Source organism: Schistocerca nitens, chromosome 6 (assembly GCF_023898315.1).
Source record: "Schistocerca nitens isolate TAMUIC-IGC-003100 chromosome 6, iqSchNite1.1, whole genome shotgun sequence".
NCBI classification, from domain to species: Eukaryota; Metazoa; Arthropoda; class Insecta; order Orthoptera; family Acrididae; genus Schistocerca; species Schistocerca nitens.
Genome location: NC_064619.1, coordinates 228,271,217 through 228,415,395, shown reverse-complemented (window position 1 = coordinate 228,415,395; position 144,179 = coordinate 228,271,217). Strand labels below are relative to the sequence as shown.

At 43.6% G+C, this 144,179-nt stretch overlaps 1 protein-coding gene across 1 annotated transcript; it reads left to right on the top strand.

Annotated features, from left to right (window-relative positions):
- Nucleotides 1–33,808: 33,808 nt before the first annotated feature.
- LOC126262640 (solute carrier family 52, riboflavin transporter, member 3-B-like) lies at nucleotides 33,809–122,817 on the top strand. The gene is made up of 3 exons (XM_049959401.1): nucleotides 33,809–33,862; nucleotides 96,768–97,969; nucleotides 120,934–122,817. The coding sequence occupies exons 2-3, from the start codon at nucleotides 96,851–96,853 to the stop codon at nucleotides 121,126–121,128; spliced, it is 1,314 nt and encodes a 437-aa protein (XP_049815358.1). The 5' UTR covers nucleotides 33,809–33,862; nucleotides 96,768–96,850; the 3' UTR covers nucleotides 121,129–122,817.
- The last annotated feature ends 21,362 nt before the right edge of the window (nucleotides 122,818–144,179 follow it).

Genomic DNA, 144,179 nt, shown 5'->3' with positions numbered 1-144,179 from the left:
TCCCTCATGTTACCACCCACCCTTCTGCCGCCGTTAAACGCCCTAGTGGCACCACCACCTCCTCCGCTCCCAAAAAGGCCCCGCCCCATCCTCCTTCCCCCCCCCCCAGGATGCCATGGATGTCTCCCCGCCTGGCCCTGCTCCCTCCGCCTCCTCCTCCTCCTCCTCCTCCTTCTCCTCCCCCCTCTTTATACAAATACCTCCTCTCCCGTCCCCATCCTTCCCTTCTCGAGGCCTGGAATCTCTCCCTCCTCCTCCGCCAAAACTTCCCTGGTGCCCCCATCTCTCTCCTCACTCCCAGATGGGATTCCGTTCTCATCTCCTCCCCCAGCCCAACCCTCCATACTGACATCCTCTCCCGCCTCCCCATCACCTGGTTTGGCCCCAACGCCTCCCTCATCCCTGCTCCTTCTCCATCTCCTACCCGCGAACCCCAACCCCCGTGTCGCCCGCCGACCCTCACTGCTGTGATCACTCGGCTCAGTCTGTCGATCACGGAGGAGGAGGTGTTGGCAGAGCTCAAGGCGCATCCCACACTGGAGGTGCGGGCGGTCCGCCGCATTTTCAACTCGGCCGGCCCCCGCCCAACTTATGCGGGTTTTCTCCGAGGATGCCCCCTCCATTGACCGTCTCCTGAAGGAGGGTGCCCTCCTCTTCAACCAGCGCTATAAGGTCGACCCCTCCCGTTCCCCTCCTCAATCCCTGTGCTGCCAGAGGTGTCTGCGCTATAACGCATACCCAACAGCCGAGTGCCATGAGGCCACCACCTGCCCACATTGTAGGCAAGCGCACTTCCTCCAGCAGTGCCCTAACCTTCAATCCCCTCCCTCCTGCAATACCTGCAATCTCCCCCATCCCACCTACTCCCAAAAGTGTAAAGCCCGACCCCCTCCAACCACTCCTGAACTCACTGTCCCTGTCCGTCCTCTGGACGCCCCCACCCCTCCTGGCAATTCCCTTCGTCCCCCCCCCCCCCCACTGCTGAGGACATCATCAGGTTCCTCACCATTGTCCTACAAAACGTCCACCCTTTCCAGCGCCCTCACACCCTCCAACAGGTCTCCCTCGCCGCCCATTCCATTTTCCACTTAAAAATGTATGACACCTACTCCAACAACCAGGACCATTTCACCTTCTCCTGTCTTGAAACCCTTGTCTAAATCCCAGTCATGGTGCGACAGCACCGTATCCTTTTCAACAACATCCGCTCCCTTCCCGCCAACAAGAACCTCTTCCTGCACACCCTTGTCACCCACTACGTGGATGCCTTCCTCCTCAATGAAACTTTGCTCCAACCCCATCACACCATCCACACGTCGCCCTACCTCCTTCACCACTCCGATAATCCCCTCCTGATTGTGCGTGGTGGAGTTGCTATTGGTCACCACCGCCAGATCCCAGTTCGGCTCCAACCTCTCCTTCCTGACCCCACCGAACATCTGATCCTTAGTCTCTTCTTCCCCGGCCTTACCGTCACCTGCGCCACCATCTATGTCCACCCTAACGTCCCTATTCCCTTCGACTTCCTCTCCCATATTGACCGTACCTTCTCCTCCTACGTGATCGCCGCCGACATCAACATCCACAGTCGTTCCGCCGCCAGTTACGGCGGTGGCATCGGTTCCTCTCCTCCCTTCCAGGCGAACTCATCCCCATCCTCTAGCACACCCGTCCCAAATCCAACTCCATTCCCGATGTTATCCTTTCCTCCCCTAACCTCCTTGGCCGCATAACGGTGGATGTCCTGGAGCCTATTGGTACCGACCATCTCCCTGTCTTCCTCACCGTTTCAGACGGTCGTCGCCCCCGCCCCGACCCTCGTAATGACCCTCCCCCAAAGTACGTCCATGACTATTCTCGTGCCAACTGGAATGCCTACCGGGATACCCTCTCCACCCAGGTCGATAGCCACCCCTTCACCTACCACCACCCTGACGATGTAACCCATGCCGCCTCCTTTCTGCAGCAGACCTTGTCTGAGGCCGTGGAGGCACAAGTCCCTACTGTCGCTATCCACCCCCACCGTCCTACTTTACCCCCACAGGCCGTCCTCCTCCTCCGCGAATCCCGCCGTCTCTACTGTGCCTTCCTCCACACGCGTGACCCGGACACACTCCCGACGCCACCGGCAACTCCAGCGACACATTCGAAATTTGCTCGCGGCTAAGAAACGCCGGGACTGGCGACAGACATGCACCCATTTAAATGATACCCTAGACCTACTCGTCCAAGTTCTGGTCAGCCTTCTGTCGCCTTACCGGAACTAAACCCTCCCCCTACTATCCTCTTCTCCATGATGATCACCCCCTCCCTGACACCCTTAGTTAGGCCAATCACTTTGCCTCTAACCTCTCCGATGTCTTTTCCATACCCGATGATCCCCAGTTCGATTACTCCCTCTTCCCGGATGTCCGCGATCGAACTGACACCTCTGTCCCTCCCCTCGCTCCTGGTTTCCAGTACTTGGACAACATTGCACACACGGAACTCAATGCCCCTATCATTACACTCCGCACGAAACACAACACCGCTCCTGGTCGTGATCATGTCACCTAGCGTCACCTTCATGAAGCTCCTGTCTCTTTCCTCTCCACCCTGGCCAGACTCTACAATGTAGTCCTGTCCACCGGTTACTACCCAGACCTGTGGAAAACCTCCCGTATCCTGATGTTCCTTAAACCTGGTAAACCGCCGTCCGCCGTCTCCTCCTGCCATCCCATCAGCCTTACCTCGGTCTTCAGCAAGGTTCTGAAATCTATCCTCACCCGCCGTATCTACCAGCATCTCTGCCAGCACCGCCTCCTTCCCATTACCCAGTGTGGCTTTCGGCCGTCCTTCTCTTCCGACGACCTTCTCCTTCACCTCACCCATCTCCTTTCCGAACAGTTTAATTCCCGTCGCTCCGCAATCTTCCTCTCCCTGGACCTCGAACGTGCTTATGACCGCGTATGGCATTCCGGTCTCCTCTTCAAGCTCCAAACCTTCGACCTTCCCATTAACTACGTCCGTCTGATCGGCTCCTTTCTCTCCCACCGTCCTTCCTACGTCACCATCCATAACACGGATTCCTACACCTTTTTTTCCCTCCGCCGGTGTGCCCCAAGGCTCTGTCCTCTCTCACCTTCTGTACCTTTTATATACGGCGGACATGCTGCCGCCGTCACCCCCCGTCCACCTTCTCCAGTTTGCTGATGACACCGCCTTCCTTGCCCTTGCCCCCACCCTGCAGCGCTCTCAACATCTTCTCCAATCCCATCTTGACCGGTTCACCGCTTGGTGCAACCAGTGGTTGCTCAAGGTCAATCCCTCCAAAACCCAGGCGATCATTGTAGGCAAAAAAAAAACCTTCCTTCCGCCTCCTTGATTTCTATCTCACCATCTATGGCCGTCCTATCGCCCTCACCCCCACCCTTAAGTACCTTGGCGTCACCCTCGACCGTCGACTTTCCTGGACCCCCCATCTCTGGACAATCCAAGCCAAGGCACGCTCCCGACTCTGTCTCCTCAAGCTCCTTTCCGGCTGTACGTGGGGTCTGGACCCCTCCACCATACTCCACACCTATAAATCCCTCATCCGCCCTATCCTTTGTTATGCCCATCCGGCCTGGATCTCCGCCCCCCCCTACCTTTTATAAATCCCTTCAAATCCTTGAAAGCCATGTTCCCTGCCTCGCCTATCGCATCCGTCTCCCCTCCCCCATGCGGATCCTGTACAATCGCATTCCGTTCCCCCACCTCTTCCTTTTCCTTGAAAGGATACGGATCCTGTACACCTCCCGCAAACTCGATCCTCCTCACCCGCTTGTCTCGCCCATCCTCTCCCGCCCCCGCCCGCTGCCGCACCTGTATTCCCACGTCCCACACGCTCTCCATCTCTCCACCCTCCTCAACCTCTCCCAAGGTGGCTTCCGCCAGCTCCCCCTCCCTGATGATGTCCTCCTCCCCTCCATCTACCCCTCCCATCAACTTTGATCCTCCCCCCCACTTCCTGTGTCCTTTCCTTTAGGCACCCTCCCTCCCTTCCCCTCCCTTCTCTTTCCTTTTCCCCCCATCCCCCTTCCTCCACCCCTCTTCCCCCGGGCTTCCCCTCCCCCTTCCTCCCTTCCCCCTATCTCCTCTGCCCATGGCATCTCTGCTCACCCCTCTCCCTCTCCCACCCCCCCTCCTCCCCTCTTGGCAGGTCCCCGGACTTGTACACGCTCAGTGGACTTTCGCGCGCCTGAGATCATCGCCATCGGTGTCTCGTGTGTGTGCCTTCGTTTTGTGTTTAGTGTTCTTTCGCCGTCACGCCTCCACTGTTCACGTGTGCCGTCGCAGTCATCAGTGTTATGTGCGCCGTGTCAACAAGTGTTAGTGTTTTTCTCGTCCAGCGTGAACGGCTTCATGTTTATTGTTTTTTGTATCTACTTTTTTTGCCCGCCCTTTTTATTGTATTGTCTGTGTCACCTATATGTCTTATTATTGTACCACTTAAGGCTGAAGAGCAGCGTAATATGCTGCTGACAGCCCGCTTGTATGAGGTGATTCAAATTACAATAAAGAAAAAAAAGCTCAGCCAGCAGTCTAACATCGAGTGCGTCTCAGGACATATCGCCACAGACAGCGTAATGACTTTCGTGTTTCTATTCCAGTGGCCGTGGTTGCCTTGTTTGGTTCGTTACTCTGATGTCTGTTCTTGTTGTGTCGTAACGTCCTCCGTTGGTCGTGTCCGTTCTCTCCCGTTGTGTTTTTGTTCTCAGGCCGCTCCGCGGATCCTGCCGCGTTTCCGTCACTACTGCCCCGCGACCGTTCCGGTCGCCGTTACAACATTCAATTTTTTTATTTTCTCTTTTGTTGTCTTGTGTTTGTTTCGATTCAGTCTTTGGATTTTTCAATTTTCCGGCTTTGTTCTAAAGGTATATTTTCTTTTCAAATGTTGTTTTGAGGAGTGTTAAGTCAAAGTCTTTTTATGTTTATCGTAGTTGCTTCGTTACTAGTAAATAAACAAATCCTTTTAGTGTTGAGAACACAATCAGTAATAGACGCTTACTCTACAGCTATTACTCGACTAGTGTTCAGTGTGTACCGAACATTCTTGCCCCACCAGGAATCGAATCTGCTATGTCCGTGACGGGCGCCACCGAACGAACGTACTTTCGTGACTTCAGCAGGAGAGCGAGGTGTTGTGTCCGACTTCCACACACGGGCGTCACGCCTGCTCCGCCATATTCTTGTAAAACAAATGTGCACTGTACATGTATGGCTGAAATACACTACTGGCCATTAAAATTGCTACACCAAGAAGAAAGGCAGATGATCAACGGGTATTCATTGGACAAATATACTATACTAGAACTGACATGTGATTACATTTTCACGCAATTTAGCTCCATAGATCCTGAGAAATCAGTACCCAGAACAACCACCTCTGGCCGTAATAACGGCCTTGATACGCCTGGGCATTGAGTCAAACAGAGCTTGGATGGCGTGTACAGGTACAGCCGCCCATGCAGCATCTACACCATACCACAGTTCATCAAGTTAGTGACTGGCGTATTGAGACGAGCCAGTTGCTCGGCACCATTGACCAGACGTTTTCAATTGGTGAGTGATCTGGAGAATGTGCTGGCCAGGCCAGCAGTCGAACATTTTTTGTACCCAGAAAGGCCCGTACAGGACCTGCAACATGAGGTCGTGCATTATCCTGCTGAAATGTAGGGTTTCTCAGGGATCGAATGAAGGGTAGAGCCACGGGTCGTAACACATCTGAAATATAACGTCCACAGTTCAAAGTGCCGTCAATGCGAACAAGAGGTGACCGAGCCGTGTAACCAATGGCAACCCATACCATCATGCCGGGTGATACGCCAGTATGGCGATGACGAATACACGCTTCCAATGTGCGTTCACCGCGATGTCGCCAAACACGGATGCGATCATCAAGATGCTGTAAACAGAATCCGGAATCATCCGAAAAAAATGACGTTTAGCCATTCGTGCACCCAGGTTCGTCGTTGAGTACACCATCGCAGGCGCTCTTTTCTGTGATGCAGCACCAAGGGTAGCCACAGCCATGGTCTCCGAGCTGATAGTCCATGCTGCTGCAAACGTCGTCGAACTGTCCGTGCAGATGGTTGTTGTCTTGCAAACGTCCCCATCTGTTCACTCAGGGATCGAGACGTGGCTGCACGATCCGTTACAACCATGCGGATAAGATGCCTTTCATCTCGACTGCTAGTGATACGAGGCCATTGGGATCCAGCACGGTGTTCCATATTACCCTCCTGAACCCACTGATTCCATATTCTGCTAATAGTCATTGGATCTCGACCAATGCGAGCAGCAGTATCGCGATACGATAAACCGCAATCGCGATAGGCTACAATCCGACCTTTATCAAAGTCGGAAACGTGATGGTACGCATTTCTCCTCCTTACACGAGGCATCACAACAACGTTTCACCAGGCAACGCCGGTCAACTGCTGTTTGTGCATGAGAAGTCGGTTGGAAACTTTCCTCATGTCAGCACGTTTTAGGTGTCGCCACCGGTGCCAACCTTGTGTGAATGCTCTGAAAAGTTAATCATTTGCATATCACAGCATCTTCTTCCTGTCGGTGAAATTTCGCGTCTGTAGCACGTCACTTCGTGATGTAGTTATTTGAATGGCCAGTAGTGTATATTTTGAGCAACACATGGCGGACGTGCACCGGATATATGGACTTAAATTGCAATACGTCTAGAGCCACACGTTTCTGTGCTGAAAGATTTCCTCGGAGACTTTTATCGATATATATACGACCTTTCAAAGGATGCGTGAACGCCTTGTGGAGACAGGCTCTTTTGAGAAAAGGGTATTTCATTATGGAAGATCAAATAGCAGTAAAGCACATAATTTAGATGGTCGAGTACTTCAACTTAGTGGGGACAATAATGGCAGCAGTGCCAGAGAAACAGCAGACACTGGGCAATTGAGTCACGTGACAGCGTGCAAAGTATTATCAAAGCCAATCCTCTAACCGTACCATTTCCAGACGTCTCATGGTGTTACTGAAACAGATTTTCAATCCAGTATAGCTTTCTGTATTTAGTTACTGCGGCTGTGTTCCCAGGACCAACACTTTCTACCATACTATTCTCTGATGAAGTAAAACTTACTGGGAATGGAGTGCAGAATTTTCAACACTCTCGTCAATGGAAGCATGTAAATTCTTTTGCAATTCTGGAAACAAAGGGTAGTATTAATGTATAGGTTGGCATAATTGGAGACAGGTTGATTGAACCTTTCATTTTCCATGGAATACTGACAGGAGCATCATACAGAAAGTTTTTAATGGAACATTTATATATTTTTCTTTAAGAAGTTCCATTACAGTTACGTCAGAGCATGTGGTTCGTGCACGATGAGGCACGACATCATTTTTCTCTGTAAGCAAGAACAATTTTAAATTAGCGTTTCCCAAATAAATTGCTATGTCGTGGGGCAGTAACATCTTGGCCTGCTTGGTCTCCTGATCTCAATCTACTGGAATTTATTTTGGGGGCATCCTTTAAGACGCAGCATATTCAAGATCTACTGCGAATGTTGACACTCTCCACCAGTGTGTTCAAGAAGGATTTCAGCAGATACAGCAGACACCTGGAATATGGGAGTAAGTAATACAATCCACGACGTAGCATTTAGAAGCTCGTTTTAAATTGTAGTTCTTCAGGCTTTTCAAGCGATACGATGACATCTTGAGGCGTCGAGTATTCTCCCGGATATCAGTGTCCTTCATGCACAAAGTTTCCACTGTGTGACTCGTTATCTTCATCGGTCAGCACTTGATGAAATTAACGAGTCACGTTGTCCAAATATTGCGCACGAACGAAGCTACTTGTAATATCTGGCAGAATCTCCGACATCTCAAGTTGTGTTAAAGCCAATGGTCGACATTTGAGGATTTCATTTAGCCAACATAAAACATAATTTTAAGTTTAAAAAAATCCAGTAGAACAACGCTGGAAATTTAAAAATAGAAAGACAAAAACGAAGCAAAAATGTAACAAGAAAAAAGTTTCTATAACTAAGACAGTAAAAAAGGTGGCCATTACTGCAGTGCCTCTTGAAACAGCAAACACTTCGGCTAGCTTGGTTACGGAAGCACGGACTGTACCAGCACCAACAATTTGCCTACGTTCAAATTCACTTCGCTCCAACATAATGCATTCGCAACTACATACAACACTATTCTGATCACGACTGACCCTTGCAACGTACTGAGGGCATTGCACGGGCGCCGTTCATGATCAAATACAACAGCGCCACCTACAGGCATGGTTAGCACCTGCATTCATATTCAGACATGCATCAATAACGTGTTCCATAAAAATAGCATACAGGGTGTTAACCAGTATTTGGGGAACCTCTGGGGAATGGATAGAGAACTTAAAAACAGGCAAAAAACCTGATACATACATATGGTCAATTTTTTCTGTTTTCTCTGTGGCAGACCCCTTTTTCTTGTCATGTGTTTGCTTCGTTTCAGTCTTTTGCTTTTTGCTTCTTCTTAAGCCCTCTATCCATTCCCCAAAGATTTCCTGCATATTGTTTAACGCCCTATATCTGTCACTAGGTATCGTGGCAGGTTGGTCCATCACTTATGAGAAATTTCTTTCATTCAACGTTGACAAGATTACTAAACAAGACGTATTTTACCACAAAGTTACAGTTTTACCTTCATCTCAGCACAGTTGCCATTTTACTGCCATTTCAATAGAAAACATTTACTCTCCCCATTTCCTCCAATCCGTCTGAGACATTTAGCCAATTCTTTAATCTACGCGCTTCCGAGAAAGCTCATATTTCAAAATATACTTTCTGGATATACCATTAGTCTTAGTTCTGTGTTTTTCCCTCTATAGTAACATTTGTGTCTTCCTTTCAATTCATTCTATTCAGCATCCTTCGATAATATCCTTTGTTTCCTTTTAACCACACAATCGTCCAACTGTGAACCTGTAATATATTGATTATTCTTTCTACTGTAGTGTTATCTTGAAGCTGTGAGAGAGGAGGACAGGCGTTCCAAGGCGCGAAAGCAGAGACGATGCTGAGGGCAGACGAAACTAGGAGAGATATTGTTACATGAAGTAAACCGTAAGGGGAGAGCCTTGCGGAAATGCAGACGCCCCCAAACGCGGTCCCAGGGCGTTAGTTACTCTTCATGGAATTAACATGTAACTTCTATGTCGCCTAGACGCTGTAGTAGGTTGTCACCGTAGAACTTTGTAACCAACAGGCACGTACTAGTGTATAAAGCCAGCTTGATACCAGCCCTGAGAACAGCAACGTCAGTAGACTCACAAGGGTTAGAAAGAGAGCGAAAATGCCAAGAACTGTTGACTTTGCAATCCCTACCCCGGGGAGCCCGAGGGGTAGGGCTAAATGACGTATAACAATAATTATGCAAGCCTTATTTGGCAGAGCAGTTACGTTTAGCTTTCAGCTGAACAATGTTGATACCAAATACGGACTTAGTTAGTGCAACTGCATTAACATCCCCGCCTTAGGCGCCGAATCCGCGTCCGTCGACTCCAGCCTCGGTCCAGCTCCGCGTAAGTCTCCTCTCTCTCTTGGAGTGCCTCAGTGAACAGTGTCACATTCAGTATCTTTTGTTTTGCAACTAAGTTGTTGCCTTAAGATGCTACTAGTGTTTGCTACTATGGTTAGCATCCACTACTGGGACTTCCGCACTGGCTTCTGTTGCAACAGTGTTATTCTAACCCTAGAACTAGCCTCCAGTGTATTAGTTTGTCCTGTCTGGAATAAACAACTATTTCAAAACCCTGTTTGTCCAAGAGACTCCACAAAGGGTTCCCTACTGAGTCTTACCACCTGCATTTCTAGTAAATACCTGTACCAGTGTTGGCTCAGATAGAAGAAAACAATCAAATGCCTTCACTGTGAATGTCCTTCTGCCTTCTGCTCTGTACCGCTCGGGAGCGCAGACTGACCAGTAACCCCTTTTTTTCCCTCACCCACATATGTCAGGACACGACAATGCTTCCAAAATCAAGGATGCCCCCCAACGCCATCCAATTAATGTTCCTCTTCAAGTACAATACATTTATTAACCACAAAAGCTCCTACGCTAACTGCCATGCATTCGACGAGGAGAACTTTCCGATAAAAGTGGTCCATAATAAAACTAAAAAGTCCCGCACTCTGGCCGCATATGGGCAATCGGGCCAGACTGACCCCGGTGTCGTCCTATGCCAGTGGCGTCATCGGATGAGGTATGGAGGGCTCGTGGTCAGTACACCGCTCTCCCGGTCCTGTCGGGTTTGTTGACTGTGGAACGGCTACTAACCGATCGAGTAGCTCCTCAGCTGGCCTCACGAGGCTGAGTGCACCCAATACCATCCTCCTACCGAGGACAAATCCCTAACAGTACCGGAAATCGAATCCAGATCCCCAACAAGACAGTCAGCCACGCTGAGCACCCAGCTAAGAAGGCGAACAGTGCATGATAAACCAGCAGATGTTTCTTAGTTCCTTGAGGAATCTTACTGGGTGTTTCTCTGTTTTTATCAATGCTAAATCTCTTGTCTTGAATAGCTTAGACTCTGCCCTTTCGTTATGACATTTAATTCTCCGTACTGGCTTTCCTTATATGAAAGACAATGCCCTGATGCAATTTATTGTATACCCGCATCCATGGGTGTTTTTGTGAACCTAGAATTTGTGTAACATACTTCAGTCACTCCTCCTTGTTCTGTTCTCTATGCATCCCTCTGTGGATCAGCCGCATTGTGGCTTCAGTCTGTGTTTTCTTCATATAAAAAAAAACGGTAGTCCATCATAAGTCGGCACTGGAATTTCTGCCTGTCCCTCAGCAGGCAACTGAGAAAAAGTGCCCACAATATCATTATCTCGCCTTTTCACTTAGCGTATCTCCAAATCAAACTGCTGTAAGTATGTAGCCCACCATTCAGTTTAGGATATCTTCATTGACGGCCGGCCGCGGTGGCAGTCCGGAACCGCGGGACTTTTACGGTCGCAGGTTCGAATCCTGCCTCGGGCATGGATGTTTGTGATGTCCTTAGGTTAGTTAGGTTTAAGTAGTTCTAAGTTCTAGGGGACTGATGACCTAAGATGTTAAGTCCCATAGTGCTCAGAGCCATTTGAACCATTTTTCTTCATTGACGAATTGCGATCATGTCCATTCCTACCCCTTCCAAGAATCTGACATAATTGTCATAATTACTCCTTGGATCAGCAATTAACTCTTGATGGTTGTAACAAGTCACCATCCGACGTCTGCAGTAAAAACCTCTGTGTCCATACCTAGTCTAGTCTCCGAACAGGCCTTGGAGGGCCCAACTGTACCGACCGACTACCGTGTGGTCCTCAACGAAGGTGTCACTTGATGAAGGTAAGGAGGGTCATGTGGTCAGTACACCACTCTCCCAGTCGTTGTCAGCTTTCGGGACCGAAGCCGCTACTTTTCAGTCAAGTAATTCCTCAATTGGCATCACAAGGGCCGAGTGCACCCAGCTTGCCAACAGCTCTCGACAGATTCTGACGGTCAACAATCCATGTGCAAGCCAAGACCGACTGTACTTAGCTTCGGTGATCTGACGGGAACTGTGTTGCCACTGCAGCAAGGCCAGTGGCTGTTTCCGTCCGTACCTGCATCAATGTAACTAGTATGCTTCTACCAACTCTCGTAAAAACCTCTCGTTGTGCTATAGTTTGACTGACATTGTTTACTGATACCTTCGTAATGATATCCTGTAAATTAGCGATGGTGCCTCAACATATGGGTCGGGATTTTTTTCTTGGCGCGTCGTTGGACGACGTGAATTCTGCACATGCCGGTTTTAGCGCGGTGCACAAGCGCAGGCCAGAGCATGTGTTTCGGGTAGCATACTGGCCACGTATTTCTGGCAGCGGCGAGCACGTCAATATTGCCCACGCTTAGTAACGGTCGTCGACTTGGAAAGGTGATGGCTTTTTTCAGTTTGAAGCTGGGTGCGTAATTGGTATCCACATATAAACTATTCGTTTCCCTTGTTGGCTTCTATTGCTGGTCAGAAACATTAGAATGTGATGTATCCAGATTCTGATCCAGTCACGAAAATAGTTCACTGAGGTGTACCTGCTGTGATATCGTTGCAGCAGTTATCACCAGATTTGACGGGAGTTAATGTTGAGCTTCTGTTTGCTGAGTTACGTCATAATGGTGCTTAGTTGTACCTAAGCGAATGAACATGGAAAAAATTTGACAGAGCTCCTGTGAGATCAGCTCTCCCATCTTTTATGTGTTGCTGAAGGTTGATTCTGTTTCGATGTTTAGAAACCAGATGCCAAGTTCTGTGATACAATATATTAGATTTATGGGATCTTTTGTTTTAAGATTGTAGAAGGAGAACTAATAATAATTTATGTGCTCCTCTCAATTTTCCCTATAAATTGCCCAAGTGCGGTGCTCTAGGTATTAGTTGTCTGTTCAACTGGGCCAAAGTTACTGGATCATTGCTAGGTTAATTTGATGTATGCTCTTGAGTTGTGTAAAGGGTGCAACTCTAGTACCTTCCCTTAAATTATGTATAGTTGTTTTAAAATGTTGTGGAATGTGGAGTAACATTGTTTTTCCTGTTTTGGAGCTCTAAAACATAATCGTTTTATGTGTAACTGTTTATACGTGGTGGGTCGGGCTATTGGGATCTGTGCTGAATATAAAAATGTTTATACCAGCTTCTTAATGGAATATTTTAGGATAAGTTTTGCCGTCCTTCATTGCTTATTGGCCTACTGTTTGGAACTGTAAATATGTTGTGCGCTGTAATGTAACTATTGTTGCTAAGTACACTAAGTTTAAGGTGCAGATATCCTTTTAAAGGAAAGTTTTGGGGGTTTATATTGTCATCTTTAAAACTGTTTTGAGATTTACACTGTCTGATTTTTTTATTGGCCCTTTTGAATAACTTTTTGGATATTTGTATTGTCTGTTTTACTTATTGGTACCTTTAAACTATTTTTATGTTGACACTATATGATCTGTTTATTGGCAGTTTTAAACTACTCAATAATTATCTTACGAGTGCTTCACTTACCAATCAATTATGCTCAGCTTACCAGCGCGTGCCTCCTGGAAATTTTCGGAGTGAAACATGTAAAATTTGTCTGCTGAGTGTGGGATCAGTCACTTACCATTACTAGATCCGTCCATCCTTACCACTTCATCACCATTCAAAAATCAGCCAATAATTCCCACTGAATTTCAGTGCACAAATATTCCTGCAGAAATCTGACACGAAATTATTTAAGATCCATGCAGTCATTCAAAATTTCGTTCTCCCATTGAACAGCATCCCCTTTTAGATGTCCAACAACAGAAGAAATCTGGTACAGCACTGACCACTGGTAAAACAATCACAAAATCTAATATAAACAATTTCGGGTGATCAGTCCCTTGGGGAACAAAGCAGTTAAACTTAAAACATCTAATAAATTCAGCTTCCACTGAGGCAAGCACTAAATGTTGTACCATTCATTGCGGCAACTGATGAATTTTATGGCCAGTTTTACACAATTTCTTACTTACCATCGTATCATGCAGTAGCTGTGCTCTTAGAAATCACTCTTGTGCTTTCCACTCAACGGCAGATGTTTGATTTGCTGTACTGTTCTCTTGGATCGTGTCAGCACTTGTACTAAATAACTCATGACACACGGCTTCACTGTGAGCCGCTTGCTTTCCCTCATATGTTCTGTGAAGGTGTGACAAGTGTTTGCATTCACTTCCATCCTCTCGTGATGTTTAGCTCAGAATCTTGTGCACGTGTTCCACGAGGTTTGTGTACTAAACTAAGTTTTGAATTGAAATTAGAAGTAATAACTTTAAATTTAAAACACACACACATGCTGTAGTTGGCAAATTGTTTTCCAATGATGCTCTGTTTCACTTCCGATTTCAAGTTGGAAATTTCAGCTGAAACAAGTAAACAAGTGTTTGTATATTATTATTTTCAGCTGTCACATTCGCATATACAGGGAATGGACAGAAACTATGGAAACGCCAAAAACACAACACATTATCGTGCCTCATACGGTGTAAGAAAACCGTTGGCATTGAAAACAGCTGTCAGTTGTCTCGGAATGGTTAAATACAGATTCAATGTGATTTTCAAGGGAATCTTATACCATTCTTTCTGCATAATAGGCATGTTCAGGTAGCGATTTATGCAGGTGGATAGCCGATCATCCACTATTCTATCCAAAGTAGACAACATAGGCTGAATAATGTTGAGATCTGGCGGCTGTGGTGGCCAGGAGAGACGCGACAGTTCATCCACTCCTGGACGATGCTAACTGTATCAACAGGGACCCTGTCCTCTTCCAACAAAGTATCACTATTGGGGAACTGACATTAAATCGCGGAATGGACTGATGAGCAAAAATGTTCACATAATCCTTGTCAGTAACGCGACCTTGGACAGTAACTATGGTCCCATGGAATTCCGCGACATAGCTTCCCATACCACCACCGACCCCAGACATGTTTCACTCTTGGGACGTAAACTCGGGCAGAAGTTGGAAACAGCGAGAAACTAGACCCATCTGACCCAATGACTTTCTTCCATTGCTTCACAGTCCAGGTTTTATGGCTTCGGCACCACGTTTTTATGTTACAGGAATCTGCATCACCGATGACATGTTTTGAAATGTGAGCTCGTCCAGTGATTCGCTTCTGGAGCTCCCTTGTTGTTTTGTTGCTGACCTGATTCGCGCTGGCGACGTTCAGTTGTGTAGTGACTTTTGCAGCTGTTGTCCTCTTATTTTCAGTCACAATCCTCTTTAGTGACTGTCCGTCCCGATCATGCAACACACATTTAGGTCCGCGTTGTGGCTTAGCGGATGATGTTTTTCCGCTTTCCCTTTATGCGGTATAAATCTTGGATACGGTGCCTCTTGAAACACCAAACATTTCGGCTACCTTGGTTACAGAAGCACGCACCATACGAGCAACCACAATTTTCTTACATTCCAATTCACTTACCTCCGACATAAACCGCTCACAACTACTCAGAAGACTGTTCTGACCATGACTAACACTCGCACAGCTGCAGTTCACTGTCAAATACATGTCCACCTGCAGTTTGGTTCCCATCTGCATTTTTGTTCAAGCGTGCATTTATAGCGTTGTTTCCATTTGTTTGTCTAACCTTTGTAAATTATTAACGTCGGTTTTGCATTTGCACACAAAACTTGAGTTCTCTTTTTCAATTCTGGCTTGGAACCACTCACAGCATCTACACTCCTGGAAATGGAAAAAAGAACACATTGACACCGGTGTGTCAGACCCACCATACTTGCTCCGGACACTGCGAGAGGGCTGTACAAGCAATGATCACACGCACGGCACAGCGGACACACCAGGAACCGCGGTGTTGGCCGTCGAATGGCGCTAGCTGCGCAGCATTTGTGCACCGCCGCCGTCAGTGTCAGCCAGTTTGCCGTGGCATACGGAGCTCCATCGCAGTCTTTAACACTGGTAGCATGCCGCGACAGCGTGGACGTGAACCGTATGTGCAGTTGACGGACTTTGAGCGAGGGCGTATAGTGGGCATGCGGGAGGCCGGGTGGACGTACCGCCGAATTGCTCAACACGTGGGGCGTGAGGTCTCCACAGTACATCGATGTTGTCGCCAGTGGTCGGCGGAAGGTGCACGTGCCCGTCGACCTGAGACCGGACCGCAGCGACGCACGGATGCACGCCAAGACCGTAGGATCCTACGCAGTGCCGTAGGGGACCGCACCGCCACTTCCCAGCAAATTAGGGACACTGTTGCTCCTGGGGTATCGGCGAGGACCATTCGCAACCGTCTCCATGAAGCTGGGCTACGGTCCCGCACACCGTTAGGCCGTTTTCCGCTCACGCCCCAACATCGTGCAGCCCGCCTCCAGTGGTGTCGCGACAGGCGTGAATGGAGGGACGAATGGAGACGTGTCGTCTTCAGCGATGAGAGTCGCTTCTGCCTTGGTGCCAATGATGGTCGTATGCGTGTTTGGCGCCGTGCAGGTGAGCGCCACAATCAGGACTGCATACGACCGAGGCACACAGGGCCAACACCCGGCATCATGGTGTGGGGAGCGATCTCCTACACTGGCCGTACACCACTGGTGATCGTCGAGGGGACACTGAATAGTGCACGGTACATCCAAACCGTCATCGAACCCATCGTTCTACCATTCCTAGACCGGCAAGGGAACTTGCTGTTCCAACAGGACAATGCACGACCGCATGTATCCCGTGCCACCCAACGTGCTCTAGAAGGTGTAAGTCAACTACCCTGGCCAGCAAGATCTCCGGATCTGTCCCCCATTGAGCATGTTTGGGACTGGATGAAGCGTCGTCTCACGCGGTCTGCACGTCCAGCACGAACGCTGGTCCAACTGAGGCGCCAGGTGGAAATGGCATGGCAAGCCGTTCCACAGGACTACATCCAGCATCTCTACGATCGTCTCCATGGGAGAATAGCAGCCTGCATTGCTGCGAAAGGTGGATATACACTGTACTAGTGCCGACATTGTGCATGGTCTGTTGCCTGTGTCTATGTGCCTGTGGTTCTGTCAGTGTGATCATGTGATGTATCTGACCCCAGGAATGTGTCAATAAAGTTTCCCCTTCCTGGGACAATGAATTCACGGTGTTCTTATTTCAATTTCCAGGAGTGTAGAAACTACTTATTCCTTCACTCGGCCACTCTGTTCTGGAATCTTACAAGATCGCCCAGCAGTTGCAAAAATATTTTTTGATAAAGCTTATGTGGAGGTTGTTGACGTGACAACTTGTGTTGCGATGTAAGACACCGTGAGCTGGAAGAGTAGTGGTAGGAAGCAAGATTAGTGTTTAACGTCCCGTCGGCATCGAGATCATTAGAGATGGAGCACAATCTCGGATTAGGGCGGAATAGGGAAGGAAATCGGCCGTACCCTTTCAGAAGAACCATTCCTGCATTTTCCTTAAGCGATTTAGGGAAATCATGGAAGACCTAAATCTTGATGGCCAGATTCGGATTTGAACCGTCTTCCTCACAAATGCGAGTCCAGTGTGACAACCAATGCGTCACCTCGCTCGAAGTGGTGAAGTTGCGTGCTGTTGTTGATGTGCCAGACCTTGGCATAGTTATTCGAGCGCATAACGATCGGCGTGACGCTCGCACAGCCGACAGATTTACAACTTACAGAGGTAGGCCTTTCCCAGCTGTCTTCCTGCTACCTACGCTCTATTCCTAGTTGTTTGCCTTCCGTCACAGGATAGCAGACAGTTGTAAAAACTCTCACTCCTGACTTCAAAGGCTCAAGGTGCCACATTACTGCTCTATTCTCTGTTCTGCATCTACAGTTATACTCCGTAAACCAGCGTATGGCGCATGGCATAGGATACTTTGTACCACTACTAGTTCTTTCCTTTTCTGTTCTAGTTGAAAATAGAGTGGGGGAACAAAAGCTTTGTGTATGCCTCTTTATGAAATATAATCTCTCGTATCTTATATTCATGGTCATCACGTGAAGCTATGTTGCCAGGCCTAGAATCGTTCCGCAGTCATCTTAAAATGTCGGTTCTCTAAATTTTCTAAATAATGTTCCTCGAAAAGAACATCGCCTCCCCTCTAGGTGTTCCCATTTGAGTTCCCGAAGTATCTCCGTAACAATTGCGGTTTGTTCGAACCTACCAGGAACAAATCTAGCAGCCCACCTGTGAATTGCTCCGGTGTCTTCCTTTAATCCGGCCTGTTTATGATCCCAAAGACTCGAGCAGCAGTGAAGAATAGGTAGCACTAGCGTCCTATATGCGGTCTCCTTAACAGATGAACCGCATTTTCAAAAATTCTTCCAATAAACTGAAGTCGACCATTCGTCTTCCATACCATAAACCTCACATACCCGTCCCGTTTGATATCGCTTTGTAACGCTACGACGTAACTGTGTCAAGCAGTATTCTGATAATGCTGTATCCGAACATTACGGGTTTGGTTTTCCTCCTCATCTCCATTAACTTTAAGTTTTTCACATTTATGGCTACCTGCCATTCATCACACCAACTAGAAATTTTGTCTAAGTCAGCTTGTATCCTCCTACAGTCACTCAACTTCGACACCTTACCGTACATCACAGCATCATCAGCAAACAATTGCAGACTGCTGCCCACTCTATCTGCCAGATCATTTATGTATATAGAGAATAATAGCGGTTGTGTCGCAGTTCCCTGGGGCAGTCCTGACTATGAGCTTGTCACTGATGAACACTCGCCGTCGAGGACAATCCAAGATGCTACTCCCGGCGGGTGTAAAATGAATGTGCGCAACGGAAAATAATAAACGCTAAAATGAAGATTTGGCCCTGTCTGACTACCCCCTGAAGCAGAGCTTAGGATCTCGTAATTCTATAAATTACAATCCATACATAAGTGAATGATGAAGGCAACTAATCCTACTAAATGATAAACGTCGTTCCTGCTTGTATATTTATTGTAGATTAAAAAAAAAAAACCTTTACATTACAAAGCTTACATTTGCTAAGTAAATTTACTACTTTACTAATCAATTGCCCAACTCTGCCCCTTATTATGACTGCGCGATCAATAAAGCGAAATGACTGACATCATCTATGTAACAAACACTAGAAGACACTACTTTCAAAGATGATCTACGGTGGTGTGGAACCACAGTGTAAATAAACTAACGTGATCACAGCTGTTTAGCTTTATAGCCCTAATAGTCAGAAGCAGTTTGCGATATCACCTTACGTACTGCATCTGGTGCGTCGGCGTGCTCATTCTCGTACACGTCTGCGTTGATGGAAGAACTCCAGCCGCAAAATAAAACTCTTTCAAACACTAGGACGGCAGAACGCGGTCCTCTGACTAATTTACTCTAATACTGTCTTCTCCTCTCTGTGTTCTACAGACGAGAAACCCGAACTCCCAACCACAAGGACGGAGTTCAGATAACGTCTCAACGTAAGTAGAGGCAGAAGGAGTGCCCTCAATCACTGAATGCTGCGAACTCAACGACGACTTCCAACCCGGAGGAGAAGTCCAGAATAGTATAGGTTCGCAACGGTGCAGTACCTAACGGTAAACTCTCCTGAGAGCAGAAACAACAAGTCCGTCTGTACCAACAAAACTGATATCGAGCTACCGTCACACACGGGCGCTCACAACGGAAGACCTCGTCTGTCCACCGCTGGCTTCCCAGCAAGGCTCGGCTCCCCACCCTCGTAATTCCGAAAACGAACCATATTCCCGAAATCACGGACTACTCTCCCTCTCTACAGATTCTTCCGAACGCCGACCAACCATGTTTTAATCTTTTGTCGCCAGCGCGGAAAGTATGCGAGACAAAACCTATACTCGTACAATGGTACACCTCTTAGTAAAAATCCTTGGAAATAACCCAGCCTACGTGGTTTCCGAGGTGCCGCTTCTTCGTTCCTCTCATCTGCGTCCAAGATGTGCAGAGTATGGAAGTATTATCCGGTTATCCTTCTGGCCCTACTACAATGGCGGCCGATAGCGGCCGGCCGCCCCTGTATTGTGTCTTCACCCTCAGGTGTCCAGGCTGTCCGTGTCGCACTTACTGTGTGAAGCTGAAACACCACACCTGTGTGGGCCTTCCACTCAGGGCTTGAGTTCCGCCAGTCGTTTCATTTCCACTGTCATTCCAACCTCTACTAGCATAGGCAATCATTCATTACGCCGTTCTGATAATAGAGACACTCCATCACCTTTCATGCAATGTTGTTGTTGTGGTCTTCAGTCCTGAGGCTGGTTTGATGCAGCTCTCCATGCTACTCTATCCTGTGCAAGCTTCTTCATCTCTGAGTTACTACTGCAACCTACATCCTTCTGAATCTGCTTAGTGCATTCATCTCTTGGTCTCCCTCTACGATTTTTACCCTCCACGCTGCCGTCCTGCACTAAATTGGTGACCCATCGATGCCTCAGAGCCAGCATCTCGTGGTCGTGCGGTAGCGTTCTCGCTTCCCACGCCCGGGTTCCCGGGTTCGATTCCCGGCGGGGTCAGGGATTTTCTCTGCCTCGTGATGGCTGGGTGTTGTGTGATGTCCTTAGGTTAGTTAGGTTTAAGTAGTTCTAAGTTCTAGGGGACTGATGACCATAGCTGTTAAGTCCCATAGTGCTCAAAGCCATTTGAACCCGTTTTTGATGCCTCAGAACATGTCCTACCAACCGATCCCTTCTTCTTGTCAAGTTGTGCCACAAAATCCTCTTCTCCCCAATTCTATTCAGTACCTCCTCATTAGTTATGTGATCTACCCATCTAATCTTCAGCATTCTTCTGTAGCACCACATTTCGAAAGCTTCTATTCTCTTCTTGTCCAAACTATTTATCGTCCATTTTTTCACTTCCATTCATGGCTATACTCCATACAAATACTTTTAAAAAAGAGAGACTTAAACCTATACTCGATGTTAACAAATTTCTCTTCTTCAGAAACGCTTTCCTTGCCATTGCCAGTCTGCATTTTATATCCTCTCTACTTCGACCATCATCACTTATTTTGCTCCCCAAATAGCAAAACTCCTTTACTACTTTAAGTGTCTCATTTCCTAATCTAATTCCCTCAGCATCACCAGAGTTAACTCGACTACATTCCATCATCCTCGTTTTTCTTTTGTTGATGTTCATCTTATATCCTTCTTTCAAGACACTGTCCACCCTTCTTTCAAGACACTGCTCTTCCAAGTCCTTTGCTGTCTCTGACAGAATTACAATGTCATCGGCGAACCTCAAAGTTTTTATTTCTTCTCCATGGATTTTAATACCTACTCCGAATTTTTCTTTTGTTTCCTTTACTGCTTGCTCAATATACAGATTGAATAATATCGAGGAGAGGCTACAACCCTGTCTCACTCCCTTTCCAACCACTGCTTCCCTTTCGTGCCCCTCGACTCTTATAACTGCCATCTGGTTTCTGTACAAATTGTAAATAGCCTTTCGCTCCCTGTATTTTACCCCTGCCAACTTTAGAATTTGAAAGAGAGTATTCCAGTCAACATTGTCAAAACCTTTCTCTAAGTGTACAAATGCTATGAATGTAGGTTTGCCTTTCCTTAATTTTCCTTCTAAGATAAGTCGTAGGGTCAGTATTGCCTCACGTGTTCCAACATTTCTACGGAATTCAAACTGATCTTCCCCGAGGTCGGTTTCTACCAGTTTTTCCATTCGTCAGTAAAGAATTCGTGTTAGTATTTTGCAGCTATGACTTATTAAACTGATAGTTCGGTAATTTTCACATCTGCCAACACCTGCTTTCTTTGGGATTGGAATTATAAGCGTTAACAAGTATTTACAAGGCGTATGCGACATGTCAGTCTGCTTTATATGTTTATATATACGATGTACGACCTACCACATGATACCTAATTGTGTTTGTAGATCACGGCAAAGTATGTGGATGGGGTCTTGTAAGGAGCGAAATTATAGCCACCTTACAACAACATGATACGATCTGTTACTTAAGAGGTGTTCCAGCCAGTCACATTATCTGGGCCCCTGTTCCATATGCTCGTGCTTTCGTTAAAAGTCTGCAGAGGGGCGCCGTGTCAAATGGTTTTCGGAAATTTAGAAATACAGAATTTGCCCATTGCCCTTTACCCATAGATCACAGACATCATGTGAGAAATGGGCAACTTAGTCTCATACTACCGATACTTTCTCAAACCGTGCTGTTTCGTGGAAACAAGCTTTCCGGCCACTAAGAAATTTATTATATTCGAAATGAGAATATATTCAAGAATTCTGCAGCAAAACAATATTGAGAATATTCGTCTCTAATTTTGTAGGTCCTTCTTATACCTTTCTTATATACATAATCATCTGCGCTTTCGTCCAGTCGCTTGGGACTTTGGCTGGGCAAGAGATTCGCTATAAATGCAAGCTAAGTAAGGGGCCAATGCCGTAGAGTTCTCTTTATAAAACCAAACTGGGGTTCCAGTTGGACCTGGCGACTCTTTAAAACTCCCTATTAAGTGGAGAATGCTACAAAACTCTTTTACCTTTAGTACCTCCTGTCGCAGTATTTGTAACATTCCCCAGCTCCAAAATGCAACACTTTGTGAGTTATTCACAGGTCTCTTCATTTTTCATCGGTTCCTACAAGTTGATGAAATGTACAAAACACTACACCTCTAGGAAAAAGAACTTTCCACTTAGTGGTTACTGAGCTAAGGCGCAATCACGGTCTAAAGTGAAGCCGCCAGTTTGCTTCGGCGAGTCAGCACACTCAACGAAGCTGCAGCCTGGAACATTCACCTGCCTCGCTTTCACTGCAAAAGGTCTGACGTTGCGCTCCCGCAAGTATCATGTAGGTGCACTTTGAATGAAATGACAGGCCAGCGTAGATGCTGGATCGCCAGAAAGTAAACACTAAACTCGTCTGGAGAAAGCAGACTATACTGTTGAGACGCTGTGTCCTTCAGTTAAGTTTGTGTAGTGAGTATAAAATAAAAAATTAGACATACGTGTGTGTCACACCAGAACTCAAACATACTTCGCACTAATTCCGAGTAATTATCTCCCCACCCTACTCTCCAGTGGAAGGTAAAACAACGGGCGAGCATTATACCCACACATTCAATACCACCTGTACAAAAATTTCGCCACACGGGACTTTATTCACTAAACGCCAGGAAAATAAATTGGGATACTGCTTGGCACCGTTGACAATAAGATTTTCCACCGCTATTACGTTTACCCACTCAATCGTGACAATAACGCAATCGGCAATTATCTACAACAATACTGAGTATACATACAGCAATGCAGTGGAGAGCCATGACGCAGGGGATTGGCGTAAGCTTTGGTCATCTGCTCTCAATCAACCCCTGTCACGATCTGCATCAAACAAAAGGACACTGCTCCTCTTTGTAAACTTCTGTCAGCATGTGACTTCAGATATGTCACTTTTCCTAACACCCGTAGTTAAAATACCTTCATTAGTCCCGACAGAGACTAATGCTTATATAGAGCACCTATTCTGATAATTTTCAGTTTTACCCACAGCCGTTCCTCGTATCCTTCCATAACAGTGGCCAAGCTTAGTAAGCTTCTCTCAGCATGTGACTTCAGATATGTCACTTGTCGTAACACCCGTAGTTAAAATACCTTCATTACTCCCGACACACACTAACGCCTATACAGAGCACCTATTCTGATAATTTTCAGATGTACCCACACCTGTTCCTCGTATTCTTCCATAACAGTGACAATGCTTGGCTTCCTTGGTACTATGAAGGTGATTGTTTTTTCTCTCAGCATGTGACTTCAGATATGTCACACCTAGTTAAAATACAGGGTTATTACAAATGATTGAAGCGATTTCACAGCTCTACAATAACTTTATTATTTGAGATATTTTCACAATGCTTTGCACACACATACAAAAACTCAAAAAGTTTTTTTAGGCATTCACAAATGTTCGATATGTGCCCCTTTAGTGATTCGGCAGACATCAAGCCGATAATCAAGTTCCTCCCACACTCGGCGCAGCATGTCCCCATCAATGAGTTCGAAAGCATTGTTGATGCGAGCTCGCAGTTCTGGCACGTTTCTTGGTAGAGGAGGTTTAAACACTGAATCTTTCACATCACTATGCGTGAAACTTGCCCGCACGCGTTCAACCGTTTCTTCGCTCACTGTAGGCCGACCCGTTGATTTCCCCTTGCAGAGGCATCCAGAGGCTTTAAACTGCGCATACCATCGCCGAATGGAGTTAGCAGTTGGTGGATCTTTGTTGAACTTCGTCCTGAAGTGTCGTTGCACTGTTATGACTGACTGATGTGAGTGCATTTCAAGCACGACATACGCTTTCTCGGCTCCTGTCGCCATTTTGTCTCACTGCGCTCTGACGGCAGAAACCTGAAGTGCAGCTTCAGCCGAACAAAACTTTATGAGTTTTTCTACGCATCTGTAGTGTGTCGTGACCATATGTCAATGAATGGAGCTACAGTGAATTTATGAAATCGCTTCAATCATTTGTAATAGCCCTGTACCTTCATTACTCCCGACACACACTAGCGCCTATACAGAGCACCTAATCTGATAATTTTCAGACCTAGTTAAAATACCTTCATTACTCCCGACACACACTAGCGCCTATACAGAGCACCTAATCTGATAATTTTCAGATGTACCCACACCCGTTCCTCGTATTCATCCATAGCAGTGACCATGCTTGGCTTCCTTGGAACTAAGAAGGTGATTGTTTTTGTTGATATGACTTGCAATAACGACTGCGCGAAGCGCCGCTATCTCATTCTGCTCGCTTGGAAATTTCATAGCAATCAAACTAAAACTTGGATTTACACGCTGATTGCATTAATAAATTACGAATTTCCTACCACTTATTTTACAACATATTATACAATAATTTATGCTTTCCTTTTACTTAAGGATAGTCTAATATTATCTTTGGAAATGCTTGTGGATGGGGAAGTAACATGTCATTATCCTATTCACTGAGATATTCGTTCTCGTAGTATATCGAGCACTGAGCACTTGTAGCAACAAACAAGCTTTCCACTGACTGTTGAATTGCACAGCTATACTGGATGATTTCATGTCACACTACGATGTGTGAACGGTCTATAACAGACTAGGTAGACACTGTACTGTTTTACCCGATGCGTGAAAACAGCCTGATAAATTTGAAAGACTGCTCTCTCCCTCTCCCTCTCCCTCCCTCTCTCTCTCTCTCTCTCTCTCTCTCTCTCTCTCTCTTCTTCTCCCTCCCTCTCCATCACACACACACACACACACACACACACTCCCTGTCTCTCTCTCTGTCTCGAACACCAATACCAGGCGAAACTCAGTCGTCGATAGATGCAGTCCTCGCGTCTTTTGATCTGATAGCTCTTAATATGTGAAATGTTTCGCAAGATGTTTGGATAGCTTCCTGTGCGTCTTCTGTATGAAAGTCGTGGGAATTACACGATCCACTAACATTAATGTGTCCACAACCTATCTTCGACGTCAACTTGTACTAACCACTCGCAGGTGACGGGTTCAAATGGTTCAAATGGCTCTAAGCACTATGGGATTTAACATCTGAGGTCATCAGTCCCCTCCACTTAGAACGACTTAAACCTAACTAGCCTAAGGACATCATACAAAACTATGTCCAAAGGAGGATTCGAACCTGCGACCGTAGCAGCAGTGCGGTTCCGGACTGAAGCGCCTAGAACCGCTCGGCCACTGCGGCCGGCTAGGTGACAGGTGGCAGCAGTTGCAGTGGGCAGTATATGAAGCGTGTCGGGGGTACGCGGAAAACAGTGCAGTCGTTGTCGTAATGTGAAAACAGAACGATTTTAAAATACACCATGCAGGGGAAAATGGCGCTATCCATACCGACGCCCGGGTAATTGCAATGAACCACGGCTCCGGAGATGTGTGTGGGCGAATAGACGTGGAATTGACCGGTCAGATGAACAAAGGGGCTACCAACAGTATCTTCTCAACGAACGTTCAGCACAACATTTCTGCATATGGGCCTTCGCAGCTGGCACCTGGGTCATGTACCCGCGCCGTCTGCTGTTCATTGGCGACGAAGGTTGGAATTTGCACACTAGTATCACAGACGGACGGCCACTGAGTGGCGACAGGTGGCCTTTTCATATGAATCACGTTTTATGCTCCATCGCATACCCTACAACCAGGAAAGAGCGCTATGGTCTGGGGAATGTTTTCCTGTCATTCCCTGCATCATCTCAGCATTATAGAAACCGCAATGGAGCAAGTATGTGCCTAAACTTGCGGACAGTTCCATATATACATGCAGTTTGTTTTTCCACAGGACTATGGCTTCTACCAGTAAGACTATGTATCATGTCATACATCTTCCAATATACGTATGTGGTTCGAAGAAGCACCAGGGTGAGCTTACCATACCCCTTTGGGCATGAAACTCGCTGTATTTAAACTCAGTAGAGAATGTGTAAGACCACGTCGATTGGGCTGTACACGCCTCACCTGAGAATCTAGCGCCCTGGCCATGGCACTGGAATCTGTATGACTACACACCCCTGTTGGTATCCTCCAGAACCTCATTAAGTCACTTTCTGCTTGTTTCGCGCTGCAAAAGGTGGTTATTCAAGTTTTTGACAGGTGGCCACATTAATGAGACTGGACAGAACTTCATTGGAGATTAAAACGTTGTACCAGATCGGTACTCGACCCCAAGCCTTGTCTTCAGGTGGAAACGAACTTATCAACTAAGGTATACGCACACACTTCACGACCCACCTTCCCAGCTTTACTCCCCATAGTAGCTACATTTCTCATATTTACTGAACAACAGAAACTTTCCTGCGCACCTAGTGGGATTACCACTGGTCAGAAAAAGAATGCACAGAGAAATTCTTAAACCACTCTGTAAGAGAGTGGCACATGCGGAAGTAAAGCTATGAGTGTGGTTTGTGAGTGGCAGCTGGGGCTCTATTCTGTATCTTTCCGTCATTTCGCCGATCACTTCGGTACGCGAGCGCACCGAACGGTCTTGTTTTCGAAGGAGAGCCCCAACATTATTCTGTAACCATTTCGGAAGCTATGCCAAACGGTCCTGGCGATCCGAAACGCTGTTGTCAGTTCTGCTTGCGCCAACCAATCAAAAACGATCTGCCTTAGATCCGCGCATGTGCACTGCAGCGCCACAACGGCACAAACCCGAAGCGGCTAGCAGCCGACACAGGCACAATATTTTTCACAATACCGAAAAGTGGTTAGATTATGTATTGCTGTTCAAATTTCGCTGATAACATGCTTCCATGAATGCTTGATAAAGATAGAATATTGATTGTGTTCTGGAAACTGTCATTTTTTCTGTTTTCCGTCCTTCCTTAGTTGCTTCAAATTCATGGAGATACATTCCGTCTATGCAACTAATTGAAGCCGGCCGTAGTGGCCGAGCGGTTCTAGGCACTTCAGTCTGGTACCGCGCGACCGTTACGGTCGCAGGTTCGAATCCTGCCTTGGGCATGGATGTGTGTGATGTCCTTAGGTTAGTTAGGTTTAAGTAGTTCTAAGTTCTAGGGGACTGATGACCTCATATGTTAAGTCCCATAGTGCTCAGAGCCATTTGAACCATTTTTGAACTAATTGAAGGCAGTTTATTTATTGCCATACGCGTTTCGCTTCTTTTGTTCATGAAGATGCTTCACGAATAAAAGAAGCGAAACGCATATAGCAGTAAACAAACTGCCTTCTATTAACTGCATAGACGGAACATATCTCCACGAACCCGAAAAATTGTTTAGAGTGTCAAAGAATAAGAACATGCATAGAATGTGGTTGTAACTCGCTCCTAGAGATCCAAATGATGAAGTAGCATACTTCCCTACATGATACGTCAACGATTTGGTTCATAAAAACAAAATTTTAAGGAACGCCTTTTCACGAGCGTGTGGCGAGTGCAGCTGTAGAAGTTCGTTATAGTTTATAACATTCATCTGATGAATCAAAGTGTTTCATATATGGTGGTATAGTCTAAAAATATTGTGACAGGAATCTTTCATCTCTGTCTACTGTTGTTAAGGATTCGATCACAGATAAATACATGTGACAAGCTAAAGTAAGAAAACAATTGCTGCTAGTTCCATTCGCAGTAATCTGAGTTGTGCCCTTAAATTCTTGTCTGACCACACACTCTGAAATCGGTACGTAATCAGAAAAAAATGGTGAATTATTTGTGATAAGTAAAAGTATAAATGTCACTGTCAGTTGTTTCAAGAACAGCAATTTCATCTTTCATTTCTGAAACGTATGGAAGTCACGAAATCGAAGATACTCCTCACTGAGAAAGCTCGCTCTTATATGTAAATAACAACGAATACATAAGAAAAATGCTAAACTTTGACGGTTAAGGAAGCCTCAGAATGTGTTGCAAACACGAAGAGGGAAGAAGTTTTTTTTGGTACGGAGCAGTATGCGAATCTAAAATATCCGACACGGCAGTTCGTTGCCTTACTACTACTATTCGCAAGGCAGATGTTCTTTATTCCACATAATTCCAGTCGAGAGAGACGCAAGCTTTGTTGTCGACTGATGCGGGCGTAAGCCGTAAATGAATGAAATTTTGGAGGGATTCTTCTATCAGGCTTCACAAAATTCCTTTGCGTTGTTACTTAAAAGTTTTAAACGCGTTCCGATAGTTAATAAGTAAACCATTTGCGGAAAAAAGTACGCGAAATCACTGGTAATTTCAGCTAACACTCATTTGATATACGTAAGCAGAGCGGACCTTTCGAAATTTAATGGTTTTGTAAACTTATAATTATGAAAAAAACAGGTATTTTGTGAGAATATTGAGCGAAACTTTTTTTATTATAATCATTCACAGTAACAACAATACAAACCATATTCCTAACAAGGGAAAATAGTCTATAATGAACCTACTTTCCACCTGGACGCATCCTGGTGATTCTTCAGTTACACAATCACTAAATCCGAAGCTAAAACTCCTAATATGTTTACAATAACAAATTATAGGTGTAAATAAATCACATCGGACCGAACGAGAGGGTCTTACTGAAATCAAAACCTCTCGGTACAGTTGTCGAAAAATCGGCAGGAGGACCTATCAGTAACAGGTCTCAGAAGCTTACAGAATAGTGCCTTCGGAGAAAGAACCGGAAATGACGTCACTGCTGAGGCTAACCTAATGCACCGATGGGTATGATCGATACAGAATAGGACCCCTGGATAGCTCTGTTGGTAAAAGCACTACTCGCGAAAGATAAGTTTCAGCTCCGATTCCGGGACACAGTTTTAATCTGCTGGGAAGTTTCAGATCATGGCTGTTTCTTTCACCCATCTTTTGCCAACTGGAATACTAGTCAAGGGTGACAATTTCTCTGATTGGTGTACTTTTTGGGTAAAGATTTTGCAGCGAACGTATTTCGTTCCTACTGAACGATTCTTGATATCTTCAAAACAATCATCTGCGGCCGCCATAACTCTTTATTTGACTGAAAAGTATTCTGGCCGCAAGTTTCTTTAAGCATGGAAGTAGGTGGGTGTCTGAGCCCGCCATATGTAGTGGACAGGGTAGATGCCCCAGCAAGTTGTCCTTCAAACCCAGTTTTTTCGTTGACAAAGTACATTCATGGATAAGTAAGATGTCCTACATCCTTTCTCGCGTATTTTTTGATCCAGATGGTCCAGAAAATTTGTGCGGAATTTACCTGTTACTGATTTACCTTTCTAAAGGAATCAATCAGAAAACACTTGTCATAAGATACTCCGAGGATAAAATCGATTGCGTCGTTTTTAGTACAATGTCAGAGGTTCCACTCAATGATTTGACTTCTGTTTCGTTTGTAATGGGACAACGTCCAATCCACACCTGGAAGTCGGTACACAGGATCATATGGATTCTTTAATCAAACATTGCTGAGAAATTCACTTTAGTATTTGATTTTGCTAAATGATCAATACAAGCAAAACACATCTTCCAAGCAAGCTATTCATAGTTAGCTCTTTGCGTACCGTACACTTTCCCCAGTGAGCTTATCATGCAGGTATTTGTAATAGATCAAAACAACGATCTTCAAATACCCAGTGGCGAAGTGTGCAAAGAAGCACTGCAAGCGCCGCTTCCCCAAGAATTTCAGAAGAAGAAGGAAAACAAAATTCATGGGAAACAATATTTTAATTGCTGTGAATATGTTTTTCAAATTTATTCGAGAACATGCGCCGTGCTGCGGACAGTTGGTCGGCTGCCGAAGTGCGAGTGACCAGTGCCGTTAGCTCATTTAATACCGACAATTTTCGTATTCGCGCAATCGTTACCATTTATACTTCGTAGATTTCCGGAAACGATCGGGACTCGTCCGTAACTGTTGGGAAGCGGTGAAAGACATCGTCACATGAAATATCTGTAGTATGTGAAGTGAAGCCTAAAGATTATTTTTTTATTTTGTGTGGCACTTTAAAATAGAACTGTACGTAAGTATATTTCCGTAGCAATAATTCATGTATTTTGCGAGGATCGATATTCAGTTGTGATGAATAGGTACTTCTTGAAAAATGTGTGAAGTTCATACTTTGTCCATTTTAGATTAACATTTCACGCGGTGGTAGTCGGCTCTAAGAATTATTGGATCGTCAGAGTGGGGTGACTGGGAGGGGGGGCTGGAAGGGGGGTGGGGGGTGGAATATGTCTGTATGTCTGGAACCGCGCGAACGTTACGGTCACAGGTTCGAATCCTGCCTCGGGCATGGATGTGTGTGATGTCCTTAGGTTAGTTAGGTTTAAGTAGTTCTAAGTTCTAGGGGACTGATGACATCAGAAGTTAAGTCCCATAGTGCTCAGAGCCATTTGAACCATTTTTATGTGTATATGTCGTGTGAGCAGCCTTGCAGACCAAGAAGGGTCTACGTGTGACTGTACGATAGAAAGAGTACTGAAGATTATTATAAGGAGAAACTAAATATAATTAAAGGTGACAAGACGAAAAAACTTGTTAATAATGGTATCGGCATGCAGAGCAAACGTGTTACAAGATTCGAGCGCCACTTTAACGAAAGTATGTATGATACAATTCCATGGTTATGTGAGTGTCATAGGTCGTGAAAATTGTTTTGCTGGTCATGCTCGCTGTTTTCGCAAGAAGAAAACACTTGAAGATATATCGGTTTTGATGACTTAGTCACTTTACCCAAATCTCAGGAAAATCATTAAGGAACGCAAAATCACATTATTTGTTTCAAAAGAAATTACGTAGTTCGTCAACACACGGAATGAATCGTGTTTAAATGATCAAATCTGGCTCACATCACACAAGTACAATGAAAACGTAAAAATAACAGGAAAATTCTTTCGCAAATGATAACAGTGGTATCATTTTGGAAAACAGGAACTTGTATTTTGAGGGCACGACGAGGTGGAAAGCTCTGTGAACAGAAGAAATTATAATGAAATGTTGAAGGAATTAGGAGATTCTGATGTTAACTTACCTCATGACTTGTCAAATTTGACTGCTCTTTAAGGACTGGTCAGTGATGTACAGAATGGTGTTATTTATGTTGTTTCGGAACTAGTGACAAGACTTAATTATGGTAACAGGCCATTACAAACTGTGTACGAATACAAACAATATATAGAAAACTTATTAAATTGAATGGTCAAAAATGCAAGTACTTGGGATCCGGCAACAGTATAAGGTTCTCAAGTCTCCTTTCAACAATACATGGTTTTGATTTCAACTACTTTCTCCAAGTGTTAACTTGTATATTTCCTCAGGCTGGCATATTGTTTCAAGTACTAAAGAAACGGCTTATAATATTGAGTTTTGATGTAAACAAGTGACGAATTTTCATTGCATATTATGAAACTCAGAGATGATTTTCAATCCATCTGGCATAAAGTATCTGATTTCTGTGGTATGCCTGGACCTAATAAAATGCTTAGAGTACTGTAGATACCATACAAGTGGAAAACATATACACTTCTTATAAGAGCTTATTCTATTGCCGTAATGAAGAGCGATATTGATTCCATATTTGCTGACTTCGAAAAACACAAATTCCTCAGTATTTTAGACTCAGAAAACTTTAATGAATTTGCAAAACAATTCTCAGGAGAAAGGTTTTTGAGTTTAAAGCAGAACTTTGGCAAATTCTTTGGTTTTCCAATTTTGAGAACTGAATTGTGGGTTTTTCAGAGACGTTGAAATGTATAAGGACACTACCTTAGAATTACTTCTGTACTTGATAGAAGCAGGATTAGTTTCTGCGTTTCCAGAACTACATAAACTTGTGCTTTTAGTAATTACCGTCCCAACCTCTAGGTCGTCTGCTGAGAGGTCATTCTAAGGAATGAAGAGGATTAAATGCTATCTTCTAAATACTCAAGATCACGAGACACTTTCTTCACTAGCTCTCCTCGTCACTGAACGTCCTTTCTAGAAACTTCGCGCCAAACCTATCCTTCTACGATGATGTGAATGATATCTTTGAGAGGAAAACTAGAAGAATCGATCTGATGTACAAAAATAGGATGGATATTTAATTTACTCTTATTTATAATAATATATTATTCAGTCTCTATTTATAACAATTTAAAATTATTTATTAATATTTTGTGGTGAGATTAAGAAAGCATTACAGATATAACATTCATTATTCTCTCTTATTTTAATAAAAACTATTATTTGGAGTTTCCCCCATTTTGAAAGTCACGCCTCGCCATTGCAAATACGATGTACACATTGTGTGGTTTTAACGTTTGGTTTCAATTTGGGGACGTCTTTCATATGGGCAATGTTTAGAAGAAGTATGGCCCTTTTATAATTCAGTCATTCGTTTCTCGGGGGTTGATAGGATGAGCACAAACTCCTTATAAACTTTCACAAACATAGGAAATATTATGAGTGGTGAAAAGCCACCCAAAACAGAGAATTTCTTGACTGTTTATCCATCTGCGTTAAATACAACACGATTACTTTGCTGTACAGTGCACATTAACCTTCAAGAGAAGGTCAAGTTCCAGTTATTGCTTTCACGTTATTACGTGACATGCAGCAACAAATAAAAAAAAACAAAAGCTCACTGATCGTTTATTTTGCTTCCAGGTGTTCATCCGGATGCAGTCGTTTACGTAACGTGCTAGTTAGACAACATACTTTGCTACCGTCTTCAGGTGATACCTGGAGAACGAGTGTTCTCACGAATTCGCGCCTCCTTTATACGTACTGTTACCGTTCTCCATTCTTTCCATCATTACCCAGTTGCACGCCGCATCTCGTGGAGAGGTGGGGAGACGCGATCGTCGAATACTGGGCGCGAACTCCTGTCAGTCAGTGCTTCTATCATCCTCTTCGGGGGCGAAAGTCGCTCTCATTCGACGCTGTGACGTCAGCTGACTGAGCGCTGGGTTACTGAGTGTGAAGCTACTGTCTCTATTGATCAGACTGTCGGCAACTCATATTTCAATAGCCTTCTTTAGAACACAGCGCCAGCACAATTAGGTCTGTTTTAGCACTTTAGTTTGTTCATATTTCATTGAGTCTTCCTCAGTTATGCAGTGTTCTGCAACCACAGATTTTGTTCAACGCTGAAGTTCGCTGTGTCTGCAGTGTTCTTTACATCTTTCTTCGACAGCCCTCACAGTGTGCGCGATGTACGCCTTACCGCATTTGTATGTAATACGGTAAACACTCCGTTTACAGAGCCCAGAATCATCATTCACCGTACCTAACAGCGCACGCGTTTTGGGAGGTGGAAGGAAAGGGTATTTAATGTATATCGAATAAAGATTCTGCCGATTTTGTTTGATACTTGGTCGGCGTAAGGCAGATACGCCATTGTTTTATCTTCCTCGTCTTATTCTATTTGCTGACTTCTGCCTGAAACAACGTCGGATTTGTCTCCCGCCATATCCGTTCTTGAATACGTCCTTAAAGTGACTGAGCTCCCTCGGTTCTTTGTCCGATATTGCCAGGGCCCATTATGTTGTGGCCCATTCTTCCTGGGCAACCCTGCATGTCGCTTCGGAACCATCTCGAATAAGTAATGGAATCCCACGTTGGTCTGTTTCCAGTTGGAGTTAGGTCATCTTGTATGACGTAACACACTGCAGTTGCACGAGGAGATACGTATTACTGTTGTTGTTTCTTATCGACCGTTATCGAAATCGTTTTCCGTCGATTTAAAAATAGACTTTCCAGATGCTGTTTACATTCTGAATTCGCGAGCAGCTGATTGCCTTCGATATGGCTACTGCCTCTATCACCACCTATATCTTCAGCCGCGAGAGTTGCCAGTACGCAGTTGCTCATCTTGGAGGGATAGCCAATGTTCCACTCAGATTAGGTAAGTACTCCACTACTCTACACAGCCAGTCAGCTTCATTTCATCCGTGTTGGAATGTTGTTTGGATACTGCGTCTGTTTATGAAGTAAAAGACAGTTTAAAATAATTGTCTGTGTCAGGCAGTCTTATTTTCTTCCACGACAGGTTTCGAGGGCTTGCACCCTCATCTTCAGATAGATGAGTGGACTACATGAATATTTCTTCTCCTAGATGTAGCGATTTGTCTGACTTGTCTCCATTTAGAATTAGCTTCAGCAAAAGTCACATTGCAGGTGATACGTTACTAATCGGTTGTAATGCTTTGTATCATTTGCCATCCAACTGTGTATTATACATAACGACGTGCAGTCTGCATTTTGTGGGAACATCTTAGAAATGAAGCGTAATAATTGTTTTAACTTATCTCTTATATCGCCACTTTTCGAAATCGATCCACTGGTAACTGCCAGTGGCGAATATACGAGGGTTGGAACTTTAATAGTGGCAACTATTTATTTATAGCTCGTACAAAATAGATACGTGTCTCAAAGTTTTACTGACCTTCAGAGTTGTCACCACCATTGTGTATAACCCATTGCCAGCGATGTGGAAGTCGTAGGATACTCTTAGCAGTGCCAGTTGTGTTGACAGTTCGAGCGGTGTGGTCTATTGCCCCACGAATTTGTAGCAGTTCTGAAGCGAATGCCGTGAAGTGTTTCCTTCAGTTTAGAAATCGAGTTGAACTCACGAGGGATTACGTCAGGGGAGTGCAGTAAGTGGTATAGCACTTAGCAGCCCCATCAGTCAAACAAATCAGTAACAGCTTGCACTATACGTGCTTGAGTATTGTCCTGCAAAATGATGGTCAGGTCCTGCAGAAAGTGCCATCACTTCTGTCTCTACGCTCTTCTTTTTTGGAACACAACCTACGACTTCCAAATCGCTGGCAACGTGTTATACACAATGCTGGTGACTACTCTGAAGGTCAGTAAAACTGAAACACGTACCTATTCTGTACGAGCTGTAAATAAATAGTTGCCACTAATAAAGAAAAAAATGGTTCAAATGGCTCTGAGCACTATGGGACTTAACATCTATGGTCATCAGTCCCCTAGAACTTAGAACTACTTAAACCTAACTAACCTAAGGACAGCACACAACACCCAGCCATCACGAGGCAGAGAAAATCCCTGACCCCGCCGGGAACACTAATAAAGTTCCAACCCTTGTATCAAGCACTACGCAGGTGAAGGAATTTCGCTACAAATGTGTTCTTTAGTCTTAATAATTAACGTCAGTCGTTTGACATCCCAGGCTCGATCAAGATGTCCTCTATACTTTTCCATTCACGATAGTCTTACCCGTTCGCATCCATGATTTCTTGGAGGTTTTTAGCCAAGCTATCGTTGGTTGTCTCAGACTTGTGCTGTGTGTTTGAAACAAGGAACAACTTCTTTGACTACATGTACCTCCCCCCCTCCAGTTCACTTTCATTACGGTCATAATTACGACTTTTACTCTAGTCTGTTCTTGGTCGATATAATTGCTTCCCCGTCTCTCGCGTTAATTGCCAACATGCATGTTCCCATTGCTCGCTGATTAACCCTCAGTTTTCAAATGGTTTCACACTAAAAGTCCTATTCAAGCTGCCGTAAGTCAGAATTGGTAATACTTACCGATTATAAGCCTTGAGACACGAAATCTTAGTCTTGCAAATCCTATCTAGTTAAAAAAAAACGCTTTACCTCATTTAAGTTGTTTTGTTTATTTTATTTTCTGTTCATCTAACCACACTTTTCAACTGCCATAGTCACGCGGGGTAGCCGTGAAGGTTGAGGCGCCTTGCCACGGTTCGCGCGGCTGCCCCCGTCGGAGGTTCGAGTCCTCCCTCAGGCATGGGTGTGTGTGTTGTCTTTAGCGTAAGCTACTTAAGTTAGATTAAGTAGTGCGTAAGCCTAGGGACCGATGGCCTCAGCAGTTTGGTCCCAAAGGAGCTTAACACAAATTTCCAATTCAACTGACATAAAAACAAAGAAATTAGAAATAGGTTATTTGACTGTATTGTTAGTTGTGTTATTTTCTTTTTTATGTTGGTTATACATTATTTTAACCTTATTATAATGGATTTTCTTGTATACTTTCTGATTTCCTCTGTTCAATGAAATGGTTCAGAACGCCGTAAAACCAATCGTGATCCTTCAGTATCTGACACTGTTGTCACAGGGAATTTTCGTTGCTGGCAATGCACCCTGTTCGGTCAAGAAGATTGTGATACGTGTGCAGGGTGTGGCGAAAGCCGCTGACGTGTCTAGGTTTGACAAACGACGGATCTTGACGGCCCTGAGTATCAATGAAATGCCGATGGCTTGTCACATGTTCTCGCGGTATTCGTCGTCTGTAGGAAAAGAATCCTGTTATGACATGGTTGGATGTCCATACCTTCGTCTGATAATTTGTTTGCGGCAGATGTTTCCGGACCGTCTCGTTTGGAGCTGTGTTGTCACAGGACTAGCTTACGAGCTGCAAGCGCTTTGACAGAGTGAAATTACGTGTTGTGCAATGTTTCGTTTCGTAGTTATTCATTCGGTTCATTACCCTCAATTACCCTTCGGTGTCGCATCATAACGCCAGTGTGTATGCGGCTAATACGGAATGTGAACTGTGGTTGTAAGACAGATGTCTCCGCTGCTTCATCCTACCTATCACTGACAGGACGATTAAATGTGACCTTGTCTCTTTGTCCTTAGACATCAACCATATACTGCGCAATCCTATCTTGAGTTTTGTTTCTAACTTTGACTGTGCTTAAGATGTGACACAATCTGTGCGAATTTTCCTCTCCCCTGTTAACTTCGATTGTGTATGCAGTCCATGGAGCGTCTCTGAACAATTTGTTATGATCGTGGCAGTCGACAGTATGGACAGCCACCCATTGATGCATATTTATGAATTTAACTGTATGTACGTTTCCTCCCACAAGAGGGCAACGAATGTGAGAAGGAGACTGTACTTGTATTCATTTGTATTGAGCCGATAAACCGCAGAGATAATCAAGGGATTTGCATATCGAAATGAAGCAAAATTTCTAAGAAAGTGTTGTTGCCTGTGATATATTCAGTATGAAGGCACCCCAGTAACTATGTTAGGCTTTGTGTCGTCCACACATGCCAACGATTACTTGTCTGCTGAAAACCCTAGGGAAAACATTTCAAGTCAATGCATCATCAGTACATCCATTTCTAAGGATAATGTTTTTCTAAAGGTTTTACGTAGTTCTCGTTTAAAAACTATACCACAGTTTTTCATTCAGAGTAATTTATTTTTCACCCTGTGAAGTTTCTGCCGGCCGGGGTGGCCGAGAGGTTCTAGGCGCTACAGTCTGGAACCGCCCGACCGCTACGGTCACAGGTTCGAATCCTGCCTCGGGCATGGGTGTGTGTGATGTCCTTAGGTTAGTTAGGTTTAAGTAGTTCTGAGTTCTAGGGGACTGATGACCTTAGAAGTTAAGTCCCATAGTGCTCAGAGCCATTTGAACCATTTGAAGTTTCTCTGTTGACTTTCAGGCAATGACTATTGGAAAAAGTCTTGCACATTTCACGAGTCTGATGCTGCACCTTCATAGTGAACAGACTGTCATTTTATGATTTGTCGTAGTTTTTGTTATATTACGAAATAAATTAAGCAGTTGCACGTAAGTAAAAGATTGTGTATCGTGAAATGCTCTCATTTAACACTTTCCATTTCGTTGGATTTAGATCACATATTAAGGTATGTGGAGGACAAACCGTCTCCCCTTCCTTTCGGGATTAAATAGGTTCACTTTTCGGGGATCGACGTTTCTCGACATTCGACAGAATCATACAGGGTGAAGAAAAAATTTCGCTCTTGGTGGTCAGGATGCGATTCCTCATCCCTGTTCAAGACAAAAGTGTGTCTAGCAAAACCTAGTCCCGTCAACAGATTTAATAGAAATGCGATTTAAAAAACGAGGCTCTGGCAAGCGCGGCCAAGAACAGGTAATATGAACTCTGCGCTATACGGGAGCTGTCCTGTTAGCTAAGTGAGACGAGGCAATGCCGTGCGGAATAGCTACGCTGACTAGCCGATGTTCTAATAGCGTTCGCACTTACCTTTTTTTCAGTTAAAGCATAAAACTTTATCCAATTTACACCCTCACAATAAAGTATCTTGTTTATTTCTTTCTCTTACTGTTGCCTTTACGTAAAAATTAAGACGTAACATAAACTTCTGACAGACGTTAACGACCACTTTCAAAAATGGTTCAAATGGCTCTGAGCACTATGGGACTCAACTGCTGTGGTCATAAGTCCCCTAGAACTTAGAACTACTTAAACCTAACCAACCTAAGGACATCACACACATCCATGCCCGAGGCAGGATTCGAACCTGCGACCGTAGCAGTCGCACGGTTCCGGACTGCGCGCCTAGAACCGCGAAACCACTGCGGCCGGCTAACGACCACTTTCTTTCGCCCACGACACACCAACATAAAATGATGGTTGATACAACATCAAACTGTATACAATTTACATCTCCAAATACGGTACCTTGTGTATTACTTTCTGTTACTGTGATCTTACGTAAACATTAAGACACAACATGAACTTCTTCCACACACACTGTAGGTAGGCTACTACACTAGATTCCACATTACGCCACGTACAGTAATTCCATTCTGTACGTCTGTCGTCCAAGTTTATCTTCACGGAGCCAGTATTACACGTACGAGTAACGTTTACTCTAGAGAAGGTGTTCAAAGCAACCACCTTACATCTGCAAACCGTCTCCCCTTCCTTTCGCTGAATCATACTTCGTTATTTATAAAATGTACGTTATTGTCCATTGGTGCAAAAGCCATTCGCAAAACCGTACTCCTCGAATGCGGTCTGATCGCCGGTGTTGAGTCATCGTGTAATGGAATGGATGCAGTTCTGCGTCGTCCCAAACTTCAAGAACCAATCTTTGAGATATCTGGAACTGCCTTACAACATCACGAGTTCTTCGCCGAGGCGATTGGTGAACGGTTTATAGAATCGCTTCCTCAGTTTGTGGACTATTCCTAGACCTAGGACGGCTTCTGTTAATTACTTGTCACCGAAGATTACCCGTTTCCCGAACGTGTCGCTCTAGGCGACAAAAAATATTCATATCAGAATGGCGCCTTTGAGGTTACCGTGTATATACGCATGAGCAGCAGCAGCAGCTTGGTTGTCGGATGCACTCAGCACCAAAAGCATACAGACGTACTCTATTCATCATTTTTGTACTCCATCGCGAAACCGCCGTACAGGAAAAATTAAATGATCCTATGGCACTGTTAGCCGGGAGGACAGAAATTTGGTAACAACAGTTATGGTTGTGCACTACGCAGTTAGTGGACACATGAATGTGGTTTAATAGATCCCAGTGTCGTGTGATAGGCTATTGTCATGTGTCAAAATGATGCCTTGCTCAGATGGTTGAGCACTTGCCCGCAAAAGGCAAAGGCCCCGAGTTCGAGTCTCGGTCCGACACACAGTTTTAATCTGCCAGGAAGTTTCATATCAGCGCACGCTCCGCTGCAGAGTGAAAATCTCATCATGGCATGTGTAGCATGTTCCAAAATGCTTTTGACGATTATTTTTACTGCCTATTTGGTAGTATTGTTTTTGTATGTTCAAATGTCGAATGCGTGTGAATTCCTAAGGGACCAAACTGCATAGGTCATCGGTCCCTAGACTTACACACTACTTAAAATAACTTATGATAACACCAACACATACACCCATGTCCGAGGGAGGACTCGAACCTCCGGCGGGAGGTGTCTCGCAGTCAGTGACATGACGCCTCAAACCGCGCGGCTATCGTGTTTGTAAATAGTGATCATATTCCAGGACGTCGCTGGCGCCTTTTTTGTTAATGACGTAATGAACGAAATTTGGAAGTAGCCATAAGATAACGTTATGTTTCTCTTCAGGAGACGATACATTTTGTGGCGAAAGTATGGTATTAATTTTATGATGGCTATTTGTTCCCTTAAATTACCTCAGGCAGACTGGTTTCCGGTGCAGAAGAAATGATGATAAACAGAGTCAGCTACATTACATGTCTGACACACATTTGTGTTACTTAAACCGATAGAACAAAGCTTGTCATTCGTACAAACGATGGTATTTACAACCGTATACCACGTGCCTTGTACGTATGTGGACAAGGATTGCTTATGTAATATTGCGCCAGATGCTTTTCCAATTTTGGTTCGGATCTTGAGCTCTATCGTATTTCCCTGTTCGTTAGTTGAAAGGCGATCCATTATATATCTACCAGTCCTTTTGTGTGTGTCCTCGATGATTCCATCGAAGTAACTGAGCTCTAATTAAAACTGTCGGATATACTTTAACTTATCATTTATTCTACCTATGTGTATAGGTGGTTTTAAACTTTCCGATTTGAGTATACTGAATAGTTTGTACGTGACACTATTTTGGTAGTTCTCAGTCAGCTCAAGTACTCGTTTGACAAATAGTGCACTGTTCTCGAGGCGTTTGTCGACCAACCCTAGGACTCCCCTTCAGGTTTTTGGGTGAGCGTACCCACAGCAACTCCGAAAATCTCGTCCCGCCAGATAAATTGTCAAATAATTTTCATGATGTTTTTTGATATTGCCTTAGGTATCGGAAATGTTTGCCCCACATATACAGCTTTGGAGAGCATAGCACAATTAATTACTTTGATCTTTTATATCAAGTTAAAATCTCTTATGCGATTCAGAATTAAAACCCCCCAGATATTCGCTAATGCCTTCCTCCAGTTGAAGATTGATATTTTTAGTAGGTTTCTGTAAAAGTCACCCTTAACACCTTGTGTTAGTCAAACGATTTCGCCCACTCTATGTCTATGTGTCGAACACCGTTAAGATTTAAAAACGAGCTTTTAGTATAATTTATTTTCGCTCCTGTGGCGCTGCAGTGGAGCCGAACAAGTTCAAATGGTTCAAATGGCTCTGAGCACTATGGAACTCAACTGCTGAGGTCATAAGTCCCCTAGAACTTAGAACTACTTAAACCTAACTAACCTAAGGACAACACACACATCCATGCCCGAGGCAGGATTCGAACCTGCGACCGTAGCGGTCGCGCGGTTCCAGACTGTAGCGCCAGAACCGCTCGGCCACCAGCGGCCGGCGAGCCGAACAAGTGTTGTCAGTCTTTGGATATCCTCGTAACTTCTAACAATTACTCCGACGTCATCCGCGTAAGCGTTGGTAACTCGACTTTCATCTGATATCTTTATGCCCTCTAGTTAGTTATTCAGTCGACACAATAAAAGTTCTAAAGCTACGACGTATAAAAGCATTGACAGTGGACTTCCTTGTGTGACGCCATTTTTAACCTCTGTGGGTCTTGTACAATGACCGTTTGTTTTTATTCCCTGCAGGATATTTCGTAAAACAACAATAAAAATTTCTGTAAAACCCATCTGTGTCATTGTATTGAATAAATATTCGTGGTTGACTCTGTCAGAGGCTTTCGAAAAATCAATGAATGAAGACCGGCTGTTAAGACGTAGTCGAAAACAGTCCGATTATATCCCTATACTCACACACCGAATTTAAAAATATTCCGGCTAGGAAAATATATTTGATAGGAACCAATTACTTTATCCACCACTGGTCTCAGTCTGTCTTTCACTACCCTCGCAATTATTTTACAGTCAGAGTTCATTAAAGTAATTGGCTCCATTTTGGTTATGTGGTTTAATTCCGTATTTCTCCCTTTAGGAATTAGAACGGTAACGCCCTCTTTTAATTCTTCAGTGATATGCACTCCCTTCAGTGTTTCCTTAATAACCTCTATAAATATATCAACAATTATGTGCCAGTACTTTAAGTAAAATTCTGATGGTAAACAATCAGGGCCTGGTGCACGTTTAATGATATATATAACGTCTTCGCACAATATGACACTATTAAGATCACTGTTTTGGTCCTCAGTTACTTGATTTTCTAAACCACTGGTACAGAACAGTTCTGTTTCAGAGGAAGGTTTGTACTTATTGTCACTGTATAAAATATCATAAAATCTACAGGCTTCATTTAGAATGTCTTTTTGATACGTCAGAATGCGGCGGTCTTCAACTCGCGTTTTCGCTGTAAATGTTCCTCTTCTGTTTTTCTCATGTTGTATTAGATGGCAGAGTGACGTGTTTTCTTCTGCAATTGCTGTTTGAATACAGAATTTTATTTCCAACCCTCGAGTTGTCTTCTTGTAAGACTAAGTATTTGAGCCTTAGTTTTGTTGATATGGACATGGGCTGATCATAAAGTTCAGATAAGCAACAGTAATTAAATTCCACCGTGTTTCTAAACCACAGCGCTCTTTCCCGTCCATAAGATATCAAAGCTGAACGAAGTTTCTTTTTTGCACACGGTGTCCACCAGTCAAATGTAGGCCTCTATGTATGACGCTGTCTACATCTACATCTACAGCCATACTCCGCAAGCCACCTAACGGTGTGTGGCGGAGGGTACCTTGAGTACCTCTATCGGTTCTCCCTTCGATTCCAGTCTCGTATTGTTCGTGGAAAATGGCTCTGAGCACTATGCGACTTAACTTCTGAGGTCATCAGTCGCCTAGAACTTAGAACTAATTAAACCTAACTAACCTAAGGACATCACACACATCCATGCCCGAGGCAGGATTCGAACCTGCGACCGTAGCGGTCACGCGGTTCCAGATTGAAGCGCCTTTAACCACACGGCCACACCGGCCGGCGTTCGTGGAAAGAAGGATTGTCGGTATGCCTCTGTGTGGGCTCTAATCTCTCTGATTTTATCCTCATGGTCTCTTCGCGAGATATACGTAGGAGGGAGCAATATACTGTTTGACTCCTCGGTGAAGGTATGTTCTCGAAACTTCAACAAAAAGCCCGTACCGAGCTACTGAGCGTCTCTCCTCCAGAGTCTTCCACTGGAGTTTATCTATCATCTCCGTAACGCTTTCGCGATTACTAAATGATCCTGTAACGAAGCGCGCTGCTCTCTGTTGGATATTCTCTATCTCTTCTATCAACCGTATCTGGTACGGATCCCACACTGGTGAGCAGTATTCAAGCAGTGGGCGAACAAGTGTACTGTAACCTACTTTCTTTGTTTTCGGATTGCATTTCCTTAGGATTCTTCCAATGAATCTCAGTCTGGCATCTGCTTTACCGACGATCAACTTTATATGATCATTCCATTTTAAATCACTCCTAATGTGTACTTCCAGATAATTTATGGAATTAACTGCTTCCAGTTGCTGACCTGCTATATTGCAGCTAAATGATAAGGGATCTTCCTTTCTATGTATTCGCAGCACATTACACTTATCTACATTGAGATTCAATTGCCATTCCCTGAACCATGCGTCAATTCGTTGCGGATCCTCCTGCATTTCAGTCGTAGAGAAGTCTGACACGCTCCTCCCACCTGCTCAACGAGCGCATTATGGTTCAGCATATCAGAGATTAATTTCCATAATGGACGCCCCCAATATGTTGGCTGTTTTGGTAGTACAGTACTACACCTCACAGCAAGATGATCAGAGAAAGAGGTAGGTACAGCTCAACAGCACTGATTTTGCGTACTGAATTTGATGTGACATATACACGGTCTATCCTGCTTTGCGCATTGTTGCTGAAGTACGTATATTTTACGGACTGTGGGTATTTTATTTCCCAGACGTCCTTCCATTGCATCTGTTGCACTACGCTCGCCAATTCTTTGGAGTTATTGAAATTGGAGTGTTGATCTTTCCTGTGTATGACACAGTTCCAATCTCCGCCAATAATAACTTTCACAGGATTTTCTTTTAGTAAATACACAATATCACGTTTAAAAAAATTAGCCCTGTCATGTCGAGTATTGTTTCCGGAAGGAACGTATAGATTAACAACAGTTACGTTTAAAAGTTTGCAACTGATGTCCCGCCCTGAGTCTAAGAAACACACGTCTGTGATTTCGATTCCTTCCTTAACGAGGATTTCAGTGGCACATACCCTTTCTGAGGCAACATTTAAAATTTCTTTGTATCCCGCAACAGAAAATCTTTGAAAATTGACTTCTTGCAATAGCGCAACGCCTGTATCGGACTGATAAATAAAGTCTTTGAGAGCGGCCGTTTTTGTGTCGTTCTGTATCTTGTTTATATTTATAGTCATGACGTTATAATGTTTGATCCACTTTAGCAAGCTATTCTGGCGATATGTTGATAGTCTATGGGTTACTTCTGTTCGGTGACACCGTTCGTTTCGATATTCTGACGTACATTCACGTTATGATTTCTTAATATTCCATTTCATTTGACTTACTCGAGGCATATCACAGTTCTCATTGTCGTCTGCCCAATCTAAACTTCTTGGCCGAGGATAGTGGCTTGTTTGGGATCCATTTTCTTCTTTGTTTCCTGAAGAAGTCACTTCTGAGTGTCCTTTGCTGCACGTTTTGTCAGCGGTGGTCTTGCTGAAACTCATCTTCAATCTTTCGTCAACTCTTCCCATAGTAGCTGTACCTTTCGCCTGTGAATCTTCTTGCATACTTTGTAACTTCTCCCATAGAAATGGTGCAAAGCTCTCGGCAGTCGGATATGCTAGCCTTCTCTTTATATTACGTTTCCTAGATTTCCTGGGTGATCTCGACCGCTCTGGAGACGAATCTAAGGACTTCTCAGAGGACTCCGATGATGAGGTCGTCAAAGAAAACCTCTCTTTTCCAGCAGATTCGCGGCTATATTTCACCATTCCTTGCGAGAGATTGCTCCCGGCTCGGGAACCTCTGATACATTGAAATTATTTTCTTTCTCAGCCCTTCGCTCAGTAGTGATGTCACTTCAATTTCTGTTTTCGTTGCCCCCCGGATTCATCAGTATTTGTCCAGTTTCAAGCTCCTACTTGGTCTTACACCCCGTCAGTGGTCATGTGTATTAGAGCACTGTCGCGTTGTTCTCCCTCGGGTGACGTCTGTTTGGTCCCCACATCAGATATAGGTGGTTTTACAAAAAAAAAAAAAAAAAAAAAAAAAAAAAATGGCTCTGAGCACTATGGGACTTAACTACTGAGGTCATCAGTCCCCTAGAACTAAGAACTACTTAAACCTAACTAATCGAAGGACATCACACACATCCATGCCCGAGGCAGGATCCGAACCTGCGACTATAGCGGTCGCGCGGTTCCAGACTGTAGCGCCTAGAACCGCTCGGCCAATCCGGCCGGCGGTGGTTTTACAGGGGCCTGCACTAACCTCTTCAGAAGTGACACTTTTTAGATCATCATTGGCGTTCTTTATAGACACAATGTCGCTAACTACAGTTTTATTTATGTCCATAGTGTTGGTTTCATCCCCCTGAACTGAAGTAAGTTGCCCCTGCTCTTTCGAAATCTGTTCCGTCGGTCGCGCATTTGTCATGGCACCCGTATACGTTAACTTCATTTGAACAACAGGCCCTGCGCTTGTACCTTCAGCACACGATAATTGTGGAACGCTTCTTCTGCTGCATTCAGCTCGAATGTGCTCTGTCGTATTACACAAAACACAAGTCTTTGGTTGACCGTCATATACAGGGTGGACCGTTGACAGTGACCGGGCCAAATATCTCACGAAACAAGAATCAAACGAAAAAACTACAAAGAACGAAATTCTTCTAGCTTGAAGGGGGAAACCAGATGCCGCTATGGTTGGCCCGCTAGATGGCGCTGCCATAGATCCAAACGGATATCAACAGCGTTTTTTTTTTTTAAATAGGAACCCCCATTTTTATTACATATTCATGTAGTACGTAAAGAAATATGAATGTTTTAGTTGGACCACTTTTTTCGCTTTGTGATAGATGGCGCTGTAATAGTCACAAACATATGGCTCACAATTTTAGGCGAACAGTTGGTAACAGGTAGGTTGTTTAAATTAAAATGCAGAACATACGTACGTTTGAACATTTTATTCAGTTGTTCCAATGTGATGCACGTCCCTTGTAAACTTTTCATTTCTGAGAACGCAAGCTGTTATAGCGTGATTACCTGTGAATACCACATTAATGCAATAAATGCTCAAAATGATGTCCGTCAACCTCAATGCATTTGGCAATACGTGTAACAACATTTCTCTCAACAGCGAGTAGTTCACCTTCCGTAATGTTCGCACATGCATTTAAAATGCGCTGACACATGTTCTCAGGCGTTGTCGGCGGATCACGATAGCAAATATCGTTCAACTTTCCCCACAGAAAGAAATCCGGGGACGTCAGATCCGGTGAACGTGCAGGCCATGGTATGGTGCTTCGACGACCAATCCACCTGTCATGAAATATACTATTTAATACCGTTTCAACCGCACGCGAGCTATGTGCCGGACATCCAATCATGTTGGAAGTACATCGCCATTCTGTCATGCAGTGAAACATCTTGTAGTAACATCGGTAGAACATTACATAGGAAATCAGGATACATTGCACCATTTAGATTGCGATCGATAAAATTGGGGCCAGTTATCCTTCCTCCCATAATGCCGCACCATACATTAACCCGCCAAGGTCGCTGATGTTCCACTTGTCGCAGCCATCGTGGATTTTCCGTTGACCAATAGCGCATATTAAGCCGGTTTACGTTACCGCTGTTGGTGAATGACGCTTCATCTCTAAATAGAACTTGTGCAAAATATCTGTCACCGTCCCGTAATTTCTCTTGTGCCCAGTGGCAGAATTGTACACGACGTTCAAAGTCGTCGCCATGCTATTCCTGGTGCATAGAAATATGGTACGGGTGGAATGGATGTTGATGTAGCATTCTCAACACCTACATTTTTGAGATTCCAGATTCTCGCGCAATTTGTCTGCTACTGTTGTGCGGATTGGCCGTGACAGTAGCTAAAACACCTACTTGGGCATCATCATTTGTTGCAGGTTGTGGTTGACGTTTCACATGTGGCTGAACACTTTCTGTTTCCTGAAATAACGTAACTATCCGGCGAACGGTCCGGATACTTGGATGATGTCGTCCAGGATACCGAGAAGCATACATAGCACACTCCCGTTGTGCATTTTGATCACAATAGCCATACATCAACACGATATTGACCTTTTCTGCAGTTGGTAAACGGTCCATTTTAACACGGGTAATGTATCACGAAGCAAATACCGTCCGCACTGGCGGAATGTTACGTGATACCACGCACTTATACGTTTGTGACTATTACATCGCCATCTATCACAAAGCGAAAAAAGTGGTCCAACTAAAACATTCGTATGTCTTTATGGACGAATATGTAATAAAAAAATGGGGTTCCTATTTAAATAAATGCAGTCGATATCCGTTTGATCTATGGCAGCGCCATCTAGCGGGTCAACCATAGCGGCATCTGGTTTCCCCCTTCAAGCTAGACGAGTTTCGTTCTTTGCAATTTTTTCGTTGGACCTTTATTTCGTGAGATATTTGGCCCGGTCACGATCAATGGACCACCCTGTATAACCAGGACTCAATAACCGCATACAGTAACATAAGATGAAATGTGCCTGTGAAGTTCGATTTTATGCTGGTGGACACCATTAAGAATAGGGAACATGTGGTTTTCGGACCATTTTTCCTCGACATTGGACAGAATTTCAACAGTTCAAAAACGATGACCGTCCGGATACCCATCCCAGCAAGAGTCACAATAACATCACTGACAGTGCCGTCTGAATGGTTGAACTTTATCATGCCATCGCATTTTTCAACAATGGAAGCACAAAACTCAGCAGTAACCCGTTTTACGTAAGCAGTATTCGTCACAAAAGACAAATGAACACCAACTACATCAGATTCAGCAATCTTAACTTTTTCAGTAAACCAAGTCTTAATCTCCACAGCTTTAAGGCGAATGAAATTACGATCAAATGTAAATTTAATTGTGTATTTTCCCAGGTTATTAAATAGACTCATGTTTCTCTGCTAAACAAATGTTCAAATGTGTGTGAAATCTTATGGGACTTAACTGCTAAGGCCATCAGTCCCTAAGCTGACACACTACTTAACCCAAATTATCGTAAGGACAGCACTCACACCCATGCCCGAGGGAGGACTCGAACCTCCGCCGGGACCAGCAGCACAGTCCATGACTGCAGCGCCTGCGACCGCTCGGCTAATCCCGCGCGGCTCTTTGCTAAACCAATTGCAAAGTAGAAAGAGCGCTTGCAGAAACGACTAACCTCGCACGCAGGTAAACAGCCTTGTTGACAACGTGCGTCCTGCGGGGTCGCCACACGTCCGTCCCGTTCGGCGGTTGACTCGCGACTGTCTCGGTGAGCTACGACGGCGCGTCCATTAGTGCAGACGATACATTTTCGTCTATACATTCCAATGTACTGCTCTACGTGCGTGAGTTGCCAGCTCCTCGGTTTCATATCTATGTTTTCAAAATGTACCCCATCTAATTTTGTTAGACAAACGTTTGTCATGGATCTGGATGAGGAATCGCTTGCCGACCTTCAAGTGCTGCACTTTTTCTTCACGCTGTATTGAATTTACCGACTGTATCTCGTGAATTTCCATCACATATGCTTTATCAAGTCATATACATTCACAATGAAAATTTACGATACGTTTACGTTTACTTTCCTTTCTGGAAACTACACGAAGTGATTCATTTATACATCTGCCAAATATTGTATCGCCAGCAGTGCCAGACCCGTTTCAGAGACTTTACTGGTCTCATACAGATATGATTTTATGCATGTAGACTGAAGCGGCGAGTTGAAATCGAACCTGGGTCACCTGCTTACGAGACAGGTACGTTTTACCGTCGGCCTATCCCCTTTTTTCTTCTTTTCTAAGTTAATTAACCGGGCCACCTGCGTGGCAGCCAGACACGCCGACCACTTTTTTCCACTTAAGAGATGGACCAGTGGGGGCTCATGGGGCAGAGTGGGTAGTCTACATTTTATATCCTCTCTACTTCGACCATCATCAGTTATTTTGCTCCCCAAGTAGCAAAACACCTTTACTACTTTAAGTATCTCATTTCCTAATCTAGTTCCCTCAGCATCACCCGACTTAATTCGACTACATTCCATTATCCTTGTTTTGCTTTTATTAATGTTCATCTTATACCCTCCTCTCAAGACACTGTCCATTCCGTTCAACTGCTCTTCCAAGTCCTTTGCTGTCTCTCACAGAATTACAATGTCATCGGCGAACCTCAAAGTTTTTATTTCTTCTCCATGGATTTTAATTCCTACTCCGAACTTTTCTTCTGTTTCCTTTACTGCTTGCTCATAACGGACTTTAAACATGGGTCCAGCAGTAAGATAATAACCAAGGGCCGCTTGAAGATTGCACCCAATCGCCGTCGGCAGTGGGAGCGCCTGCGCTACATGGACCAGTTATGATGCCACATAACGGTTAACGTTGGAGTGTGTCCTGGCAACACAGGAAGTTCCGGCGGACGTCGTTACGGATGATGTGTAACAGGGGACGGAAATTCGTCGAGGCTGTGTATGTGGCAGTGGGGTTAAAGGTAATGCCCAGGTACCGGAAAGTCCGCACTAGCGTCAGGAGTGCCACTTCAACTCCCTGGAAGCCTCGTCCATTGTACATCGCAGAAGATTTGGCGACGTTCATAGAACTGCCAACAGCAGTCCTGTAACATGTAATCAATTAGAGGATCGATCGAATCTCAGAGCCGGAGGAAACGCGGAAGAGGGAGTCAACAGCGTATGGTCGACAAGGAAAAGTGTGTCAACGAAACGTGACGCCGAAGAGCACGGTCGTCAGGCCCCCAATGAGTGGCTCTAGGGCAATAGCATACAGGAAGGGGAACTCATCTACATCTACATGATTACTCTGCAATTCATATTTAAGTACTTGGCAGAGGGTTCATCGAACCACAATCATACTATCTCCCTACCATTCCACTCCCGAACAGCGCGCGGGAAAAACGAACACCTAAACCTTTCTATTCGAGCTCTGATTTCTCTTATTTTATTTTGATGATCATTACTACCTATGTAGGTTGGGCTCAACAAAATATTTTCGCATTCGGAAGAGAAAGTTGGTGACTGAAATTTCGTAAATAGATCTCGCCGCGACGAAAAACGTCTTTGCTTTAATGACTTCCATCCCAACTCGCGTATCATATCTGCCACACTCTCTCCCATATTACGTGATAACACAAAACGAGCTGCCCTTTTTTGCACCCTTTCGATGTCCTCCGTCAATCCCACCTGGTAAGGATCCCACACCGCGCAGCAAAATTCTAACAGAGGACGAACGAGTGTAGTGTAAGGTGTCTCTTTAGTGGACTTGTTGCATCTTCTAAGTGTCCTGCCAATGAAACGCAACCTTTGGCTCGCCTTCCCCACAATATTATCTATGTGGTCTTTCCAACTGAAGTTGTTCGTAATTTTTACACCCAGGTACTTAGTTGAATTGACAGCCTTGAGTATTGTACTATTTATCAAGTAATCGAATTCCAACGGTTTTGTTTCGGAACTCATGTGGATCACCTCACACTTTTCGTTATTTAGCGTGAACTGCCACCTGCCAAACCATACAGCAATCTTTTCTAAATCGCTTTGCAACTGATACTGGTCTTCGGATGACCTTACTAAGTTCCTGCCGAATTGAATGGCGGATGGGTAACAGCCTTGCTGAACGTCCAGTGATTTGGACTCGTGAACTGGTACTGCTGTAAAGGCTACGGAGGACGTTGATGAAAGGAAGTGGGATGCGAGTGCGAGCTGCGCCCGAAAGCAGGAAATGATAGCGCACTTTATCGCACACTCATTTAGAATCTGCGCCGCTGCACGGTGTTCAAATGGTTCAAATGGCTCTGAGCGCTATGGGACTTAACATCTATGGTCATCAGTCCCCTAGAACTTAGAACTACTTAAACCTAACTAACCTAAGGGCATCACACAACACCCAGTCATCACGAGGCAGGGAAAATCCCTGACCCCGCCGGGAATCGAACCCGGGAACCCGGGCGTGGGAAGCGAGAACGCTACTGCACGACCACGAGCTGCGGACTGCACGGAGTCTGCAGGCGGACGCCATCTCAATTAAGTCGCGGCATTCCCCTGTGGTGGTCTGTGTGTTAACCTGTCATCCAGGTGTCGTTTGCTCTGATGAGAGAACATGAGGGGGTATTGTCGGGAGACGCATCACCAGTAAGCAGGCGAAGATCTTGTAATCGGTGCTGAGTAGAGTGAGCGGCCTATAGCTCGTGACCTCGAACCATGGGCTGGTTTGTGGACCAGAATGATGATGCTCTCAACAAAGGTGGGTGGGACTGCTTGGTCAGATGTCATCAGTTCTTTAAACATAGTCGTCCACCGCATTGCCATGAAGCCTCCGATGGCTCGGTTAAACACCATAGGTAAGACATCAATGCCAAACGGTCAGTTGACTACACCCTTATCGATTGTGTGGGATCTGGTGGCCAGCAGAGTACGGTAAACTTATTTGGTGCTCTTGGAATCGCGCACGTACACCGAGAGCTGTGAGACATATTGTTTTGTCCTGTTGGTAGATTGCATCGTGCAGAAGAAAAACAAACTGCATGTAGGGATGGATATGGCCCCCAAGGATAGATGCACACTTGTATTGATCAGTTGTGCCTTCCATAGTGACGAGATCACCTTTGGAATACCATGAAAACATTCTCCTATCGACGATTGTTGCAGGAGTTTGCTTGCAGCCATTTCATGCCGTACACGCCACTAACCGCATGTACGATGGAGCATAAAATGTGATTCATCTAAACAGGCCACCTGTCGCCACTCACTGGAAGTCCAGATGCGGTACTGCCGTGCAAATTCCAGCCTTCGTCGTTGATGAACAGCAGCCAGCGTGGGTGCATGGACCAGGTGCCTGCTGCGGAGGCCCAGATGCAGCAACTTTCTCTGAACAGTCGTTGAGGAGACGCTGTTGTAATCTCCTTGGTCCATCTGGGCGGTCAGTTGCTCAACAGTTGTACGACTATTCGCCTACACATATTTCTGCAGCCATCCATCACCCCTGTCATCTATGGCATGTGGTGATGTTAGTGGCCTCAGCACCAGTTTTGGATAGTGGTTATTGCACGTTGACGTCGAAGATGTGGTCACATTAATGTGACTAGACGGTGTAATACTAGCAGCGCATTTGTCCAGGCTAGAATATTAGAGTCGGGGCCTAAGTACTTGAGAAATCCCAACTAATGATCCCGCCTCATATCGACTGGATACTAGCTCAGTGGAATACGTATTGCGTCTCAAGAACGACTTAGAGCTTGAACATAGTCTCCTCGTAACTAATGGAATTGTCTGACGTATTGAACTTCCCCATCGTATGTAAAGAATGACACTGCTGGAAAAACTCTTACGTTATTTCATTTTCAAACAGCTGAGCAAAACTCAACGTACTCACACAGTTTTCTCTTTACTTATTCTGATCATCACTAAGATGACACACAATATTTTAGCGCAACGTATCTGACTTTCAATAATCCCTACAAAAGAATATGAAAGATTTTGATAGAGAACAAACAATGTATTTACCTTAATAGTGTTCAAAAGTCATTATATATATATATATATATATATATATATATATATATATATATATATATATATCAGTTCATGACATCCAATCTTACAAATTTCCTTTTTCTGACGAACACACGTCCAGATCGTCCGCTCATAGTAGCCTCTCAAAACTCTGTCATCTCTCTCCCCACATCCACCACTGCTGGCGGCTCACCTCCAACTGCCCAACGCTACGGGCTGTTCACATCCAACAGCCCAGCACTACACAAGCGAATATTCCAACAATGAGTCCAACCAGCCATTGACTGCACACAGCGCAGTCAGCGATTTTCATACGGAGCACTACGTGGTGTTACCAACATAAAAACGCAAACAGCCTGCTTACACTATATTTGACCACATAACAAGGAGTCGTATTCCATACTAAAAATACATATCTCCATTTTACTTGACAAAAGTGGACAAGTGTCTTAACTGTGAGCACGATCGTAATGTTCCCGTTGATCACTGTAGTTAATAAGGTGACCATTTGTGGACGGCTCACTCAGTGGGGCAGAGCTTCTGTTAACTTTTAGATTCGTTAACCTTCAAACACTGATTGTAAACAGATGCACAGTTTCACAGGTAAATGATCTTGATGGCTGATAAACAGACACATATGCTTATTTTAAAATAATTTTTATTTGGTTTTAGCAGTTCGAGTTTGAACACTTCTCTCGTTAGTGTGTGCGTGACAGCACGGGCAGAGGTCGATGCTAATAGTGATTGTGACAGCATGCAATCTTCTGTTGCGCACAAAACTCGTGTCATAGGATAGAGGTACGGAAAGAAGTCACATCTGGAGATATTATGAATATCTGATCGTTGCCATAAGAAGCGCGAAGATCGTCGGGTCTTAAATGGCTGGCTCTGAGCACTATGGGACTCAACTGCTGAGGTCATTAGTCCCGTAGAACTTAGAACTAGTTAAACCTAACTAACCTAAGGACATCACACACATCCATGCCCGAGGCAGGATTCGAACCTGCGACCGTAGCGGTCTCGCGGTTCCAGACTGCAGCGCCAGAACCGCGCGGCCACTTCGGCCGGCCGGGTCTTAAATGTCGGCCGTATTGTCATCCTATGCTCGCGAAGAAGATTCCAGGAAAGAAGGAACATTCGGTGATACTGATGTCGCGGTCGATCGCTTGCTAAGACCGTACACTACGATTTTCACCTTGCCGTAAGTTCGCGAATCAGCCTAATATCTGTTCCGTACAGAGACGCAGCTGCAGCTTTGAGAACCAATTTACCTTCCAGACCGCTTATCATCGATGGCGAGAGGTTGTTCTGAGCCTTCAGCGAGCAGTCATATGCATGCCTCTCATAAAAAATCACACTTGACTCGTTATATGTGATTTCATGCACGCTGTGGAGGGGTCCAGCAACACTGCAGCTGTTTTCTGATCGCAGGTGAACCGCGAATTAGATTACAGATTGAACCTCGCCATCTGTTCCGAGGGAACTTCGCGACGCTGACAGTACTCGTACTTAGGTGTCCTGACTATAGGGTTGGCATTCTACGACTTCACACGAGACTTTCTCGTGATGCAGGCAGATGATGGCTCATACTGCCCGCACACAATCAAATCGATTGCAAACTCTGATAATTCTTGATATGAGCGAATCGACAGCGCGATTACGAAGTTAGAACTCTGAAACTAGCGAGATAAGGCCAGTGGACAAGTTAGGTTTCCAGATAACGGCACGCGTAACTTTTACTTTTGGTTGCAATACTTTTCCAGATGCTGATACTGACAACAGTCTTAATATCGTAATGTGGAAGAGTTGCTAAAGGCGGAACAGGCGGTCCCGGGAGCTTGAAAAATTTACTACCGTATTTTTTTTTCATCCTTGTTATCTCTGGAAATATCTAGTTACGTGTTGTTTAACGATCGTAATTCAAAGACCTTAATACAAATCTCAACGTACAGTGCGCATAATATAGTCTAGGCAGTGATATCAAGTGAACAAGGTGGCGCAGTAATAACACATTGGACAAACATTCACGATATCATTTTGTCAGATTGCCGTCATGTCGTACACCTGTAGGTTTCCCGTGGATTCCCTAAAGCACTCCAGGAAAATGCCGGGATGTCTCCTTTCAAAAAGACACAGCCGAATTCGTTTCCCATCCTCCCCCAATCTGAACTTATGCTCCACTGCTAACGACTCATCGTCAATAGGACGTTAAACCCCAACCTTCCTTTACTTTTGTATATGTTAGTGTCTCCACCTACGTAAGGACTCTGCAGGTCACTCCATAGTCACGGCAGAGGGTATCTCATATTGGTATTAGTGATCTTCTGTCATATTCCATTTATATACAGGGTGATGGTTCAAATGGCTCTGAGCACTATGGGACTTAACATCTGTGGTCATCAGTCCCCTAGAACTTAGAACTACTTAAACCTAACTAACCTAAGGATATCACATACATCCATGCCCGAGGCAGGATTGGAACCTGCGACCGTAGCAGTCGCGCGGTTCCGGACTGAGCGCCTAGAACCGCGATACCACCGCGGCCGGCAATATTCAGGGTGAGTCATAACTAATGACGTGAACGCATACAGCTGAAAGTGCACGACACTAGTAGTAGAAAAGTCTCAGTAAACATAGGCACGAAAGCGAGCCGTTTGCTGGATAATTGTGACATTGTGGTTACCAGCCACCACTGATTTGATTCTGCGTAGTATTCATCCCAGTTAGGAAAAGGTAACAATACTGTTACGTCAGTAGAAGTTCAGGTGTTTCGGATGAACGTGACAACGATTACACGACTACACTCGTAGTTAAAGCAGGTGTTCAAAGCGTCGTCCTTGTACCTGGATGAGGGCGTGTACCCGTCACCGCAGTGAGGTTCGAATCCTTTCATATATTTCGAAATTCTTGACAAGCGTTGACGAGTCCCTGTTCTGGTTTTTCCACCGCATGAACTTGAGTAGCGTACACTACACCTTTAACGTGGCCCCAAACATAGAAACTGACTGAGCTCGGATACAACGATCTTGAAGGCCACGGTGCAGGAACTCCTCGCCCAATCCATCTTCGACCATATCGGAGCGTTAGCTGTTGTCTCGCTATAGCAGAAAAATATGCGGTGCTTCATCATGCATGTACCACATCCACCGTCGTTGCTCTAAGGCAGAGGCAGTCAATTTTTTCCACATATCGTCCACATCTGTATCTCTGTTAGCAGTAAAAAATTTTAAACACCCACCGGTTTCATAGTAATCGTGATTTATAAAATAGGGAATAAATTTTATGTTATAAAACATATTGTAATGTTGTCCGCTACTGTGCTAATTTGTTATGAAAGCGGTGCTGATAGACAAGACCATAAAAGTGGGCTAAAAGCTGTGAGCTGTCTGGGGAAGTTAACCTTGCATTGTTGAGCAACTGTTTCACCAGGTATCCAGTCTAGCTTACCAAATTCCCAACCAGACTAACATTAATTATAACCTTTTAATCCTCATACGACAACCGGTGATATATATATATATATATATATATATATATATATATATATATATATATATAAAGAGAATTTAAATAAAAAGAAATAAATCAGTTTATATTTGGAAATTTATTTTAACATTGATCATTGAAATTTCAGCATATTAAACTTGCTTCATAACTAAACTGGTGCCTTGTTTAGGATTGTGAAAATGTGAGTTTGTAATCTTACGGAACACGTCAAATATGGAGCCAAGATTGGCAGACTGCATACAACACTGCATTCATAAAATAACACACGAAGAACGTTGAAACATATGCAAGAGGAAATTAACCACTACCAACCGATTCAATTTTCACCCAAAGAAGTTACGTTCGTAGCGCAATCCTGTCCGTCATGTAATTACCACACACTAGTATACTAAATTCATACTAACGCTCTGTGAAATCTTCCCGAAAAGAATAGCTGAGGGCTACTTTGATGATTACACCACATGCTTCACGTGGTCAACTTGGTTTACACAAAGAGTGTAACTCCACAATAATTTTGATAATTAAAATAAATTAGATCGAAAAGCAATTTACAAAAGAAAAACCTCGAACTGGGTACTAACGTCTTACTATTAACCTGATGGGTCAAACAATTGTATAAGCACGTGGTACTGGTCTCACAAAGTACACCCCACGTGGGTTGAACATAAAGAAAAGTTGCTATATCGAAAAATATTGTCAAGACGAGACCTTATAATCTCACGCACATTCGCATTTAAGATTGATAATCTTAGTTAGAGTTACTGATAAACACGTGGTTCCACCTTACTCACAAAGTAGTGACAAAGCAACTACAGGAAGATATTCTGAACTTCACACTCGAAATACACTGTGTTGCAATTTAAGATAACATTAGATATTTTAGAGCTAAACCTGAAATAAAGATGATTAAATTTTCAGTTAGGCTGAACTTCAGAAATCCATTGTCCTACGGACTTAGCAGAGACGCGCTTAGCCGGAGATCTTACCACTTCAGACGCTCGCCGCGGACAGACTGACGTGGTCCCTTCCTGAGGGTGCCTCACAGATACAAACGGAAGTGACCAGAGAGGCAGCTTCCTATACCAACATGACAAGGGACAGACAGGACCATACTAACAGGGGAACCTCCCCATCGCACCCCTTTCAGATTGAGTTATAAGTTGGCACAGTGGATAGGCCTTGAAAAACTGAACACAGATCAATCGAGAAAACAGGAAGAAGTTGTGTGGAACTATGAAAAAATAAGCAAAATATACAAACTGAGTAGTCCACGTGCAAGATAAGAAACATCAAGGCCAGTTAGAGATCAGGAGCGCCGTGGTCTCGCGGTTAGCGTGAGCAGCTGCGGAATGAGGGGTCCTCGGTTCAAGTCTTCCTTCCAGTGAAAATTTTAATTTTTTATTTTCAGTTTATGTGTCAGACTCTTATGTTTTCATCACTTTTTTGGGAGTGATCATCACATCCACAAGAAAACCTAAATCGGGCAAGGTAGAAGAATCTTTTTACCCATTCGCCAAGTGTACAAGTTAGGTGGGTCGACAACATATTCCTGTCATGTGACGCACATGCCCTCACCAGTGTCGTATAGAATATATCAGACGTATTTTCCTGTGGAGGAATCGGTTGACCTATGACCTTGCGATCAAATGTTTTCGGTTCCCATTGGAGAGGCACTTCCTTTCGTCTACTAATCGCACGGTTTTGCGGTGCGGTCGCAAAACACAGACACTAAACTTATTACAGTGAACAGAGACGTCAATGAACGAACGGACAGATAATAACTTTGCGAAAATAAAGAAAGTAAAATTATTAGTCGAAGGAAGACTTGAACGAATGACCTCTCGGTCCGCAGCTACTCACGCTAACCACGGGACCACGGCGCTCCTAGACTACCACTCTCCTTGATGTTGCCTATCTTAGCATGGACTACTCAGTTTGTATATTTTACTAATTTTTTTCACATTTCCACACAACTTCTTCCTGTTTTCTCGATTGATCTGTGTTCAGTTTTTCAAGGCCTATCCACTGTGCCAACTTATAACTAAATCTGAGGGGGGTGCGATGGGGAGGTTCCCTTGTAAGAATAGAAACCTCTCTGCTTTTAGAAAGCGTAGCTACCTGCTCCGACGTTGGTCCTACTGTTCTCTAGGAGACAGGCTTGTCTGCTACCATCAAGCATGCAACTCAAAATACATTTGCTCATTCATCCTCTCACACAGAAGGGAAGGGGGATGACAGTATCTTATCATATACAGTATATAAAAGAAAGCGGATGTAGGTTCCGTATGAGACTGTGTGACATGAATTACATATAAACTGTGTTTTAAAGTGTAGTAGTGTGACAGATCGTTCTTATTTATGTGTAAAAGTAACACGTTCCACTGCTCAGTCACCTCCCAGATAAGAGTCAGAAACACTACAGTAAATTTAGAAGAGGAATTTATGCCGTAAATGACAACATATTTAAGAAATTAACATTAAAGGAATCCAACAGAGACCTTTCAATATAAGACAGAGTTACAGCAAATTAAAGCATATAATAATGATACCTTACCAAATACTCCGTCAAAATTTTACGAAAACCTAATGAAAATATTTTGGAAATATTATATCGCCTATCCTCCCTACGAAAGCTGGAACGCTCATTAGTGGGCGGTAGGGACCAGGTTGACTAACACAGCTCTAAGGGAACATCCTCAAGCAATCCTCCAAGGTGATGGCGCAGAAACCGAAGGTAATCCTGTCCATTGAGTTCGTTTGGTAACGTGTAGAGCCCAATAAGACGATCACATACTACCGCTAGCCACACACACAATGAGAAACGTCGCTGATGCGGAGACTCACGCACAGCATGTGGGTTGGAGCCTACGTGACTCCAAATGTGATAACTGTTATAATTAAACGTGCCATTATAAGTGAACTGCTTCAACTGTAAATAAAATGTTATTGTTAAACATATGGTTGCCTGCAGCTTGTTATTAACAGCACGTTAGTCTAGGACTAAAGTCTGTCTCACTAAGACACTGAAGTCGCTGGATTTTCATTATCGACTCATAAGTCGCCGAAGTGTCGCTAAAAAGAAAAGATGGTTCAAATGGCTCTGAGCACTATGGGACTTAACATCTATGGTCATCAGTCCCCTAGAACTTAGAACTACTTAAACCTAACTAACCTAAGGACAGCACACAACACCCAGCCATCACGAGGCAGAGAAAATCCCTGACCCCGCCGGGAATCGAACCCGGGAACCCGGGCGTGGGAAGCGAGAACGCTACCGCACGACCACGAGATGCGGGCAAAGAAAAGACTTGCTAAATCCCCAGAAGGGTACCTCCTGCCAAATATGCCATATGCACGTAGAGGTAGGGGTAGAGTCCATTGCGATGCATTATTTCCCATTCCTCCTGTAGCACATTCCAGGAATACGTGTCAAGTCTGCTTCTAGAGATTCCCCGCAGTTGTTTGACTGTTTCCAGCAGTACATATTCAAGCACAGGTGTAACTAGTTCAGGCCTAACCAATCCCGCAGCATGTACATAGCTCCCAGTTTTGGGGGGCGTTGATGACCCCGTTCAGACGCTCGATTCTCGGGGTATCTTGAGGCAGGCTATGTTTCTTCGTACAAACAAACGGGATTTTCGTTGTATGACTCATGTGTGCACAGTAGCAATCAAGTAAATAGGAGAACATATCAGTATTTTCTGTCGAGTTAAGTAGTGAGTGTTGTATTCGTTGTAGGAAAAAAGTATCACTCGCCTTATGCAGCTAACTTTTATTTAGTTTCTTAACCAAAACATGGTTCTTGTAATAGCTTCAAGCTTCTTTTGTGGTCATCAAAATATTTTTTTTTATTACAGTTGTTTTCTTTCGTGTAGTTTCGGTTGGATACTGTATGAGGAGTTTTAGCAGAGCTTTTAGGTTAACTCCTTGTTTGCTGAAGTAAAGTACATAGATTAATCATTTACTTTCACCCGTCCTCTGTGCTAAATAGTTCCGTAAATTATTTCGTTTAATGACCTGGAGAAGAAGCTAAGAGATCAAACTTATTTCGCTTATGAGTAATGTCTTCAGCAGCTAGTGGTCTTGTGGATAGCGATACTATCACGGCGCTCCTGTTTCGAGTCCCGGCCGGGTCGGGGAATTTCTCCGCTCAGGACTGTGTGAATGTGTGTGTGTATGTGTGAGCGTGTTTTGTCCTAATCATCATTTCATTATCGACTCATAAGTCGCCGAAGTGTCGCTAAAAAGAAAAGACTTGCAAAATCCCCAGAAGGGTACCTCCTGCCAAATATGCCATATGCACGTTTCATTTATAAGTAAAACCAATAAGAAGTTAACCTAAGGGTGCCTCCTCAGCCGTCGCCACACGGGCCGTGCTTTCGAATGCCAACGTTGAGCGTGCCGAGTTCAACGTAGTGCTGAACGCTCAGGAACGACGCGATTCGTGCTTACGGTACGTGTTCTCAACGAGATATACGCGATCATAGCGCGCTACAGCGTCTGTTGTAGGTTGTATCTGGCTCGCACATCACACTGTTCACGAAATGGGCGGGCGTGAAATTCTTACGTTTGCTCTGTTAAAATACAAAACTTACAACAAGAAAGGTAAAATACCTTACTGCAAGTAGGGTAGACTGTGTTGTACATTAAGCAAATCGAACAAACGCTCTACTCAGAAAGAGCGCACGTATATAACATCGAATATTCCAGACTATACTTTTACTAAACTAATAAGAAAGTAACATAATCTATTACAAAGTGCAAACACTACTAAAAAAAATTTGAATCGGCGAGACGAGAACATGCAACACATCACCTCATTCCTTACACCTCTTCATCTCCATTCATTGCACTGTACCGACGATCGAGTGTTAAACGGCCATACTTTGCCACTTACCGTATCCTGAAACCTTTAATCGTAGGTATGTTATGAACTGACATTTAATTACAACAAATTGTACCAGGCACAATTATTATGGATCGTCATTTGCCGTTGCCTTCAAACGGCATACGCTCGCAATACGGTAAACAAGTCACAACAACTCCTTAACCATGACATGAAGTTTCTCGTCATTTCATTACAACGAATCACACAATTGACGACGGGTTTTTGAGAGATTCTCAGTTTGCTGGTGCTCAGAAATGACCTATATACACTCCTGGAAATGGAAAAAAGAACACATTGACACCGGTGTGTCAGACCCACCATACTTGCTCCGGACACTGCGAGAGGGCTGTACAAGCAATGATCACACGCACGGCACAGCGGACACACCAGGAACTGCGGTGTTGGCCGTCGAATGGCGCTAGCTGCGCAGCATTTGTGCACCGCCGCCGTCAGTGTCAGCCCGTTTGCCGTGGCATACGGAGCTCCATCGCAGTCTTTAACACTGGTAGCATGCCGCGACAGCGTGGACGTGAACCGTATGTGCAGTTGACGGACTCTGAGCGAGGGCGTATAGTGGGCATGCGGGAGGCCGGGTGGACGTACCGCCGAATTGCTCAACACGTGGGGCGTGAGGTCTCCACAGTACATCGATGTTGTCGCCAGTGGTCGGCGGAAGGTGCACGTGCCCGTCGACCTGGGACCGGACCGCAGCGACGCACGGATGCACGCCAAGACCGTAGGATCCTACGCAGTGCCGTAGGGGACCGCACCGCCACTTCCCAGCAAATTAGGGACACTGTTGCTCCTGGGGTATCGGCGAGGACCATTCGCAACCGTCTCCATGAAGCTGGGCTACGGTCCCGCACACCGTTAGGCCGTCTTCCGCTCACGCCCCAACATCGTGCAGCCCGCCTCCAGTGGTGTCGCGACAGGCGTGAATGGAGGGACGAATGGAGACGTGTCGTCTTCAGCGATGAGAGTCGCTTCTGCCTTGGTGCCAATGATGGTCGTATGCGTGTTTGGCGCCGTGCAGGTGAGCGCCACAATCAGGACTGCATACGACCGAGGCACACAGGGCCAACACCCGGCATCATGGTGTGGGGAGCGATCTCCTACACTGGCCGTACACCACTGGTGATCGTCGAGGGGACACTGAATAGTGCACGGTACATCCAAACCGTCATCGAACCCATCGTTTTACCATTCCTAGACCGGCAAGGGAACTTGCTGTTCCAACAGGACAATGCACGTCCGCATGTATCCCGTGCCACCCAACGTGCTCTAGAAGGTGTAAGTCAACTACCCTGGCCAGCAAGATCTCCGGATCTGTCCCCCATTGAGCATGTTTGGGACTGGATGAAGCGTCGTCTCACGCGGTCTGCACGTCCAGCACGAACGCTGGTCCAGCTGAGGCGCCAGGTGGAAATGGCATGGAAAGCCGTTCCACAGGACTACATCCAGCATCTCTACGATCGTCTCCATGGGAGAACAGCAGCCTGCATTGCTGCGAAAGGTGGATATACACTGTACTAGTGCCGACATTGTGCATGCTCTGTTGCCTGTGTCTATGTGCCTGTGGTTCTGTCAGTGCGATCATGTGATGTATCTGACCCCAGGAATGTGTCAATAAAGTTTCCCCTTCCTGGGACAATGAATTCACGGTGTTCTTATTTCAGTTTCCAGGAGTGTACATATGGGCTTCAACTGAAAGCCAATATGACGTCTACCAACACTAATGAAGAAAGATTGCGTGCATCTGGCGTAGTTGGCGTTCTTCCATCTCATTATTCAACGTTCAAACGCGCGCTCAGAATATCTGTCTTGCTAGATACTGTTCTGTACGTTCGAAAAGACTGCCCAACAGGCTTATTCCACGCTTTGACGTCAAAAACTCGCCACGCTCAACGCTCAACGTTCTCGTGCTCGATCCTTGTGCCGACTGCTTCAGAAACACCACATAACGGCTGAGAGCAGAATAATTCTAGTAAGAAGTCAATTATAAAAATCATTATTGTTATAGACTACTGAATTTGCGGAAAGCAATTCTTTTGTTACTATACAGGGTGAGTCACGTGAGACGTAAAACTCCTTTTACTTCGTGAGCGGTTACACATATCGCAGTGCGGTTTTCGGCAAATTTTAGAGCGTCGAGGGGCACATATTTTTTGTTGGTTAATGTTTTTCGTGTTGGTAACAACGGAGATATTGAAACAATTACTGTTTTAAAAATGGAACCGTATAATTTTTTCAACTGCATTTGATAGCTCTTGAGAAGACAGTTACAGTGATATAGCATTTGTTAATGGTGACGTTGAAACCTGTCGTAAAAAAATCGAGAAATGTCCTAAATTTGAGAGCACGGTACCTGGAATTGACATTAGCTGTGCAAACACCACCAAGCGGAGCTCTCGTGCTACGCTGTGTCAGAATGTCAACATATTTGCCTGTTTACTTCTCTACACCTCAGGCCGCTCATCTCTGCTTCAACATTCGTTGCGTGCAGACTTGTACACCAATGAGGAGCACTTGGATATACCACTTTTATATGGTGAATGTTAAAGAAATGCTGTAAAAACAGTACAGCGGTATAGGGCTACCTATCTGGATCTCCAGTGTCCGATGCGCCAGGCAGTTGCACGAATTACTAAGACGCTAGTGCGGACAGGCATCTTGAACGTCAAGGCGAGGACAAGAAAGAATACTGCAACTGACAAAGAACACGAGGAAGCTGTTCTGGTTACGGTGATAATGAATCCGCACAGTGGTACGAAGCATATTGCCAAAGACTGTGGAAACAGCAAGAAGATTGGTATTCGCATCCTGGATAGACACAATTTCCATCACTATTATCTATCACTAAATCAGGCACTCGAGTACCGTGACTTCGAACGCCGTACACGTGGGACCCCACCTTCATGCTGCGAGGGTAGGACAGGCCAGCATTTCATAATGGAAACCCCATTCTCAGCTTTGCATTCCTCCGACATGTGGTGGTAGCTCGAGCCGAACGCTACTCTACTTTTCCGATTAGAGTAAGTGTTCAAACGTAGTACCACCAGCTTCAATACAGTTAGCGATCAACTTTTCAAATGACCGTACCCAGGACAGAAGCATATGTGCGGGAATGTCAGCACAGGCGTTTCTGACGCGGTCGACCATGTCTTCACGGTGTGTTGGCACTTGCTGGTACACCATATCTTTTAAACATCCCCATAAAAAGAAATCCGGCGGCGTCAAATCCGGCAACCTAGGGACTAGTTAATAGGGCCACCTCTGCCGATCCACCGACCAGTGTAACACGGTCTGATACCCCCGCGCTTCAATTGCCTAAGGTGCTGGACAACTGTCGTAATGAAAACACATACGTTGTTGAATGTCCATGGCAAAATCCTGCAGTAGTAACGGTAGTTACTGTCCCAAAACGTTCGGTATTTGTGTCCATTCAACGTGCCGTCGATAAAATACGGACCAATAAGTTTGTTGCTCATGATGCCACACCATACGTTAACGGATCAAGGTCATCTTGCCTTAACGAATGCGGATTGTCTACATTTCAGTAAAAATGGCTCCAAGCACTATGGGACTTAACATCTGAGGTCATCAGTCTCCTATACTTAGAAGTACTTAAACCTAACTTAAGGACATCACACACATCCATGCCCGAGGCAGGATTCGAACCTGCGAACGTAGCAGCAGCGCGGTTCCAGACTGAAGCGCCTAGAACCTCTCGGCCATAGCGGCCGGCACACTTCAGTAGTCCATGTTATACCTGTTAACGCTACCATAGTTTGTAAATGTAGACTGCTCAGAAAATAGTACTTCGGCAAAGAACATGGGGGGGGGGGGGGGCTTTGCAATTATTGACGTCCCCATTCATAGAACACTATCCGGTAATGGAAATCAGAGCCATGAAGTCGTTGATGGAGTGATACGTGGTATGGATGATACTTATGGCAATGCACTACTTTGATAATACTACCTACGGACATACCGGAATCGTGTTGCAATTGCCGGGCGCTTATCCGTGGGTTGTGATGCATTGCGCCAGTACAGCTATTTCATTAGCCTCTCCTGTAACACGTTTACTTCGCTTCCTTTTGCCGGTGTCTATGCTACCATCAGACATACTAGCGTTCATAACCTTGTAAAAAAACGAACGAGAGCGAGCCTTCTCCGGAAAACGCTCGGCATACAAGGCAACAACAACCTCAACATTCTTCTACATTCTCCGTTAATCAGGTTCATTTCAGTTTTTACTTCTGTGGTTGTAACATTCATCGTCAACTTGCACGTCTGTTCTCCAAATGATAGGCAGGTGTGCAGGCAATAAACACTGTGCAAGAATTCTAATGTTTAGAGTGGCTATGTGTTCTACGTCTGCACGATACGTGAGCTCAGGTCGTAGTGTACTGCCTGTTATGGTACGTCATAATTCGTTACACGGCCACGGTGGAGCCTCGAGAAGGAAACAACGTTGCGAATGGGGTTTCCAATTAGAAGTTGTGAGATACTGACTTGTCCTACCGTCGCAGCATGGAAGTGTGATCCCAGGTGCCATTGAATATTCAAGGGCCATTGAGTAACATGTTGTTGTTGTGGTCTTCAGTCCTGAGACTGGTTTGATGCAGCTCTCCATGCTACTCTATCCTGTGCAAGCTTCTTGATCTCCCAGTACCTACTGCAGCCTACATCCTTCTGAATATGCTTAGTGTATTCATCTCTTGGTCTCCCTCTACGATTTTTACCCTCCGCGCTGCTCTCCAGTACTAAATTGGTGATCCCTTGATGCCTACCAACCGATCCCTTCTTCTAGTCAACTTGTGCCACAAACTCCTCCCCAATTCTATTCAATACTGATGGAAATTATAACTGCGTACCCATTTCTTTTCCTCCGATTACAGCGCCATCTGTGGCGAAACGAAGAAAATGCTTCCGACAACACGTATGTAGATTTTGCGGTAGAATCGAAATCTACAAACAAAAAAAAAGTTGGGGGTTCCCATTGAGGCTTTCAAAGTTGCCCCCTTCCCCATCCCCCGCCACCCGCGCAACGGGTGGGGTGGGGTGGCGGGTCGAGGGTGGTTACATCTTTTTTTTTCAATCGATGTGTAATTTTCGAGATATTTCAATGATATATATATATGTGTGTGTATATATATGTGTGTGTGTGTGTGTGTGTGTGTGCACGCTCTTGGAGTATCATTTTAGTTGTGTTGCGGTAATGATAAACTTTGTTCTCATTACTGACGTTGCAAAAGACCTTCTGTGACTTTAATTCAAGATTTCAGACGTTGTAGTCCCCCTCCCTCTTTGGAAAACACCTCGTGTTTGATGGAATCGTTGTTTGTTATTTTCTTCACGACGACGAAATATTTCTGTGATTGGAAATGGGTCTGAGCATACGAGTTCTCTCTGAATCCCATGATAAGAAAAGTATAACTGATAAAAGTCTTGGAAATGCAGTAGCTATCCAATAGTTACGAAAATATGCTTTCACGTATTTTTGGCTTTTTAACTATGTTACGATGTGTATCACCTTGAATAAATCACAAACGCCGCTAAAAATCAAAGTTGGCTGGTTCCATTACTTCATGCAATTAGTGTCTGTTTTAAAAAACGCCTAGGTATCAAATGAAGAAGACAGGGACGCAAGGCACCATCGGCAACGAGATCATGAGAGACAGAGCAAGAGAAAGAAATCGGTCATGGTCACCCGAAAAATTCAAGGAAACAACGCGAAACATAGATCTGGATGGCCGGATAAGGATTTGAACCGCCATCGTCACGAATGCGAGTCCAATGTGCTAACCACCGTGGTACCTCACTCGGTATCTGCGATTCGCCTGTCGGTTGAAAGCAATTTGTATCACAGAGTCGTCTTCGAGTCTATATGGAGTTACAATAAGAGCGCAAGGCTTGAACTAGAACTGAGACATGAATTTCTGTCGCGGAGCACTGTAACATTTATTCATTTAAAATGCAGATATTTCAAAATAATCTACGGACACTTCCAATAAACAGACGACTTGCGTAGTATACACGCACTCTTCTGGCGAAATTTTCAGTTACGGTCTTGCGTAAATGCGGTATTTCGTTGATACAGCGTTCAATTTAGGCCTTTAATACTTTGGTGGTCGTGGGTTTCCTGACGTAAACTTGAGACTCAGAAAACCGCACAGAAGAAAATCTATGGGTGTTAAATCTCAAGATCTTGACGGCCAATTCTGATCACCAAACCGGGAGAAGTCGCAACTCTTTACTATTCACAGTCTGTTAGCTATGCACAATTGCTGGGTTTCTTTCTGGACGACGACCAACAGCTCATGTCGTGTGTTTTACATGAACAAATGAACCAGTATATTCGAATTTTTTTATTTTTCTCTTCACAGATCATGAATATGGGACATTATTTCTAACGAAAAACTGACATCTACATCTACATAGATACTCCGCAGGCCACCCTACGGTGTACCACTAATAGTCATTTCCTTTCCTATTCCACTCGCAGATAGAGGGACGGAAAAACGACTAACTGTATGCCTTCGTATGAGCCCTAATTTCTCGTATGTTATCTTCGTGGTCCCTACGCGCAATGAATGTTGTCGGCAGTAGAATCGCTCAGCAGTCAGCTTCAGATGCTTGTTCTCTAAATTTTCTCAATAGCGTTTCTCGAAAAGAAAGTCGCTTTCCCGACAGGGATTCCCATTTGAGTTTCCGAAGCAACTCCGTAATACGTGTTGTTCAAACCTGCCGGTAACAAATGTAGCAGCCCGCCTCTGAATTGCTTCGATGTCTTCCTTCAAGCCGACTTGATACGGGTTCCAATAACACAAGCGGTACTCAACAACAGGTCGCACCAGCGTCGTATATGCGGTTTTATAGCAATGTTTGACAATAAGGACGCGTTGTTGCATCGTGTAGCGCTCCACGTTACTAACTCACATCGGTCTTTTGCCGAACTGCTTCACTTACGAGGGTATGCCAGCGAAAATGGCGAAATTCAAATCTTTCTCTCTTATTTCAAAACTTTTTTTTTCACCTCTGCCAACTTTACTCCCAATTATTAGGAACAACTTGTGTGTTGATACCCCAGTATTTAAGTCATTAAGGTTTCATATACACTATAAGATGAAAAGTATCCGGACCTCCTATGTAACGGAGAATTGCCCACTACATATCGCGAGAGAGTGAACTGCTAATATAAGAGGTGACGGGAACTATTGTGTTCTCAGTAGAGAAGCATTAACAGCTGAAGGGGTGAGTGAGGAGTGCTCAGTGACATCGAACATGGACTTGTCATTGGATGTCAACTGAGTGACAAATCCATCAGGAAAATATCAACAGTTTTAAAGCTGCCTACGGTGACTGTTGGTGTTGTGCCTGTGAAACGGAAACGCTACGGAATAACCGCAGCTGAACAAAGACCGGCCAGATCTTGTGTACTGACGACCAGGGACCAACAAGCATTACGGAGCGTCGTTGTAGAAAATCGAATGAAATCAGCAGAAGAAATCTCACGTGGGTTTCAGAGTCCTACCAGCGGTCCTTGTAGCACAATGTCTCTGCGTAGTGAGTTGATAACTATGTTCAATGGTCAAGCAGCTCTTCATAAGTCATGTAGTTAATTAGCCTATTACACTGAAGCGCCAAAGGAACTGGTATAGGTATGCATATTCAGTTACAGAGATATGTAAACAGAAAGAAGACGGCGCTGCGATCGGCAGTGCCTATATAAGACAACGAGTTTCTGGCGCAATTCTTAGATCGGTTACTGCTGCTACAATGGCAAGTTATCAAGATTTAAGGGAGTTTGGACATGGTGCTATTGTCGGAGCACGAGCGATGGGACACAGCATCTCCGAGGTAGCGATAAAGTGGGGATTTTTACGTGCAACCATTGCATGAGTGTACCGATAATATCAGCAATCCGGTAAAATATCAAATCTCTGACATCGCTGCGACTGGAAAAAGATCCTGCAAGAACGGGACCAACGACGACTGAAGAGAATCGTCCAACGTGACAGAAGTGCAACCCTTCCACAAATTACTCGAGATTTCAATGCTGGGCCTTCAAAAAGTGTCAGAGTGAGAACCATTCAACGAAACATCATCGATAGGGATTTCGGAACCGAAGGCTCACTCGTGTACCCTTGATGACTGGCCGACACAAAGCTTTGCACTCGCCTGGGCCCGTCAACACTGAAAAAATGGCTCTAAGCACTATGGGACTTCACATCTGAGGTCATCAGTCCCCTTGACTTAGAACTACTTAAACCTAACTAACGTAAGGACATCACACACATCCATGGCCGAGGCACGATTAAAACCTGCGACCGTACCAGCAGCACGGTTCCGGACTGATGCGCCTAGAACCGCTCGGCTACAGCGGCCGGCTATCAGCACCTCACAGAGTTTAAATGAGCCTCATTGTTGGTCTCCGTTGAGCCAGCTGGTCGAATCGTGCAACATCCAGATTTTGTGGTTATTCAGATCTGACAGTGGCCCAGTGACTGCAAGGGAACGCGACGGCAAACACACTCGTCATCTAGGTTTCTGTTTATCATGTCTGACCGCTGGAAGGGACGTCCACCAAGTATATCGACGCCGTCTATGTTTACGCATGGCATCCGAGAATAAATAATGGTCTCCCTGCAACATTCTCTGTTATCCCGCGGAGACTATCAACAGCCAAACTAGAGCATTAGTGTTACATGTCTGGGTTTCCGTTAAAGCTACAATAAAAAAGGCTACGTTTGGAATGGTGCGATCCATCGTGAAGCATGGACTGCTGATGAATGCCATGGCATTTAGTTCGGTGATGGCTGGCCGCTGTGGCCGAACGGTTGTAGGCGCTTCAGTCTGGAACCGCGCGACCGCTATGGTTGCAGGTTCGAATCCTGCCTCGGGCATGGATGTGTGTGATGTCCTTAGGTTAGTTAGGTTTAAGTAGTTCTAAGTTCTAGGAGACTGATGACCTCATATGTTAAGTCCCATAGTGCTCAGAGCCATTTGAACCATTTTTGAGTTCAGTGATGAATCACATTTCTGTACTACCCCGAGCCGGCCGGTGTGGCCGTGCGGTTAAAGGCGCTTCAGTCTGGAACCGCGTGACCGCTACGGTCGCAGGTTCGAATCCTGCCTCGGGCATGGATGTGTGTGATGTCCTTAGGTTAGTTAGGTTTAATTAGTTCTAAGTTCTAGGCGACTGATGACCTCAGAAGTTAAGTCGCATAGTGCTCAGAGCCATTTTTTTGTACTACCCCGGATGACCATCGTCGGAGAGTATGGTGGTGACTTGGGGATAGGTTTTATTCTTCCAGTGGTTTGGAGGGCGCAACGGTTTTACTCTTGGCGTCATGGTGTGGGGATCCATAGGATACGACCTCAGGTCACAGCTGATAGTGAATGAGGAAACTCTGACGTTACAACGCTACGTCCCGGACATTCTGCGTCCTCATGTCTTATTTTTAATGTGATATTGTCGTGGTGTCAGTTTTCAACAAGACAGTGATCCTCCACACGTGACATGTGTCTCTAGGATCTGGTCACGTCAGGGCATCACAGCAGACATGTTCCGCGAGCAGACTGCGTCCGCTGGCCTGCGAGCAGCGAGTACTGCAATCCCTACATCGTCACTGAGAAGAGGGTTGGGAGCCATCTGGAGACGTACGTAAACGAAGATATCGGCCCTGAGGGAAATGCCTGGAGAAATCTAAACTCTCTTTATCGTCCCTATCGCATTACGAAATAGTTCAAATGGCTCTGAGCACTATGGGGCATAACATGGTTCAAATGGCTCTGAGCACTATGGGACTCAACTGCTGAGGTCATTAGTCCCCTAGAACTTAGAACTAGTTAAACCTAACTAACCTAAGGACATCACAAACATCCATGCCCGAGGCAGGATTCGAACCTGCGTCCGTAGCGGTCTTGCGGTTCCAGACTGCAGCGCCTTTAACCGCACGGCCACTTCGGCCGGCGGGCATAACATCTGAGGTCATCAGTCCCCTAGAACTTAGAACTACTTAAACCTAATTAACCTAAGGACATCACACACATCCATGCCCGAGGCAGGATTCGAACCTGCGACCGTAGCAGTCGCGCGGTTCCGGACTGAAGCGCCTAGAAAAGCTCGGCCACAGCGGCCGGCCTATCGCATTACAAAATGGTTCAAATGGCTCTGAGCACTATCGGACTCAACTGCTGTGGTCATAAGTCCCCTAGAACTTAGAACTACTTAAACCTAACTAACCTAAGGACAGCACACAACACCCAGCCATCACGAGGCAGAGAAAATCCCTGACCCCGCCGGGAATCGAACCCGGGAACCCGGTCGTGGGAAGCGAGAACGCTACCGCACGACCACGAGATGCGGGCTATATCGCATTACAGATCAGTTACTTCAGCCTGCAGATCAGTGCCAATTTGGTTCTGCAAACGTTTTAATTTTCCCATTCAGTTACGCTGCGGATTCTGATTTGCTTCCTAACATGATTGGCGCTCCATCTCTAGACATATAAACTAAAAACTTTCACGATAAACCTACATTTTATGCACTCTGTTCTTCGCTGCTATGAATGTCACATACAGTTGTATTACTGTGATACCTACACTTTCATAGAGCGCCAAAGAATATGCAACTCTTTACAAAGATTTTACAAGCTGACTCTGAACGTCGTCTGCCATAATCCGCGCGCGATTGATGATGGCACCAAGCGAAATTGTTTTACCTGAAGTGGACATAAATGTTTAGGTGCAGCTTCCAACTATTCTTTCATTAAATCACCATCCGTGAAAAGGTGCAAGATCTTTGCTAAATGTAGTGTAATTTTGTACCTCACTTTATTTTTCTTCCTTTTCTCCTTCGTCTTCAGAGAAGTTCCTTTTAAGTTTTAACGTCTCTTGTCGACGCTCAGGTCCTTTATATTTTAGTTTTCCGTATTCTTTGATGTTGCAAGACACTTGTAAACAGAGCTTCCCTAAGAAATTCAGATTTGTTTTTTTACAGACTGCAACTTAGACAAGTATATTTATGCTTCTAAAAAGAAATCGTTGTAAGGCATGAGTGTTTTATTAGCCTCGAATCCAGGAACATACTGGATTATAAATAATTGTTGCGCACAGTGTAAACACACAAACTTTGTCAGCGTGACACAGTGGCCAGCTCCGAACAGTATAGGATTCCAGATTGCTGACTGCATTTACGCGGACTCTCAGGAGGCCTAAACACAGTGTTTTGCTCACACTGCTTTCGACAGCAGTTTACTCTAGCGAACTCCCTCTTGAGAAATAAAGAGCTAATGTTAACAGAGTCACTGCTCTGAAGTATCGCAAATAATTGACAGTGAATGTGAGATTTTTATCACGGCGTACTGCCAGCACACAGCAGCCGTCGTCACAATGCCTACTTGATGAGCAGGTGATACCTGTAACTCACACTGACTTCGTGCACTGTTTTGATTCTCGCCCGCAAGGCATATGTCGCAACCTGTTGCGCAAGAAAACGAACACCGTTATCGCATATCGTGGGAATAACTGATTTTCCATGAAGTTATTTCATTGGTTTCGGTAAACAAGTCGGAAAAACCTTACATCATTTGACAAGGAGATGTTATGGTTTAAGATACTGGAGTCACATTGGATAGGAGCTGGGTTTAAATCCCTATCAACCGATTACATGATTTTCTTAAATCTTCGAAGTCGAATAACTGGACGGTTCCATTGAAAAAGAGACGGCCAGCACTCTTTCTTATCCTTGTCCAATTCCAGATACTGCTCTGTCTCTAGTGATTTCGTGGTGGACTGAGAGCTAAAGTCTAATCTCATTTCCTTCCACTGCACTGCAGCACGAAATACCACACAAAACTCAACGCTGCGGTCTGCAAGTGTTTATACGCCGTCAGTACAAAATATTTCGAGGCTGCATTAATAAAAGAACAGAGAAAAGTTTAAAGGTAGTTGCTTTAATGCTTCAGCTGTTCTACTTAGTCTTCTCCCCCCTCCCCTCCCCACGTTTAGTGCAATGCACAGAACGTTCATAAAAACACGTTAAACTATCATAATAATCCTTCTATGGGACGTTGTTCAACTCTGCCCTTACATTAGCTTTAATCTCAGTTATGTCGTCAAAACGTTGATCCTTCATACGAATAACTGCACTTTATCGTTTTGTGGTAGAAGTCTCGTCATACGTGATGAATTTTTCCAGAAGAGAATTACCAGTGTTTCGCATTTCAGTCCGATTGCGGCAGGGGTCCACATGTCGTTGTTTTTGTCGGGGAGTCAAGGCGTGCGGGGTGAACTTCGCACGAACTTTCGCCTTCTTCACAACATTCTGAAGGTTATTTTAAACAATATGTTGAGAAATGTTGCTCCATTTCGATTTGTGTCACAACAAATTTGACACAAGCTGTTACTACTGCTACTATACTAGCGTCACTTATATTCCAGGAATAAAATCAACCTCTGAACGTTTTGGGTGGACAGTGTACATCGCAGTTTCCTTCGCTTTAAGAACAGCGACGTCTATGAAAGGTTTATTTTGGCACTGTGAACTCAAAAGTGCAGACCTGTGATATTGTCCATATGTCTGCATGTAATAGCCCTCGGTTTAGACTTCAGAACGCTTATGGGTCTTGGAGAGTATAGCGGTTATTGCTAATCAAGACTGATCCGTGAGCAACAAGGACACAAGACTTCTTGAGGAGTACAGAGCATCCCTCTATATAAAGTACCAATGACCATTGGTTTCACTTCCCAAAAGACAGGTTAAAACTCTTCAAAGACTGAATGCAGAGAAACGATTCAATCAACTGACGACAAGACTTCAGTATCAAGAAGGCTTAAAGGGAATGTGCTACGACTTAATGTTAGACTACATTACGAAGAGGTAAGTAGAGGTTGCTCCGACTCAGCTCTCAGGGAAGATGGAAGACCCTGTTTTATCTCCCTAATTATGCAGTGAGGAAGAGAAAAATGGGAAAACTAAATGGAGAATAGTCTTAGAGATGTCATTTAATGAAATAAATTCACTTTCTCTGAACGAGATTTTAGAGTAGGACCGAATCTACCACCTGAGGCCCTAAAGATTGTACTGAGATTTGGACTACATTCCACTGATGTTGTTACGGACATCACGCAGGCATTCCTCCAGCTGATCTTGACAGAAGAAGAAAAAGATTTGATCAAATTCTTCTGGCTCAGAACGAACCGGAACGAAACGGGAGATCTTCAAACGCTTAATATAATACCTAATGACAAGGATCACATTCGGTCTGACCTGCGGCCCGTACCCTCTCTGCAACTCTAAGAGAACACAACAATGAGTGTACAGTATTATTTCCCGCCGTGGCGCCACTTATAAACAGGAATACATACATGGACAACTTTGCGATCGGAGTAGAAAGTGATACTGTGGACTTGTAGCCCAAATGAAACTGATCAGCTTCCCCTTATCGAAACGGGCTACCAACTGCAAACAACTTAAAACCATTTGGAATGTCGACAATTGAGAATGCCATGCACAGAGTCCAGTTTTAGATGTAGACTGGAACACCGACCTCTGTATCGACCCAAGTGACGCCAAGAAGTTATTAGAAGAGCCGGAGGAACAGTTGCGCGATCGACTGTGTTCGTACAACACAATCTTTAGCGTGAAGGGGACGTGACACGTTTGCCGCGAGTGTCGCTGACACCGTTTTCCCGGTAGAGGCATTCAATGAAGCAGAACGGACAGCACAGGTCTTCGGGGCAACGGGCAGGCTGTTTGTTGTACCACACGTGTGACTTCCAATTTGGTCTGGCTGGGCAGCTTCTGGACACTAGGGACGTGGACTGCAACCAGGAGAAGACACATCAATGCTTTGGCCGTCCAAGTCTGGAGGCGGGCGGCTGGTCGTCCTGGCGGCTCCGTGTTTTCTGCTGTTGGTCAGCTACCAGATCTGAACAGTGCGCACTACAGGCATAAGGTTGACTGGGAGTGGAAGGACCAGGCCAAATAAGGGCTGAACATCATTCGTATGAAGGCTTTTATTAACACTTGCCAACAGGATAACTTTTCTAAATAGGCTAGCAGGACCTTGACATATTAAGACCATACTGTAAAATTAGGAGGTACTGAATAGGATTGGGGAGAAGAGAAGTTTGTGGCACAACTTGACTAGAAGAAGGGATCGGTTGGTAGGACACGTTCTGAGGCATCATGGGATCACCAATTTAGTATTGGAGGGCAGCGTGGAGGGTAAAAATTGTAGAAGGAGACCAAGAGATGAATACACTAAGCACATTCAGAAGGATGTAGGTTGCAGTAGGTACTGGGAGATGAAGAAGCTGGCACAGGATAGAGTAGCATGGAGAGCTGCATCAAACCAGTCTGTGGACTGAAGACCACAACAACAGCAACTGTAAAATTAAGTTAAATTACTTAAAAACAATTAATCAAATATTTCAGCGATATTAAATAGCAAAAGTTTATAGTGTTAATTCAAATGCTCTCAACCCTCCGAAGTCAGTCATGGGAACATAAAGTATGAAAACTTAAATTTAGAAGAAATGTTATTCTCTTTCCAAAATTATACAAATCTTGCGTGCCACTGATTACTGTTATGGAAATATTTACCGCAAATTTTAATATGGGAAGCAAGATAATATTTCATCAATTGAAGTTACATAACAATCTCTTCAAAGGTTCTGAGAAAACGGTCTTCAGATAGGTGGTCCATAAACATTTCTTGAACGTGTTTCACTAAAACACAACAAACAATTGAGGTTTACCTAAAAGAGAGTTCATTAAAGGGAACTAAGAAACAATTGCAGCTGCCCGATATGAAATACCACACGTTGGGCAATGCGGTCCGGAGGAACGGACTCGAAATGACTTACGGTAGGCCCGACAGACTACTCACCACACTCCTCCTTTCCTAAGCAACTAATGAGAACACGCCCCAAGGCAAAAACATAAAAATGATAGCCTCATGAACAGAGAAGCAATTTTTAAGTAAAACGAATAAAACTTAAGTCATCAGATAACACGCTTGAAGCGTTAAAAACAGCTAAAAGGTAATTAGGAAATTGGCCAAGGCAACCACCCACACTTACAGCCGATAGTAAGGAACTTCAGCGGCCAACCAAGATTCAGCTTCAAATCATGCCTCGAGGTGGAAAAGATAAATACTCAACCGTCGCGTGGGATGGAACTGAAAAACGGTTTCCACGGTATTGTAAAAACGCTAACGCGTTCTTCTAAAGTAACAGTAAACCACAAAAATTTAACCAACCCCTGTTGAGTATCGATAGCAAGGCATTCTATCCCGCGCAACACATTCAAGAAGGGATTAGATAATTTAACAGTACTGGGCTGCGGATTCTCTATATCGCCACTTCTGGGTCCCAGAGAAATTGTTTCACTTTCTGCAACCACTGGATTTTGCAACTCACTAAGCCCCTGATGACTCTCCGACTCCAAGGCACTCAAACTAATTTGCAAATTTACCATTCTGTTATGGAGTTGATCCACTTCAGATTTGAACTGGAAATCCGTGACTATTTAAGCCAGGTCTTCGACTGTGCAGCCGGCTGTTGTGGCCGAGCGGTTCCAGCCGCTTCAGTCTGGAACCGCGCGACCGATACGGTCGCAGGTTCGAATCCTGCCTCGGGCATGGATGTGTGTGATGTCCTTAGGCTAGTTTGGTTTAAGTAGTTCTAAGTTCTAGGGGACTGATGACCTCAGATGTTAAGTCCCATAGAGCTCAGATCCATTTGAACCATTTCAACTGTACACAACCAGTGAGTAATATACGCCTGCATGCGGTACAGCTCAATGTGCGATGGGGCACTAAACCGAAGAAAATTTAAGGTCTGCTCTTTCTCTCACAAAGAAGTGAGTTAGTGCTCGATCGTCACGTTCGCCTGACCAATACGCTCTGTTGTCGCCTGCACGGAGTCCCCATAGCTGCGCGAAGATGCGCCGATAGCTCTGCAACGTCCTCATCCTCTACCAGTTCTCGGATTTTATTCTCGTATCTCTGCTGGTCCTTGCGAAGGCAGCCCACTCCTCCATGACGTCAGTCGAGACTTCATAACAGATGAATGCATCTGAAACCCAATGCCAAAAAAGCAACAGATTGTGTCTAGCGAGACACAATACAAGTATTAAGGTACAACTTATATATATATATATATATATATATATATATATATATATATATATATATATGTGTGTGTGTGCGTGTGTGTGTGTGTGTGTGTGTGTGTGTGTGTGTGTATAATTGTACCTCGGACATCGTCCATATCTGGTGGGGAGGAACAGTGGGCACTATAAAGCGTTGCCTGCAGAGTATATTGGGACTCAAAAGACTTAATGAGGAACAATTGAACATCATCTTGATTAGTGTTGATGTCGCTGTAAACCCGAGGCCCATCACGAGGAGATGAATCAGATGCACCCACCTCTTCCAATTTTCTGACTGGAGAGAAACTGGCAACGATTACAACTGAACCAGAGCCTATGTCGAACACGAACCTAGTCTAAAAACTGTGGCTCAGTCAGTAACTCCCCGATATCTTTTGAAAACTTTGCACGAAAGAACACGTATTGGAGCCGAGGAACTTCTTTGAAGCTATACGTCCACTGGGATGGCTCATCAAATTCCTTCTTGGGGACGTCTTTCTGATGTAAGGGGACATGCGCCCACGACACATGTTGGGGAAGCTCAGGATAGAGAGAATACTATCGTGGACAGACTGGAAGATAAGAACAATAATCCACCGCACACCATAAGGTCGTATTTATATATCTTGTGCAACTGGTTGTCTACGGCGCTTTTGACCTCATGTTCGATCAGAGTGCCCAGCCAGTGCAATGCTTATTGATTCCTAGCGTGTGTCTCTCCTAAGAGTCGCCAGGCGCATATTGTCTGTGTTTTAGTAGATGTTTGTAATATCATTTTTACATTGTGTAGCTGGAGTTAGCCTAAACGATCAATGCTCGTCACGTCTTCCATGTGTTGGCCAGTGTCAACAGAAGGCGTCGGTTTTTTTCTCATTACAACTAAAATTATTTTAATGCAGAATTTTACGTGCCCATTCGATCTAGCGCACCCAAATTTTTCTAGTGCATAGATAGGTGTTAACAGGGACAGTAAAACACGAAGAATGAAAGGCCATCCAACAGCGACTCAGAAGCACGTTGTGCCTCGCTGTAGCAATCAGTGCGGGCCAGGGTGCTACTGTCGCTGCTAGAGTACTCGTCATTCTTTGAGTTTTACTGTCGATGTTAGTACATATCGATAAAAGAAGTGTCGCAAGAGACTGATCTAGAACTGCTGCATCGAATGGCCACGTAAAATGCTGTTTTAAAAATTGTTTTGTTTGTAACGGGAAACAAACTGACACTTCCCGTCGACAATGGGAGTCGCACTATTCGTTTGGGCTTACTCCATCTACACAATGCATAAACGAAAGCTGAAGCTCCAGAGACAATGCGCCTGACGACTCTTGGGAGAGACACCTGTATAAAGAAGATTTTCGTTCTCCAGAAACATCATAATGCGTGCGTATTAAATAAGGTTGCAAAATTCTGCATCTGTCTGACGTCAGCGATATAAGCCTATAATAGATTACTGCTGTCCGGCGGTCCTTGTTCAAAACAGGACAGAGTTTCTCGTGTTTCCAATCGATAGATACCTTTCATAGCCCCAGCGACCTTCTTCCAATTACCGCTAGAAGGGAATCAAGTGCTTTTACGTAATGTCTGTAGAATTTCAGAGGTATCGAATCTGGTCCAGTTTACTTTCCACAGTTGAGTATCTTTAGATGATTTTTTGTTCCCGCGATATGAATAGTTACAATTTCGACTTTCGTGTGCTGATTGAAACGAGTAGTCACATTCCTAAGATCCGTGGTAAAGAATTTCGGAGGATAGGATTCAGTATTTCGGCCTTCTGTGTGTCACTTTCTATTTAGGTGCAAGTGTAGTCACTGAACGACTGAATAAATAATTTCACTCCACTTACTGGCTCTACGAGTGCGCCAAATTTCTTAAAATTTTTAACCAAATCGGTTAGCAAAATTTTGCTTTCTAATTCATTGAATGATTCTCACGTCGCTCACTTTACGCTCATTTTTGCTGCGTTCAATTTTTATTTCTCAACTAGGCTTTGACTTCACCTAAATCTGTCATGAAACTCTCCTAGCTTTCGTAGCAGCTTCCTAACCCGGCTGCTGAACCACGGTTGGTCTTCCCTAACCCTCAAAAACTTGCTCTGCACATACTTTACTGACGCATATTGTACATTTTTTTTCCATTTCGGTTTCACACTTCAACCTCAGAGAAGAATATTTGATGTAGACTACTCAAATACTCTGCAATTTGTATCCTGTCACTTTCGCTCAGCAAAAATATATTTCTGCTTGTTGTAGCACTCTTATAGATGCTATCACAGCCTTAAGATCACTGATGCCCTCGCCTACGTTAACTCATTAGAAAAATTCAGATCTATTACCTACCACGACGTCTAAGACGTTACCCTCGCGAGTTGGTTCTGTAACTATCTGCTCAACATAATTTTCAGACAACACAGTTAGAACGATCTCGCCCTAATCCCAGTCTCTGGCACAAGTTTCAATGACTCTCTCATTCTATAGTTGGCATACTGAAGTCTCCGCCTGTAACAATAGCATTATCAGGAAACCTACTCACGATATCCGGCAAGTTTTCTTTGAAGCGCTCTGTCACTATAGCTTCTGATTCAGGTGGTCCATAGAAGCAGACCGTTACTATATTTGACCCACGTTTGATGCCTTACTTTACCAAGATTATTTCGCATTCGGAATTCGTAATAGACTTAGTATATTACTGTTAATGTATAACATGTTTCGTGTCCTTTAAGGCCCTAATTCGCGATGGAATTTAAGGAACACGGTAAGTGAATGAATGACTGAATGGATGAATGAATGAATTAAGGAATGTATGTGTCACGTCAGGTTGTCTGTGGAAAAAAAAATGTTGACTGTCTGCAATTTTTTTCAGAGTACGCACAGTAAGTTACGCTATGGGAAATTTATTATACTGTCATTTTCATATAAATCTCGTTTAGTCGCCTGTATGCCATATGAGAAACTTAGCACTCGGTAGTTATCTCGAGAAGTGTTTGGAGCACAACGGCACTTGAAATTGAGAGTATCTTGGTTAGTAGCTTGACAGTGTGTTGAATAATTTGCAGCAGTCAATGGGTCACAGCTGTGAATTACAGCAACCTTATCTGCCGAAACACTTAAATTCGTATCTTATTTGTATCTGTTAAAATCTAACTTACGTGGTACTAATATGAACGATTCAAAGTTCAGGGTTCTGTCGACTTTATCTATATATGTCTTGCCTCTGAACAAACGTGTTGAACCATGAATTGTGAAATATTTAAGAGTCCGGGAATCCGTGAGTGCTAAGCGAAAGAGCCCACTTGTAACAAAAAAATTTCACAACCTTAGAACCCACAAACCATTTACGCAAGGCGCACGCTGGTAAACGGAACACATTTAGTTAGTTTGTTAATGAAATGTAAATTATTATCAAACTGTTAGAATATATCAAATGCCATTAACATGAAAAAGAGGCCAATAAAAATATCTTATACTGTAATATCCAACAAATATTTAAGTCGTTGCTAATTGAAGTATCAACTTAACATTAAAATTTATTTAAAACCCAGAGGATTTAAGCTTACAATTTAACATAAAAATTACTTAAAGGGGCGCCAATAATTGGATTAACAAAATACTTTACGGGCTCGAATAAAAGGACAGTTTAACATCAAAATACCTTGAAAACGCCAAGGACCAAATTAAACAACGCAATATCAAAAATTTATTTTTAAGGCTCAAATAATAAGATAGTGTAGCATCAAAAGACCTTTAAAAACACCGAAGACAAAAGTAAACAATGTAATATCAAAATATATTTTACGGGTGCTAATAATTAGGGCGAACGCTGTACCGTTCGATGGATTTAGACTTAGTACAGACTTCAAATGACGCCGAATAAATTACAACCTAGAGTTTACGCCGACGAAGAACGCCAAGGACTTGCCCTGATTTTACTTACAAGCTGGCAGTTACGTTCCACACCGGATGCAACAGGTTGTCCCACAACTTCTACACAGGTACAATAAAAACAGTTAAGTTTTGGAGCTCTAAAACAGAAAATAACTCCGTTACACGTACAGAAGCACCTCAAAAATAATTACATACATTTAAGGTAAGAAACGGTTTTGCATGTTCAGCTTTACTTAGCCGCTTAAATAAATTTATCAATGGATACTGCACGCCCCTTTGACTTAACATGGCACATACACATAACAAAAAAATTTTTGCATCACGCCGGTTCTCAGAACCCCTGAAGATAGACATTGACTGTGGATATTGTATCTCAGACTTCAGTCCCTTTGACTGTCCAGAGATGTCACTAAATCCGCCCAGAGATGTAAACAACTACACATGAGCAGCGCCTACTAGACGCAGAGGTCCGCCAGCCGATCAGTTCCAGTCATGCCACCAGGAAGGAGGTACACGGCTCGTGTTGTCTGTAGTTCAACCATACCTAGACGGTCAAAACCGCGGTTCGATCGCGTCCACATTGTTACTTTGTGCCAGGAAGGGCTCTTAACAAGGGAAGTGTCCAGGCGTCTCGGAGTTAACCAAAGCGATGTTGTTCGGACATGGAGGAGATACAGAGAGACAGGAACTGTCGATGACAAGCATCGCTCAGGCAGCCCAAGGACTACTACTGCAGTGGATGACCACTACTTACGGATTATGGCTCGGAGGAACCCTCACAGCAACGTCACCATGTTGAATAATGCTTCTCGTGCAGCCACACGACGTCGTGTTACGACTCCAACTGTACGCAATAGGCGGTATGTCAGTATCTGACAGGTTTCAGATGGATTATATAATGGTAAGACAGAGATTTAGGAACCAGGTTTTAAATTGTAAGACATTTCCAGGGGCAGATGTGGACTCTGACCACAATCTATTGGTTTTGAACTGTAGATTAAAACTGAAGAAACTGCAAAAAGGTGGGAATTTAAGGAGATGGGAGCTGGATAAACTGAAAGAACCAGAGGTTGTACAGAGTTTCAGTGAGAGCATAAGGGAACAATTGATAGGAATGGGGGAAAGAAATACAGTAGAAGAAGAATGGGTAGCTTTTAGGGATGAAGTAGTGAAGGCAGCAGAGGATCAAGTAGGTAAAAAGACGAGGGGTAGTAGAAATCCTTCGGTAACAGAAGAAATATTGAATTTAATTGATGAAAGGAGAAAATATAAAAATGCAGTAAATGAAGCAGGAAAAAAGGAAGACAAACGTCTCAAAAATGAGATCGACAGGAACTGCAAAATGGCTAAGCAGGGATGGCTAGAGGACAAATGTCAGGATGTAGAGGCTTATCTCACTAGGGGTAAGATAGATACTGTCTACGGGAAAATTAAAGAGAAAAGAGAAGCACTTGCATGAATATCAATAGCTCAGATGGAAACCTAGTTCTAAGCAAAGTAGGGAAAGCAGAAAGGTGGAAGGAGTATATACTGGGTCTATACAAGGGCGATGTATTTGAGGACAATATTATGAAAGAGGATGTAGATGAAGATGAAATGGGAGATATGATACTGCGTGAAGAGTTTGACAGAGCACTGAAAGACCTGAGTCGAAACAAGGCCCCGGGAGTAGACAACATTCCATTAGAACTACTGACAGCCTTGGGAGAGCCAGTCCTGACAAAACTCTACTATCTGGTGAGCAAGATGTATGAGAGATGCGAAATACCGTCAGACTTCGAGAAGAATATAATAATTCCAATCCCAAAGAAAGCAGGTGTTGACAGATGTGAAGATTACCGAAATATCAGTTTAATAAGTCACGGCTGCAAAATACTAACGCGAATTCTTTACAGACGAGTGGAAAAACTAGTAGAAGCAGACCTCGGGGAAGATCAGTTTGGATTCCGTATAAATATTGGAACACGTGAGGCAATACTGACGCTACGACTTATCTTGGAAGCTAGATTAAGGAAAGGCAAACCTACGTTTCTAGCATTTGTAGACTTAGAGAAAGCTTTTGACAATGTTGACTGGAATACTCTCTTTCAGATTCTGAAAGTGGCAGGGGTAAAATACAGGGAACGAAAGGCTATTTACAATTTCTACAGAAACCAGATGGCAGTTATAAGAGTCGAGGGTCATAAAAGAGAAGCAGTGGTTGGGAAAGGAGTGAGACAGGGTTGTAGCCTATCCCCGATGTTATTCAATCTGTATATTGAGCAAGCAATAAAGGAAACAAAAGAAAAATTCGGAGTAGGTATTAAAACCCATGGAGAAGAAATAAAAACTTTGAGATTCGCCGATGTCATTGTAATTCTGTCAGAGACAGCAAAGGACTTGGAAGAGCAGTTGAACGAAATGGATAGTGTCTTGAAAGGAGGATATAAGATGAACATCAACAAAAGCAAAACTAGGATAATGGAATGTAGTCGAATTAAGTCGGGTGATGCTGAGGGAATTAGATTAGGAAATGAGACACTTAAAGTAGTAAAGGGGTTTTGCTATTCTACAGATCACTGCTGCCAGCCTACCCAAATAATGTCCGTACAAAAGTATCAACTTGTGTATGAAAATCATTGTCGAGTGGGTTACTGCAGTGGTGAAGGAGCTGAACTTGTAATGACGAGCAGTGGAGTTCAGATACCATACTGGTCATCCTGATTTACATTTACCATGGTCTGTCCAAATCACTTCAGGTGGATGCTGGAGTGGTTTATCCAAAATGGGCACCGTATTTCATTTTGCATTACTGCTTGTATCCAAAAACTTCCCTTCGACGAGAGATTACATGATAACCGCCCTACCTTCTTTTTTGGAGCTTTACTGACGATACGTAGCATTCCGCCGTGGCCGAGCGGTTCTAGGCGCTTCAGTCCGGAACCGCGCTGCTGCTAGAGTCGCAGGTTCGAATCCTTCCTCGGGCATGGATGTGTGTGATGTCCTTGGGTTGGTTAGGTTTAAGTAGTTCTAAGTCTGATGACCTCAGATGTTAAGTCCCATAGTGCTTAGAGCCATCTGAACCATTTTAGGTAACTGAACGTTAGCCAGGTATATCGACTGTAGCGACTTGGTGATCATGGCCGCCGTAGGTGGGTGAAGCTGTCTTCTTTTGAACTGTTAGGATAGCCTTTGCCCCTCCCCCCCCCCCCCCCACCTGTGCGTTGTGTGTTAGATGGGTCGATGAAGAATACTGGAGACCATCAGAGGTGAATATGGCTGCAGATAGATAGAAGGCATTCAGGAAAACAAGCTTGGTCAGGTACAGGAAGTAGCCCTCGTCCAATTTCGCAGCCTGGCTCTATCCACGATGTCCATGTTTATGTGCATGGTCAGTAGTCGATGCAATGGATCTCAGTGGCGAAGCATTATCATGAAGACATCAGTAGTGGCTACATCCAGCTCGACGCGACGTCATACCGATCACGCAGTGGGAGCACTTCTGGTAGAGTGTCTGAGCTGAAGCATCATACTGGCATGGCCAACCCAGTACAGGAAGTGCAGCTCACCTGTCCCAGCTGTAGTGATTGCACGAGCACAGTCGATATCTGGGCCCTGTTCTGGCGTCTGTTGCTGGAAGATGCCCAGCAGTTTGGTGACTATGAGCACCTAAGTTCGACCCTCAGACCATTACAATGTGGTACAGACGTCAGGAGGTAACTCCTATGAAACTGGGAGAATCGGTTGTTGGCAAGTCAAAGTGAAGTGCGGCTTCCCCACCTGGATGTAGGCTGCGGAGGTGGTGGTGAATGCAGTTATATGGCACACGATTAATAAAACATCCCTTGTTAAGAAAGTCTTTTGTGTGTCATTTCAAGGGACATATCGTAGTTGAAGAGAAGGTTGTTATCATCTATGAAGTAGTGTCTGCAGGTAATCGGCGTTCTTGCGTCAGCAGCTTGGCTACCAGGCAGGCAGTGGGTGCTGGGTACTGGTGACTACTGCCACAGAGTTCTGATGTAAGGTGGTGTGCCGTCGGTGTCAGATGAAAGAGGCAGCCCCTTACTGCTCGGTCTCGATGTGGCTGCAGCTTACAACAGAATGGAATACATAATCTTTAAAACCTTGTACCCAACATGACCGAAGACGATGATGTTTGCCCGCTGCAGGTGATGGTCAGCAACAATGTAGGTATGCACAGGCCGAAGAATAGCATCAATGTAGCTAGCCCAGGCTCAAATGTATGACTCACCAAATAGGTGGGCGTCGATGGAATATAGTCACCCAGTGGGTGGTCCACTTGTGCAAACATAGCAAGTTGATAGCATGCAGACTTTAGCCCAGGCAGTAGCTTGCAGCTACTAGTGGCAAATTCGGTAAGTGATGGGTGGCTGCTTCATCATGTACTGCGAGTGCAGTATGTCTTCTTGTCGTCAGCAGGCATAGACTGCATCCCTCACCATACTGCACACAAATGGATACAGCTGCATGCAAAAATATTTGAGAGCAGAGTCTTGATTGGATGGTATACCCTATAAAACAAGAAAAGACGCACCATGAAGGAGTTATACAAATTGATCACAAATTGATATTCATAGAGGTATCGACGGAAAATGCAAAATTGTTAACTTTGGCGGCCAATGGACGCACGTGTGACGCTGCAATGCGATACGCATAAGTTAGTATTTGATAGAGGATGCGTAGTTCGGCTCAAAGATCCTGGTTCGAGTAATTGGCAAATCACTCGACATTTGAATGAGAGCGATGCTACTATCCGAAGATGTAGTCATAAATGGGTGAACCGTGGCCAAACACAGCATCAAGAAGGAAGCAGTCGACCCAGAGAGACGATGGAATGTGAGACCCGAGAGACACTCAGAGCCCCAGATTCATTATCATCAATCCGATGTGCAGCTGGAGCTCCGGTGATCACAAGGACCAACAAGCCCGTTTGCAGTGGTGTCGGCGTGGAATCTCATTGCCAGGAGTGGAATAGTCTTCAGTGATGAGTGGTGCATCGAACTGAGCCCTGATGACCAGCAAAGACGTGTCTGGAGATGCCACAGACAGCGGTGGGATACCAACCTGACTCTCACTCGTTAAAGGGCCTGACAACAAGGAGTGATGATGATCTGGTGTGGCATTTCATTTCATAGAAGACCCCTGTGTGTGCCATTCGTGAAGCCCTTACGGTACAGTCGTATGTTGATGATACTCTACGCCCCTTTTGTTGCCATTCATGGCAAGCTATCCTGAGCTTAGATTTCAGCAAGACAATGCCCACCTGCTCACGGCCTGAGTTTCTACTGCTTGTCTTTATGCTTCCCAAACCATACCTTGGGCCATTCTGAACCATTTGTTGCCGGATCCCTCCCCAATTGAGAACGTTTAGAGCATTATGGGCAGGATTCTCCATCCAGTTCGGGATTCTGACGAGCTAATGGCCATTTGGAAAAAGTTGGCAATTGGAAGAAGCTACCGTCCCATTCGGATAAGTCATTCGTGGTACGTCTTTCTTTTTAGCTTGTTTATGTGAGCCAGCTGGCTAGTGTTTTCCCCATGGCAGTATTTCAACACAGAAATCATAACAAATGGTTCAAATGGCTCTGAGCACTATGGGACTTAACATCTGAGGTCATCAGTCCCATAGAACTACTTAAACCTAACTAACCTAAGGACATCACACACATCCATGCCCGAGGCAGGATTCGAACCTGCGACAGTAGCGGTCGCGCGGTGCCAGACTGAAGCGCCCAGAACCGCTCGGCCACCAGCGGCCGGCAAAATCATAACAGGCTGAAGCATGCAGCCGTACCTGTTAGGCAATGGTGACTTCATTCATCTTGGTTTTCTCATCTGGTCTTCCTGATGTGCTGGCGCCACTGTAAAGTGTCCTATCTGGCTTTGAGTAGCAGTGACTGCCATATTCTGCAGGATTAACATACTGAATGAGAGCTCCTGCACTCTGAATACACTTTCTTTCCTTCATATGCCTGGCGTCCAGGCTGACACGCTCTTGTCCCACTATAGCATTGTTCTGCTGAATCAACGTTGAGCATTCCATTACACCAGACCAGGTTTTGTAGTAAGATTCCTCCCTCCTTTGAAGAAATCTGGTCTCCGGATCAGGAACTTTTTACATTTCTCGAAAAATACACGTTCCGCATGTTAAAATAAAAAATAGCGAATATCACATGGTTGTTTGGCTGTCTGTTAGTATAAATGCAGCTTCCTAAGATTATCTCAGTCTGTTGGCTGCTGGTGTACTGGGAACTCAACAGGTTGAACGGTTCTCTCCTTAAACTAAATACAAGTTACAGGTGCTTATCTGAACTTTAGCTGGCACAACCAATTGTATTTAACGGCACCTAACTGCCATTTCCACTGCATCTAAACAGTGCTAGACTTGGTAGAAGTCTACATGTGAACTGACAAGACAGAGCGTATTGAGATCTGAAATGTGGTATGTCTTCGTTTGTTCTGTAAAATGTATTATTGTGTATTTCTGTTAGGAACACTAATGCTCATTTCTTCTATTTATCTGCGTATTCTGATGATGACTGTCGTCGAAACACATTCGGGAGAATATTATGTGATCAAAAGTATCCGGAAACACCCAGAAACATACGTATTTCATATTACTTGCATTGTGCTGCCACCTACTACCAGGTACTCCATATCAGCGACCTCAGTAGTCATTAGACATTGTGAGAGAGCAAAATGGGGCGCTCCGCGGAACTCACGGACTTCGAACGAGGTCAGGTGATTGGATGTCACTTGCGTCATACGTCTGTAGAAGAAATTTACACACTCCTAAACATCCCTAGGTCCACTGTTCCCGATGTGATAGCGAAGTGGAAACATTAAGGGACACGTACAGTACAATAGCGTACAGGCCGACCTCGTCTGTTGACTGTCAGAGACCGCCGACAGTTGAAGAGGGTCGTAATGTGTAATAGGCAGACATCTATCCAGACCATCACACATGAATTCCAAACTGCATCAGAATCCACTACAAGTACTATGTAAGTTAGGCGAGAGGTGAGAAAACTTGGGCCGGCCGCTGTGGCCGAGCGGTTCTAGGCGCTTCAGTCCGGAACCGCACTGCTGCTACGGTCGCAGGTTCGAATCCTGCCTCGGACATGGATGTGTGTGATGTCCTTAGGTTAGTTAGGTTTAAGTAGTTCTAAGTTCTAGGGGACTGATGACCTCAGATGTTAAGTCCCACAGTACTTAGAGCCGTATGAGAAAACTTGGATTTCGTGGTCGAGCGGCTGCCCATAAGCCACACATAACGCCGGTAAATGCAAACGATTCCTTGCTTGTTGTAAGGAACGTAAACATTGGACGACTGATCAGTGGAAAATCGTTGTGTGGAGTGACGAATCACGGTACACAACCTGGCGATCCGATTGCAGGGTGTGGGTATGGCGAATGCCCAGTGAACGTCATCTGCCAGCGTGTGTAGTGCCAACAGAAAAATTCGGAGGCGGTGATGTTATAGTGTGGTAGTGATTTTCATGGAGGGGGCTTGCATCCCTTGTTGTTTTGCGTGTCACTATCAAATAGGCCTACATTGATGGTTTAGGCACCTTCTTGCTTCCCACTGTTGAAGAGAAATTCGGGAATGGCGATTGCATCTTTCAACGCGATCTAGCACCTGTTCATAACGCACGGCCTGTGGCGGAGTGGTTACACGACAATAATATCCCTGTAAGGGACTGGCCTACACAGAGTCCTGACCTGAATCCTATAGAACACCTTTGGGATGTTTTGGAACGCCGACTTCGTGCCAGGCCTCATCGACCGACATCGATACCTCTCCACAGTGCAGCACTCCGTGAAGAGCGCGCTGCCATTCCCCAAGAAGTCTTCCAGCACCTGATTGAACGTTTGCCTGGGAGAGTACTAGCTGTCATCAAGGCTAAGGGTGGGCATTACCGATGGAGGGCTCCACGAAATTGTAAGTCATTTTGAGCCAGGTGTCCGGATCCTTTTGATCGCATAGTGTACATTTTTAAAAGAAATAAAAATGTAAATAGCGATCAGAATGACAGTTATAGTGACTGAGAGATGAAAATAACGTAGCGGTGTTCCTCAGGCATAGAGATATACACTCCTGGAAATGGAAAAAAGAACACATTGACACCGGTGTGTCAGACCCACCATACTTGCTCCGGACACTGCGAGAGGGCTGTACAAGCAATGATCACACGCACGGCACAGCGGACACACCAGGAACCGCGGTGTTGGCCGTCGAATGGCGCTAGCTGCGCAACATTTGTGCACCGCCGCCGTCAGTGTCAGCCAGTTTGCCGTGGCATACGGAGTTCCATCGCAGTCTTTAACACTGGTAGCATGCCGCGACAGCGTGGACGTGAACCGTATGTGCAGTTGACGGACTTTGAGCGAGGGCGTATAGTGGGCATGCGGGAGGCCGGGTGGACGTACCGCCGAATTGCTCAACACGTGGGGCGTGAGGTCTCCACAGTATATCGATGTTGTCGCCAGTGGTCGGCGGAAGGTGCACGTGCCCGTCGACCTGGGACCGGACCGCAGCGACGCACGGATGCACGCCAAGACCGTAGGATCCTACGCGGTGCCGTAGGGGACCGCACCGCCACTTCCCAGCAAATTAGGGACACTGTTGCTCCTGGGGTATCGGCGAGGACCATTCGCAACCGTCTCCATGAAGCTGGGCTACGGTCCCGCACACCGTTAGGCCGTCTTCCGCTCACGCCCCAACATCGTGCAGCCCACCTCCAGTGGTGTCGCGACAGGCGTGAATGGAGGGACGAATGGAGACGTGTCGTCTTCAGCGATGAGAGTCGCTTCTGCCTTGGTGCCAATGATGGTCGTATGCGTGTTTGGCGCCGTGCAGGTGAGCGCCACAATCAGGACTGCATACGACCGAGGCACACAGGGCCAACACCCGGCATCATGGTGTGGGGAGCGATCTCCTACACTGGCCGTACACCACTGGTGATCGTCGAGGGGACACTGAATAGTGCACGGTACATCCAAACCGTCATCGAACCCATCGTTCTACCATTCCTAGATCGGCAAGGGAACTTGCTGTTCCAACAGGACAATGCACGTCCGCATGTATCCCGTGCCACCCAACGTGCTCTAGAAGGTGTAAGTCAACTACCCTGGCCAGCAAGATCTCCGGATCTGTCCCCCATTGAGCATGTTTGGGACTGGATGAAGCGTCGTCTCACGCGGTCTGCACGTCCAGCACGAACGCTGGTCCAACTGAGGCGCCAGGTGGAAATGGCATGGCAAACCGTTCCACAGGACTACATCCAGCATCTCTACGATCGTCTCCATGGGAGAATAGCAGCCTGCATTGCTGCGAAAGGTGGATATACACTGTACTAGTGCCGACATTGTGCATGCTCTGTTGCCTGTGTCTATGTGCCTGTGGTTCTGTCAGTGTGATCATGTGATGTATCTGACCCCAGGAATGTGTCAATAAAGTTTCCCCTTCCTGGGACAATGAATTCACGGTGTTCTTATTTCAATTTCCAGGAGTGTATTTCCTTGATTATTATGAATACCAGTTAATGCCATAATAAGTTACAAATTACCGTCGATATGGTGGTCGTCGTTAAAACATATTCTTTGCGTTCAATAGCCTGCTTTACTCGCAGGATGACACCCGCAAGACGAAACTGGTGGTAAAAATATCATCAGAACCTGACAACTTAACATAACGGAGATTCCTTAAGAAATTACCGAAAAAGACTCAGTTAGGTTGATCATATAAAGCAGTGTTACTATGCTCACTTTTTAATCCGGGCAGGTAGTTTCAAACAGGGCACACTAGGAACATACCCGCACACAATTTAACCAGACTTTGAAGGAACAAATGTATCGACCGGTACAATCACGCACCAGACTATAAGTATCAACAGTTTGGACTCCGTCGTTGGTAGAAGTTTACCTCATCACAAAATCCTCAAAAGCTTACAGAAGGCTACAGTTTCAACGATCAGTCATTTCAGTTCCATTATCTCTATAGTTTTAGGATGGTGCGGCAGAGTCAAGAACTGTGAAAAGTAATTGTATTAAGTTTCAGCGTCCAGTTGCATAAGCAAGGAAACTTTACCTAGGTTTCGTCTATAGTAATGTGGCCTTCTTCAGAAATGTCACAATATAAAATTAAATTAAAACATGCCAGATATTGGAATTGTCAAATTTAAAATGTTAGTACTACAGTACATACTCATAAGACTGCATCACTTCTACTAATGTTTTGCCGATAGGCCACACAAACAGGGCAGACAGGTGGGCTGCGGACGCTGAGTCGTAACTGGGCACCGTGGGTAGCGACGCAGCGTGTGGAGTAATACTGACTTAAAACCAATAAATGTTAACTGAGATTATTATGGAAATGAGTTTATTAGAATAGTTCGGACTATTAATGGCATTAAAACCTTCTTTTACTGAAGTTACCGTTCCATAAAAGGCAAAAAGACATATAAAACGTGAACCGTACTTAAGTATGAATAAACATTAATTGATAACATTATTTGTTGCAAAAGCTAGAGATGTTACTGGCAAATAAACCATAATAACGGAAGTTACAGTTCTATGAGAGGCAAATGACATTATATAGCGTAAAGGAACCTTTTAATAAGAAAAGGCTATAATTTAGGGTTAACAGTGCCTGAATTGTGTTGTATTTAGCTAAGAATTAACACCATTGAATGATAATGAGGACAATTGTCTCATATAGGTTAGCAGTAAAATATACAGTATGTGATCAGCAATTAATACATAACAAAAGTAGTAGGCTGTATGTCATAGCCAGCTACTGTCGTAGGTAGAAGACCATATAAAGTAATGGATTTATCGGATAATAAGTGCGTGCAACTGAACAAACTTATGAAGACAGTATAGCCAGTGGAGTTATATGGAAACTTTATGAAGCTCTTAAATATAAATACACCATTTGATGTGTAACAAACTGTGGAACAGCATTGAACATAGGTTAGTGTATTAAATATGCACTGTGTCATCGGGAAATACCCGAAGCTACTAATAAGAACGAAAAGGCTGTATGTCGTAGCCAGATATTGGCGTGGGTAACACGCAATATACAGTATTAGATTTAATGGGTTAATAAGTAGTACATAGGGGCGTACCACGCCACAAGACATTATAAAGGCAGTTATAATAAGTCAAGTTGCGTGCAATCTTTACTAAGCTCATAATTATAGACCATTTGACGTGTGCCAAATTGTGAAACAGTCGCAAACTTATAGAAAATAACGACGATTACGTGAAATGCATATGTAAACATCAAGATAAGAGGGCAATGGCATCGGGCGACATAGAAAGTCCCGCATCATCATGGTAGACGAAGCAAGGGCTGAAATTCTTCGAAGAAGTTCTTATTTTTCAACTGCAATTGGTCATTAAGCAAGTTGTCTTTATCGTAACTCACTTATAAACACAGACCTCTTCAACTAAGAAGCTAAAGGATGCAGGCTAGATACAGTCGAAAAAATGCAAATTTTCAAACACCTTTCTACTCCCACGTACTTTTCTTCACACTCGTAGCAACAACAATACTGTACCATGGCTGTCATTACTACTAAAACACGTAGAAACGTACCTAAAAACAGGAGAATACCTGTAATATTAAAGCTTCGCTGTTAGCACAAATTGCATACAAGCAGCGACGTTCCACTACCACTTGACTAGCCCGGTTTGATGTTGAGAACATGTGCAGTAGGCTATGCTCACTCCACAGATGTTTATACTGTATGTTCTGTTTGGACGGCGTACCTCGCTCTCCATTTTAAGTGACGCACGCGCGCTCACTGGAACAGCTCTGCGCACCTGCGAGCACTCTGCTTCATTCTGCGCTGTTCTACCCTTTGCTGCGGCGTATGCGCTTGTCTGCGCTCCGGTATAGACGTTCGATGAATTAAAAGCCTGACCTAGGTATCAGGAGTGGATGAGTAAACCTCTTGCCACCTTTCCTCCCCCATCCCCCTACTCAAGCCCATCCAGATGACTATGCCAGTCTGATATTTTCTTACAGGACTTCGTCTGATATCGTGTTGAATTAAGGGATTACTCTAATATGATTTGTGATATTTCATCTTTTAAATTATAATCCTGTTTCAGTTAGTTCTTATTTTATATCGAGCGGGCTCTACCGCTCCCATCATCAATACACCATACGGAGCCTAGCACTGTGTTGGTGCGTCAACTGTCTATAGCGTTTCGGCCTTTTTCACACGTGAAAATTTAATCCATTTGAACAGAAAAGTAATTCCGGCCCTAATTAAAATAAACAACGGACATTTGGTGTCCTTAGAGGCATTATAGAGATCTGTAACATAAGCGAATTTCAGAATATTTACGTAATTCTTGTAGGAGATATAGAATTTAAACTTCTCACTTGTTTGGAATTTAAGATTGACTAAATTGGAAAAAAAGTAAAAAAGAAAGATTTTCTGATGCTTATACAGTGTGATTTTTTCCACCGTGTGCAAACTCTAGGGATTGATCGACGAGAGGATCCGGAAAAAAAGGTCTAATAAACTTATGTCCGGAAATGCAAGCTTCCCAATTTAGAGAGCATTTATTCAGTCTTATATTGTCACAGATACTGCGGTATCATACGCCCTGTACCATGCAGCAGCAGTTACAGTATGTGCTCAAACTGATTTCCATATGCCTCATCCCATGTGGTACGCGCCATGTCTCACATGTTCGTATCGGCCAGGCTGCATCCGAACAGTGTCAAAGGCAGCATGAATACGCTGGTCCATCGTCTCCACACCTGAAATGGGTTCTGCATACACGATACTTTTGAGATGGCCCCATAACCAGAAATCACACGGGTTGAGGTCCGGTGAACGAGCAGGCCATGCAACTGCATCCCCTCATCCAATACTTCGAGCAGGAAATACAGGATTGAGATGAGTCCGGACGCTAATGGCGAAGTGCGTTGGACCACCATAGGAGCCACATAACGCTTCAAATCATCAGTGGCACTTCTTCCAGCAGGGGAGGCAAAGTCACCCGCAAGAAACGCCGATAGTTCCGGCCTGTTAGGCGACATGGAAAGAAGACTGGTCCCAAAATACGGTCGCCAGTTATTCCGGCCCACACGTTCCGGATGCACCGATGCTGATGATTCGGTGTCACCATACCATGGGTGTTCTGCATATATTTCCACAGATGACTGATACGAAGGTTGAACATACCACTCCGCACAAAGGTGGCCTCATCTGTGAATAGGATGAATGACACATATCCTGGAATCTTGGTTGCCTGGTGAAGAAACTAGTGGCAAAATTGCTGCCGTGGTGGAAAGTCTGTCGCTAGTAAGCCCTGCACATGCTGTAAGGACAGTAACAAGGCATGGAGACTGTTCCATACGGTCGTCTGGCTTACCTTGTACTGGTGGGCCGGCTGCCTCGTACTGACACGGCGGTCACCTTCCATTATGTTAATCACACTTTCCCCCAAGTCTGGTGTCCCAACATTCCGGGTACGTCCTTCATGATTTCCTGCTTCATGTGACGACCCTGTCTCAGACAACATTGAATGCTGTGGTTGTTGTCGGTGGGGATATGTCTCCTGATACGACCTTGCAACCCGCCGCCCGTTGAATTTGCTTTTCCGTAAGTAAACACTATGTCGGCAAGCTCTCGATTCGAATCATAACCGTTGTGTACAACGCTGTATCACATCCACTAAAAAGTGATCCAACAAGAGAAGTGAATCTGACACAACATTACGAATTAGTATGGCAAGAGCGGGCACTGGAACGTGACCTATGAGGAACAGTAGCACCCTCCAGGAGAAAACCATGCATACTGTAACTGTGACTTCACGGTACAGCGCGTATTAGACCGCAGTCTCTGCAACAAAGTATGACTGAATAAATAGTCTCTAGAATGGAAACCATGCATTTCCAGACATACGAGGGGCGTTTGAAAAGTCAGTTCAAAAATAAAAACTACTTACGTGTTTGGGGTAAACCTTTTTTATTTTTCGACGTAGCCTCCTTTTAGACTTATACTCATCGTCCAACGCTGTTCTAATATGTTGATCCCTTCTGAATAATACGAATTGTCCAAGTATGCGAAATAGTTATTAGTTGCTCCAATCACATCCTCGTTTGAATAAAATCTTTGTCCCGACAGCCATTTCTTCAAATTGGGAAACAAATAGTAGTCCGAGGGAGCCAAGTCTGAAGAATAGGGGGTATGTGAAACGAGTTGGAATCCTATTTACATTAATTTTGCGACCACAACTGCTGAGGTGTGTGCTGGTGCATTGTCGTGATGGAAAAGGACTTTTTTTAGGGTCCAACCGCCGGCGTTTTTCTTGCAGCTCGGTTTTCAAACGGTCCAATAACGATTAATAATATGCACCTGTAATAGTTTTACCCTTTTCCCAATGTTCGATGAGGATTATCCCTTGCGAATCCCAAAAGACAGTCACCATAACCTTTCCGGCCGAAGGAATGGTCTTCACATGTTTTGGTGCAGATTCTCCCTTGGTAACCCATTGTTTAGATTGTTGTTTGGTCTCAGGAGTATAACGGCTCTGAGCACTATGGGACTCAACTGCTGTGGTCATAAGTCCTCTAGAACTTAGAACTACTTAAACCTAACTAACCTAAGGACATCACACACATTCATGCCCGAGGCAGGATTCGAACCTGCGACCGCAGCGGTGGCGCGGTTCCAGACTGTAGCGCCCAGAACCGCTCAGCCACTCCGGCCGGCCTGGAGTATAGTAATGTAACCATGTTTCATCCACAGTGACGAAACGATGCTTTAAGTCCTGCGGATTCTTCCTGTACAACTGCAAACCATCCTTGGAAACACTTCAAACGATTCTGTTTTTGGTCAAGCGTGAGCAATCGCGGAACCCATCTTGCGGATAGCTTTCTCATGTCCAAATTTTTATGCTAAATAATATGTACCCGTTCATTCGAGATGCCCACAGCACTAGCAATCTCACGCTCCTTAACTCTTCTACCATCCATTACCATATCATGTATTTTATCAATGATTTCTGGAGTCGTAACCTCCATAGGGCGTCCAGAACGTTCAGCATCACTTGTGCCCATATGGCCACTCCAAAAATTTTGAAACCACTTATAAACTGATCTAATCGAACGTGCAGATCATCGTAATGTTTATCAAGCTTCTCTTTAGTCTCCTGAGGCGTTTTACCATTCATAAAGTAATGTTTAATTACCACACGAAATTCTTTTTCGTCCATTTTTTGACAATCACTCGACTTCCTTGATTCTTCACACGAATGTCAAACACAAAGAAATAGACCAATATGGCTGAAACTTGGTGTGCGTTCTTTCCAAAGACGCTACTAACTAAACATGACCTAGATACGCGCTGTTGGTTCCATCTCTCGGACTTTGCACGGACTTTTCAAACGTCCCTCGTAAGTTCATTAGACCTTTTTTGTTCCATATCCTTTCATAGGCCAACCCTTGGAGTTTGTGCACTATGGAAAAAATCACCCTGTACATAGCAATCTTTATACCACAAGTAATTTTGGAAAGAGCCATTTCTACCGACATGTTTTGGTAATTTACAAAAAAAAACCTTAATCATTGAGTTTGTTAGTTTTAAAAATATGACGAGGTACGTTCTGAACAGTCTCCCGAACGAGCAAGCTTCATATGTTCCAAAAAAATTAACTCCAGCCCTAATTAAAATTAAGAAAAGATCTTTGACATGCTTAGTCAGTAGAGATCTGTACCAGAAGTAAATTTCAAACTTTTCTACCTAATTTTTGCAGGAGATAGATACTTTAAAGCGATTTTCTATTGCCACAGAGAGTGGAGCACTTGTCGCGGCAAAGTAGCGATATCAGCTGTCGACTAATATAAAATAAACAGCGACTCTTTTGCCAGTGTTGTTTACGAAATTCTTTTCTTTCACAGGTTGTCTGTTAACGAGGAAGAAAACCACACCAGTATTCACGACTGACCTACCACTGCTACGAAGCAGTCAACGTGATATCGTCATGGCGTTCCTACTGAAACGGCTGTCGAACAAGCAGATACTGGTGCACATCTTGGCGACGTTGTTTGGAATTGGTACATGGCTGCCGGTAAATGGAATGTACGTCCAGTTGCCACTGCTCGTCCAGACGCAGCCAGAAGGATGGAACCTCCCCTCGTACATTTCTATCATCGTACAAATTGCAAACATTGGGCCCATCCTGTACGGACTGTCGCAGAAACTTCTCCCAGGAAAGTTGAGAGATAGCTTCATTATTTACTGTATACTAACAACGGGTACTATTGCACTCTTGCTGATGGCACTGCTGTACAGGGAGACGACGTACTTTGGCACTGAGGAACACAGCACACCCTTCTTGGTATTGATGTTTTTTTGTGCTCTTGTTGGCTGCACCAGTCTCGTGCTCTTCATGCCATTCATGAGGAACTACAAAGAAATATATCTGATATCTTACTTCGTCGGAGAGGGCCTCAGTGGCTTTTTGCCAAGTGTACTCGCCCTTATACAAGGTGTTGGAGGCAACCCAACGTGTGTGAACCAAACTGTCGTAAATGCTACTAATCCTGACGACTCCTATACCGTACTCGTGTCGCAAGTACCGTCACCTAACTTTTCAACCACTGTCTTCGTCCTAATCATGTTCGCAATCCTCGCCATCAGCACCGTCTCTTTCGCACTTTTAAACAACCTGAAAAGCTGTAAGGCTGAGAGAGTTAAATCACAAATGGTGCCATGTAAAGTTTCCACCAGGGATGACAACGCTTCGGAAGCATCGAGCGACCAGACAGAGGGGCACGGTTTGCCGCTTTCCCGCTGCACCTACGGCTATTTGATGGTGCTAGTGTCCATAGTGGCTGCGTTCGGACACGGAGTGTTTCCCAGCATCCAGTCGTACTCCTGCCTACCGTACGGCAATGTCGCCTATCATCTGGCGGTAACTCTGTCCGCCATGGCGAACCCACTGGCGTGCTTCGTACAGTTCTTCCTGCCGAGGACCTCAGTGAGAGCGATATCTGGTATCGCAGCGGTGAGCGCCGTTTTCGCCGCCTACGTCGTCGTCACAGCACTCACGAGTCCGGCACCACCTCTGGTTGGCTACACGATTGGCAAATTCCTCGTGGTGAGTATAAACTATTGGCGCACTGTGAATATTGCTTTACTGCTGTGTGCAGCTCAGCGATTTCTTTTTGCAATGTTTGTGTGTAAAATGCCGATGCCGCTGTGGTAGCCGAACACCAACACTTTCAAGTTCGTGACAATGGTACGGAGTGACGCTTGTGCTGAGATAGGATGTCTTGACATTTCTGCAGAACCCAAGACCCTCAGGTAGTCTTTTGCTGGGTGGCCGGTGTGGTCGAGCGGTTCTAGGCGCTACAGTCTGGAACCGCGCGACCGCTACGGTCGCAGGTTCGAATCCTGCGTCGGCCATGGATGTGTGTGATGTCCTTAGGTTAGTTAGGTTTAAGTAGTTCTAAGTTCTAGGGGACTGATGACCTCAGAAGTTAAGTCCCATAGTGCTCAGCGCCATTTGAAGCCATTTGAAGTCTTTTGCTTCCACATTTGTTGGCTTTGCCAGCTCACAATCAGCTGTCACGTTCCATCCTAACCTAGAGCTCCAGCTAACCTACGTATCAGTCTAGTGACCACAACTAGGTTTTACGTATTTACGAGGCCTGTTCAGAAAGTAAGCTCCGATTGATTGCCAAATTGAAACCACAGTGAACATCAGAAATGTTTTACTTGTAACAATTAGCTACACCTTTCAGCTACTTCTCTACGTAGTCGCCGTTCTGACTTAGACTTTTGTCATAGCGTTGTACCAACTTTTCAATAGCCTCATCATAGAAGGCAGCCGCCAGTGCTTTCCGCCAATTCTCCACGCTGGCCTACACCTCGTTGTCTGTGTCAAAATGTTGTCTTCAAAGACAGCGGTTCATGTGACCAGAGATGAAACTCAGGGGGAGACAATTGCGGACTGTATTGTGGGTAATCTCACATTTCCATTTGAAAACGATGCAGGAGCATCTTCATTGCCCCTGTAGAATGCGGCTGAGAATTGTCTTGAAGAAGAAACAGTACGACAGTTATGTAATGTTAGCTGCATAGCTTCAGGCGAAATTTCTCACCAGGCCCTCGTACTTGGCGGCAGACACTATTTTCTAGACATCTTTACGCACTCACTGCGAGCTCAGAAATGAGAAGAGCGACGTGATGCTAACTGGGGTTATACTAGAGACACTACCCAACACATCTGTGCTACTTTCTGAACGCCCCTCGTATTTACGAGGGTTGTCCAGTAAGTAAGTTCCGATCGGTCGGTCGCGAAATGGAAACCACACTGAAAGACATAAACTTTTTTTTTCTTTTTTGCAATAGTTAGCTACACCTTCCACCTACTTCCTACTTCTCTACACAGTCACCGCTCCAACTTCGAGTTCTGTCGTAGTGTTGTATCGACTTTCCAATATCCTCGTCATAGAAAGCAGCCGTCTGTGCTTTCGGCCACTTACCTGCAGTGGTCTGCAGCTCGTTGTCTGTGGAAAAATTTTGTTTTCATAGCCAGACACAGAGGTAGCCAGTTACGGACTTTATTGTGGGTGATCAAACACTTCTCATCGAAAACGCTGCAGGAGCGTCTTCATTGCCCCTGCAGTGTGCGGCCGAGAATTGGCGTGAAGAAGGAACGGCTCGACAGTTGTGTTATGTGGGCTGCATGACACAGGCGAAATCTCTAACCAGGCCCTCATACTTGGCGGGAGACGCTATTCCCTACGCATCGTTACGTGCTCACTGTTCACTCAAAACTGAAAAGAGTGACGCAACACGATCGCCGGGCATACTAGAGACACTGCCCAACACATCTGTGCAAAGCTTTACGGGATTTTCCGAGTGGTTTCCATTTTGCGACCGATGGAACGGACAACCCTCGTATTTTGTTTTCACATTCGTTGACTTGACAACTCACAACGGAGCTGTCACATTCCAACCTACTCTAGGCCATGGGTGAAGCTGCATATTAAACTTGTCACCACAACCAGATTTTCCGCTTCCACATTCTCTGGATTCCCAACGAGGGTCCTAGGCTCCGCGGAAGCGTCACTCCCCAAAGTGTTCCAACCCACATTCTCCCATCTGTGCATTCAGGTCCTACTAAACTGATAACATGCTTTGTAGCTATACTGACCGTGACCTAGTGTAATAAAAATGTGTGTGATGAATAAAGGGAGAATTGTGTTGCAGTTTAATTTCCCTAAACAATAGGAAAAATATAAAAGGAGAATGGTTATTGTTATTCTTTTAGTCTTTGATTTGAAAGTTCTTTAAGTTTCAGACAAAATTTCATATAAGTTGGATTATACAACGCTGTTAAGAGAATGATTTCCATTGTACGTAACAGTACACGTAGTTAAAGTCGAACATCTCACAATAATTACAGTTTCCTCAAGTATGTGGCTAGCTTCGTAAGAGTGTGACGACGATTATTCTCTTAAACAGCAGATTATAAAGGAGAACATGAGCTACAATACTTTCAGAGTAAATGTGTTTTCTGCATGTTCGGCTGCTGATGACCTAGATATCATTTATAAGTAGCTCAAAATATTACAAGAGAATGAGCTGCGTCTTTGTTTAACATATGCGGCTGGCTGCGTCTTTTTGTAATGGTGACGAGTTCCCATACCCCGAGGAGCGTAGGGGACGTTGCGGGAGACCCGTACCGCCATACTAGGCAAGGTCCTAATGGAGGTGGTTTGGCATTGCCTTCCTCCGACCGTAAATGGGATGAATGATGATGAAGACGACACAACACCCAATCATCTCGAGGCAGGAAAAATCCCTGACCCCGCCAGGAATCGAACCTGGGACCCCCTGCGCGGGAAGCAAGAACGCTATAGCAAGACCACGAGCTGCGTCCTGTTTTTCCTGAAATAATTTAAAATTATGATCGTATGTGCCCGTATTGCTTGCACATTTTACTTCTCTTTATTAATGAAACCAGTTTTTAGCTAATATTAGGGCACCACGCCCAGCTTTAGGTGAATTTAGAGAATGCAGCAGCAATGGCTGCCAACAATTAACGTACATCTGCTACAATGAAAATGAAATAACTCGGAAAAATGTGCTTTACACAGATATGAATATAACATAAAATCAGATATTTTATGTTCTCGAACAGTAAGTATATTCTAAGATAAGAAACAGATATAATCCACGTAATAAAACGTTTGCGCTCAAGTTTCCGTCTTATTCTTCAAAGGAATCGAATAGAAGTAAGGGTTAATAGTATCGCAGGCTTTACACAATTAATGTTAACAATGAGCATTGTATTTTCTTTGATTTTGTCGCTTCGCAGATACGTATCTTAGTTTATGGGATTTTGTGCTTTTTGTCACTTCGTGTTTTGTCACACCCAAAGAAATATCTAGTACTTCTTCCGTTTCCAAGCGATAGTACACTAGGTATGAGCTTCAATTTCCTATTATCCGGGGTAATTAACATGTGCAGTTTAAAACTACTACCAAAATAAAACGAAGGCGGTGAGCTTACAACACTACTCAAATGAGAGTCGTATTCAGCCTCCGATTAATAGATTATTCGAATCTCCAATTACATATGCGAAGAAGCTCACTGTTGCTGATCATGAACACAGAGTAAATAAGACAGTTGCTGCTCAGTTACTTGGAAAATGTATGTCACAAGATATACAGGGTGAGGTAGCTGAAATGAATAAATATATCGATATGCGGTTTTCGCCAAGTTATAGCTGAAAATACTGCGAATTTTCTAACGTTCGCAAGTAAGTTTTCTCGTTTATAGTCGCCTAATTTCGACTCCGCCTTGGATTTTTCTAATGTAACTATATACTTTTTCTGTAACATTTGAAAAAGCTCCTAACAGAACTTCAATAACATAACACGTAAGGGACTTGATCAAATAGTAACAAGATAAAACGGCCGCAAGCCTATGTACCGTCGTCAAGAGTTGAGGCTCCACAAACATCTTCTCTATTTTACCAAATGTAAGTGAACACATAAAGCAGGTACAGTCCGTGTGTCATCACGGCTGTCATACCATGTTCTCTAAATGTTGACCTTATCATTGCTACACGCTGTAAAGTGATTCTGATTCTAAAGAAACAATACTGTATGTTGAATTTCATCAGGAATTAACGGCAGCACAGGCCCTGTTGTAAGGTATTTCCTGCCTACAGGAGTCGTCACTGTTTCCTAATAGAACTCTTGTTTTAATCTCCGGCACAGATAAAAGTATATAAGTGTTAAGTTTGTTGAGTGTGCAGACTATTTAGCGTTTCCTGAACGACCGTTCTATTACTCTCTAGATGTTCTCTTAAGAGGGTGTGCATAATGGGAGGGACATCCGTCATCTTGGTACCATAATGATTGCCCCCTGTCCAGTACGAAGTCTTCCAACAGCTGTGCAACAGCCTATCATAGAAACACGAGCAATACAATAGCGACCAGTGATGCAGGTCTTAACAAACACACCAAACGCTGATAGCCCAAGAGCGCTGCTTTTATCCACTCCCTTCAGTCAGCGTGGATTTTCAGTTGATGATTAGTGTACATTGAGAAGATTGACTTGCCCATGGTTTGTAAACGCTGATTCTTCCTTAAACAAAATTTTGCATGGATATACCGCATCACTTCGGACTTTTCATAGAGAGAAGTCGGAGAACCGAAATCAATTTCGGAAGTCATTGCCATGAAGATGTAGCTGCACCGACATGTGAAGAGGATGAAATGCGATGGAATGTAGTGTCCTCAGAACACTCGTTTGGTTGATCCTTCTCTAACTTTCTAGATGCCTCCTAGTGACATCTGCATTGTGTGTTACTGCTGCTAAGATGTTAATTTCATTTCTTTCATCAGCTGCTCTTCTTCTTCCTTGACGTATTTTATTCTCCACACTTTAAGTTTATAAACCTTTTTTATTATGTTTGCAAAGACAGATCGTGAGTGCTTGGCACGATCTGAATATTCTGCAGGATACAATTCCACCGATGCCCTAATAGTGTGGCGACTTCGCCTTAAACGATATTCATTCTTTCGACCGTCGTGTACATTTTGAATCTCTCAATAGCTCTATGAACAAGTTATCTCATCGCTACAACGGCAGGCTGATGGGCTTCAAGCGCACAGGTAAACAGAGGAACCATAACTGAGCTAAGTATTTGCTTACATTTGGTATAACAGGGCAGAAGTTTGTGGAAGCCCTTCTCTGACGGCGGAACAGTGGTTTGCTTCGCTGTTATCTAGATACTGTTTGATCAAGTCCCACACATATTATGTCTCTGAAGTTCTTTTAGAACCTTCTTTCAAATGACAAATATATCAGAAAAAAACAATGTCGGTGCCGTAATTCGGCAACTATAAACGATAAATACTCGTATTATTTGCGAACGTCAGGAAGTTTTGCAATATTGTCCTCTATAACGTGGCGAAAACCGCACCGTGCTATATTGGTTCATTCTGGATATACATATATCAAAAAAAGTTTTGCATCACCTCGGTTCAGAGAGTTCCGTAAAATGTACAGAAAATTGGAATAGAGATCAACATAAACATCATTTCCGCCCTTTTTATTGCTCATGTTGTACCACCATACAAGAGAACTTCAGAGGTGGTGGTCCAGATTGCTGTACACACCGGTACCTCTAATACCCAGTAGCAAGTCCTCTTTCATTGACGCATGCCTGTATTCATCGTGGCATACTACAAAGCACTGTTGGTCCAGATTGTCACACTTCTCAGTGGCGATTCGGCGTAGATCCCTCAGAGTGGTTGATGGGTCACGTAGTCCATAAATAGCCTTTTTCGATCTATCCCAGGCATGTTCGATAGGATTTATGTCTGGAGAACATGCTTACCACTCTAGTAGAGCGATGTCTTTATCCTGAAGGAAGTCATTCACAAGCTTTGTACGATGGTAGCGCGAACTGTCGTCCATGAAGACGAATGCCTCGCCAATATACTGCCGATATGGTTGCGCTATCTGTCCGAGGATGGCATTCACGTTTCGTACAGCCGTTACGGCGCCTTCCATGACCACCGGCGGCGTACGTCGGCCCCACATAAAGCTACCTCAAGACAGCAGGGAACCTAGACCTTGCTGCACTCGCTGGACAGTGTGTCTAAGGCGTTCAGCCTCCCCGGGTTGCCTCTAAACACATCTCCGACGATTGTCTGGCTGAAGATATATGCGGCACTCATTGGTGAAGAGAACGTGATGCCAATCCTGAGCGGTCCATTTGGCATGTTGTTGGGCCCATCTGTACCGCGCTGCATGGTGTCGTGATTGCAGAGGTGATCCGCGCCATGGACGTCGGAAGTGAAGTTGCGCGTCATGTAGCCCATTGCGCATAGTTTGAGTCGTAACACGACGTCCTGTAGCTGCACGAAATGCGTTATTCAACATGGTGGCGTTGCTGTCAGCGTTCCTCCGAACAATATCCGTAGGTACTGGTCATCCACTGAAGTAGTAGCCCTTGCGCGGCCTGAGCGAAGCATGTCATCGACGGTTCCTGTCTCTCTGTATCTGCTCCATGTCCGAACAACATCGCTTTGGTTCACTCCGAGACGACTGGTCACTTCCCTTGTTGACAGCCCTTCCTGGCCCAAAGTAGCAATGTGGACGCCATCGAACCGCAGGACTGTCTAGGGATGGCTGAACTACAGACAACACGAGCCGTATACCTCCTTCCTGGTGGAACGACTGGAACTAATCGGCTGTCGGTCCCCCTCCGTGTAATAAGCGCTGCTCATACATGGTTGTTTACATATTTGGGCGGGTGTAGTGAAATCTCTGAGTTAGAGTCGGTGTATGTGATACAATATACATAGTCAACGTCTATCTTGAGGAGTTCCGGGAACCGGGACGATGCAATACTTTTTCTGATGTGCGTATTTGGGGTGGCCTGTCTTAGTTACCTCACCCTGTATAGACACATGAGTGAGAGACATACCGTCAGATAGTGTTACATAGGCAATTGAACATTTATTCCTACCTAAGGAAGATAAGAGTTCAATGTGCCGTCGGCAGTGCGGTCATTAGAGACGGTGTACAAACCCTGAGTATGAAAGGATGAGGAAGAAAACTGGCTGTGTCCTTTTCGACGGAATCATCCCAGCATTTACCAGAAGCGATTTAGGGAACTCACAGGAAACTACACACACGTGGCCAGATGGGGATCTGAACCGCCGTCCTTCCAAATGCAAGTCTAGTGTGGTAACCAGAGCGCCATGTCGGTTTCATTTCTAGCTTGGAGGTAGCATGGATGACCTCATGGTTCTGTAACGATCACGCTTTTGAGTTACCATCGTTAACTTAGCTAAACGAGTTTGTGAGATCTCGACTAATAAATTATCATAATTTTCGGCAATCGGTCTATTTAGTTAGTAGCATAACTCACACCTGTTAGTCATACTTGCTTCTTATAATGACTGTGGGCTCTTAAGCAATCCAACCACAATTATAACCATTAGCACAAATATGTATTAACTATTAGACAATTATCGAATAATAATAAATTAAGTCACGTTTGACGACACTTTGGCATTTATTATCGAACAGCAATCACTACGATTTCTAGCTCTTACACACACACACGCTGTTGAAATCACAATTTTTCTTTTCATACATCTGAGTCCATTACTAGAATTAATTATTTCGATTATTTGTAGTAATCAACATAAGATATAATCTGCATAAATTATTTGTGACATCATTTTGTCTGTTCCTTGTTAACTGTTAATGCTTTCACATCTTCAGTCCACCCTATCAGACATCAGAAACAAAGCGAATACGAGTCTAATGTTGAGGGTTGCATTCCTTTACAAATCAAGGCGACACTGTTACGTCAGTGCTGTTAACTTCTTCCCTCCCACATTCTCCCTTACTGAATTGTGCAGAGATGTAAGGCAAGTCGTGACACCAAATGGAAGTTGAGCGCACGAACTTATGTTGTAATGTGGCGCAGACAGGGTGACATGACCGGCTGTTGCAATCAGATAGCCTCTATCGAAGCTATATTTTGTGAGGCTGTGGAGGGTGCAAGACAAAAATTAAGTGATGCAGTTTGTTTGTACAAATAGTATTTGTGCTCCATTACAGAAAAAGTAATGTCTAGAAAAAGATCGATACTGTAGCGCTCAGACGAAAACTATAGCAAGCTCGTCCCCTGCATACAAAATGGTTGTATCATTGTTCATTCCACCTCCACCTTGAGAAAACGAATGTGCCCTGTCTAACGAATATAGGTTACACAGCCGTGTCACTGCTTTGTCCTGGCGACAAAAAATCGTGTTATTTGTGTATTCATTTACTCGTGGTCACTAGTGATAATGTGCTTAAAAGGAGTTATGTAGCTGATCATTCAATTCTGTAGCTTTTTAGAAGACTGAAGACCACTGTAAATTTATTTTAATAATTAATCACAATTTAGAGCACACATTTCATTCTAGAGTCCCGTTTCCTTGTACTCTCGCCGCACACTCGGTAACGTGTCAAAAGTCTGTGTATGACACTGTCCTCTAAGTAGATATTGAACTTAAAATAAATTTACAGCAGTCTTCGAAAGAGTTTTATGCACATTGCATACACATTAACACATATTTGTATGTAGACATATCACATATACATACATATCACACAAACACACACACATGCACGCACGCACGCACGCGTTCACACAACAGAGATTTAGAAAATGCTCACGTAAGTCCATCAGACAGTTTCAACAGAAAGAGACAAAAGATTAACAAATGGTAAGTAGGCCTACTGTCAGAGAATTAAGTCAGCATCCGACCAAGGGCAAAGTGGGCTAAAGAAAGAAAAAGAATCCAAGGCGAAAGAATAAGAGCTGCTTATAAACTCCGATGATTGCAACATAATTGCTTTGCGTGGTCCGATAGCGTCCAATCACACGTAATAATACACTGCACAACAGAAATGATCTCAAATGGAATGATCCTATTACACAAGTAACGGGTAAGGCGAACTCTTGATTGCGGTTTATTGGTAGAATCCTGAAGTGATGCAGTCCTTCAAGAAAGGAAATTGCTTACAATACTTTAGTTCGTCCAGTCTCAGAGTATTGTTCGTCTGTATGGGACCCTTACGAGTTGTGTCTGATTCAAGAAATTGAGAAGGTCCAAAGAAAAGCGGCAAGATTGTGCCTGGTACATTTTGACATAGCGAGAGCGTTACAAATCTCATAGAAAGTTTGAAGTGGGACACACTTTCAGATAGACGACGCGCTAAACGGAAGGAGCTGCTCACTAAATACCGAAATCCGATCTTCGCCGAGGATGTAGAGCATATATTATTACCACCAACTTTCAAATCACGCAGTGATCACCATTCAAACATAAATTAGAGTTCATACTGAGGCGTTCAGACAGTCGTTTTTCCCTCGCGCGATCCGCGAGGGGAACAGAGGGGGGGGGGGGGGGGGGGAATTATGACTTTGGAGCGAGTTGTGCCCTCCGCCACACACCGCTTGGTGGCTAGCGGAGTATATATGTAGATGTAGATGTACTATTAAAGAATCACGTCTTCGAAACATCGTAATCCCATCCACTGTGACGTATTGGTTTGAAATTTTGCTCGATGGTGCCTATAACCTTCCTATGTAAGGATACAAAAGCGTGGCGCCCAGTAACTTCACCCTCAGGTTCGCCGCCCTTCAAATAGTAAGGTGTCGATATCTGCGAAAAAAAGGCCCCAGCTCAAAAGTTCATGTGACCTATCACGTTGGTTAATAATGGCTCATTGTCACCTAGTTTCACCACAACTCTGCCCAGTGCGTCACACGATCTGAAGGTCGTCATATCTCCTCACCCCTTGACGCCTCTGTAATGGAGGTTAGAACCGTGACACCTATAGTTGAAATCACGCGGCTTTCTTATGATCGGCCGAGAGAAACATTCCAGGCACACCGCCCAGAATCGGCACGAAAAGACCGCAGCGTGTGGCGTAAAGGGCGTCAAGGAAACCACCTCTTTCCCCGGGGCGTTGATTCCCACGCATTTCGCTGTCGAAAACGACAGTTCGCGCTGCAGTAAGCAATAGGAAGAACTTCTTCAAGACCTTTGCAATGCTGCCACCCTCTGGAGTTTCAGCCCAAGGATATTGTGGGGCTCAATTCCTACCACGCGTGATCGCACCCATTTGGAGCGGAGCGCGACTGCAATTTTTGTTCTCACGTACTGTTTGGAGACGATAGGAACTGTTCAAAACCATTCGACGACATTTGAAGGTGAGCCGAAGCAGCTAATGGTGATTATGCTTTTTCAGTGCTCCTATTTTTCATCCTTAAATGGCTCTAATCACTGTGGGGCTTAACATCTGAGGTCATCAGTCCCCTAGACTTAGAACTGCTTGAACCTAACTAACCTAAGGACATCACACACATCCATGCAGGATTCTAACCTGCGACCGTTGCATCAGCTTGGTTCCGGACTGAAGCGCCTAGAACCGCTCGGCCACAGCGGACGGCTTTGTATTCTTCTGTGGAGAGTTCATAGGGGTTCAAATGGTTCAAATGGCTCTGAGCGCTATGGGACTTATCTTCTGAGGTCATCAGTCCCCTAGAACTTAGAACTACTTAAACCTAACGAACCTAAGGATATCACACACATCCATGCCCGAGGCAGGATTCGAACCTGCGACCGTAGCGGTCGGAAGGTTCCAGACTGTAGCGCCTAGAACCGCACGGCCACACCGGCCGGCCGTTCATACGGGGCACAACATTGACACATTGCTTGAATAAAATGTCAAAAAGTACCTTTAAGACCTCAGAGCCCTCGGTGGCACCTGCCTAATTTTATTGAGAATTTTAATAATGCACTACTTCAGACAGAATACGCGTCGTTGTCTAGGCGCTTGTAGACAGGCAACCCTTCTCACAGTCTCCGATCCCACACGGCCTATTACCAGGCGTAAGAGTAGCAATGTAGCGACGAAAGAGCAGCGGTGTAGCTTGCCCGATAGCGTCTGGGACTATGGTCGCGGGGTCTTTCTGTACAGGTGCATTTCACGCAAAAAGTTAAGAATCATTCTAACGGTACTCACAGGTATTGTCCATTACGCAGTCTCTCTCATTCGATTTTGAGGAAGCAATTTCGTAAAAAAAAAATTGATTTTTTTCATCTTACAGGCTTATATCACAGCTTGATAATAAACTGGATTTCTTTTCGCTATTGCTCATAGTAGTTGTGATGTTTCGAAACTAAGCGAAACATTTTGAAAAGTTTGCAATAAAATGTAGTTGCTGGCAAGTTTATGGTTGGAGCATTTTAGGTCATACAATTCTGCGTACTAAATGTAGCTAACACAGCAAAATTGTATTTAAAGCTGAAAGACAGCAACAACTCTTTTCATTATCAAGTAAAAAACTGACATATTTGAAAGTTGTCCATGTCGAGACTGGCAGTGACATACCACACGCGAGGCTATTGCAGCCTACTGTGCCTTATTACTTGTCATATCGCTCCTGAGGGAACACTAGTGTCACAAGGATAACGCTCGCATTGCAACATTTAGTATTGAGTGTTGTATCACCTCAGTAAGAATTGTACCTTACTGTCACAGCATCCCACTGCATCCGCGCCCGGGTTCCCGGGTTCGATTCCCGGCGGGGTCAGGGATTTTTCTCTGCCTCGTGATGACTGGGTGTTGTGTGATGTCCTTAGGTTAGTTAGGTTTAAGTAGTTCTAAGTTCTAGGGGACTGATGCCCTTGGATGTTAAGTCCCAGAGTGCTCAGAGCCATTTGAACCATTTGAACCATCCCACTGCATAAGGATACTCACTCATTGTCCACTACCTAAAGTCGCTTGTCGTCTCCTGGGCCACATCCATTGACCTCCTTTGTGGAACCGTCCAGTAATAAAGAATATAGGTTTTTGGTAAACTTCCTGCGCTCATAGCACTACTAGAGATCCCATCCTACAGCTTCATGCGCATGCCGTTTTGTAGTCTGAAGTGGTCATCCTCCAACGCTTCCGTTCTGCGCCGCTGTAACGTAGAAAAAGTCAAATTTTCATTTGTAGCTAAAATTTGCCCATCTGCCCAGTCGACGTCGCTATTCATAGGGTGAATTCTGACATTTAAAGGCTTTTTATTCTCCACTATTTGGTCAGTGAAGAAACTGTGCTTTTAAAGTTTGTGGTAGCCAGATTTTGTGTGGTTACCCTAGATTAAGATAATACCTCTCCTGAGCGTCTCATGGAGTAAGAAGATGTGCCAAATTGTTGCTCATATATTCGTCAATAGCAGATCTTAAATTCTTTCTACTGTTGGTGTATTTGATTTAGTAGGTTATTTTTAAATTTATCCATGTTATATGGATGTTGTTTGAGGTCTGCGACTGTAGTATAAGATTATGTGGAATAATTTTATACTGCTGCAGTCACTTTTTACTAATATTTTATTAGCACTTGGCAGCATGCTGCCGTCATTAGGTGCATTATACAGTTACTTATACATCAGCTGATAGGTTATGTACATTAGCTGTAACGCCGGCCGGTGTGGCCGAGTGGTTCTAGGCGCTTCAGTCTGGAACCGCGCGATCGCTGCGGTCGCAGGTTCGAATCCTGCCTAGGGCATGGGTGTCTGTGGTGTCCTTAGGTTAGTTAGGTTTAAGTAGTTCTAAGTTCTAGGGGACTGATGACCTCAGATGTTAAGTCCCATAGTGCTCAGAGCCATTTACATTAGCTGTATGTGCCAGTTGGGTCAAGAGTCGAAAAGTATACATTTTTGTTGGCGATTTCATTTTCTGGCACACAGAGCACAGCATTTGCACAAATGGCTCTGAGCACTATGGGACTCAACATCTGAGATCATCAATCCCCTAGAACTGAGAACTACTTAAACCTAACCAACCTAAGGACATCACACACATCCATGCCCAGGGCAGGATTCGAACTTGCGACCGTAGCAGTCGCGCGGTTCCGGGCTGAAGCGCCTAGAACCGCTCGGTCACAGCGGCCGGCAGCATTTTCACAAACGTCTGTATAATGCACCTGATTATGGTAGCATGCTGCCGAAATGCATTGTGCTAATAAAATATTAGTAAAAAGTGACTGCAGCGGTATAAAATTATTCCACATAATCTTAGTAGGTTATGTTCTGGCACTGGTTTTCAGACTCTTCCTTTCATTGAACACTCATGAGAAACCAGGCACTGGGCCAATATTTGAGAGAACCATGGTCCAGAACATTGGTCGTGATCCAGGCATCCACGTGTGGATTTTCCATGGCTTTCATAAAGAATTAAATACGAATGCTGCCGCGCGGTCTAAGGCGCACTGCCACAGTTCGCGTGGCTCCCCCCGTTGGAGTCCATAGCAACTTACCACAAAAAAGTACAAATGCTGGAATGTATAAAACACTCATTATCCTTGTTGCGTTGAATTAGAATAAAATTTCATGTCTTTACTGATAACATCCATTGTCTTCATCAGGAACAAATGATTATCGCCATACTGTCAGAGACTGTTACACAGCTTGATCTCTATTGCCAATTTGGTCGAAGAGTCTCAGTAATTTAAACGCTTAAGGCCAGAGTTTTGTTTCATAAAACATAATGTTTCATTCATTCGTAACACTGTGGTCTAAAACAGCCCATATGTCTACATTACGATTTTAATATGCCATCTGCGTTCTGCACAATGCTCGGAAACTGTCCAGATTGGTTGATCGATATAGCTATTCTTCAGTGATAAGACCACTCGTAAATTTCAGGATCCGGACGGCGGAAACTGTACTGGAAAGGATGTAATACTCTCTTACCTTCTTGACTGAAACACTCTCCGTCCGAACAAGTCTCGAAAGGCCCAGATGCACCGACCGACCGTCGTGTCATCCTCAGCGATAGGCTTCACTAGATGCGGATATGGAGGGGCATGTGGTCAGCGTACCGCTCTCCTGGTCGTTGTCGACTCTCGTCACTGGAGCCACTACTGCTCAGTCAGGTAGTCCTCAATTGGCCTCACGAGAACTGAGTGCAACCCGCTCACCAATAGTGCTCTGGAGACTCATCGAAGTGGTAGCCAAGCGTGACGGCACTTAACTTCGGTGATCTGCGGGAAAATAATGTTACCACTGCGGCAAAGCTGTTGGCTCTCGTACCTTCTTGGTTGCTCGGCAAATAGGCCTTCCCAGAACTCTAGCGATTTTGCTAGCTGTAACCCTGGGACACTATCTGTTTTGCCACGTACAGAACCACAGAAAGAAAGAGGCGAGCTGGTTGGAGGGCCCAGCACCTAATGCCCTCAAACTACCTCTGTTTGGGAGAGATCTAGTGACCTTGCTGTCTAAAGCAGGGTTTGGCAAGCACGAAGACAAGAAGTAGAAACTCTCGCTGTGTGTGGGCTGCCATTATCTTGCTGAAATGTAAGCCCAAATTGGCTTGCCATGAAAGGTGACAAAATGGGGCGTACATTGTGGTCGACTTCCCCTGTGCTGCAAGTAAGCCGCATATGTCAACCAAATATATGCTGCTATGAAGCGAAATGGTACCCCAAACCATCATTCCTGGTTGTTGGACCGTATGGTGGGCGACAGTCAAGTTGGTAACCTACTGCTGTCTGGGGAATCTCCAGACATGTTTTTGGGATCGAATCTCATTGAATGGAGTAGAATTGTCTCCAGTGGTAAGTCCCACTTTGAACTAAGCCCCAGTGACCGGCGATGACCAGCCCTAGACAACAGTCGAAGATCAACCTGAGTGTCGCATGTCACATGGCCCTACAACCAGATGTGATGGTCTGGGGTACCATTCCATTTCGTAGAAGGACATCTTCCATTAACGTCTGTGGCATAGTTACAGTACAGCAGCACACTGACGACGTTAAACACTCTGTCTTGTCACCCTTCACGCCAAGCCATCAGCAAGGTAATGACTGCTCACACACAGTGAGAGTTTCAACTGCTTGCCGTCGTGCTTCCAAACCCTGCTTCAGCCAACAAAGCTGTCGGATGTCCCCCCAATTGAGAAACTTTGGACAATTATGAGCAGGGACCTCAGACCAACTCAGGACTTAAAGACCTAATGCACCAGCTGGACTGAGTTTGGCATGATATTCCTCAGGAGAATAGACAATAACTCTGACTGTCAGTGCAAGCCAAATAAGTGCTTGCATAAGGGCCAGAGATGGACCAATTAGTTAATCACTTCCTCAATTTGTGAAGCCCTTCATCTTGAATAAATAACCCAATTTTTCAGAAACTTTAATCATCTGTTTGTCCATACACGTACATCACATCCTTCGATATGTGTCCCATTCGGATAATTCCTTCATAGCACATCCATTTTTTTTAAATTTTCATTTACGTTGGTGTACAGAGCTACAACTATTTCTAACTTTAAGTATGAGGAACTGCCTCTCTTTCAATTTGGCTCTCCCTTTCTCTCTCAGACCTTCATCAGAATTTGCCCTTCATCGCTGGTCTGGTGGACGCTAAGCACAGCTGTTGTTTTTCCATAATCTTCTTTTGGTTCAATGGTTCAAATGGCTCTGAGCACTATGGGACTTAACATCTATGGTCATCAGTCCCCTAGAACTTAGAACTATTTAAACCTAACTAACCTAAGGACACCACACAACACCCAGTCATCAATCCTCTTTTGGTTGTATTTGATAACTTCTCGTTTGTGTTGCCGTCGTCTCAGTTCACTTCTCAGATTTCTTGTGTCTCCTTCAACGCTGGAAGCACTAACAGCTTTTGGATCCCCCATGAGAGACCAGTCTTCACTGCTCCCCAGCGCGGACGTCGTTGGGAGTGACTGAACGACCTGGCTGCAATGCAGTCGAACTCGACGACTCTCTGCAGCGTCTCGGTAAGCAGAGACACTTTATCGATGGCCACAGACAGTGAGGGGACGAGGGCAGCCAGGTCACTTGTGGCAACAGCTAATGCCAGTGCGTCGCTAGGCGGAACAGCCACTGTACGGCGACTCGGCGCAGTGTCCGCGCGGACGGCCGTCGAACCGCTTGCACTCCTGTCTCCTGCCGTTGTGATGTTGTCATCTGTACGGCGCTGATTTTACTCCATAGAAGGATCCGCTGTCCTTCTGGCGTGGCGTCTCGAGCACGCTTTATGGCGCGTAGGGCCCGTCCTGCTTCTTACTCAGGAAGACTGTGGCTGGCGTCTGCTGGGTGTTGTTTACTCTCTCCTCTGTTTGTATAGTTCGCCACGCTGGCGAGCTAACGCGGCCCTAAAACTCTCACAGTCACAATAACCAGCAACCGGCGGACTGCAACAGTTTTTGAACTTGGGTGTGTGCTTCTTCGGTATTGGGTAGTTGGCGCTCGCATGGTTGCCCACACACTGGAGGCATGCTTCTCGGAAGGAGCAGTGGCGTGCCACTTGTCACATCCCTGACAGGGAAAGCACTTAGGCGATGCTCTCTTTTTGAGAAGCGGCTCGACAGTGGATGTGGCATTGGCCACACTGTTCAGTTGAAACAGCTTCCATATGTCCGAGTTGACAGCTATCTCAAGGATCGATGGAGACATCTGGAGGCCATTACCGCACTGCACAGTATACTCTGAAAATTCCAGGTCCCCCAGGTGTACAATGTCGTCAGTGTACTGCTTGAAGACTTCCTTGATGAGCACCTCCAGAATGGTGACGTATGTGTAGAGGACCAGTGTCGCTCCCCAGCTCTTCACCTTCCGGAAGTCTTTACAGTTAGAGGATTGTACACGCCCTGTGTACAGCCCTGCAGTATTGACGGTGTACTTCGCTGTCGTGCACTGGTTGAGACGTTTCAGGAAACATCAACAATCGCCTTTCACTTGTACCACAATGGGAGGTAGCTTCTACGCTGACCGCTTGGCTGTTGACGCTGGGTGGGAGCTGCCCACATCTACATTTGGCTGCTGCCTGGGTAACAGCTGGTTTGGGCTACCTTCTTCTTGTGCAGCATGATATGTGACCTGCTGTCCATGCTGCGATAGAGGTGAACCTACAGATTCTCATCTGGGTTTAATCCAGGGAGTTTGGTGGCCACCGAAGCACGGTTAACTCATCCTGGTGTTCTGCAATCCACTCACATTCACTGCGAGCTGTATGACACATTGCACTACCCTGCTGGTAGATGTAATCTTGCCGAGGAAAAATAAAGTGCTTGCAGGCATGGACAGGGTGTCCAAACGTAGATGCATACTTGTGATGATCCATTGCGCCTTCCAGAATGACGAGACCACAAAAACATTTCCGATTCTATAAAGCTTCCTCCTCCGATATGGATCCATCTGACGATTGTTGCAAAGAGTTTGCTTTCAGACGTTTCACTCCGTAAACGCCAACGGCCATGTGTCCAATGGGGCATAAAGTGTGATTCATCTGTAAAGGCCACCTGTCGCCACACAGTGGACATCCATCTCGGGTACAAGCGTGCAAGTTCCAGCCTTCTTCTCCTTCTGGCTGGTTTGATGCGGCCCGCCATGATTTCCTCTCCTGTGTCAACTCCTTCATCTCAGAGTAGTACTTGCAACCTACTTTCTCAATTATTTGCTGGATATGTTCCATTCTCTGTCTTTCTCTACAGTTTTTGCCCTCTACAGCTCCCTCTAGTACCATGGAAGTTATTCCCTGATGTCTTAATAGATGTCCTACGATCCTGTCCCTTCTTCTTGTCCGTGTTTTCCTGTATTCATTTCCCCGCAAATTCTGCGGACCTCATACCTTACCTTTATCAGTCCACCTAGTTTTCAACATTCGTCTGTAGCACGTCTATTCACCCCTATACATCTTCAAAGGTGTCATTCACGCCTGCCACCTATGGATCGTGGTGCATAAGTTGCCTCACCGTCGGTTTTGGATAGCGCCATGTTGCTATGCACGATATGGTTCAACAGGGGGGCAAGCGAACAGTTTAAAAACTTGTCCGTTTCGGAAATGCTTGCCCCCTTGGCTTGAAAGACAATGATCATGCCCCTTTGAATGTCAGATAAATCGCTCCGTTTTCTGATTACGACAATAACTGCACGCGTTCTGATACGATTTATATACCCTTCACTGCTAATGCTACTTCATGCATTCTGTGAGTGGTAATTGCACTTTGACGTCAAGCATTGGCGGTGGTGACATTAATGTGCCTGGACCGTGTTATTTAATCCGATGGGATCAGTAGCATACGGTTCACTGGCGATACTGTTATCTACAGGGATATACGGTAGTTTTATAATTGTTAAGAAATATAGAAACACAGGAAGAGTTTCCACTTGGTGTAATGAACAGACCCTCTATTTAAATGTTGATGATCGCCCGATAATTCTCATAACAAAGAGAAAGAATGCTATAGTATCTGATGACAGGATTAGGGGTCAGCATTTGTTACTCATCATATACTTCGTTTAAATCTGTAGGGGTAACATCAAGGAATGATGTGAAGTAGGAGCAACATGTAAGAACAGCAGCAGAGAAGGCAATTGAAAGATGTTTGTACATTGGGAGGGGGCTGGCGGTAGGGTAAGGGTAGGTGCATCTGTATAGAAAATCATGCATATGTAGCTCGTGAAACCAGTGCCAGTTTATTATTCCAATATCTTGATTCCTGCTGAAGTAGGCAAGATATCAGACATCAAAATAATTAAGAGAAGTGATGTAAGGATCGCAACAGGTCGGTATAGTCCGTATCAGTGTGTGACACAGATCCTTCGAGATCTTACATCTGAATCTTTGTAAGAAAGCAACGTTGTGCCCGTGACATATTTTCGGCAAATTTAGAGAACTGGTATCGGAGGAAGACTGTGATAATTCTGCTACCACCATTGTGCGGGATGGATATGTGTCATGAGAGAGTAAAATAACCGTGATAGGCATCGTACCAAGTCAAATAGAGCACTCCATAGATGTGGTAAAGCAGCATTCGCTGGACTCTTGCCTCATCATTCATGTGGTTCGGCTTCACTGTACCAACAGTACCATCAGTAGTTTTCACGTCGGTGAACACTCACAGAGTGGGGCTCAACAGAAGTGTGGCCCTACCACGTGGATAAAGAAAGATAGTAGTTTGGTATTTCGCAGCACGTTCGACCTGCTGTCCAAATGTTGACCCACAATGAAGCCTGTTTCAAACTCTGCCAACTGCTGTTAACGCTGTCTCACATGAATACGTAGCATCCCGTACCGCTTACAGTGATTACTCAACATGACACACTACTCACGCGCCTTACGTATCCTGATAGGCCTTGTGACACCATTAGACACGAACAACACTAACGCGTTCTGGTGACTATTCTACCTCTCACAGAAAACTGCATCACCTATCACTGACAAATCCATCGATAGTGTGTACGTGTACGATGTTACGTTGTCTTCTGACCATGCCTTCTGGGTGCTTCACTTTTTTTGTCAGACGTTGTAAGTGGAACGTTGACGTTTAGGTCTTAACACGAAATGCAAAAAAGTAGCGTTGTACTGAAGTCTTGAGATACTCCCCATTTGATGTTAGTTATATACCGAGTATGCTGTGCTCACTACATAGATCTACCAGGAGCATGAGATGCGATGGCGTCGAATGGTGATATGCGTCCAACTGCAGACACGGTTTCGGCCGCACTGTCGACGGGACGAGGAGAAGGTAGCACCTCCGACGTGTCACGTGGCTTAACCCTCGTTCCAAAATGTCAGGAGTGTCGTGAGCGTGCCCTATGTTTTTAGGGGCGCGCAACTTAGAGAACGGTGTAGTGGATTGCCGTCCAGCGGACTTCGCTTCGTTGACGGCCCCATCTGACCCCGCACGGCCTGCGAATGTGGACATGGACATGGGCGGTATGCAGAAAAGTCTCAACGCTAGAAAATTGTAGCGAAATGGAAGTCCTGCAGAGAAATGACATTTGGTTTGGAGAGTGGAAATTGGTCATCAACATAAACAAATGTAATCTATTGCGAAAAGATCGACAGAAAGACCCGTTATTGTATGATCATACGATTGCAGAACAATCAGCTACTCCCATATAATATCTAGGAGCTATCAAAGTTTGTTATATACTCAAAAGATCCGCGATGTACACATATCAAAAAAATTTTTACATCACTCCAGTTCCCAGAACCCCTGAAGATAGACGTTGACTCTGGATATTATATCACAGACACTGTCAATTTGACTATTCAGAGATGTCACTAAACCCGCCCAAAGATGGAGACAAGCATGCATGAGCAGCGCCTATTACAAGGAGGGGGTCCGACAGCCTATCGGTTCCAGTCATTCCACCAGGAAGGAGGTACATGGCTCGTGTTGTCTGTAGTTCAACCATGCCTAGACGCTCAATTCCGCGGTTCGATCGCGTCCGCATTGTTACTTTGTGCCAGGATGGGCTCTCAACAAGGGAAGTGTCCAGGCGTCTCTGAGTGAACCAAAGCGATGTTGATCGGACATGGAGGAGATACAGAGATACACTAATTGCCGATGACATGGTTCGCTCAGGTCGCCCAAGGGCTACTGTTGCAGTGGATGACCGCTACCTACGGATTATGGGTCGGGGGAACCCTGACAGCAACGCCACCATGTTGAATAATGCTTTTCGTGCAGCCACAGGACGTCGTGTTACCACTCCAATTGTGCGCAATAGGCGGCATCATGCGCAACTTCACTCTCGACGTCCAATGCGAGGTCCATCTTTGCAACCACGACACCAAGCAGCGCGGTACACATGGGCCCAAAAACATGCCAAATTGACCGCTTAGGACTGGCATCACGTTCTCTTCACCGATGAGTTTCGCTTATGCCTTCAACCAGACAATCGTCGGAGACGTGTTTGGAGGCAACCTGGTCAGGCTGACCGCCTTAGACACACTGTCAGCGGGTGCAGATAGGTGCAGGTTCCCTGCTGTTTTGGGGTGCCATTATGTGGGGCTGACGTACGCCGCTGGTGGTCATAGAAGACCCCGTAACGCCTGTACAACACGTGAATGCCGTCCTTCGACCGATAGGGCAACCATATCAGCAGCATATTGGGGAGGCATTCGTCTTCGTGGACGACAATTCGCGCCCCCATCGTGCACATCTTGTGAATAACTTCCTTCAGGGTAACGACATTGCTCGACTAGAAGGCCAGCATGTTCTCCTGACATGAACTCTGTAGAACATGCCTAGGATAGATTGAAAAGGGCTGTTTATGGACGACGTGACCCACCAACCACTCTGAGTGATCTACACCAAATCGCCGTTGAGGAGTGGGACAATTGGACCAACAGTGCCTTAATGAACTTGAGGATAGTATGCCACGACGAATACAGATATGCATCAATGCAAGAGAATGTGCTGCTGGGTATTAGAGACACACACACACGCACACACACACACACACACACACACACACACACACACATACACGCACACAAAGAGTAGTGCCTAGAAGCAGTATAGAGATACATAAATCGCAGCTTAATACCATGTTATTTAGTCAGGAAGATGCGTATGAGGACGTCTTTTTACAAGATCAATGAGATGGTTACCTAAATAGAAAAGTGTGTAAACAAAGCACACGTAGGTTGCTTGCCATAAGATGCAAGTGTTATTAGTTATCTCTGATTGTGACCAAAAGAATCGAGTTTGTGTAAAAATAAAAATTGTGTCTATTATTATTTATCAAAACTGCTTTACATATCAAGTACACAACACGTGTGACACTATTGTCGTAACTTATTTGTTTTATAGCAATAAAAAAATACTCTTGGATCACATATTGATACCACAACTGAAACAATCGTGTTACATGATTGATTAGTTGCGGTTGGCCCATGAAGCGGCTGCAGAAATACAAATTACCCACTGGATAATTTCAGAAGCTTCTTGACGCTGGACTCATACGATGTGCTTTTCTACAAGAAGAAAACAACGCCTGGAAACGATAGCGAACTGCAGAGAATCGCAGTCTCATACAGGGACCTGTATTCAAGTACTGCACATAAACAGGCCAAGAAATCCATAATGTACAATTCTACTATTGATGACAAATCACTAGAAACAGTAATTACCGTAAAACGTCTGGAAGCAACCATCCGGAGTGACCAAAAACGGAATAACTACATAAAGCATATAAGCAGAACAGCATACGTAGGGCACAGATTCACTGAAGGTATCTTAAGGAAATGTAATCCATTCATAAAAGAAGTGAGTAACAAAACACTAGCCGATTATTTTTTTTCTTTTTAGTATTTCTCGTTAGCTTTAGACCGTTAACAGATCACATTAATAGAAGAGACAGACGAGGTCCAATGAAGAGCAGCATGCACGTGATCGTTTAGTTGACGTGAGAACATTATGGCGATGCTAAACAATCTCCTGTGGTACAGAAGAGTTGAAGTGCCTGATGGATTTGTTTCTCAGTCGACATCCAATGATTACATGAATATTTTAGTGTGAACGAAATAGAACGGAAACGGGGTGGCAAAGAGGTATGAAGGAAACAATGGCTTCCAGCCACACAGGGGAATGCGGCAATGCAATGGAGAGAGCTGAAAATTTGTGATGTAGGAAGTCTCGAACACGAATGCTACACTTCCGTATGGTTGTAATAGCTGTCTCGGCCATCCGGACAGGCTTTCTGTAAGACTAAATTTCTACCTTTCCAATCGCAGCACCGCAATGACCCCACTAACACCCTACTAACAAATTTCTGATTCCCGTAGCAGTTTGGTCGTTGGTAGTCCATCTGCACCGAAACTTTTTCGTCGCGTAGCTGTCGCACCCATGAATTATACATATGAGTGATGTCTGTTTTGTCAGACACATCTGACAGAACAGACACCACTCATATCTGTAATCCAACGACTAAGAAGTCACTGAATTCTCCTGACCAACCCATTTTGCTGCCTCTCTACTGACAACACATTACTCCTCACCTCCTTTTATACTGGCGGATCCGCCTCTCATGACATTTAGCGGTTAATTCCACATTACATACGGTTGTCCGGATACTTCTGATCAGATATTGTATCTATGAAGATGTTGCATACTGTTGTGTCTTTCTACAAAAGATGTACGAACGTTACCTCACTTCAGTACTTATTCCTAAAACTAACAAGCACCTACATTTGCTTGATTGCAGGTCATATCGTGGATAATCTTCACTGGGGGAATTTCGTACATCAAGATGGCGATAGCGTCCATTTTCCGGTCAGAAGGAGGCCGCAGTCTGTTCTGGTGCGGCGCCGTGCAGCAACTCGGCTCTGCCATATCTTCTGTGGTCACTTTCAGCGTTGTGAACTACGCTGACATCTTCCACTCATACACCCCATGCTGAACTGTTGTATGGGCAGTGTGTTGCCCAGTGAATAAACGTGTCACAGCGCTGTGAAACTGCAAATAATGGTAAAACTAGAAATAAATCTCCGTACTATGTGTATCCTGACGTTTAAAATAAATAATATGCAGTGTGCTGTAAAAGACTCAATATTACTGCATAAAATTCACTGGGGAAAGAAAAGGAAGAAGAAGTAGAGTACAGTGTGACTTAAAATGTTGTGGACATGCCCAGCGTCCTAAACGCTGTTAGCTCCACATATTAGAATGTCTGCAGCTTATCTGTCTCACTATTACTGACCAATTTTGTTTTGTTTTTACAACATACCACAATCACATACAGCTAATAAAGGGTATTTAACGTAATGTATATTTTAATACGATTGGATGCTGATCATTTACAGATGAGATTGTATGATGGTAAAAACATTTAATATAGAAACAGAAGTAATTACGTATTTATTTTAAATTGCATAAAGCACAATCTGTGAAATGAAAATGAAATAAGAGAAGGAGTAAAGAAGAAATATTTTTACTTGCAATTAAATGTAGTTTTACTAACTATTAAAGATTATATATCAGGGGTAAGTTGTTGAAGTTTATACATCCATTGTTATTCACTTCCTCCTGAATTAGTCAGTTCTGATGACTAGTACTGACAGTCGTTTTGTTACCAGTTACTCAAGGTATGGACATCATACACACAGTAAAGCTTTATTTACTACAAAATTCATGAAAGATATAGTGAGCAATAAAAATGTTTATCTCCTTAAACTTTTGTGTACAATTTGATTCTGTGTGAAAAACGAAAACTTTCTTTCTTAAATATGAAGGAATTTAATTTAAATGGCATTAATGAATGAAAATATGCAAAATATATTACCATACTGATTACTTTCTCTCTGGGATTTGCAGTGACTTTATCTCAGTTCTTTTATTTGCCTTATAATGTTTTTATCAGTTTCATTCTAAATGATAAGTATTCCCAAAAAATTTTGAAGACTTCTTGCCAGTGTGCTGAACTTGTAATTGCTTTTCTACTTCATTCAGTATTAATTAGAGTTTTTAAAAAATTAGCATAGAGACAAACTGCAGACAACCAAGGAATAATTTTCTTAAAGGTATTATGTCCAATTTCTTCTATTGCTGCACGTCAAATACCATTGCTTGTAAAACTTGTCTAACGTACCAAACAATTTTTTTCTTTTTATACATCAAACAATTAAATGGAAAGTTAGCTCTATAAATGTGGAATGTAACAGGAAAATTGTGGCAATCTGTTCGCGATTTCCCACAGGCATCAAGTCTCTCTGTCTTCATTTTTTGTAGTATGCAATGCAAATGTCCACATTTTTTTTCATAACATACAGCATGAGCCACATCTTGTTTCCTACAGTCCGAGTTGTTGAGATGTATACAGCTGTATTCCTTGGCCAGATTACGAAAAACAACGGATTGTACATTTTCTCTCTTATTGCTTACTGAAAATTAATGGTGAATGTGTAGATAGAGTTGTCTGTTGAACGACCATAGCAGAACACAAATTATTGTGGACTGTTTATATTATCATAGATGAGGTAGGATACTGTTCTGAAATACATAAGAGTCTTTAAAAAGAAAAAGAAGAATATTATTATGTAAGTAATCAAACGTGTTAGTAATTAATTAAATCTGTCCAAAGGTTTGAACTACAGCATCTTTTAATATTTCCACAAATAATTGTCTTACGTTCAAGAAAATAAATGAGAGATTTACAGATGACGAAATTTTTTTTGGAATTTTCTGTGCCACTTACCTTTATCAGTTAAATCATTTGACATTATTTCTCCTACATTTAATAAATGATATAACTAATACCTACAACTTGTGAATTATTTACATTCATTCTATTCAAGAGTGTATGGTAATACATCCCATCCCCACTGTCGATCTCTGCCTGAGGTTATTGCCCACGACTCATTACTTCGACTGACGGTGCCAGTACCTAGCTGGAATAAGCGAATATGATACTATCGCCAGATAAATGATATTGAAAGATGGTTCCAGAAGAGTACCTGCCGGCATTAATCAAAACAGAAATGCTCCAGATCTCAGTGCAAAGTCTGGATCCTATTTGCAGAGTTCGATAATGTGACACTGTATCGATGTCGGAGCTGCAAGATGGGTGCAGTTACCAACATACAATCTACTGTATGGGCTGGTCATAAAAATAATTCACAAACACACGAATCTAGTGAGACCAGCATCCATAAGTTAGGAAGAGAAGAACATAAAAGAAATCCATCGAGTAAGGGACATATTAGGGACCCAAATGTGCAAAGGTTTTGTTAGACACGGAGTCCTCTTGCATCCTGCTGTGTTATTTGGTGTAGCGAGAACATCATTGGCCCGCCTACCTGACGTCAGAAGCAGAGGCTCGTCCTTTATGGAAACTGGCGGATTTCCTCTGCAACGCTCTCCGTTTATAAGTGATCTCTTATTCCTTCACCAAAACCGTTGACCTTCCTTCGGTTGGCTCTAGGGAATCTGTTGCACTGGCCCCTGACAGGTTGCCAACCCAATTAGAGCCGTAAGCACGTTCCTCCAACAGGAACGTAGGAAGAATTTGATTCTATTAAGTTTCCTGGTAAGGTCGATTTTTACACAAGGCCTGTGGCTGATATTAGCTCGGTCTTCTTCGCCAAGTCTGAACTTATTGATTTTTCTCTCATTTCTTATCCCAAGAAATGACCATTAAGCAACTTCCCCTCGCCCCCAACGCTCGGCCGTGAGTCATATGTTGCTAAATGTTTATCTTGCTGTTCCTGTGCCGTATATATATATATATATATATATATATATATATATATATATATATATATATATATATATATATATATCACATCCATTATTGTGTGACCGAATCAAATTATTCGTATCACTACAAGTGACATGATTGTGTCCTCTTTTCTGCTGTCGTATGTGTTGTTTTACTTCGTTCCACAGACATCCAACTGTGTTGTCTATACCATTAATTGATATATAATGAAGAAATTTTCTTTCACAATATACAGGGTTACTTGGAAGCACTGAAATGTGTATCTTCCATGAGAAATAGTAGTTTGTTTCGAATGTTTGCATGGAGATAAAAATTTCGCTACAAATTTATACTGCTCATGTTTTGAAGGCTGCACCGCCATGTCAGATGCCCCAAAACATTAGCAGATTATTGTTTACATGAAGTATGATTATGACTGTTTTTTGATCGTTACTTCTGTCGTGTTCACCACAGAATACCAAAATATCAGAAGCATAAGGCACATGTTACGACGCCGAAACAGAGACCGACAGTAGCACTTTGAGTGGCCTAGCAGTGAATTTCGAATTTGGAACAATATGGCGCGATTATGTGTGCTCCTGTTTTGCGAAATACCAGTATTAGATGATAATATTTTTCTTTTATTTTTTATGGATGGGTCTGGTAGTCTGGTGGTAGAGGGTATATTTTTGTAAAACCCAATATGGCCATTATCATATAATCAAGAAGAAATTCTGTGCCTGATTACGACCTTCTTGTGTATATTGCACTCTGTCAATTGCACTGTAAATATGTTCCTCATATTTTGCGTAATTTCTGCTCTCACATGTAATATTAGATGAGATAAATGATTCAATATGTATTTTTGTTTCATTTGAAACAGAAGCTGGTTTTGTAGCACGTTGTTCTGTTGACTCATGATAATCTGGTACTGGTTACGAATCCGTATGTGAACGGCTCGATTTAAATGCACTGTAAGTATATTGCTCGTATTGAACGTTAATTTTGCTACCATCCGTTTTCCGGACTCTCCCATTTAATGGGGGCAACCGAAATTTTCATTGACTTCTGCTACAATGTAATGTTAGTGTTGTTGCTGTTGTTGTTGTCTTCATTCCTGAGACTGGTTTGATGCAGCTCTCCATGTTACTCTATCCTGTGCAAGCTTCTGCAACCTACATCCTTCTGAATCTGCCTGGTGTATTCATCTCTTGGTCTCCCTCTACGATTTTTACCCTCCACGCTGCCCTCCAGTACCAAATTGATGATCCCTTGATGCCTCAGAACATGTCCTACCAACCTATCCCGTCTTCTAGGCAAGTTGTGCCACAAACTTCTCTTCTCCCCAATCCTATTCAACACCTCCTCATTAGTTATGTGATCTACCCATCTAATCTTCAGCATTCTTCTGTAGCACCACATTTCGAAAGCTTCTATTCTCTTCTTGTCTAAACTATTTATCGTCCGTGTTTCACTTCCATACATGGCTACACTCCATACAAATACTTTCAGAAACGACTTCCTGACACTTAAATCTATACTCGATGTTAACAAATTTCTCTTCTTCAAAAACGCTTTCCTTCCCATTGCCAGTCTACATTTTATATCCTATCTACTTCGACCATTATCAGTTATTTTGCTCCCCAAATAGCAAAACTCCCTTACTACTGTGAGTGTCTCATTTCCTAATCTAATACCCTCAGCATCACCCGACTTAATTCGACTACATTCCATTATCCTCGTTTTGCTTTTGTTGATGTTCATCTTATATCGTCCTTTCAAGACACTATCCATTCCGTTCAACTGCTCTTCCAAGTCCTTTGCTGTCTCTGACAGAATTTCAATGTCATCGGCGAACCTCAAAGTTTTTATTTCTTCTCCATGGATTTTAATACCTACTCCGAATTTTTCTTTTGTTTCCTTCACTGCTTGCTCAATATACAGATTGAATAACATCGGGGAGAGGCTACAACTCCGTCTCACTCCCTTCCCAACCACTGCTTCCCTTTCATGCCCCTCAACTCTTATAACTGCCATCTGGTTTCTGTACAAATTGTAAATAGCCTTGCGCTCCCTATATTTTACCCCTGCCACCTTCAGAATTTGAAAGTGAGTATTCCAGTCATCATTGTCAAAAACTTTCTCAAAGTCTACAAATGCTAGAAACGTAGGTTTGCCTTTCCTTAATCTAGCTTCTAAGATAAGTCGTAGGGTCAGTATTGCCTCACGTGTTCCAATATTTCTACGGAATCCAAACTGATCTTCCCCGAGGTCGGCTTCTACTAGTTTTTCCATTCGTCTGTAAAGAATTAGTGTTAGTATTTTGCAGCTGTGGCTTATTAAACTGATTGTTCGGTAATTCTCACATCTGTCAACACCTGCTTTTTTTTGTGATTGGAATTATTGTATTCTTCTTGAAGTCTGAGGGAATTTCGACTCTCTCATACATCTTGCTCACCAGGTGGTAGAGTTTTGTCTGGACAGGCTCTCCCAAGGCCTTCAGTAGTTCTAATGGAATGTTGTCTACTCCCGGGGCCTTGTTTCGACTCAGGTCTTTCAGTGCTCTGTCAAACTCTTCACGCAGTATCATATCTCCCATTTCATCTTCATCTACATCCTCTTCCATTTCCATAATATTGTCCTCAAGTACATCGCCCTTGTATAGATCCTCTATATACTCCTTCCACCTTTCTGCTTTCCCTACTTTGCTTAGAACTGGGTTTCCATCTGAGCTCTTAATATTCATATAAGTGGTTCTCTCTACTCCAAGGGTCTATTTAATTTTCCTGTAGGCAGTATCTATCTTAACCTTAGTGTGACAAACCTCTACATCCTTACATTTATCCTCTATCCATCCCTGCTAAGCCATTTTGCACTTCCTGTCTATGTCATTTTTGAGACGTTTGTATTCCTTTTTGCCTGCTTCATGTACTGCATTTTTATATTTTCTCCTTTCATCAATTAAATTCAATATTTCTTCTGTTACCCAAGGATTTCTACTAGCCCTCGTCTTTTTACCTACTTGGTCCTCTTCTGCCTTCACTACTTCAACCCTCAAAGCTACCCATTCATCTTCTGCTGTATTTCTTTCCCCATTCCTGCCATTTGTTCCCTTACACTCTCCCTGAAACTCTGTACAACCTCTGGTTTAGTCAGTTTATCCAGGTCCCATCTCCTTAAATCCCCACCTTTTTGCAGTTTCTTCAGTTTTAATCTACAGTTCATAACCAATAGATTGTGGTCAGAGTCCACATCTGCCCCTGGAAATGTCTCACAATTTAAAACCTGTTTCCTAAATCTCTGTCTAACCATTATATAATCTATCTGAAATCTGTCGGTATCTGCAGGCTTCTTCCATGTATACAATCTTCTTTTATGATTCTTGAACCAAGTGTCAGCTATGAATAAGTTGTGCTCTGTGAAAAATTCTACCAGGCGGCTTCCTCTTTCATTTCTTAGCCCCAGTCCATATTCACCTACTACGCTGCCTTCTCTCCCTTTTCCTACTACCGATTTCCAGTCACCCATGACTATTAAATTTTCGTCTCCCTTCACTCCCCGAATAATTTCTTTTATTTCGTCATACATTTCTTCAATTTCTTCGTCATCTGCAGAGCTAGTTGGCATATAATCTTGTACTACTGTAGTAGGCGTGGGCTTCATGTCTATCTTGGCCACAATAATGCGTTCACTATGCTGTTCGTAGTGGCTTACCCGCATTCCTATTTTTTTATTGATTATTAAACCTTTTCCTGCATTACCCCTATTTGACTTTGTGTTTACAACCCTGTATTCGCCTGACCAAAAGTCTTGTTCCTCCTGCCACCGAATTTCACTAATTCCCACTATATCTAACTTTAACCTATCCATTTCCCGTTTTAAATTTTTTAATCTACCTGCCCGATTAAGGGATCTGACATTCCACACTCCGATCCGTACAACGACAGTTTTCTTTCTCCTGATAATGACGTCCTCTTGAGTAGTCCCCGCCCGGAGATCCGAATGAGGGACTATTTTACCTCTGGAATATTTTACCCAAGAGGACGCCATCATCATTAAGCATACAGTAAAGCCGCTTGCCCTCGGGAAAAATTACGGCTGTAGTTTCCCCTTGCTTTCAACCGTTCGCAGTTCCAACACAGCAAGCCTGTTTTGGTTAGTGTTACAAGGCCAGATCAGTCAATCATCCAGACTGTTGCCCCTGCAACTACTGAAAAGGCTGCTGCCGCTCTTCAGGAACCATGCGTTTGTCTGCCCTCTCAACAGATACCCCTCCTTTGTGGTTGCACCTACGGTACGGCTATCTGTATCGCTGAGGCACGCAAGCCTTCCCACCAACGCCAAGGTCCATGGTTCATGGGGCGGGGGGGGGGGGCGTTAATGTTAGTTGTACCTGTTGAAAACATGGGAAACATCTGTGTAACTACTGCCACATTTTAGCATTTGCAAGGAAGACTGAATACTACAAGGCATACTTATCCACAGCTACAGCACTCTCTATACGCCATTGTGAAATGCTTGGCATTCAGTGGCAAGGAGCAACATCTCTCAAACCAGAATTACACATTCCGTGACAAGATGTAATGAAGGTGAATACCAGCTCTGTCAAAACCTGCTAACACAGAGATCTCCAATAAATGCGAGATAGTACGGGAAACAGATGCAAACAAAAATATAAGTACTCTGCTTAACACGCATTTAAATCGAGCAGTTCATACAGTGTTTTGTAAGCACTAACAAATATGCAAAAGTTCACAGAACGCTGAGGAAACCAGCTTCTGTTTTGTATTAAACAAAACCAAATATGGAACCCCCCCCCCCCCTAATATTAGGGATGTGAGCAGAACTCAGTCACAATACAAGCATCATATTTACAGTGCAGCTGAAAGCGTGCACTACACACGAGAAGTCGTAATCAGAAGCACATTGTAACTACGAAACAAAAACAAACATGAAATACTAAAAAAAGTGAGATGAAGGACTGATAAACTTGCAGCGCTCCAACTGGCCTGGCAGTGAACTTAGGCCCTGTTACCGGAAGTCATTATATGAGTTTCACCGCCATGGTGTCCACGCAGCACTTGTTTTAAATAGTAGATGTTACATTTCTTACGCCAGGAAGGCATTTCTTAAATGCGTATCTGATCGGGTAATACGGCGCATTTGCCTTTGTAAATGTAATTTCCTTCTTGTTTATACATTTCGAATAACCAAGAAGAGAAGTATGGAGGTATACCTCCATGCAGAACTAAGCTGTTGTTCTATTAGACCGTCACTGCGTAAGTGTCGTAGTTTACTCATCTTCTCGTTCTGAAATCTATAAGTTTCATACAGTGTGTGGCCAATAACAGCTAAAAAAGGTAAATGCATTTTTGCAAGCATTTTTCAGTAACTTGAAATGCAATAAATGTCACCAGTAGGCAGTTCTAAAGCTATTAATGAGCATGTAAACTAAAATCTGCTATATTAGTTAGTGCAAAAGACCACATTCTGAATAAAGAAATGGCCTCAATAGCCTAGATCCTGAGAAATAGATATTTTGCTTCAACAATTAGGCCTATGTAGCTCGTTCTTTTAGTAACCACAGCCTATCCTCTATAACATAAACATGCTTCTTAATCAGATGCTTCACATATATTTTAATAAATGTTTAATTAACAACATTTCATTTCACACTTGGTTTTCATTCTAAATTATTGTATCTTTTTAACAGTAGCTAATTTGCTTCAATTCATAGAATATTTCTTACTAGGACTTCGTAGTGTAAGTTTGTCAGGAATAACCTGCTTGATTTTACTTTCTAATTTCATCTTGAGGCTTTTGAATTACCTAAGTCTACATCAGACTTTGTGATAAACCAACAATAACACTAGTATGACGTGTAACTACTATTTTATTTATTCATTAATCCATTCATCATACAGAAGATCAGATCTGGCATAATGTGCTTGCCAGATACGATCATAAGCGATCCAGATCCATTTTCTACTTGGAGCTGTTTTCTTCTCCTTTTAAGTTTCATCTTATAAGGCGGCAGCTTTGTGTTACTGGCCTTCCAAAAATACTTCCCATTCACTCACACATTGCAAACGAAGTTCACACTGTTACATTGTTTAGTAATAAAACAAAGGTCAATACAAAATTACTCCACATTGTGAATCCAAAATAGGCTGTAAAAGCAGTGTTTGTCGGTAAGTTCAACAGAAACGCTCATGTGTTACTGTTACTGAAATTGTACATAAAGCTGCTTCATAAGTGAAATGAAGTCTGAGAAATGTCGGAGAAGAAATGAACATTCCAGTCCTGTGCAAAATACAAGCAAAAGAAAATTGTTGGGACGTATTTGTGATTCTTCAAAGAGATTACAGACCATGAGCTACATCGCAGATGATGACTGTTACGTGCTTATGACTGAGACGTTTTCAGAAAGTTTTATTTATAGAAAGGAGTAGACCAATGAAAAATTTCAATCAAGTGGCTTCCTATGATACACAAAATTCACCTGATCGGACTGATCATTGTATATTCTGTCATGTGAAGAAGACCAAGGAAAAGTCCAGATGAAGCTGCATTTCATGATTTTTCCTGTTTCTGTAAGATTCGTAGTTATAGAGATGGACGAATTCGAGATTTTCGGGTATATCAACCAGCACTTTTGGTATTGCATGGCATCACCATGCTTATACAGGGAAAGCACATGTGGAGACAGAGGAAAACATAAATTCATGACAGCAAACGTTTATATTTGCCAGAAGAACTTAACATTCAAAAGCTAGATCTGTCATATTAAGGGAAAAGTCTTCTAAACCGTCTGTCATACGAGTAATATCGACTGGTTTTTGTGATTAACTACAAGGTAAGTTTTGGATAACCCAGAACTGACACATGTTCAGTGTATGACAGATTTAGAACCGACTGTTCTAAGCTTCATTTCCGAGATATACAATCGGAAAGATGTAATTCACATATAAACTTTAAATAAGCGGTGAAACCGGTTTAAAATGAACTGCATAAGTGGAAAGCAGGCAAGATTTCCGACATTAAACTTTCCGAACGTTTGAAGTTCAGAAAATTAATGATTAAGAAAGCAATCTCTATGGATTATCAGAAAAATCTACCGCTTCCTAGTATTTTAGCCATTTCAGCATATTATCGCAAGCAGCTCTCATTTTATTTATTCAATATTCAATTTCTTTCTTTCTTCTGAGAAATCTGTATTTATACATATGACGAAACACTTTCTAAAAAAACACCAGATGAAATACAAATCCTTCACCCTTCAAACTCCGATCAGGACGAGTAGTGCACCCACAAATGACACACGCTGGCATTTTTAATTAAATAACTTTTGCGACTACTACTTTCACCACTTGAAACAACCAGAACACCTAACGGTAATGTTTTGAGGTAGCTAATATGGTGGATGTTGGCTTCATGTTTTTGACGTCACGACTACTTCCCTTTTTTTTTACCTCTACGAATGTATGCCACCATGAGCATCTTTGAATGCCTGAACATACGAGTGATATGTATTCTTTAACTATCAGATGTTGTACAATTAATACAACACAAACGAGTGAGTGAGTTGGCTACAGAGAAAGAGACAGAATGAGGAGCTTTCATGGCGGACGTGCTGAACAGAGAATTAAATTTTATTTGAGACACTCGCTGGTATGGAACTGAATATAGAACATGGACTACTGAGATACTTTTATAGGGAGACAGCATTTTTCAGAGTGTCGTTGACACATTAGTTGTTATTATGCAACAGTTGTCTCTATTAGCCTAAGGCCAAGCGGAGGTAAAACGAGACTTATCCGTTATACAATCTGAAGTAAAACGAGACTTATCAGCCATACAAAATGAACTCCAAAATCAATTAGCCGAAAATCAAACAGAATTACAAAATCAATTAAGAGCAACCTTTACCGAATTAGATCAGAGATTAAATACCCAGACACAGGAAATAAAAGAACAGGCAGAAAGGACCGAACAGAATGTTATTGCTCAAATTGAGCAGGTCCGCCAACAATGCCAAGAAAACAGTAGTAAATTAAAAGCGGAACTAACCGAATATGTATCCGTCAAAATTGACACGATACAAAAACAAGTAGAACTGTTTCCTCAAGTAATGCAAGCTCAAGAGGACATGCAGTGTTCCGTAGCTATGATACCAGAAATTATAGAATCCCAAGATAATCTAAAGAAGCAATTTGACGAAGTGAAGGAAAAACAGACGACAGTGGAACATAGAATGAATGTACTTGCGGGAAAGTTTTCAGAAATGACATTAGAGCGGCAAAATTTTCCTTCGGAAACGATAAAAGAAACTGTGAAAGTAGCTTTACAATCAATTTCAGAGAGTTCCGAAGAGAATTTTTTCAACAAAGGGTTAAAGGAAGTTTGTGAACAACTTGGCGAAGAATTCTCGTGTTGGAAAGAAAATATCGAAAGATCACTAAATATCTCGCAGGAGGATTTAGAAACAGCGAGAAGTAGGAAACAAAATTCTCAATCTGCGCGTGACATTCCGTCCACGTCAAGATCCGATGTAGACAGAACTGGAACGTCACACGCTAGATTCGATATAACGGATAGCCACAGGGAAAAGTACGAACAGGATGATTTTTGGAATCGTAGTACCATTGAGGAAAAGATGATTAAACAGAGACAGTTTCAAATGTTTAACCCTGACAAAGAGAAAGTTCATCCTGTAGTCTTTATTCGAAGTTTTAGAGGTCTATTTCCACGATCTTGGAGAGAATGGCAAAAGATTAGTTTTGTATCTGGATATATACAAGGATCAGGAGCATTGTGGGCATCCGAACAAACGTCTTCTTGTAAATGTTATAAAGAATTTGAGCAGGCTTTTCTAGCAAAATATTGGTCTGCTGGAATACAAGAAAGACTTAGGCAGGAAGTATTATATCCTGAGCCTTTCTCATTTTCTAGAGGATCTCTAAAGAGATATTTTGAGAAACACATTAATAAATCTTCGTATTGGGATGTACCGATTCCTTTGCCGGATATACTTAGGCTACTCAAGTCCAGACTACCCACCAGTATAAGGAATCAGCTGTTATATATAAATGATAAGGATATAGACTAAATTTATGACTACGCTTGATCATATTGATATAATTGAGGAGCACAATAAAAGGTCAAGATAAATGTCATATCAAAGAAGAGCAATAGAAGCGAATTCGAGCTGCAACTCGAATGGGAATGGCAGTAACGGTAGCAGTAACAATAATCATAACCAACTACACTCTCTGAGGAGACTTAGAAATGGACAAAATGCAAACAATAATTATTACCATAATGGAAACTTTAGTAATGGTGCAGCGAGGGGCTATTTTAGGAACAATAAGAATTTTGATCGATATAATCCAATGTATGGCAACACAAGACAGTTCTACCAACACCAGCAGAACAACAACAATAATTACGCGAATCAAGCAAGACAATATAGACCGAATTCACCACAACAACCGATAATCACTGAAGTAGCTGAAGAGACAAATACCAATCGGACCAACAATCAGTCAAACTAAACATGACTGCATCGCGCCCCAGAGGAGCGGTCAGGGGATCTGTTAGGGGCGAAACAGTAAAATTACAATTGTTAAGATATAATGATGGTGAGCTGTTGACTGAAGAGTTAACAAAGGATTTAATAACGTGTCATAATGACAGATCGAGTGTTCCGGTATCGGAAGTATTTGTTGAAATAGAGGAAGTTCCAACGAATGTGATATTAGACACCGCCGCTTCCGCCAATGTCATCTCAGGCGCTCTTTTTAGGAGAATTATTAGGAAGAAGAAGGTACCAATTTTGCCGGTACAGAACTGTAAAATCATCGGAGCTGTTGGAGCACACTCTCCCAATGTCAAAATACAAACACAATTAGAGATGAAAATGGGAAATGTAGCAATAAAATGAACGTTCCTTGTAGTGGAGAAGTTATTAGTGGACTGTATTCTTGGTATTGGGAGTATGCGGGTGTACGATTGTCAGATTGATTTTTTTGGAAGGAATAGTTAAATTTAGATTAAATGGAGAAGAGATAGCACTGGATTTAAATACAAAGGAGTCTGTGCATGAGAAATATTGTCACGTTGCCATAATTCAATTAATTGGCACTACAAACGGTCATTGGAAGGAGCTTTCAAAGGATCTGATACAACAGGAGGACTTTAACCAAACAACAATGATAAAAGCTAGTGAATCAAATCAGCTTACCAGAGAACAAAGGCAGCAGCTTCATTATTTGTTAGAGGCATATGAAGAGATTTTTGATGAGAAAACAGGAATTATTAAAGGGTCAGACTTACTGTTACATGCACTATCCGATCCCCTGGCGTTTAAAACAATCTGTTCAAATGGAGATAAATAGAATGTTAGAATGGAACTTGATTGAGCCATCAACTGGTCAACTAGTCCATATTGTTCTCCGCTCTAAGTCGTTCCAAAACCTGGAGCAACGTAAGATTAGTTCTGGATGCGAGAGAGATTAATAAAATAATAGTACCTGTAAGAACTCATCCGGAAAATATAGATGAATTAATTCAAAATTTCGAGGATGTTTCGTACATAACTAGTGTTGATTTGAGAAGTTCGTACTGGCAGGTCCAAATGGATGAAGAATCTAGGAAATATACCAGATTTATCTGTGCCGGGAGAAGTCACCAATTTAGAGTTCTCCCGTTCGGACTTAATATTAGTGCCGTAATATTTATTTCAGCGTTGGATTATGATCTTGGACCAGAATTGTGTAGTCGTATAATTGTGTTTGTTGACGACATATTAATAGCCACGAAAACATGGGAAGAGCATTTGCATATTTTGGAAAGAATTTTGCTGTTTTCAGGAAAACTGGAACTAAAGTAAACATACAGAAGTCTCATTTTGCTGTGCCACAAATTAAGTTCTTAGGACATATGATAGATGCGAAAGGTATCCTGCCTACGGAGAAGAAGATAAGTGCAATTCGAAATTTTCCATCACCACAGAATGAAAGACAGCTGAAGGGATTTATAGGTATGGCATCGTTCTTCCGTCATTTCATAAAGAATCAAGCCATGAATTCTGATGCATTAAACCGGTTTCTACGGAAGGATGTGCCATGGCAATGGACTGAAGAATGTGAACTAGTTCTCCAAACATTAAAGACCAACTCGTTAACGCATCCTTATTATATCACCCTGATATGAATTGTGAGTTCTGTCTGTCCACGGATTCATCGGATGTTGGATTAGGTGCTTGTCTCTTCCAAATAAGGAAAATAAATTCTGCTCGATAGCATTTGCTAATCGAGTGTTATCGCCCTCAAACATCATGTGCTGATTATTTGTCAGAATTTGAACAAATATTTAATAATCTGACACATACCTCAACTAACTTTACTCCAACAGAGCTTATGTTTAGTCAGATTGAAAAGAATTTCTGGATAAACCATCTGACAAAGTATGAAGACCAGAATTTAAAACTGGAGGAAAAGATTCGACTCGTACTTGTCAATTTAACTAAAAAGGCAATACAACGGAAATTGACATATGATAGACGGATTCACCGGATTCAGAAGTTTCATCTTGGAGAAAGGGTTTTATTGAGGCAACACATCCATTCCTCGAAAGTGATGAAGAACATAAAGAAATGGAATCTCATTTATACCGGACCATATGTTATTGTAAATATACCAAATCCTGGATCATACTTGTTGGCATAATCCCGAATCGAAAAGAATAAAGGGATTATCCCCGCATAATGATATTAAGAAATTTTTTGAAGGATCATAGTTCTGTGATACCAAATATGGAGAAGAATTTAGAGTGGAATTTGACTATGAGTCGAATGTGTATATAAATATCAAGATGTTTATGTTGTTTAGAGGGTAAGAGACAGTGAGATTACTCCTGTGATAGGTTAAGAGACAGTGAGATTACTCCTGTGATAGGTTAAGAGACAGTGAGATTAATCCTGTGATAGGTTAAGAGACAGTGAGATTACTCCTGTGATAGTTTAGCACAGAATTTTAAGATAGAAGAATTTGTTAATTACTTGCGTTTGTAAGTGTGGACCATGAGCAGAAGCCATAGTGATATAGAATGAAAGTGCATCTACATTTCCTCAAGTCACCGCACTTATGTGAGAATTGAGTGTGTGGGATATGTAGGTAAATACGCCGTGTGTATGATTGCGCTGTTCGCGTGAGAAAACAAATGAACTGTGAAATGAAGCAACAGTCGATAATGTCACTGCTGCAAACAATTGAAGAAACTCTCTGGTTGCGCGAGAGAAAATTATTACAATTTTTAGATTTTCCATTATGCCTTCTTTACCAGGAGAATTAATTTAAGAATTTTAATTAACATTTTAAGAATAGCAGTTTGTATGTTTCATATTATGGACATAATGGTTGAAATATATTTCCATAAATGCTCATAAGAGAATGAAGATTCTGCGAGTGGATGATTTGTTAAATGAACATACGTCATCATTAATGATATTTATTTGCAGGTGGATCTATAAATCAATTAATTATAAGAATGATGAAAATTTTTCAGAGAATTTTTTTCTAGAAATTATTCCTTTTGTGGAGTCAGTGTCATATGCCTATGTTTAAAATTTTTCATCCGGTGTAAACTTAAATTTTATCCATAATTTCGTAATTGAAAGCTAACCTTGGACAGATTCAATGCTCTACTTCCACCTGCACTATAACAAAACGAAGATTAGATGAAAGAAATTTTGAGAGGAATACATTCGATATGAGCTACAACAAAATTTAAATGCCCACAGTCTATTTGGCTAGGTTTTGGACAATCAGCAGTTGTAATGCAAAACAACAATGGTATTGAGGACTACAAAAAAAAGCGATTGTCAGGACTGATGCATGTTCCAATCTAGTATAGATGGAAGAATATAAGAATCAATTTCGATTTGGAGTTCAAGGATGAAATATGGACTTCGTTGCCTTAATCCACTCTCTTCCAGGGATTTATTCAGTCAGAACCTTTTCTTATTACACTTTAAACCTGTTCCATGTTCACGTCCCTGACCGTCTGTTCCTGAGATCATCTTGCTGTTTCTACGGCACATTACCAGCTTCTGTCCTGTACCATAAGCCATCGCCTGTCCTCCGTACCGCCTCCACCAAACGCTGTGCGTCACCTGCCCGCTGTCCGTACTCAGTGTTCCTGTTCCATCGACTTCACAACGAGATCGCCGGGTACATCGTCGAAAGAAGAATTTGGAAAAATTTTTTTTGAGCAATATTGTAAAATTTTTTAGGCTATGAGGCACTTTTCCTTCGATCTAATATATGGAGCTTCTATATACAGGGTGAGTCACCTAACGCTACCGCTGGATATATTTCGTAAACCACATCAAATACTGATGAATCGATTCCACAGACCGAACGTGAGGAGAGGGGCTAGTGTAATTGTTTAATACAAACCATACAAAAATGCACGGAAGTATGTTTTTCAACACAAACCTAGGATTTTTTTAAATGGAACCCCGTTAGTTTTGTTAGCACATCTGAACATATAAACAAATACGTAATCAGTGCCGTTTGTTGCATTGTAAAATGTTAATTACATCTGGAGATATTGTAACCTAAAGTTGACGCTTGAGTACCACTCCTCCGCTGTTCGATCGTGTGCATCGGAGAGCACCGAATTACGTAGGGATCCAAAGGGAACGGTGAATGACCTTAGGTACAGAAGAGACTGGAACAGCACATTACGTCCACATGCTAACACCTTTTCATTGGTCTTTTTCAATGACGCACATGTACATTACCATGAGGGGTGAGGTACACGTACACACGTGGTTTCCGTTTTCAATTATGGAGTGGAATAGAGTGTGTCCCGACATGTCAGGCCAATAGATGTTCAATGTGGTGGCCATCATTTGCTGCACACAATTGTAATCTCTGGCGTAATGAATGTCGTACACGCCGCAGTACATCTGGTGTAATGTCGCCGCAGGCTACCACAATACGTTGTTTCATATCCTCTGGATGCGGGTATACCCCGGTACATGTAAAAGCTACAGCTTACGTATTCTCATAACTTACTGTCTTAACATGTTACCCATACTCTCCTTAGTTAAATTCTATTAATACAAAATATTCCTCTTTTGAATAAACAACCCAACAATTTTTTCCTGTTAGCTCGCAAAGTTTATTATCATTAACTTTGCTCGCTGCAAGGGGCAATTGTAATATCTCTTTATATTCGATGCATTATTCTGATACAATTCTACCCTTGAATGACGTTTACTAATTTTCTATCTTCATACTCGCAGAATCCATGTGCAAAGTAGTTTCATACAATAGCTATGCCATGAGTGCATAATTATTCTTTGTAGTGCTCTCTCTGGTGGTTGTTAGAAAAAAGCTTCCAAGAATGTCTTCGTGCCGATTAGCCTGAGCATTGTTTGAAGAATTGTAATCTGAATATTGAGATTTATGACAAAAGATAACTGATACGAAATTGTACGATTAAAAGGGATATATATTGCTCCTTCATACAAAAGGTCTGTAACAATTTACATTATTTGACAGTTGAGAATTAATGATATTCATCGATATATTGTGTAGTTGTTAATCAGAAGGGGAATTCCGAAAGACTGGATACGAACCTGCATTTAATAATCCAAGAGCTCCATTACTTCTTCAGAAGGTTAAACTTCATCAAAGCCAAATGTCTGCTTGATGTGAGGTTTCCTGACTGATTATACAACTCTCCCAAAATCACGAGGCATTTTATTTGTACAGATTAGCAGACTGCCGCGAAGCATGAGCCTGCAGAGAAGAAGAATCATTGCCTGATTTCATTCTAACAAGTATATTATGGGGTATCTAGCAGAATACTGAAGTATTGTTCTATGTATGTTAGCCCAGTACTTAGCCATATCTGTAACTTTTCCTTTAGGAGTGGTCGGTTTTCTGACCGATAAAAGTACTCGGTAGTGAAGCCACTTTATAGAAAGGGAGACAGGGATAATGTTGACAATTATAGACCTATTTCTATGCCATCAGTGTTTGCTAAAGTTATTGAGAAGGTTGTATATACAAGGTTAGTGGAGCATTTAAATTCACGTAATTTGTTGTCAAATGTACAGTTTGGTTTTAGAATTGGTTTAACAACTGAAAATGCTATATTCTCTTTTCTCTGTGAGTTTTTGGACGGATTAAATAAAAGGTTGAAAACGCTAGGTGTTTTCTTTGATTTAAGGAAGGCTTTTGACTGTGTTGACCACAAAATATTACTGCAGAAGTTGGACCATTATGGAGTAAGGGGAGTAGCTTACAATTGGTTCGCATCTTACTTTAAGAATAGAAAGCAGAAGGTAATTCTCCGCAATATTGAGAGTGGTAGTGATGTTCAGTCCCAATGGGGCACTGTTAAGTGGGGCATTCCCCAAGGGTCAGTGCTGGGGCCACTGCTGTTTCTTATTTATATAAATGATATGCCTTCTAGTATTACATCTGATTCAAAAATATTTCTGTTTGCTGATGACACCAGCTTGATAGTGAAGGATCTTGTGTGTAATATTGAAACATTATCAGATAATGTAGTTCATGAAATAAGTTTGTGGCTTGTGGGAAAGTAATTTGATGCTAAATCACAGTAAGACTCAGTTTTTACAGTTTCTAACTCACAATTCAACAAGAACTGATATTTTGATCAGACAGAATGGGCATATTATAAGCGAGACGGAACAGATCAAGTTCCCAGGCTTTCGGATAGATAGTAAGCTGTTGTGGAAAGCCCATGTTTAGGATCTTGTTCAGAAACTAAATGCTGCTTTATTTACCATTAGAACAGTATCTGAAATAAGTGACAGTTCAACACGAAAAGTAGTCTACTTCGCATATTTTCATACGCTTATGTCATATGGTATTATTTTTTGGGGTAACTCTTCTGATTCAAAAAAGGTATTGTTGGCTCAAAAACGGGCTGTTCGAGCTATATGTGGTGTAAGTTCGAGAACGTCTTGTCGACCCCTTTTCAATAGACTGGGAATTCTGACATTGCCCTCACAGTATATATTTTCTTTAATGTCGTTTGTTGTTGGCAATATTAGCTTATTCCCAAGAGTTAGCAGCTTTCACTCAGTTAATACTAGGCAGAAATCAAATCTGCATGTGCAATGCACTTCCTTGACTCTTGTGCATTAAGGAGTGCACTATTCTGCAGCATCCATTTTCAATAAGCTACCACAAGAACTCAAAAATCTTAGCAGTAGCCCAAACGCTTTTAAGTCCAAACTGAAGAGTTTCCTCATGGTGTACTCGTCCTATTCTGTCGAGGAGCTCCTGGAAGAGCTGAAAAATTAAGCAAATTCCAGTGATACATTGTTAATTTTCTTTATTTAAACTTACGAATTGTCGCCTGAATACGTTTCTTGTATTTCATTTTATCTGTTTCTACTATCGTGTTATAATTCCATGACCATGGAGACTTTTCCTTAATTTGGTCCCACGGAACAATAAATAAATAAATAAAATTCTGAATCATTTTGAGTGACTGAGCCTTGACTGTGTTTCCTATTATGCATAATTGATTGCTCGAACGAATTGAGAACTACATAATTACATAATTACATAGATAGGAGGAAAAAGTACAATTTGCAAAGTTTTCATATAAATTCAGTAGATCCATGTTCCTAAAAAGACACTAAATACGCAGCAGTTAGGCATTGTACGCATTTATTTTATGAGGAAGCCATTCTACACATTATTGATAACCATTCTTTGTATTGAATTTCATTTATGGATAGTCAGATTCACATTAGTGTAATTGCCATCACACACATTGCAAATAATTTACACAGCTAATGTTTGTATTCAAAAGTAGGTTAGCAAAGGTTATTCTATACCAGAAAACAAGTCCGACACTGTACTCAGCATTCACAATTCTAGTGAGAGGTTTCAGCACACTCATTTTACTATTATCAAGTTCACGTTTAATAGATTCAGGGCCTCTGCAGTTTCAGAAGACCATTGTGCGGAAGCTGCAAGACATACAAAAAAAGTTACACATGTCAGTGGATGCAGCATCTCTCCATGTTTCACTTCATAATTCACACAATGCCATAGTATCAGAGCGCATCGCCAGGGGTCAGGTGTATCAAAAAATGTCGTATCGTGGAGCGATTCGAGCGTTTTGTGTCCTTGAATTCGCTAAATATGAGAAAGTTCAGGCGGTTCACTAACGATTTCCTTTAAAATATCGGGTAAAATCATCAATATACAAAACGATCCATGGGTTGTGCAACACATTTCGTGAGATTTCTACTTATGTGGTGTACAGGAAACAGGCCGACTGGGGCTGTCAGCAGAGAAGCTGGAGCACGTGCAGGAGTTACTTGTCAGCAGCCCAAAGAAATCAACAGCACCTCTGAGCATATAATTGGTATCTGGTCACAATGTCGGTTCTTTTCGAATTTTACAAGGTCCCCTTGTATTCTTTTGACACGGAACTTTTGTTCCATGACAACACTGAGGTAAGGATGACAGATAGGAATGTGGTTTTATTTGTATGCAAAGTCTCCTTCTCCCTTTTATTTTATTTCATTTCGTTTTAGACATTTAGCTTTATATTCCTTTTCTGACATTTTTTTAAAATAAACTTGAGAGTTCCATCCGATTGGCTTCTAACACAATATTTTCATTATTACAGTTCACACCAGATGATGAAACTTAAAATGTTCCTAAGCAGGGCATGTATGCAATAAACTGTTTTGGAGTTTCTTCATTTTACAAAATTAATTGCTTATGTAATATGTTTTACAGTTTTTGAATAATTACAAAAATGTATCATGCAATATATTACAAATCACCTGGCATCTCGTCCATATAAACAACAGTTCTTCTACATTACTTTCAAAATCCAATGTGCTAGGTTAATTACTAACAGATTGCTATACAGGTTGTGAGATTTCAAGCGAGTAGTTTACAACAATATTTGTGTGAGTGCTGAATGTTTGATTTGGCAGTTTGTGGCTGGCTTGTGGTCATGTTGTGGTTGAGCCATATGAGTCAGACTTGGCCCTAGATGCAGGCAGACGGACTGAAAAGCAATGATTGTGGGAGGCTGGCTGGCAAGTAATAAGAGGGTGGCAGTAGGGAAAATCCCAAGCACACAAAGAGAGGGAGGCAGACTCATGGATCGGGTGAAGATAGTGGGCTCAGAAACACTAATTTTAATATCTACTGAAATTACATAAAATGGTTTGCAGACATTTTGCAAAGAAAAACAAAATACAGGTTATAAATCATTGTGGTAAGACGAGGTTTTTCCAAATGAAAGAATGCATGTCAGCATGTTGTAATTATTGTGGAGGATAAGGGTGTGGCATCGGTTTTGGTGGAGCTAACAGTTACGCAACCGTCAGAAAGTAACATAGCCTTCTTTAACGGGACATCGATTGAGAACGGTGGTGGTGACTGAAGGCAAGTGGCAGACCGTTAGTAAGAGATCCCTGGCTGAATCAAACTTGTGCTAATATTTGGTACAGATTTGTAGTCATCACTGGAGGAGAGAGTGCTGTGGTCGCTGGTGGCGGAGAGGCTGTCGACCCCAGTATGATGATGTGAGTAGCACAGCTGAGTGAGCCACCATCAGCAGACACACCTGGGCAGTGGCGTACATCGCTGACTGGATTGAGCAGGACAGCCATAGCCAGCAGAGGCCTCATGCTGTGATCGATGTATGGCAGTACCATCCAGGCTGCCAGCCCATATCGGACTGATTAGTACAGCACAGGAAACGATGGTTCTCAAACTGTACCCCCCACCCCCCACCCATCATTACAGATGTCGTAGGCGTGTGCCAGCCTTGAGTAATGACCATTGCTGATGGAAGCCTTCAGTAACCAGTGCATGGTGACAGAGAGATGGAGCAGCCCCCAGCCAGGGTTAAAACAGGCGACCGACTTGAGGGATGGCGACCAGCAGGTAGTTGTCACCCAGAGAGAGACCCAGCATCACAAAGGCGCTAAGTCAACTATGGATGGTTCCCAGCGCAGATGATTGCCTGCTGCCTACTGGAGAAGAAGTCCTTGTGTTGGTGACTGGATATGTCATCTGGTGCTGAAGTAGTCTCCACCTCGAAGTCAGCAGATGATGGAAACAGTGTAGGTTGGCGTCATGTACAAACCTCAAAACATTCAAGTGCAGAGAACATTGGCAGGCATCAAACAACATCTAACTACAACTGAGCACATCTGACAGGGACGGTCTGACTTGGAGGGGGGGGGGATATTTATGAAAATCTGCTGGTCGGTATTTCTCCAATAACAGCACTCCCACCTCTGAATGAACACAGGTCGTAGTAGCTGAGTGTCATCACTGAATAGCAACGACTTTCATTCGTTCCGCTTTTCATGTTTAGTCAGCTCTAGAAGGAGCCTAGTCAGAGCTCAAGTGTTGCCCAATTTCACACTTCAGAGGTGCTGGCTAGCATGTTCCACTTGCTGAATGTGGACCTTCGCATTCTGATCAAGTCTTCTTCCTTTACTGTGCGTGGTGGTCAGCACAGTCACAGCACCTCTCTCCTATGTCGTCGTTTTGCTGCAAAGGGAACCAGGCAGTTCGGTGTCCCAAACTGGTTGTGGTGCAACAGTCTTCCTTTCTCTGAATAAATTCGTTTTCTGGATTTGTAACTGTTTACATATCTGGAAAAAAAATCTGAACACATGTTCTACAAGTAATAATACAAAATATCATTCCTACTCTAACGAAGCATAAACCGTACGTTCCACTGGCTATTGCTTAACCAATATTCTGCGTAACTCATTAGTACAATAAAATTATCAAAAATCTTCTTTCTCAACAAATTCCTTTAACAAATCATTTAACAGAGAGTAGTTCTACCCAACTGTTCCTCTTGCTTGGTATCCCTCCTTGTTTACCAGGTGGCTCCTTTCTAATTCTTAACACATTAATCAGTATTTGCTATAGGTAACCCAGGCCACTGGCAGCTGATGAACTGTGAGTTGATGAGTGGGGGCATTTTACCGCCAGAAGGTGATGCTGGTTGCACAAAACGAAAGCAGAGACTGTGACACTCAAGGTGATGGTATTACTGTGCTGTATAGAGTGATACTCCTGTACTTGCTGAAACATTTGCTCAAGACTAAAACGTGCCTTCTGTGAAGCTATGAAACCATCCAACGAGTGAAGGAAATCTTGTTTGAAGATATCGTTTAAAAAAAGGTCATGTTCTGGATCAGCAAT

Excerpts from the sequence above, each read along its gene's own strand:
- LOC126262640 (XM_049959401.1), top strand. The coding sequence starts at position 96,851 with ATGGCGTTCCTACTGAAACGGCTGTCGAACAAGCAGATACTGGTGCAC. Across the intron at positions 97,970-120,933 it reads CGATTGGCAAATTCCTCGTG|GTCATATCGTGGATAATCTT; the intron begins GTGAGTATAAAC and ends GCTTGATTGCAG.